The sequence below is a fragment of the Nothoprocta perdicaria genome, unplaced genomic scaffold, assembly GCF_003342845.1.
Source record: "Nothoprocta perdicaria isolate Ctin4 unplaced genomic scaffold, notPer1 scaffold_249, whole genome shotgun sequence".
In the NCBI taxonomy this organism is placed as follows: Eukaryota; Metazoa; Chordata; class Aves; order Tinamiformes; family Tinamidae; genus Nothoprocta; species Nothoprocta perdicaria.
Window position 1 is genome coordinate 587,135 of NW_020455476.1, and position 144,179 is coordinate 731,313.

The 144,179-nt window shown below is 40.2% G+C and overlaps 2 protein-coding genes across 3 annotated transcripts; one reads left to right on the forward strand and one right to left on the reverse strand.

The window, feature by feature from the left end:
• Positions 1 to 1,647: 1,647 nt before the first annotated feature.
• Positions 1,648 to 41,517, reverse strand: MMRN1 (multimerin 1). The gene is made up of 8 exons (XM_026039999.1): positions 40,928 to 41,517; positions 26,563 to 26,682; positions 24,132 to 24,238; positions 18,780 to 18,875; positions 14,855 to 15,028; positions 8,474 to 10,456; positions 4,443 to 4,589; positions 1,648 to 3,266 (listed from the first exon to the last, which is right to left on the reverse strand). The coding sequence occupies exons 1-8, from the start codon at positions 41,461 to 41,463 to the stop codon at positions 2,845 to 2,847; spliced, it is 3,585 nt and encodes a 1,194-aa protein (XP_025895784.1). The 5' UTR covers positions 41,464 to 41,517; the 3' UTR covers positions 1,648 to 2,844.
• Positions 41,518 to 59,452: 17,935 nt separating this feature from the next.
• Positions 59,453 to 109,953, forward strand: SNCA (synuclein alpha). 2 transcript variants are annotated; one of them, XM_026039992.1, is made up of 6 exons: positions 59,453 to 59,579; positions 64,204 to 64,346; positions 68,567 to 68,608; positions 74,489 to 74,634; positions 107,768 to 107,857; positions 109,346 to 109,953. In XM_026039992.1, the coding sequence occupies exons 2-6, from the start codon at positions 64,226 to 64,228 to the stop codon at positions 109,376 to 109,378; spliced, it is 432 nt and encodes a 143-aa protein (XP_025895777.1). In that variant the 5' UTR covers positions 59,453 to 59,579; positions 64,204 to 64,225; the 3' UTR covers positions 109,379 to 109,953. The 2 variants fall into 2 exon arrangements, with proteins under 2 accessions (XP_025895777.1, XP_025895778.1); XM_026039993.1 differs by lacking the exon at positions 59,453 to 59,579 and adding an exon at positions 62,464 to 62,603.
• Positions 109,954 to 144,179: the final 34,226 nt, after the last annotated feature.

The window sequence follows — 144,179 nt, forward strand, 5'->3', positions numbered from 1 at the left end:
TGGGTCATTTGAATTTCATCTGCAGGGTAATTTTCACGCCATTTAGCCATAGCCACAGCAGCAATAGAGAGGCCTAAACACATTATTAAAATGACAAAGTCATACAAGGAGGGATTGGGGCATGCAGGGCATTACATTTGATAAAATTCAATGATACGGTAGGCTGAGCTAGTAACAAATAAGGATCTGAAGTGTTTAGAGAAAGATACCAAATGCTGCAAGAGAAGGGGCTGTAGCAGACTGATCTAGGGGCCCTGGCACACGGAGAAACTGTGAGCTAGAAAGAAGAAAAGAATTCCGGCCTCAAAAAAAACCAAAATAACACAATATCACAACCAGTTAACAAGGTTGACAGTTCACACACTCTGTGTGGTATCTGTTTATTTCAGATAGCTCAATGAAATACAGTATTTCCATGAGTATTTATACACTGTTAGACCCATTAACAACTAATTAGTGGATTTAGGGCTTGAGAAAATAGGCTTTATTCAAAATTTTTGCTTCCCTTGAAAATCCAATAAGCCTTTCAGAACAGAACACAAATCTCAGTCCTGTAACCAAATGGATGATGTGGCAAAGAAACGATAAGAGGCTTTCTTTCGTATCACAGGATTCAGCGGAAAAACAAATGCAATTGGACAAATTGGTCTGTAGTGGGCTTGATGAGATTCCCCAGCCCAAACAGGCTTCCTATTCTGCAGCAGGATTAATCTAAGATTAGAGCAGATGCGGATAACACTGTCTGTCCTCCCATGGGATTTCCAGTGTGCAAGAGTAGCCCTAACTATGTGGCTAGGCTGTGCAGCACCTCCTCTTGGTGTGGTTTTGCCATGGGCTCGTTGGAGTCACTTCAGCTCCCAACAGGCTGAACAACCCCWCTCTTGTTTTATGCTGTAGTGCACTGTGTAATGTGGCCTTTTGATTTACAGTGAGTTAAGCCTCTAACAAGGAGAGAAACATGTTGATGTGGAGGARATTTAACATAATATTATGGTATATCCAGCTATACAGCCCTACCTAATGCTGCCCACTTCCAGCAGGACCCGTGCTGGCAGCTCTCATTGCACAGGCTGCTCTCCAAGCTGTTCGTGGTTTGGCCCACAAGGGTTATTCCTGCTCAGCACAAACCCAAGAGGCTTGCCCAGGGGAACAACTCACCCATGCACAAGAAAAGCCCTTCATGCAACCCAAATTGCTGTCCTAAACCACAAGTCCTGGCAGGATGGCACTTTCTGAAGCAGCGAGGGGCGGCCACTGCTGGGTGCTGCCTTAGTACAGGCAGCCACTGGCCGCTGGCACAGGCACACAGGCAGCCCAGGAGCCGATGCCRATTTCTTTTTATGGTGAAGAACATGAAGTTTCATTTTCAATGGCAAGGTCTGGCCTACTAAGTTTTACACACCTAAGAAAAAAGGATGCAGATTATTATACCCTATATATGCATCATGGGAGAATTCTCTTTCAATCATTTCTTGAATATCTATCTTTAAGATSTGATAATGTACAAATACAAAGTAATACTGTGAGCAAAGCAGTATTCACATATACATTAAAGAGGAGTTCCTGAGTGTAGAAGACAGTATAATTTGGAGAGCTTGAAAAGATTTTCAGTTTTTTAAAGTTGAGACTTGATCCACCATTCATCAATGAAAAAATTTAATAAATCCAAAATGAAAAACAATCAGATGACAAAACACACTGTCTGGTAGACCCTATGAAAAAATAAGATTCAATTGATTTGACCAGGCCATCACTCCCTAACCATTTAGACAACTCGCAGCACTTGCTGGAAGGAYAACATAGAAATCAGTCACCTCATTTTTCCCATATGCTGTTTAAGCTGCTACCATTTTAGGAATACTTGTGTTCATAGCATGACCTAAAAATGCTGTTTTTATTTGATTTACTCTTAAATATCATGTCCTGACTTGTGTAGACTGGAGTTCAATTCACCCTGCCTTAGCAGCTAGGAAATATGATACAGAAACAAACAAGATGATAGTTCTACAGAATTTAAAATTAGCAAGGACTATCATTACCTCATTTAACCTTGTGTACATAATAGGCCAAAATTTACATACTAAACATGTGCATGAAGCCCATATGTCCATGTCTGCTCAAAAGCATTATCACCTAAAGAAAATCCAGCTTTGTTTTAAATGCTTCAAGCAACAAAGCCTCAACCAAAGCTGCTCTCAATTTTTTCCCATAACTAATCATAATCAGTTTGAAAAATGTGCAACTTGATTAGTTTATCTACGTGTAGCTTTACTGCCAGTCATTATGGGTTTTTTTRGTAGATAAAAAACCAGGTCACTATCTTAGTTTTTTACATACAAAATTGAGAACCAATTGCTAATGTATCAAGATATTCGTTTGAATAAAGTGAGACAGAATAAGAAAAATACTACTTTTTCCAAAAGGAATATATCATTTTCACTTGATACAAAGAAACTAGCAGTAACACACCTGAATCAGCAAGACCTAGTCAACACCTTGGCCATGATTTCAGGTCATCAAGGAATAATCAAAACCAGCTCTGTTTTGAGAAACGATTCTCAGCTGCTTTGTATAAGTATATGCTTTAAAAGGTAAATACAGAACATAATCAGATTCCCTACTCACACTTACCCAGTGCTAATTATCTCCCCATCCCTCACCTGTGGACTCTCCTTGATGTGCACATAGTTACACACAAGCAACTCCTGGGAGAACYGGCCCCATAGACACTTGAAATGCTGTTGATCTGATTACCTTYGGAAACTTATGGTTATGAAAGACAAAGCATTTATAGATAAATTCAAATGCCAGTTTCTTCATGCAAGGGTAGTATTTATGACTGATTTAGGTACGATACAACAGGTAACCACTAAATGTAGTGACTGGTGGATACTTGGCAGGGATAGAGCCAGTTGCCAGTCTAAGCCAGACTTCCTGACCATAATTCAACTCTAACAAGGCATTTCCAGTAATTACCCTGTCAGTATACTTGTTACTATTAATATTTTCAACCTGGAAAGTGAGTTTGTCTATTCCATCAATGACTAGATAGCCAGAGGCTTGTGGACTAAAGGATTCAATGGTATATTCAAAAACATAGACCCCAAGATACGGAACGTGAAACTTCCCAGTTGCTGGAGCATACGATGCTCCGTAGTTGACATCCAGATGGTTAAACTTGATGGGCCCTGGTGTTGTCATCCCATAGGTATGAGAGGCAAAAAAAGCTACCATAGGTGCATATCTRTATGATCCTTTTGAGAAATCTGGAAAAGACAAAACTAAGTTTTAAATCATATTCTTCATCTTGACCTCCTCATATTACACTGTAGATGGGCCAGCTAGAGTAGCATGAAGATAAGAAAGGGAACAAAGATTTTCTGAAATTGCATTTGCCAAGAGCTTAAGCAACTAAAATGAAAGCTAAATAATTTCTTTCTGTATTGTAGAAAAAGTAATTTCCTTCACAACTAGTGCAAGGTATATTCACAAAAAARCCCCACAGATTTTAGAAACAGCAAGGGAACTTTAGGCTTGATTATGCTATATTATTAAATGAATTGCTATTTTTCTTTTTTTTTCTCTCCATTCCCCCCCTACTCTGCTCTGTTCATACCCAGGATTTCTTTCCCTGTATCACAAGCCTCTACATAGTATTTGTGTATGCTGAAGCCAGGAGTTTTCCTTGTCATCTTAGACAAATATTGGAGAGATTTAGCACTCTTGACATTAAATACGGAAATAAAAGTCTGGTTTTTTTTATTACAACTGAGCATACACACATAAGATTTCTGGYACTTTAAAAATCATTTTGTTCAGTATTTTTGTGTTGTCATAAATGAGAAGCAGCCAAACAGATGCTGAAAGCTGCATTAAACTCACATTTGATGTGCCCAGGATCTAAATTATTTATTTGTTTTCCAGACTGAACAAGCATAGTTTCTACATCCCCTTTTTCAAACATCATTCAAGGGCTGCGTCCTYTTCCACTGAAAATGTATGCACCTAAAATGACTCCTTGAGGCCATAGCCCCAGATATGACAGGAACTATTGGTATTTATACTGCTTTTCTTGCTGTGCTGAAGCTAGTATTCCCCAGTGATCTGATTTCATCTCCCCTTGAATTCCATGATGTGGTGTTCCAAGATATCTATTTCACAGCCTCTCTCAGCGACCCCTGCCTAATTCAGCAGGGAGCTTTCTGCCTATTGCAGCTGGTCCCAGCCCAAATTAATCCCATCGTTCAGGCATATTAGAGAAAAAGATCCTGRGGTCCCCTTGGGGATTGCTGCCTTGAGCACCAAAGCACAGGACACTACTAGTTGAGTCGGCACTCATTAAAATGAAATGTGAAACCTTTGACCAGCAAACACTGTCTAATTAGACCCCGGGGCAGAAGCCCATAACACCAGCTTATTGCACTACTAAATTTTTTACTTGCCTACATTCAGAGAATTGTCATCCACCAACTTCATACTGCAGTTGACTCCTCCAAAGGGGTGACGACAAGCACAGATAAAACTGTTTCTGTCATTGATACAGGTTCCTCCATTCTGGCAGGGAGAACTGACACAGGCTGAAAACTCTCCTGTGGTAAAGAGGAAGGAAAAAAAATAACTTCAGCTGAAATGCCATGTGCATATCTGAACATTCACTACAAGGCAGCCTCTTTACTATTCATAAGGAGGGTGGAAATTCTTTGGAGCCTGTGATGCTCCAAAGACGCTTCTGATGCCCAGATGGTATGCTTMTGATAGCCAGAATTACCTACAAATACAGAGTTCTGCTTGTCTCCCTGACAGTGTCTGATGCAAGATGAAGGATACTACAAAGCCACCCAAGGCAGGCTGGCCCTAYGGGTGGTCCTCAGGCCAAAACCTGTTTGGAGGCTGCTCATTTCCTCCCACACAGCAGTGGCTGCTGAGAATCCAGCTCTTCTCATCACAGGCTGACACAGAAAAATGCAGCCCACCCYGCACTGGCTGTTCACTTCCCCCTTCTAGCTGGTGGTCACACCAGCAGCTGATAATTTTGTGCTGAACACTGCACTGCTGCCTTAACCCGTTTCCTCTCTTGTGTATGGTAGCTCTCAGACATCAGAGCAAGCCAAGACAAATGTGATTATTCGGCAGTCTGTGATCACATGGTTAAAGAAATATGCCGAAGGAGCTAGTTAATCTGTACCAGAGAGAGAACAAGCTGAGAGGCTTGGAGGTGACCATACCACAGTAGTCCTTTTGAAGCAAATAGCAAAACTCCAAAGAGGGAATGCAGTTGAATCCAATTTTATTTTCTTCTTTTGGTGAAGCACAAGTAGTAATTGTCTTCCTGCAACTCCAGACCAGCCTGGGCTTTGCTAGCTTTCCTTGGCACAGGCCTAGTAGGCTCCCTTGCACAGCGGAGCTGACTCGGTTTGGGGCTTCCCACACTGAGCAGCTGCAATACCAGTGCTGCASTAGGGCCCTCGCCTGTGACATGGCTCACTCCCGTGTCCCAGTAACTGAGGATAGTCTGACTACCAGGACTAACACCTCCAGCGCTATCCAAATGGCTTCCAGGACTTGCCTTTACCTATGAATACATCAATTGTACTACCATTGTAACAGAGTCCTACAGACTTTTCACAGAGACTGCAACTCATCCGCTCACACTGCAAGCGACACCAGTTAAACAAAGCAAAGGGATCTGCAGAGCATCCTCACAGAGGAGGCCCTAGCCACTCTTCCTGAGTACATCTCAGCTGGCCAAACTGTGCCCAGATGGCACTGGGATCTGCTGGCTTCCGAGCTGCAGGGCAGTAGCTGTTGAGTGGAGTTATATAACATTTTGTTATACTAGTTTTTGAAGGAAAAGCATTCAGGCTACAATAAAAATGAAATTATTATAAAAAGTATCTAATTTACACAAGCCATCTATAGATTTAAACATTACTCTCAGGACATAAACTTATACATTTTTCCCTTTTTCTTGCTTTAATAAAACACAAGCCAGCTATTTTAGAAAACGAGATTTTCCTTTGCCTTTACTTATTTTGATCRACCAGCAGAAATCTATCAAGAGAATCTCCAACCAGAAAGAAAAAGCATAGTCYTATGTGGCACATATCTAAAATTGCTAGATGAGAGCATCAGTCCAGGGACTGCTTAATGCCAGAGAAGTGCCAAGCTCCATCTTTACACAGGCCCTTCAGTAATGCCCGCATTGCTCTCTACATGCCAGGCCAACCATTACACAGATATTCAAGGCAAACTATTTTTGTGAGCAGAATGTTGAAGCACACGGTATAATACTACTTGAGTTAGGACTGATGGCRCATAAGGACTTAACCACAAACAATATTTGTTTCTACAGAAAATGCTGTCCACCCACTAATGCCTGAAACAAGCATTGCAGAATTGCCACGGCTAGGGTCACAACACAGACAACTGCACACACGGACAGTCTGTTTCTTCTCAGATAACAGTCTTGCCTGTAGACTTAATTGAAGTTATTCTTCACTCCACAACTGCCCAGGAGTTGTGTGAAAGGAAAGTAGCAAGTAAGCAAAACACTTGATTGTGCTGACTGTATTGCCTTGTCAAAATACCAAAGCTCTGGTTAAGACACATATTTGGCCTCCATTTATTGTTAACAAGAAAATTGTATATCCAAAAAAAATGCAGAAACAATCCACACAAAAAAAAAGGAAACGACAGYGAAGGATGGTTTTGCCTGATTTTAACCTCAGAGTTAAGTCCAATTCAGGCATTACTTAGGATAAAGTGACAGTAATGAACTGACACTAGTTAACAATAGCTAGAAGTCAGGAAGAGCTGTGAGGAGGCTAAGTCAAATCGGGATTTTTGGAATAAGGCAAATGCATTYGAACTCCACTGAGCAGGTGCTATAGCTCTGTCTTTTCCATGTGGACTTACAAAGGTATATTCTTTTTGTAGTTTCTGGTCCAGGCTCCTTTCCACCACCCCCTGCCCCCCTTTTTTCTTTCTCATCTTCCTTTCAGCAGGCATCCTGACACAAAACGTCCCTGCTACACATTCTCTCATTGGGGATCAAGATGCCAAAAGCCTCGTATTAAAACCAAGTTTCCAGTTATAGTGCATACTCCCTTTTTCCAAGTTATTAGGATAGATGAACAAAAAGAGACTAAAAGTTAAATCAAAGACTGAAGATACTAAGAGCAAAGGATAAACTAAAAGTAGCTATTATTCACTCATGGTAYAAGAGGACTGAGCATAGGTGGTTAACGCAGAGTTCTGCTCTCTTTGGGAAAGCAGRCGGTCGGGGGCTCTTTTAGGGAACAGACTGCCAAGGCTGTAYACACAAATCTTCAAACAGATCCAGAAGCTCTATTTAGTATCTCCTAGAGTATTGTTTAGAAGSAAATCAAATAGTGATTTAAAAGTCTCCTTATGGAAAATGCTGAATAAAGTGATTTCTTCTATAAATGTATTCTGTCACTGACATGAATCTTTTGTTCTGTCCATTTCACAACATGAGAATTCTTCAAATCCATATCCACCTTTGTACAACCTTGTTTTGTTTCCCCCTTGATTTAAAATGTTTAAGTATTACCTCATGGTCACATCCTGAGCATATTAATGCCAATGAAAAGCTCCAAAGTTTTCAAGTAGATCAAAGATCAAACATCTTGGAATCAATGAGAATTAAGTCACTCACCTGGGTACTGGTTACAGCATTTGATTCTCATCTTTGTGAATTAAAAAGACCTCTTACATTAATACATTTTTTGATTAACCACTTGTATCTTAAGAGACTGTGTAGAAGCTCTAGTAGAGAGAGTAGTAGTAGAGATTTTTATTCATGTCTGGTGCCAAAAGGCCTAACTCCAAGGTTTGTATTTCTGTGAATTCATACATGCAAACTCATCACGCATGATGATGTTTGAATTTAAGTTAAAGTCAGTTATACTCAAAATGCTACTTTTGAGAACATTTTAACTCATCAGAGCTATTCTCTGGACGGACTCGGTTMAATCTGCTTTATTGGCTGGAGCCCTGATCCTGCAGGAACACATACTTAAGACTGTACCTGAACTAATCATCTTAATCAAGTCCTGAAGGAGCTGGTAAAAGCCTTGTGACAATCATTTTACTTGCTGTGCGTTTTAAATGCTKCTTCTCCTCACTGATGCAACTCCAGCTTCTCTCTGTGGGTTGCACTTTCCCATTGAAATGGGTTTGTCATGAAAATTAAGTGGAGCTTCTGGATGCCTTTGTGCAGATTCTCCTTATAAGAAAATAGATTCACTCATGATTAAGTTCAGACTGCATTAACATCTAGTTCCTCTGGAACATCCTTTATAATGTTACTTGGACTTTTTATTCACCTTCTACTAAGTTCTCTAGCCATCTCCATTAGTATTACCTTTTTGACTCAGTTGATCTCATTGTTGACATAAGCCTTTAACATAACGTAAAATTGTCCAGCTATAGGTGGGGTCAAACTCATTACCTGACTCTAGACTGTWATCCGTGTTGCGTTGGCTCCGGCCTGCCGGGTTCACCGTGAAATTGCCTGTGCCTTTTTTCCCCTGAACCGGTTTCTTTATTGCTGGYTTCACTAGTTTCTGAAGTTTGGTCATGTTGTTCCTTGCACTTTCCAGTGATACGTTAACATGCTGGGTYAAGTTCTTCAGGATGATCTCAGCTTTTATGTCAAGCACAGATTCAATAAGCTCTTTGAAGCCTCTCTGCAGCAGTGGGAYATCTGGCTGAGCAAGTTTAATTAGCACAGGAATACTGGCGTTCACTTTTTGGATGCTGCTGGTGGCATCCTGACAGAGCCCCCAGGCCTCGTAGGCAGTCCTATTCACGAGGGGCATGATGTTTGAAAAGCGGATAGACTTGGCTTCCAGGGCCTTAACCCTAGAACTCAGTGTCTGAAGCTCAAGTGAGACCATTTGCTCCTTCTCTGTCAAAGCAGCTTTGTTCCTTTTCAGCGAGAGACAGTTATTTACCAAAAACTTGGAAATTTTTGACTCCACGCTCTGGAGGCGAACCTCATGGTCCTTGGCTCCCTCAACAGAGTCCAGTAGCTTTTCCTCCAGGTGGTTGATATCTTGTTGCTGATTGTCCACTTTCGATGAAGTCTCATTTAAAATATAGTAAACTTGTCTGAAATGGTTGAGGATACTTGTATCAGATACATCATATGGAAGACTAGAAAGGGACTGAGCCACTTTTGAAATGACTTCATGCTTGTTCTTGTCTGGGAGCAGCACCTGGAGAGATTCATTCAACTGTTGGAAGTACGGAACAAGAGCCAGAAGGGTATCCAGCTTCTCGGCATTGCCACAGCAGACCTCAGTTTCATTTTGCAGAGCACTTAGGGTACCTTTCATTACATAGTTATCTTGAATAGAGTCAACAGCACTATTGATAACTATCATGGTCTTATTCAAACCGTCTTCTAGTTCCACGAAGCACTCATTAATACGGCTCTCCAGGAGTTCCTGGTAAGCCCGAGATTCATTGTTAAGTTCTTCCTGAGTTTGAGCAAGCTCCGTAATTGCTGAACTCATTTGGTTCGTGACAGTTGTCAGGTTTTCAAGCTTCTTCTTGATTGCTTCAGCTTCAATTTGTTGTTCATATTCTGAAGTCAGACTAAACGGTGCCCCTTGTTCAATCAAGGGCTGCAGAATCTCCATATCATAACACAAATCGTTAATTTGCTCATTCATTTTGTCCATTTTATTGTCCAGTGGAAGGATCAGGTCAGAGAGACTTCTGTTTAAGGCAAGAACSTTCTGCTGGGTTGCTGCCAGCTGTGTTTGGAAATCTTTTCTGCAGGCCRACAACACGTCATCACAGACTCCCCACACAGATTCTCTCTGGAACTCCAGTGTGAGGCTGAGATTACTGATCTTGCTATCCTGGACTCTCAAGTCATCATAGATCTGCAGCACCATCAGGTCCTGTGTCTTCACTTTCTCATGCAGCATGAACATGTACTCTGTCACGTTGTACTCCGCGACTTTATCTGCTGAGGGCATGTTTTGGCCTAGGGACTGTTCAGCTGTTAGCAGTCGTTCATGCACATCTTTCATTTCAGTAAGGGTCTTATTTAGAGATTCATAGTAAATGATGCTTCTTGACTCCTGATGCTCCAAGTTAGCTTCCAAGGATTTCTGCTTTASCTGTAGAGCTTTCATAGGCTTGTCACAAGTAAGGGTCATTTCCTCTTTCATCTGCACTATGTGGCTCTTCAGTTCTAGAATATCAAGCTTTGTTGGCCCACTGTCTATCTCCTGAGCAAGTTTTTCTTGGCTGTCATTCAAATGCTTGACTACTGCTTTTGCTCTTTCAAGATCTTCTGATAAACTAGACATAGACTTGAAAATTTGAGCCAAGTTTTCTTGCATTTCATTTTGAAACASTTTAAGCTGTTCTTTGACCACATCTTTGACCAATTCATTGATAATTCTGGATTTCAGACCTTTAAGAAAAAACAACAATCAAACCAATTCCATTAGTCAAAATCACCTACATGCACAACATGAGGAAACTCGCCCTGCAGCACAGAATTGAAAGGCAACAATAGTCCCTTTGGCTTTGCCATCCACGCAGCAATACGTTTGGACGTATTTAGGGGGCAGCTAATACTACCTGAAGACTTATCTCTCTAGTGCAATCAGTAGCAGTTTAGCTCCTGATTTTGAAATAGTAGATTTGGATCCTGCATATCCAGTACCARCTTCTACACACTGTAGTTCTCATGAGAAGCTTCTAGGAACACTGCTCTTAACCAACTATAGCAAGTGAGGGAATTTCAGTTTATGATCCATACTACAATGTTTCCCATTTAGTTTCAATTTGTTAAAGAGAGTCCTCCCCCCACACTTTCACTCCCCAAGAAGTGTCCATCAAGCTCCTGCATAACAACTTTGGGCTAACCAGCAATTCTGCTCCTCTTTAAGATCCCAAGATTTCTTTGACTTGTTCCCTAAAGGTAGCACCTATGTCCCATAATTTAATGTACTGCTGCACTCTTGTCACCTTTCTTTCCAAATCAGTGCTCAGGGTTCCTTTGCATCAAGCTTCTCATAAAAATTAAACATATTAAACCCTTTAACATTACAATGCCTTGATGCCCATCCATTCATATTAAAACAGTGTTGACAAAGGTAGAAATTCTCYTCTAGGCTTCATTCATTTTCCTCCCATTTTATTCTTATTACCTGGATTTTTGCCTCTTCTCTAAAATTAAAGAGCCAGTTCCAAAAGGGGAAATACATTCTCAGCAAGAATAAGAAAATTGCAGGAAATCACACCCACAAAATGTAGTGGTGGTAAATGCCTTTGCCACTTAGCAAAATTATTGCACCTCCATGGGGGCCCAAATCTAGTGGATTCCAAGTAAAAAAGGTTTTGCTCATTAAGCTGGAAAGAATTACAGTATTTTATCTCTATTCAGAGAACTCTTTTGAATTGTGTGGTTCCAGCTGGAAGCAGAGCTAGAGTAATTGATAATAGTTGCTTTTTAGGAACTGAGTCTCTTGATTGTGACTAGTAAAATAGACAGTAAACACCAGCAATGCTCAGGGGAGAAAAGTGTCACTCGCTCAGTGCTTTTTTCAAGCAGGGTATAATAGGTAGGTGCACTGAATCTGATAGCCTTGGAAAAGGTCACCAAAATAGCATCAAGCTTCTCAAGCAATACACTCAATCATTGTGAGTTGTGGTCATAGATGATTTAATGAATTTTACACAAAGTGTAGAAAACTGCCAAGTGAGAGAKAGCATTCAAGTTTTCTCAATTTTCTACTTTTATTACCATAACTAAGTCAACAACTCAAGATGCAAACATATAGAAGTGCACTCACACCTACCTTTAAGCTTTGTCATTTAACTTTGGGGGAAGTAAAAACAGTAAGATACCTGAAAACATAGGTATATTGGCAGCTGAGAAGTATCAAAAGATGGACGAAGAGCAAGGTAACTAACACAAGTGCTGTCTCTAATGATTGGGTCCTGTTACTTAACACTGCTGAAAAATACCCTGTGGTTTTAAGAGATCCACAAGTTCATCAACCAATCCAAAAATCAAAAAGTTTAATGACTACAAAAAGAGGCAAAGTTCCCCAAAGCCTTCTTTTAGGAGCTCATGGAATTTCTTCATCTGCCTCTCATCTTGATAGGAGGCATTATGCAGCAAGACGTCTTGCGCAGGAGCTATACCCTCCATTTATTCTGTCACTGAAGAAACCACCTTGCTCTCTCTCAGTCCTACTCTAAGTGAATCACAGACACTGTTTGGAACTCAGCTTCTGCTCTTCAGAGGATGTCCTTGTTATGAGGCAGGTAGACAATGACAGAGTACAAGTTCACTAGCAACTGTGGAGCTAGCTCACTTAACAGAAAATTCTGAAGAGAATTTCTGCTCTGGATGACAATTGGTGAAGTTCTTGGGTTGAGCTAATAATATATCCAAGCAAACTCATGTATGTAACTATCTTTCTATTGCTTATTTGGAAATAGCAATGTCCAAGCTACTTACCATCATTAAAAGTGTCCTGCACTTTTTATGACATGATCMATTTTAAAATTGAATTCCCTTGCTGGACTCCAAAATGGGTAATTACTTTAGGTCAACACATATTCCCTTTGCAGGTTCAACTATTCTTTAAAGGATGGTGTGCAAAGTTGTCTATGCACACAGAGGACCAAGTTACACATTCACTTGTAAATAATGTTTCTGACTTGGAAATGATTACTTCTCAATAGTTAGGTTCACTTTGTAAAGARTGTATACTGTTATTTTAATATCGAATGGAAAGAGTCCATTACAAGCTAGACATTAATGAAGGAATTAAGAAGGAAAGAATGAAAAACACCACAGAGTGAAGAGATCAAGAGACCAGATTATTTTCTCTACATAAGTGAAAAGTGAGACTGGTCTCATCACTTCTAATATTAACCTTCTTTGAATGCACATCAGGTTGTGCTAATGAATTTAAAGGAGCATATCATTTACTGCAGTGACTGTGGCCCTCCATCAACCGATGATGGATGTGGGACCAATGTCCATCTCAAAATGAAAACAAGAAATAAAGATTTGGTGAACTGTATAATTTATTCACACAACAGCTCTCAGGCCTAATGAAGCTTGATACAAATCTAAGGACCCATTAGAAATTCTGTGATAAGAAGGTAAAATAACCATGCGAGTCACAAGMAGCAAATGGAAAGGAAATGAGGAACCCTGAATAGCACAGAGCCATTACGGACTTATTCATGCTTCAGAAGGACAGCAGTAGCGGTAGGGAAGTTGTGACACCTTTTCCTTCTAGTCAGCTTCTATGCAAGCAAGTCTAGCAAGTCTGACATGTCTGTGCCGGAACATGCTGCACACCTGTACCCACCCAACCTACTAACTTTAGGATGCTCCCTATCCACTCCAAGTGGAGCAGAGTGATACTCAGTGCACAGGAACTACCACCGCCCCCTTGACATTATATAAGCTTCTTCTGACATGTTCTTCAAATATGAACTTGGTTCTCCCCTCGTCCAAGCAAGGAAAAGCTGTATTGGAGTGCCCACAAGAGTGAAGGAACACAGTTGATAGCAGCATTTTCATTAGAGTTACTTGATTAGAAGACAGGTTGACAACATAAATCAAAACACTAGCAATTGGAGATTTCTTCTAAGCAGGTAAAAAATAGGACATGGCAGATAAAAGCAATAAAGGCTTAAAACACATATGTAGGCAAGCAGGAAGCTACTCTTCTCACACCATGCATTTTAATTAGAGGTCAGAGCCAAAAATGTGGCTAGGAAACAGATAATCAGGGGCAAAGGATGCAGGAAAAGACCTTTTGGAAGAGCATGAAAATGACAGCTAGAATGAGTAAAATAGAAAAAAAAAGAAGGCAAACAAAGCAGGAGGCAAATGGGAACTATTCTATGACAAATTAAATGTATGCCCAAGGGTCAAGAATGCCATCTAGCAATATGTGGAGAGGTGAAAGGGAGTCACAGAGAGCGATGGGATAAATGTGATCGAGGGTACAACAAGAGAGCCATCTGGCCTGCAGCCCAAGCAACAAAACAGACAGAAGAGGACTGAAAATACAGGAAATGGCACCACATTTGATGGATTTGAAGGAGACAAAAGGACTATTTTTATTTCAGTTTAAGTTTRATATCAAGAGCTCCATTTCAGGCAAAATTCCAGCATAAAGAGAGGAAAAATACTGAGAAAATGAATTCAGTCCAGAGATGTTCGCTAAGCACATTTTGTGACTGAATAATAACTAGCTCTAACTAGAGGATTCAAGAAGAATGGGTCTCCAAGTCTGCTGCCCAGGCGCAGATCAGCCTTTCACTCACCAGCAATTTTTTACCTACCTGACAAAGCAGCAGTAGTTTTCACTCGAATGTTTAAGCTCACGGTTACAAATCCTGAGTAGAGTTAAACTATTACCACAGAGCCTAATTATTCAGGAGGGCGGTTGTAATGTTATTAACATAGCTACAGAATCCCTTAAAAGTTCCCCTGCTTGTGTTTTATGTATGAAGGAATACAACCAAGCAAACACTACCTCACTTAGCAGTCATCAAGTAAACCAGAAACAGATTAGAAGATTTGCAGAAGCTGTAAGCAAAACAAAATGTCTCACTAGTGACTTAGGTTGCTACATAAATAATATAGCACAAAATTATTTTTGTCACTATCATTAACAAGTTTAAGAGAAAAAACTCTATTATGGTATTAAGTTAAGGAAGCTCTCTGCACAAGTGCCAAACAATAGAATAGGACAATAACAGTGTGAACATTTTTTTTTTCCTGGCACCTTTAACTTAGTGAGTGATTATATTCATTTACTTTTCTTACCCTTTAGAAAAGGCTGGAGGTCTCTGTCCTTATCTTCATTGATTTTGCCTTCCAGAGAGGCAAGCATCTTGCTCACATCACTCATGGCAGCAGCAACCTTGTCAACCTTCTTCTGTAGAAAACTCAGTTTCATGTCCTGGTTGCTAATCTTCTCGTTCAGTTTATGAGTAAGTGCTTGGTCAGAAAACATGAGAGGGTAAAAAACACCATTAAATTGTGTGCACGTTTTGGGGCTCAAAGTATAATTGACTTGAGACATTCGCTCAAAGTAGAGTGAAAAGTTTCTGAATTATTAGCCATGAGTGAATTATCTCAATTTTTGTCATGTATCATGTATTAGTGACATTCAGCAGCACAGCAGTGACTAATTACTGAAGCTTCTGTATCCATTATAAAGTATTTATAATTCTAGAAGAGTACTTGGAATGCTTAACATACTTTAATCAGCATAATGTCAGTCTTCCTCTACCTAGCACCCTACAGGGGATTCAGTTAGCTCTCATTTATTCCATCTCCTTTAATATCATCACAAAATCATTAATTTTTACTTACCACTTATAAGATAACAACTGCATGAATTGGCAAAGCTCATGTGAAAGAGCACATGATCTCTTCAGTGTTGAGGTCAAAATAAAAACTAGCTCAACACAACAGCAGAACAGAAAAAATGCCTGAAAAGCATCTAATAAATGACTAGTGAATTTTTGTCTCACTTTAAAAAATCCAACTTGTGAAGTCCATTCCATTTTAAAACGTGCACAGGATTTTCCAGACATCTGTGGTCTCTGACATAAGAAGGGTTGGATGGATGTTTTTAGGCTAGGTATGGTCAATAAGGCCTTGATCTTGCAAATCACAGCACTACATGATTTGAGGCATCCCTGTCAATTTTAGTACTAACAGGCATGAAACTCAACCCAAGAGTTTTAGATGTTGAGAGAATTAAATGCTCTACAAAATCTCTTTGATTCTTCCAATGATTTAGCCTAATGGCCTGCTTTATACCCATAATGATACCCTGCATGTTCAGAACTGTGCTATGAATTAACATTAACTGCAAGGCAAGGCWTCTTTCAATAGTGCATGCTAATATATCCTGCTGTACATGTATTGCTATTATCTTATGTTGGTTTTCATTATAACAGGATCCTTCACCATAGCAGTGAACATTTATAATCACAAATAACATAGAAGCATAGGAGCATAATGAGAACAAGCTGCATGTAAAAGGGCATATCTTATGACTTGATTTTCCTTCTTCAAAATTCTAGTAGGCAGAAAGCAGAGAGATTCATCTCAGTAACCTTCTTGGAAACCAACAAAAAAMCCGACAATACATTAAATGCACCAAGCCCATACAGTCACATGCCAAGATCCACAGGAATACTCTCACATTGAGATATTTTGGTTGTAAAATTATTAATGGRGGAACCTGGTATCTGCTTTCCACTCTGCCCATCCAGGGTGTCTGCTGCCATAAGGGCAAAACTGTGCTAATGACTGATTTTACAAGTCTGGCAATTCTCAGCTTTGCTCAGGGTCCCCACGAGAACAAGCAACAGCTCTGCGTCCTTTGTGTGAACACTCTTCATCATAGCACTGTGCTCTGACTAGGAGGAAGGTCTAGGTAGTTCTGCTCCTGCTCAAATCRTACTGAGATAAGTTGAAGTCATTACTGGCCCAAGGCACCATCACCAAACCTGGTAACCACCATCTGCAGGGTGCAGGACCTTCCTCACTTGCATTTCTGTGCCTTCCTCTTGAAGGGAGGGGACAAGYTGCATGAACCAACCTGAACATCTGGTCTGTGTGACACAGCTGCATAGTAGGAGCTCAAAAGGGAATCTAGCTCAGTGGAGCAACACACCAGGACTGGTGGAGAGGTCTGGGCTCAGACAGCACTTGCAAGGCTTGTAAACAGAACAGGAATCTCTCATCCAATCTCATTAAAAATCACTCAAAGGCAATTAATGCAGAGCTCTGACATGCCAATTTTCAAGTCAGCTCTCCGAGCAGAAATGCTACTAAAAAAAGGCATGTTTACTTCCATGCCATATCGATGGCGCTCACTATCATATGGGTCCTGATAGCTTGGCAACTTCCAGTGCTAAGGAACTTGTTATTTTTTTTCCTCCTTCCATTTAAGATGGCCTTTCTGCATCTCCATCCTGCAGTCTTTCCCATCCCAGACTAAACTTGCTCATTTTTCCTTGTCTGTTACTGAAGAATAACACATATATGGCCATTAACAGACCCATCTACTCTCTCTTTAGAACCACAAGTCTGGATTCAGACTCTTCACTACATGCACGAACACTGCACTGAGCTCATATCTACAAATGGAACATATAAACCTAAATGTAGTTTGCCTCATTATTTGGACCAGTTGTGTGAGGGACAAAAACTGTARAATGTAGAGTACAGAAGAGGCTAGTGTAGACATCTATAATCCAAACACCAAAGGATCAGAAAAGGAAGGTAATGGGGAAGTTCAAGGAAGCTGCCTGTTTACCTGAGGGTCTTTCACCTGCTGTTCCTCTTGGGGCCCTCACCACACACACTACCCAAGCTTATTTGCTGCTATATAAATAATATAGCCAAATCATTTACAGTTTTCCACAAAACCTTATTTGACAAATGCAGTTTCACTCACTGTAGGTACATATTTTACAAGTAGAGAATGTTTTTCACATTTTCTTATTTCTATTTCTTGTATTTCTTTTGTTACTTTATCACATKATATGCTCATTATTAGCAGCTCTCTGAATACAAAGGCTTTAGAACTAAATCACCGTGCATTACCAACATCTCTACATCCTTGAAAATAAACCTTCAGGATATACTGTCCCAAATATATTGGAGTCTATCAATTACTTGACTTCATCTAGCTCATATGTCTCCTCATGTTTCTTTATAGGGAATGCTTGATATTTGACTTCTTAGTTAATTAGACTGATCTCACAAATCACATTATTGTTTCTGCTTCCAGTTTAGTGAGTGTGCAAACATGTCTGGTGTGAACAAAATTCTCTTCCTATGAATGCTTATGCAGAAAAATGAAATTAATTTTCTGGAGCATTTGTGCTGGTAAACTTTAAATCACACAGATGGTAATGGAAAATAAATATAAAGGGAAATAAAGGGAAAGAGCACACCCAAAAACTCAAGAGACAGAAGCAGCAGCTTTTCATGCAGCAGTCGCCTAAGTTAATATCTCAGGGGAAAAACCTTGGGCTAAAAGCATTATTGTCACTGACCAGCTCCAACAGTGCAGAACTCTACACACACAAAAACATCGATGAATATGCTCCAAAACCTTGAAGTCTAGACAGTGGTAAACACAGGAGTGGGGAGATGAATGCTACAGTTAGACATGATCATATAAACATTTGCTATAATTGTTTCATCATCCTCAACTATTCTGTGATTCTTGGATCATCCTACAGTAGCTGAAAATCAAGTTGAGCTACCCTGGCCAGAGTTGGAAGAGTCACCACACAGTACCAATTTCAGAAATAYCAATCTTATCAAAATTGATTCTAACAGCAATGATCATGTCTTCAGATAATATAATTAACTCCAGTTTCTKGTATGCTGCCATGCTCAGGTATACGGCTACTTCAAGATATGTTACTCTAATGTGAATTCATTTGTTCCATCCAGTAATATAATGATTTAAGTCTCCTTATGCAGCATTATTTTCACTATTTTTATTAGCTTAGCTATAAATACTCTAACTGCTGAACTATAAAACCAGTTTCTTATCCCTAACTTCCTCAGAAATGAACTACTGAAACATAACTACCAGAAAACCCAAACATTCTCTTCATGCAAGTCTCTTCAGCAGGCAGGGATTTTTCTTAAATTATTTTTGCAGTGATCCGAGTCACATGCTCTGAAGATGACAAAAATAATAAGAGCTGACCTTGCTCGCTGGGGTCCTGGGYAGCTCCTGATGCTCTCTCACTGACAGTTATGCTGCTTTCAGCCTGGTTGCTATGTATAAGCAATTGCTGTTGAGCTGAAAAAAGAACAAAGGAAAAATACAAAGAAAAACAAAGGCAACACTGAACATGACAACTGCCTTCTCTCTATTCCATGCCATTTCCAAAGTCTAATTGTTTGCAGTGATTTTGGTGTTACCCACTKAGTTTATCTCTAACATACTGTGGAGCCAAAGTGATGAAGATAAAGGTGAAGGGAAAGGTTTTCTAAGGTGCCTTCCTGAGATTCTAGTTGCTGGCAAATTGCAGGGGTKGGTGTTAATACTCAAAGGTCAAAGCTTGCCTTAGAGCAAGCAGAACTCAAAAWCTGCCCGGGCTAAAAATGCTTGATATTATTAGATCAATATAAAATAGCACTAAAATACATTCAGCATACAGACTGTCAGCTCCAAATCTGATTAAATGTTTTCCATAGGTATCACATTGGCTAAGTTTGTTGAAATTGATTTTTTGTGGATTACACAGAAGGTCAACCCCAGAAGCTGCTCACGGGAGGCTGCAGTGACATTACGTCTCTGCAGCACTCCGGGAAAAAATTACAAAACACAATCACATTCCAAGAAATGTCATTGGAGATTTGCAACCGATTGGAGTTGCARAAGGTCCCAGAGAAGTTCACAAAAATAGAGGCAAACTATGTCAGTGTTGAAGCTGGAGCATTTATACACACGCACACAAAAGAACTGGTGGGGCTGGGAATCAAAATTCAACTTCCACCCTCCTGACTTCCTTCTCTAATCATTAGTCTTAACTCTATCCTCTTTCAGTAATGCTGAACAAAATGAAACAGGTAAAAAGCATGCAGTAAATGCGCTGGTATAAATTCATACTAATAAAATCATACAAATTTCCATTCATACCAATTTGTATCTGTTCAGTTCACAAAGCCTTTTTAAGTGGATATTCTTCTATAGCAGGAGCCGATCTAAGGGATTCCACTTCAACTGATACAGTTTCTACACTMAAGTTTATAACTGCAACAGGTGAACTTGATGTGGGGACACTGCAGCCCAAGCACTAAGAACCTAACCTGGCTATCATGTGAGTTTCCAAGGAAACAGAATGAGATGCTGAATCAAGAAATTTGCTACATAGCATCAGCTTCTTGGCAGTGTTTAGAAGGATCAATAGATTATACTTAGGGATGATATGTTTGAGGTTGTAAATTAATGAAAGAAGAAAGAATTAGGACAGGGACTCATCACATTAAATGATTATACGGACTGGAATTCTTACAGCATATATAGCAGTAGACTGGTTCAACAAAAACAAAACATCAAATGTTTACAATTTCAGCAGCTTCTGTTACATTTCTGTGGCCACAATTGTTGACAGGAGTTTAACATCAGCATTCAGCCCACCTCCTTACAGAGGATTTWTCTGTTGGTGATGTGATGATACCASCTATGACAAGGGAGTTGGTTACTTGCCTGCGATAAASACCAGCCGATCAATGTCATTTTATTGTTCCATTTACCAGCTTTTCCRGCCCTCACTCCTTCCCCACCCCGCRTATCTACCCCTTAGCATGCTGCATACTGAGGCTCTCTATATTATACATACTATACATTATCCATCCTAGCTTTAATCCCTCCCTCTTRGGTCACGTGCCTAATCCACAGCTTCAYAGCACAGAACTCCAAAGCTCTTAGGGTCCCTTTTATTCACTTGTAGAGTTTCTAAAATATTTATCACCACATGCTTGCTTTTCTAATGCTTTAAACTGTCCAGGTAACTTAGCCTCTGTAAAACAAGAGGCACTGACATAGCCTTGTTAGAGCAAGCCAGCAGTATCGCTGATGCGTTACCCTGCTTTGAACACAAGCAGGGACTGCAGCCCCAAATGTGCCTGCACATTCCCTTGCAAAAACAAGACAAACTGCAATATTGGACAACTATGGAACAACATAACCACGTGGCAAAAGTACTGCTTAGACAACCCACAGAAAAATCAGTGTAGCCCATTATGAAACAACTGCAGACCAGTCAATGGCAATATAGCTTCTCTTTGYATTAAGTTGTTAAAAAACATTCATCTAATACACCTCAACTGTTTTCCAAATGAGCCACCTTGAGACAGTGGTCACCACCCCAGAKGGTGATTAAGTCTAAGGTCCTGTCACTTATTGGTCCTGCCACTGAGATCCCCATCCTGGATAGGAAAGAGCAAGAGATATGATAAGATGACCAAACTGAATCTCCAGTACATGTATTCCTTATGCTAGATATAGTAAATAGATGGCTTACATTTGAGCACATTTAATAACTAAACATGCTACTTCATATAAGTAAATATGCTATTTACTTTACATGCATTACATGTATGTGAACATGCTATTTCAGTGTAAGCTAAAGCTTCAGAAAACTAGTTAGACTTATGAGTCTCTTACAGGTCCTACTTAAAATGTAAAAAAAACAAAAAAAATAACACCCCTCCCCTGTATTTTGCAAGTGCTGAACCATGAAAGGTGTTCCTGTTCCTCCAGGAATTCCAGAGTATTCAGCACTTCCTATGCACAGAGAAATCCTATGTTAGGCTCCTTGTCCTCAATATATTGCCCTAGATATATAATTTGTTGTCCCATGTATTTTTAAACACGTAATAATCAAAATAATGTCAGGGAATATTAAAAATATGGAAATGGGATCTTTTTTCCGCAATATATTTTTGATGAAGCAGTAGCAGCCAAAGGGGAAACACTGGGGGAGTCGGGGAGTTCCCTCRCACTCTGCCTTGCAGCCCCCGGGTGTTGCACAGGGAGCCCCGACCCCGGTGCGCGCAGGGAAGGCGCCCGCCCCCGAGCAGGACGTTTTGGAGCCACGTGCTGGACCGCGCGCGGCACCACGAGCCGGCAGGACAGCGCCAGCAGCGGCTCCGACCCCGCCAGCAGCCCCGGGAAAGGGCCRCGCGCTCCCAACCGCAGCAGGCAGCAGGGAAGTGACTCCAGGCRCGTGGAGTCACCGCAGCTTCCCCCATGGCACTGCTGACCTGGCACGTGAAAATGCATATCCTTCCTTCTGAAACCCTTTGGCACATGAAACTGTACGTAGACCATACAGGCATGAGCAAAAAGAGTTCTTAGACCTCCCAAGACACACTTAATAGACATTCRCTCTGGAGTGACCAAATGGAAAGTTTAAATAATCTGCATTCTCTAAAAAAAGAAATGTGATGAATGGTGCAGCTCAGAACTCATAAAGACTTGGATTTCAACATTTGATATTCCTGTAACAAATTTTGTCKAATGTTTCAGATGGTATCCAATTTACCTGCTTAGTTCTAGTAGTATTTTTACTAAGTAATCTATGCCGACATCGTTCCTCGTTTAACACCACACTTTGGTACAACTCCATTACCCACTGAGCTAGGATCCACGTCACCCCCATTGGGTCACGGGCCCCCACACATCCAACAGGGTTGGAGCCCACAATTTGAAGCCATCTCTTCGCAGAGGCTCTAATCTCCACTAYTATGTTACCTGCAGAAACCTTTGTAACCAAGCAATTGCAAGAAGGACACCAGTCCTAGTTAACAAACATCTCATYGCTATCAGATGGTGACTATATTTTTCCTGTTTAGACAGTCACAGTGTAGTCACTGAGCACAATAACTTGGAGAGAAAACCAGAAGGAGTTTCTACCCTGGTGGTTGTTACGACCAGCCCATATCATCACAGGGRTGCTGCCCCAGCCAGCAGAGCACCCGTTGAGGACATCCCAGCTCAGGAGCCAAGGAGCAGGCAAACAGCCAGGCTGGTGTCTGGCACAGAGGCCAAGGGGAGGACACAGCAGAGCAGCACGTGTGGAGCTGCTCCCGCAGCCAGGCCTGCTGGGACCCCAGCTGCCGCCTGTGCTAGCTACAGTGCCACAGTGGGAACAGACCAGGGCAGCGCTGGTGGCCCCTCCTGCCAAGAGGCCACCTTCTAGCAGCAGAAAGAGGAGGATTTCTGACATAACACCTTTCATCCCAATCTCTTTAGGCACTTCTACAAGCATTAATTAAATCTCCCAGTGCCCCCGKGAGATAAGTGTGATCTCAATTTTCTGTMAGAGTAAACTTGGGCATGCAGATAAGTGACTTGAACAAGTTGTTCAGCAAGTCAGAAAAGGTTTGAGAAAAGAAACCATGAGATCTATTTTCAAACTCATAGCTGTAACACACTCCATGACATATAATCCTTTTTCTCTTATTTTTACACTACATCCCCACAAACTATTATATATCCTCTCCTGACCCATGTTTCCCTGTTGTTTTGATGATATCAATTACATCAATTCTTGTCTCCCCTCCACTTTTTAGGTGATATTAAACCCACTTGTCCTAATCCTTGTGCATTTTTCCCAAGCCAGCCTTTCAGCCATTTGATCCTCGCTCACTGGACAGCCTTGCKCACTGAGCCCCACACTAACAGCTGACTCCATGCTTAGCTGCACAGGAAAGAATTTCGTGCCTGCTGAGCATCTGTCTCCTGCATTGATATTTCCCTCCTGGATGTGAATAACAGCGATTTCTCTTCATTCCTCTATATTAATTTTTAATCACAGCCTCTACTTTGCCACTGCTGATTGAATTCCCTACCACATCTAATGGCCTCTCTTGTAATATTCATTCATTTAAAGTGTGTACGCTGATGCCATATCTTATTTTTCAAGGGCAGCCTGTTTAAGTCCAGGAGCAAAGAAATAGCTATTATACATATCTTAAACRACAGTACATTGCCATATGCTTGATCACCAGGGCAAGGGTAAAACACTCCATTTCATCTGAAAAAGGCACAATTATTCAAGGATCATGCCTTACACCATGTTAAATTCTGTCACTGTTGAACAACATGCTTACCCAATTCATAAAGAAACAAGATTGGCACATTATTTTAATCACATCTAAAGATATTGYTAGAATCTGAATATGAAAGCCAAAAGCATTATAATGGTGCAGATTTTTTATAGCAAGCATTCACTSGAGGATCTACATTTATCATCTCCGAGCCTGTAATGCTCAATAACARAAAGGTCACCAGTATTGAACCGTTGAATGCAAACTCCATATTTTGGCATAACAGTCAGGTTCAAGATGAAAGATTCTTTTTAGAATAGAAAAAAGGAACTCTTGATCTAATTTGGGAATTCATGCAAGATGCACAGTCAACATCCCAAACGGTTTTAGCCTATTCTGCATTTTTKCCTAGCTTGCAATTAACAAAGAGCCATACCCATTTCAAGCAGASCCATTTACTCTCAAATCACACCATTTCAAATCAGGACTCACTCACTTTTGGGCTGACAGTTTTGTCCACTGTGCCCAGGGCAACACTTCCACTCCAGGGACGTCACTATTTTGTGTTTGATTCTGTAGGCTTGGAGCGTTGCTGYCTGAGACCTGCAAAACAAAAACATTTTCCAGCTCCTCTAGGTAACTGCAGAGGAGCTGCCGGATACATACAGAAATACCTTATATGTTCTATCATGTGAGCTGTACTCTAATTGCTTTAAAGTAAAAGCTTRGGGCTTGGTGTTTCAATAGTAACTAGAATTTTCAAGTAGCAGTCTCTCTATCATCTGGATATTTAAAGAACCCAATGTTTATTTCATCGGGCTCCTTCCCTCATCAAGTCCAACCTTTTTTGGAGGTGCTAAATACTACCAATTGTTATGCAAGATACTAYTGACTAAACTGGAGAGACAGAGCCAAAAAATTAATGTGAAATCCTGGCTCCTGTGAAATCAGTGATTAAGCCTCTGCTGCTSTCTGTGTAGGACTAAGCTTTTCACAAGGGCTTTACACCTTGTAAGTTGATTTTAAAGAGATTCTACACACATCAAACTCAAAATGTGGGCTTATGCAGTCCGCAAGCCAGCTGAAGGATGTCCAGCTGTACAGTCAGAAGGCTTCCGTTGCTASTATCAAAATAACTGGACACACAAGAAAAAGCAACAGCAAGCATGCTTGCCAGTTAGTAAGTTAAAGACTAAATTAGAATAAAGAATATCATACAGTTCCAGCAGCTGCTAAATGCCATTATGGAAGACACATTTAAAAACCAACAAAATGGCAAGCTAAAAAATGCTACAGAACCTCTGGACTCTCAATTTCTATTTAAATCATTGCAGAAAGAATCTAAATTTCAAGACCACTGCCAGCTATATCACACCAAAAAATATCTTCCTAATGAATTAMAATTTGCTAGGTTGCTTTCCACTGCAGTTAGTTTCCCACCTTTMCACAAGGGATGCAGTCTTACCTTTAAGTTTACAGCACCTGGCAGGAGCTTTGCATACGCCCTGTCATCTTTAGCACCAAGAAAAGCCTTTTTCAATAGYAACATAACAAGAAAGAGAAAAGGTGAACTGAAAGTGGGAGCTCTTGCCAATTCCCTTCTGTCRGGATAATCTTCCAGGTGTTCCATACTTGATATTAGCCCAATCCATTCCTAAATGGACTCATAAAACCTCAAGTATTCATGCAAAGAATTAATCAATAATGGCTCCTCCATTTTACATTTTTTTTAATAGACAAGCCCCAGAACTGTATACAAGAAATTTCTTAGAAACACCTCAAGAAGCYTTTTTGTTACCAAAATCAACATTATTCTAAAGATCAAATAGGGGAGAGGGCCAAATTGCAATTGCTGGACATCACAATTGAGGGATTGTTCTTGGCTCCAGGTCAGAGTCCCTAAACACTACAGCTAAAATATTCCAGGTTTCACRTTAAAGCTTTAACTTAGTTCTGCCATACTACCTAGACAACAATTCCCAAAGCAATCTTACTGACTGGTGAGATGCTTTTGAAATTAAGAGACAAATATTTCACAATTTGGGTTCTGTTGCTGTTTCAAGCTGCTATTTTCCAGGTTCATATTTAAATCCAACCTCCTTTACTGAGGGCAGCACATATCTATGAATGCAATGAGACACCCAAACCACAGAAGACARCACAAATGTTCAGCACAATCTTTATTTACAAGTTAAGTCTGGGCCSATTACTCTCCTAGGTTTGCTGCATCAGCAACAAAGATCTAGCAAAGATAAACATCCCAGCATATAAATAAGAACATTTAGGCTGTTTAGGGGAAGCCTTATGCTCTGACAATACACAAATCGGAGAAGCTGCAGGCAGGAGGGGATATTCTTTCCCACATGTACTTTCAATGCTTGCTGCRTCAACTGCTTTCTTGCAGGATATCAAAAGATGCAACCAGCAGTGGAATCACTTGAAGGCTTAACACAAACCAGAAAATGCCAGAGATTGGGACACCCCTGGAGCATTTCCCAGAGAAGCTTTTATGTCATGTCTGCCCCTTATTAAAATGCRACCTGAGGTGGGTAGCCTTCTCTCCACTCCTCTCTGCACTCTCSTTGCACAGGAAAAACCCAGGTAGGAGTGTGGGAACACCAGGAACCACAAGCCACTCCAGCAGGCTCCAAGCTGCCTGATCTGAGCTAAGTAAATGCACCAGGCCACCTTCTGCACTTAAGAATTGCATGGAGCTCAAGAGATTATACAATTTAACTACACCAGCTTTATTTTATAAACTTAGTCCTATATACAAGATAAAGGGAGAAGACAAGACACAACTGTATTTTTCATTTGACTGTGTTAATTCAAAATCATTCTTGTTTTCACTTTAAGTCTCATCTGTCTGTAGTCAGTTGATGATAATTACAATTTTTGCAATACTCTTYCTTGCCAGTTCTACATACCTCTGAGCACAGGATCCAGCCAGCCAAGTGCAAGGCTTGGCTCTGCCTGATGAGAAAGTTTCCAGGTTGTCCACTACTACTGTAGGTACAAGTCTGGTGTGGACATAAGCACACCAGCTCCTGTGGGAGACAAAGCAAATAGCATACAAACATTATCTGCCAAAACATGATAAAGACAATAGTTTGAAAAAAGATTAATCCCAYAAATAAGGGATAGAAAAATATGAAAATTAAGTTTCATTTCTCTCAAATTGCTAGAGTAGTCTTGCCCAAGACATTTAGTCTTTGTGCTTCAGCTAGCCACAAAGAAAAAAACAGCTCATCATTTTTTCTACCTCTGCATATTTATATTGCCAATTTAAATCTTTCTTTGTAAATGTTTGTACTCAGTACTTTCTAAAGAGGCTTTAAYAGACTGCAGTAATAACAGGTCTACATACCCATAACTATCCCTCCTATTTTTCAGACRCACATACCTACTTGGCCTCCCTTCCCCAGGCAGGACCGAGTACATGGAGATTGCAGAGCTCTTCTGCACTGCCCTCTGCAGCCCAAGCCAGACTCAGCAGGAACACACCACAGCTCCCTGCCAGACTCAGCCTCTGCACCTTCCCCTCTTCTCCTCCTCCCACCAAAMTAAGCCACATACCAACTGATAAAACCCCACTGCAGGACACAACCTGAGCACTGGCAAGCATAAGGCCAATTTTTGAAAAGATTAAGGAGGCTGCAAGAATTTACAAGCTGTTAAATCTGATTTCAAAATCAGGCACGCTGGTAAGAGCAATAGTGAAGAACAGAATTAAGTGGTAATTAATGGCATAATGGCCAGTAAAAGATTTTGTATGGCAAAAACATGCCACAAAGGTATTAGCATTCTCCAAGTCATCAGCAAGTGGCTAAAGGGGAAACTCCAGAGGCTTCTAGCAAGGCCACTCACCAAAAGTCCTTAATGAAGTACATAGCTGAATAATGAAAAACATTATGTACTACTGTAGATTTGCAAGTCATTAACTGAAAGCAGACAGACCTAGTCAATTCTCAAGAAAGGGTTTTATCAGCAAAATCCCACCTGAATATGTAACAGACATACTCAATGATGGGGAAAGTAGTCCAATAGCTTTCTGTACACAAGATCACTTGGATAAGTCCAAAACTGATGACAAAAATGCTGGAATCTCATGATACTAAATTGCCAACTAAGTGGCAGAAAAGAGTCACAAAGCAGGCAGTGCACAAGGGCACGTTTATGCKTACAATAAGACAACGCTCATATGAACCAGCTACAAAAACCAGGTTTTAGAGCCRTTGTGAGCATCTTGTTGAATATTTCAAATGGGTAGTTTGCATTATTCAAATTAGCATGTCAACTGCTTGGAATTATCACAGATTCACAGAATATTCAAGGTTGGAAGGGACCTCTAGAGATCATCTAGTCCAACCTTCCTGCTCAAGCAGGCACACCTGCAGCATGTGGCACAGGGCGGCATCCAGGCAGGTTTGGAAGACCTCCAGAGTAGAAGACTCCACAACCTCCCTGGGCAGCCTGTTCCACTGCTCTGTCACCCTAACAGTAAAGCAGTTCCTCCTCATCTGCAGACAGAACTTCCTGTGCTCCAGCTTGTGGCCATTACCCCTCATCCTATCGCTGGCCACCAGTGAGAACAGCTTGTCCTGTTCCTCCCTGCATTCTCCCTTCCTGAACTTATATATATATTAATCTTATCCCCCTCTGAGCCTTCTCTTCTCYAGAGAAAAGAGAAGGCTCAGAGAAGGCTTATGAATGAAGAACAGAGAAAAAAACAGAAACCACTACTCTTTCAGTACATGAATGCTCGTTTCCTGTACAGGAAGTTCTTTAACTCACATTTTGAATAGAGAACACAAGTTTTATTCCTGTATCCTAGAAGAAAGATTCAAATTGAAAAGATGGATACAGGTGGAAAGGGTAAGTAAACTACTAGAAAAAAATCTCTATGAGATGTTAAGCAGGGCTTGACTTTTTCAACCTGGAAGATCTGTGGGACAGGAAATCAGGAAAGTCATTATTTACTCTCGGTCATAACACAACATCAAGAGGTATGGAAACAGACAAGTCTAAAATGAACAGGAAAAAGTGCTTTTCATTGAACTAGAACATGAGCCAAATTTGGATGTTGTAGAAGACAAAGCAAGAACAAAACAGGTAAGGATTTCATGAAAAAGGATTCTTATGGTTCTTAGATGTAAGGATACAGGTATAGTCTCTAGTTCACCCCATCCCTTAGCTGCAGGCAGATTGGAAAGCATGCTGAAAAATAGCATYGCATGTTTATTCTCTCATCTCTCCYCCTCATAACCATTTCCTGGCTTGTACTTACAGAGCACTACTGATCTGGCCATTCCTGGGGTCACACGTCATGCCCCTGTCCATGCTGAGACATATTTAGTTTTTGACCAAGCAACCAAGKGCTAAGTTCTGTATGACTGGTGAACCTGCCAACACTTCTGCACCACTTGCAGTACCTAAAATGTGCAAGAACAGCAAGCTTGCCTTCTACTGCCACACATGGACCACACTATTTACTGCAGTTCTGTTTCATAATTAGGTAGAGGGGAAAAGAATATATATATTTGCATTACCCATGGAACCCTAAAAATGAGTATTTTATCTCACCATGGAAATCAAAAACAGTTGCTGAAGTGAGCTCTGTTTACTTAATTAGCATTGCTACAGACTTGCACTGCTCCAAGTGAGAGCAGGAATTACCCAAGCGCCTGCTTTTGCCTTCTGAGGCCCCGTGCTCTACTCACATCAGATTCAGTAGGGCTTTATTTGGACAAAAAACTTTCCTGTGAGAACCTCAGGATAACCTCACAAGATGTTAAGGGAAACCAYTCCAGTGAACCTGTAGGTATTTGTCATCATACCAGGCTGCTCTCTTATACAAGACACATGGTTCAGTYGATGAATAATGCATTCCACGTGAGAGTTTTTCTTATTGTTATATCTTTGATCAGATCTCACCCACTCGCCCTCTAGTTCCTCGAGAGTTTCCATTAGGATAATTCTTTTAACTGTATATAAGGAGTCCGGATTTTTTTCCGATGCTTCTTTTCGGTTCTTAGTCCTCTGGTTATGCCCTTTTCTCTAGTCTCTATATTAGAAACACCATGACCAAGGGCTTGCCAAAGACACAATTCACTCTGAACCATAGTATTAAAGACTCTGTCAAAGTCAAAGCCACCTTAAGGTGTTTAATGGACATAAAGCAAAGAGCATCGAAAGGCTATTTATCCCTTTTAAGTCTCCCAAATAKATAAGGTTACCTGCAGTAGCACTGKGGTTGGTGCATACAGCTCACATACAGTCTCCTGTAAGCTGCAAGCATTGGCTATTAATAGCACTAACTCAAGAATCACATCTTCAGAAGAACTTGATCAACAGCTCAGGACACAAATTAAACAACAGGGAAGAGAGCATAATGATCCACAGCAGCACCTCCCCRATGATAAAACAGGTATCTCTTCCCATTCAGCAATCAGAACAGGACACCCTAAGGCAGCTGCTGGACTCCAAACAGTGAGCAGCATGACCCAAAAACCCAGCTCTTCCTAAGCACTTTCTTGCTCACTATCARGGAGCAGCAGATGTATGACTACCACCTCAAAGAAAGCAAGTGGGAAGCCCATTGGGCTACAACATAAGCCAGACACGAAGCTCACTGAGAGGACCCAGTCCCACAGCACCTGAGCCAAGTGAGCAGAACCGCCCCATAACAAACACTCTGGCAGCCCAGTGAACATCTAGCTAAGACCMCCTCACAAAGCTGAGCTCTCCTTCAAGCCACAAAAGTCAGAAACTGAGGAGCAAAGCTAAGCACAAACACCCCTACAACATAACTCCCCAACAGAATAAAGGGCCACACCTGGCTTTAAATAGAGCCCAACCAGGGTGTGTGCAGAGGTTCCAGGTGAGGCTSTTCAGGGCAATTAAGACCTGTTACCACATTTGGGCATCTGACAGCACCTTCAGTACWACAAACCTTGGGCCTCATCCCTGCCTAACTGCAGCAAGGTTTCTGCATCTTCATACCTGAGAATAAAACCTGTATTTTTCTCTGAAGCACAGCAAGGAGGTTAAAAAAGACTCTCAGTGTAAAAATGGAGTATTAAAGATCTTCTATAACAAACACAAAAAGACATAAGAGGCTAGGCTGGCTTACATAGAAGAGTTCTGACTAAAAGTGGAAGTTTGCCTGTGATTAAACCTCTGTGGTACAGAATCCCAAATCCAGATTCACGAATAATTCTTGACCAACAATATGGAAAGTCTGATCAGAAGATGCCCACAGTGACATTCATTACCTCTTGTAATATCCAGCAAGTGAGGAACAACAAACTAGCACCTCGGACAGTTAAGTTCCCTAAGTTCCCATCCATAAACTGAAGTTCCAAAAACAGTGATCAGATTTCAAACTCCAACAGTAGTGGTTCTTCCCAAACAGTAATGAACCAGTGCTGTAGCTGGGGTCTTGATTTGAGCTCCCAGCTGCTTATACCCACACATGTAGGGCCATACAGCTCCCCAGAGAAAGGGGTAAAGCAAAGCMAATAGAGCCATGTTATCAGGGCAGATCCTTTCTGTGCTGCATATTGCTGAAAATTTCTGATAACATGATCCGTTTATATCTAAGCAAACACTATCAGTGGAAAGAGAAAACAAAGCAGACAAAAAGCTCTTGCAAAACACATGAAAGGCCTGGGAACATAGGCATTTTTCTTTAAATCTACTTTTAACATGTAAACTCACTAATTATCATAATGAAGGAGAGTAACTAACTTGAAAGTAACAGCATCTTGCCAAAGGGMAACAGCAGTACAATGCCCCCCAAATATACTAGCTAAGGGTTGCTGTTGTTTCTGGAAGACAGTCTGATTCCATCTCTGATGTCCACAAAAATTTAACTGAACTTGACTAGACGGTTTCTATTTAAAATGGTTAACTCATTCTTAGGCTACATGAGCACCATGTCTGAAGCTGCCGTTCTCACAGGCTGGCATCCTTTGATCACACTAAATTGGAAAAAACATCCACGGCAAAAGAGCCCCTGGTGATTCATAATTAGGTTTGTGCTACCAATGAAATAAGCTCATTAAGAGATGTTAAGAATGTAAATATAATTTTGAAATCAAATTGTCTGAAAAAATGTAGATTTGAAAATAGAACATGAAATGCAGCGGGAGGACTATGACAGGTTGTATTAACACAAAGGCAGAATACAAGACAGCTGTTTTGCATAACAGGAATTTAAACCTGAAAATCCTCTTTMCCTTTCATGGAATAATATATTCCAGATTCACAACACAGGCTGCTAACATGTAGATTTTGTCAAGAGCTGCAAGAGCCTGTTGTTTCTTTGGCATTGAGCCTCATTTCAATCAGGAAAGCAATATCTGCAAACAAACCAAAACCTTCAGAAAATATAATAGCTTTCTCTACCTTGCAGAAAGCAGTGCAAGCCACTAGTTGACATAAAGCCCACAAGATACATTTCATCCTTCCCTTGCATGTATTAGCCAGGGAAAATCACTGATAGCACAACATAGCAAGACCGAGTCCTCAAAACTTTAAAAGAGCCTCTTCATTTGCGGTATTTCAAAGAGGATTTTCAGCTTCAAGCTAAGTGCAGCTGGTCCAATTGCATATCAAGCATAGTGTGACCACATGTGAAGAGCAGGACTTAGCAGCAAGTGCAGCACTCAGATGCATGTCTGTGCTCTTCTCTCAACAGGCCMAAGTCCTGGGGGTTGCAATGAGGTTTCATGATAAGCTATTAAGTGGCCATACAGCTTTTAGGATCCTACACAATCTAGATGGCTTTTTCCAATCTTGTGTTAATGCTTTACTGTGCAAGTTCCCTTCTCTTCTACTTACACCACTCCTTTTTCCTTTTTCACAAATAAAAGACCCTAAACAAAACATTTCCTCATTTCTGTAGCTGGCCAGGAAACAGAAAGGATACAGCAAAACAAAAACAGTTTCAGTGCAATTACAACCCAGGACTGCCMAACACAGTGTATTCCACACAATGACAAGCCAATTACCATACTACATGAGTATSAACTGATAACTCATTTCCCTCACTCAGAAAAAACTTATTGATGAAAGCAAAAGCAAAACTATTGGATTGTTTCCCTGTATTTGGCTGACCCCTCAAAGCCATTCACCCTGATGTCATGATATCAAAGTGTGTTGGGTGAATGACAGTGTTCTTCACCTCTCGAAGGAGGCACTCCCATCTCCTTCCGGGGAGCAGCAACTGCCGCCTCCGGGGCTCCCCCTCGCCCCGCTGCCAGCAGCCCACGCGGGTCCCTCGGGGCAGGCACGGGGGCTCGCGCCGCGCCGCCAGGTGGCGCCGCCTGCCCGCGCACGGCAGCTCGCGGGGGCGCCCGCGGCAGCCGCGCGCGCGGAGCAGCCTTCGCGCAAGCGCCAGGGCAAACCCCCGCGCAGACACCACCTGCCGCCCACGGAGCCGCCCACTGCCGCGCGAGCRCATCCCTGCACTGGTGCACTTCTCAACAAGCCTGCTATGTGACCCTAACCCCACACAAAACACACACCCGCAGCAGCCAAAACACAAAGGGTCTAAATTTGATCTGCCCTTTCTATTCTACCTCAGCAAACAGGTTATTTTCATCCACAGGTAAATTAGATTATTGGTCTTTTAATAGGCACTATATTGCATCAGCAGAGCTGGGCATCACTATCATCAACACAGGACTRTGGAACAACTAAAGGAATCCAAATGGAGCCAGCCCTCAAGCTTCTGTTAWATCAGGCCATGACTTAGCAAACTGGATGGCTACTTGATAGAGTTTCCAAAATACAAATTGTCCATTTGCTTTCTTTTCACACCATCCTGCCTGCCTAGTTAAAGAGACTTAGCAAAAGGTATGCAAGGGCCCAGAGGAGGAGCCCTGCAAGGAGAGGGTAAGGGGCTAAAGCAGTCTGCTTTGGGTGCACCTTGCAGCATCCTCTGTCCCACTGAGAAAGGTTTGGAGAAGCTACAGACAGGCTCCGTGCAGCATAGCATCAGATAAAAGCAACATATATTGACATTTGAGAGGCTCAGACCAGCTATAAGGAAAGAGTTTCCCCTTGAGCACCATCAAGCTTCAGCAGAGACCCAGAGTGACTCTTAAGTCTCCGTCCTTAGAGTTTTACACAACATGACTGCACAAACCCTAGAGCAACCTGGTCTCATCTCAGCCAGCCCTGCTGTGAGCAGGAGGTTGGAGCAGAGAACTGACAAGGTCCCTTCCAGCCTGAATAATCTTACAGTTCTGTAACCCTTTGATCTTTGCTTCTACATAGATATATATACACACAAAGATACAATTGTTTTTCTGAATGCAGTAGTTAAAATGTACTATTAAATAAAATGCAACTGATATAGTGTGGCAGAAATCCACAACTGTGAAAAGCCAGAGAGAATTCCAAATTTTAAAGCTAGGGTCCTTCCCTATCTCAAAGGCTGCTAGGCAAGGAACAGCATATAAACACAGAATGAGTAAGGCCCTCAATTTAAGTTGTATAAAAGTACATTGCTGTGATTAATTTAACAATATTTATTTTCAGTTTGCTTTAAAATCCTTCCAAATGCTGATGAGAAGAAATCATATTGTCTGACATGATGTAAATATACAGATTAAACAGATAGAAAGCACCCTGACAAATTATTTGCTATTGCATGGGAGACCAGATTTTGGTTGCCCAACAACCTCAGCAGGTCACTAAGGAAACTACTTGTCTCTGATACTTGCAGTATGGTAGACTGGGTATCTGTAAATGAATTCACMCATCTGTCTAGAATATACCTCTCCTTAAAACTGAAATGGTCAACCTGAAACAGAATTATTAGTTTTCTGTTCACTGCTGTTTCCTTTCATCTAAGATATATGAATCTACCAATCACAGCTGAAAAAAACAACCAATACCATCTAGGAACTGACCATCAGCAAAAGTCTATTTGTTCCCTGTGCAGAAAGGAATGAACAAACAGACAATTTGTGCCAAGTGCCTTTGACTTGCAGTTTAGTGCAGTATGTGACAAGACAATGTGTTAAGGACACTTTCAGCACTAATAACAGGTTACTTCTTGATACAGCCAAATGAGGTATGGGAAGTTAAACTGTTTGGATTGYGTTTTTCCCCCAGGATTCAGGGTCCTGACACTTCATCCTGCCTATTCCAAAACACAAATTGTACTCTCATCACTCATTTCCTTTTTTTGCGATGTACAGCCCTGACACCTTCGACTGGCAGCTGCCTTGGTCCCATCCAAATTTTATTTCCTATTGTGACCAACTTAAATCTCTCAACTCTAAGTYAACTCTGACATCCAACAGCAAATAACAGTCTGCACTTACCTAGCATTTCCCCAATATATTTTAGCATTAAAATAATGTATTATTCTTAGACCTTATTTCACAGAGCCCCTCAAAAAAGCCTGAATTTCTCACAGATAGAATTTACCTTTTGCAAAGACATGCTTTAGTCTGTTCAGAGAATCATGCAGTACACACCTGAAAACCCAAGCTAACTGCTTTTTAAAAGGGTCTTTAATCTAACATTTTACTTCTGGATTATAAATGTTTTTCCATCATCTAATGGATTAACAGGACAAAATACAGTAAGCTCATCCTGTTCTTGTCTTACAGGCACTGTGAAGGTGACATTAGGTGGTACAGGTTTTTACTCTTTTAGTCCTTTTCTACCAAAAAGGAGCTGGCAAYCTCACAGGAAGCATTTACCACTTTTGGTATTACTGGCATTAGAAAAAAATCCCACGCCAACTCCAAAGATGAAGGTTTGTCTTAATAATCCCTGTTTATACTGTTCCTTTGGGCTGCCTCTCTTTCCTTATTTAGCTKTATTACATGGTTAAATCACCTTACCAGTACCTGATTTGCCACTTAAGCAGAGCTGGATCTTTACTCCTGCATGGATCAATTTCTGTGGCTTTCTTAAACCTAAAAACATCCGCGCAACAGTCCATGAAACACAAGGTGTTTTTCTCCAACATCTTCCAACAGAATTTTTCCTCMTACCTCTGGTGTTTCTTAGCATACGTGTAATACACGACACATGCTTTTCAGTTCAGTAGTAGAAAAATTAAGTCACTTGCGTTTTTCCATTAGCAACACAGTTAATGCCTTTGGAAAACATACAGGAATATATAGCTACTGTTCTTTTCCTTGCCACATGGATCCTAGGATTTAGAGACTCAGTTTTCTAAAACCTTAATTATATTCAGWTTTGTGAGAATTCATATTTGGTATGCAAATTTTTGCAATGATTTTGGTATATCCTTAAGAAAAGGTGGCAAARACATAACATTTAACAATTTAACATGCTAACACTGCATCCAGGTTGCTACCGTAATCCTCATCTATGCAGTGTGATGGAGACACATTTTTAAAAAAAGGAAAACAGACTGTTCCTAATCCTCACTGCCCCCACAGTGCACCAAGAGCATGAGCAAAGATGAGCTCAACAGTAACAYAGTAGTGACCCTACCAAGAATAAGAATTTCTTATTTTCATTTACATTTTGCAGATTTAGTAAACACCAACATCATGATGCCTTATCTGAATCTCAGAGAGAAAGTCAATATCCAAATTGAGGAAGGTAGGAGAAAACGCATTGCAAGATTTTGAAGCACCTTGCTGCCATGTCACAAGTGCTGTGGACAGAGATGTGCGGCTGGTTTGTTTTCCCTAGTGCTGCGTTTCCCATGCTACTGAACCAAGTCTGCCCTGATTCTGCAAAGCTACCACACTGAAAGGTTGATCTAGAACTTTGGAGTCACCCAACTGTTTTGCCTAAAGTCACTATAATCATTTTCACCTGTAATTCAAAATGTAATACCACAATCTCCCTCAAAGATAAAAGGTCCTRAGGAACTCATTGGAAGGCTAAGCAAGCTGCACAGGTCATTTCTTGCAGTGACTCCTTCCAAACCAGGTAGCAGATTTACAAAACGCACAGCATGTTGGAGCAAGTGAATAGCACTGACCCTGGGCAGCTGTTGTGCCATACAAATATTGCTGCTCAGTGTTTYAGTACCCAATTTGTACAATGCCACCTGGTTCTTGTCCTACATGATACAAGTGCTCTTAGCAGCCCATTCCCCCTTTCACATTCGCAATCAGCGGAAAGCAGCTTCGTAACTCCCTTGAAATTCTCTATTGACACTTTATCTTGGTATTACACCACACACATCATTATGCACTTACATAGTTATATCTTTGTCCCTTTCATTCTATAGAGGAGGCTCCGATCAAAGAAGTGATTACCTGGCCAAATGATTGGCTTTGGTCTTGGGGATTGCCATGTCAGTAACACTGCTTATGTTCAGTACAGGGAACTGTGCACTAGAAGCCAAACTTCAGAAAACCTCCGAAGAATGACATGGCTACGAAGGAGGGCATCAATGCAAAGGTCTTCTCCATACAGATGGAACAGAACACTGGGAAAGCCAAGCTAACTTCTGCCCTTAGCTACCAAAGCAATGTTAAGTACTTCTGTAAGGGGTTCTTCCTTTCAGCGAATATGCCTAGTGGGTCATAAACCTCCACCATGCAACACCTCTATCTATAATACGTACACAGCAAAGCAAAATCTCCTGAAACCCATTCTAGAGTACAGGAATTTCCTCTGCTCCATCAAAAAGCAAAAGGATCAATAAAGACTGAATCTGGAATTAACCAGGCAGTTAAATGAGTTCTCTTGCTCTTGTGCATTTGAACTAACAACCAAGCTTGGCTGCTCATTTTAATTATGCATTAGAAATTCTATCAAGCTGATAAAGGCAGAAACAGTTTCCAGAAAGAAATCTAGAGGTCTGGTCACAAGAAGGAAATATTTCAGCATTCCCACAGTACATGATAGCTAAGTAAATTTGTCCCTGGTAGTGAGATGATTAAAAACCTCCCCGSTTAATAATAAAAAAATTATCACCTCACTGCCACCCAAGGTAACAGGAAGTCTAGGAAGACCCTCAGTGGATTCACAATAATGGGAAAATATGGAATATGCACATAGTTAAGAAGAACCAATACAGAACTTTCCAATCTTGTGGAGATTGTGTGGTTAATGCCTGAATTAAACTCTCCTAGACTGAAAAGCTGCCTTGAATTGTAATTCACCAAGCTGCAGTCAGAATGGAAAATTAAGCATACCAGTCAGGACAATGCCTCAGATTTGCTCTGGAGTTCCATTGTTACTTAAGTTGGTCTATATAGTGAAATACCACAATGGTTTCTTCTCTCAATATTGGAAAAGGCCTATCTTGTATCAAGTCAGTTGAACATGCTGCAGCATCAGTTTTCTTCTTAGAGGCTAAAGAGGTGCTCATTCAATCAAGTTACCTTTGGGGAAATGAAGGCTGGGCTCCATCCCTGCTGTCGCTGAAGCACAATTTTAGTTGCCCAGCATTSCTCTAGCTCACACTTGCCAACTCCATGACAGAAGCAAATCCTCTGATTTAAAAGACTMAACTTGGCTCCCACTCTTCCAGATGCAGGCAAGTAGTCAGCCAGTATTACAGGAGGGGAAGTTTTTTAGGAGTTAATACAGGTAGGTTGCGCCCAAGTAATGTACAATTCCAAGATACACAAATAATGAATCTAAGAAAAATAACCAAGAAAATAAAGAATACTCTAATCCATTCCTGCTTCAGGCTTCTTTTTCTAGAGATCATTCAGAGATTATAAGTTGAGTAATATAAAAATATTTTTCCCTCTACAGAAAAAAAGCTGTTGCAAGATATTCCTTCAGAATCAGAGGCTTAAAAAGTATGATAAGCTACAAATACAAGATACTAATATAGATAGCATGGAAGATCAGAAAGGACAAACTAGAAACACTTACAATATATGTATATTTTGGCAGAAATTACCCTTATGTTCTAAAAATTCAAGTCAATTATTCCTGTTAGAGAAAGAGGCTTTTAGGTCAAGCTATCCTAGACTTGCTTATTGTGCAACTTCCAGTCCTTGTGTAGCCTTGGGTGCAGGCCCTCCCTCAAAGGCAAACACCTAACATAGACCACTCTGCTGAGATGGTTTTGTTGCTAACAAATTATTTAAATCAATGTCTCAGTTAAATTATGTAAATTTATGTCCCTCTTTAAAGGTTGGCTAGAAAATTCTAACTTACCGCCAAGTAACAAGATCTAAACCACATTTTCACTCCAGKGAAGAATCAACATAACTTGAGTTTTTTTTGGACATATGAATATGCCTACTAGTTATAGCTCATAAGTACCAGGATGTGACCTTGTTCAGCAGAATTTTCAAGCCAGGGTCTGATCACCCTACAATACACACTGCAACTACTGCCTGTTGCACTCTCTCCTCCTTCCTGCCCCCACAAAGTTTCCTAGTACATGAAAAGTCATCCTGAGACAAACTTTGAAAATGAAGACTAAGGATTTTTTTCAGAGGAGTCATTTCAGCAAATAAAAAACCACCTTTTTCCCTGACAGCTCTAATGTTCAGTTTCTTCAGTGTCACTAAAAAGAAACAGAAAATTTGAAGAGCTTTAGATGGCCCTAGTGAGTCTTACCTGGCCCACCCTCACCCATCTTGTTCCCTAATTCTTTGTGTTTTTTTTTTTATACTGGTCTTTATATGTAGCTTTGGAGTAGAACCTCTATCCAATTCTTGTAACCGTGAGTGAATGCATTAGACAATATTTAGAGATGTATTTATAAAATTAAAAATATATCTTAGACCTATACTTGATATATATTTAAAGATTCTCTAAAACTCTCATAATCAATCTTATAAAAATCTCATGAAACTTACAAAAAATGAATGTAAGAGATCTAGAAGTTTTTTCATCTTGTCCTATATTTGGGTCATTACATTTGTACAATAGACATATATTTTACCCTGTGGGCAATTTGGTAGTCCTGAAAATGGAGTTATTTTATTTAAGATATGTCTATTACTTGGTAAGATTATTAAAAGTATTAGACCAAAAAATGCATTATCTTTCTTTTCATCTATCCCTGAACTCAGTCTTCCTTCTATACGAAACCTTTTGACACCAGGATCTCTGCACATACAGCAGCACAATGGGTTGCACTAAAGAATTAGAGTCATGCCGTTCCTACAAGGTCACCAGAAAATTCAGGTTAACTTGCAGATTACCAAGAGTCATCTCAATATAAAATAAAAGCAAACTGTGCTTTCAAATTTCCTCCAGAGGTAGTACGCTTTATAGCTACCACCTATTGACGCATTCACTCTGCTCTCAGGCATTGAATGAGCAAAGCTCGCAGAAAGCTGAGTGTCTTAACAGGAAACTTTATAGCTTCATGTTCAGCCTATTTACAATCAAGACGCAAAATTCAGTCCACAAAATACCCTGAAAATGGATTGTGTGTTGAGAATACCATGATAAAATACACATACGCATAGTTTCTTGGCAATAACTTCTCAGATGTGTTGCAGAAGTTAWGAAGATTGAGCACAGTGAATGTGCATATTCCCATGAATTTGCAGAAAAAGGTCAAAGAGACTTTACTTCTCCAGGTCTATTCCACAGAAAAAGGGAAAAAGAGTGAAGTGATTTACTTCAGTTAGTGTAGGTCAGTGGCAAAACAGGAAGAATAGCTCAAGCTATCACATTAAGCCATTACCTCACACCACTTAGAAGCACTTATGCATTGCCGGTCTGGCAGAACTGTAGGAAATTGCCATGGAGAGGGCAGGCAGCCTAGCAGTTTGACTAAGATCATGAGGATGAGCACTACTTTGTGCCGGGCTTGCTGTGGCACACAACTAGTTTCAGTGTCTATCAGCTTTATTGCTAACTTGTTACATCAAGTCAAGCAAAAAGACTTTTATGCATTATGCACATCTGGCTAGCTACTCATGAAACACGATGCTAAACAGGAGAAGAATTTTGCTTTTCTCTAAACACAAGTAAATACTATTGCAATAAGTAAAATATAAAAGCTTATTCACCAAAGCCTTTTTCTTCTCCTTTATATATTTTCATAAATGTATTTATATATATTTATATATGTCCTATATATGTGTACAAGGTCTAAAATATATCTGTCAATTCATACTTGCTCTGAAAACTAATGTCACTGCACAACTCTTCAGGGCAAAAGCCGAAAGCTACATATTCTAGGCTCAGTAAATCCTGCAGATTTGGTCCCTTGATTTCATTTTTTCAATTAGTCTTCCTTAAAATCACTAAGTTCAGTACAACTGGTTTCTGGGAGTTTTAATAATTACCTAGAAAAGAAAAGAGCTAAYAGCCTTTCTAAGCAGTAGAGAAAGAAAAGGTAACTTGACTTACTTTCCTCTGGTCATGTCAAAGCCAGATGCTTTGAGGCTGGCATCCTGCGGGGTGCTGGTGGCTGGCTGCTTGAGCAATCTGTTGCCTGTAGCTGAATCCCTGCTCTCAAAGACCTCTTGCAAGAGCAGGGTCTCTCTGGGACTGCTCTGGGGAGATGCTCCACTGCTGTTAGACCGGCCGCCAATCTTATCCTCATCTGGGTCACTGTCACCATGTCTACTCATCAAATGGCTTGCAGGAGTAGAGGCTGTAGGACTGGAGATTTTCTTCACTGCTTTCTTTTCACGGGTCCTGCCCAAAGGTGCAGAAGTGAGTTCCTGTATTCTATTTCCTTCGGCAGCTTGGATCTCAGAGTGGGGAGACTCCAAAGCTGTCCCTGGGTTCACAGAGCCATGCGTTGCAGCAATCAGAGTGAAGTCTGAGGGACTTGTGTGGGTTTCACCATTCAAAGCTGTAAGCCAGAGCTTGCGTGGAGTATTAGCTTCACTACTACCGCTCTGTAAATTCAAGAGAAGCAGTAAAATTACCTCCTTCATCCTGTTGGGTTGCAAGGTTCTACCAGATACCCTGCATATATTCCCTGAGCAAGGGTCCTGCCACTTCTTCCCTCTCCCAAGCTGCTGCACATACAGTGAGTCTACCCAGAGAATGCCCTGSTGGGTTTTATTTTTGTAGAAAGGAAACAGGTTTTGGTGTTTCAAAACTGAATGAGGAAGCTCAGTTTCCTGTTTCTGTGGATTTCTCTGCAACCTGTGACCCTTTGGAGAAGAGGAGCTTGGCAGCCTTTGTGGGAGGAAAAAAGGAATTTCTACAGAAGCCACAGGATAAAGATTAAAGGCACAATAGATAGGTGGAAAAAAGATGTACCATGAAGTAATCCTGGGGGATCAAAATGAAATTACCAGATAATTTTCCTTTCATATGTACATGTAGAAACAAGTGACCTGACCTGTCACATGTGGCCTTTGGACAGTTTGTACTTATGACCTTGTTATTGAAAAAAGACCTGACCTGTCATCATCTATCAAGGCCATGTGTCTTGCTGTGTCTTCTATTTCACTTGGACTGCTCAAGTACTCCAGTGCCACAAACAGGGAAATGTTAAGGAAGAGATCCTCACTGTCTTCATGGATATGCTTCATGCTTGTGAAGGCATTCCCTTATGTACTTAGCTTCATCTCTTCTTTACGCCACAGCTTATGCCTACCACATTGCTCTGAAAGCTCAAAGCATTCTGAATGCTGCTGCTTGAGAAGTACTGGAATCAAATCCTGGACTTACCTCAGAGCTGCGAGCCAGTGCAGCAATCCTTCTGTGATCCCCAAGATGAGATACTTACTCATAACAGACCTGGTAGAAATGGAATGACAAAGGTGTTCCTCAGGAACAACTGGTGGCAGGACATTAGAGGGCATTTCAAGCACTCTTAAAAGCTTATGTACAAGCAACTGGATCCTACCTTTGATTCCCACTTTGTATAGTGGCATTTTAGATGCATACTTCACCTGCAGACTTCTAAATCCAATACAGATAAAAACTGCAAGTTTATGTGGGAGAGCTGCTACTAAATCAAGTCTCATGACCATCCCGCTGAACTGAGTTGGTCTACTGCATTAGCTACTTGGTCTAGTCTAAACAGATTCTCTCGTATGTTATACCAATATGGCTGTGYCAGCTCAGGTCAAGATCTCCAATACCCCCAGGAGAAGAGAAACAAATGTCTCTTTTCCTCATACCATTCACTGTAAGCCCTCAAAGCATATCCAAGGTTTCTGAGAAATTTTCAGCTCCCATACTTCCTTTTCACTTTACTTGCTCATATGGGCAAGTATTAAAGGGGCACAACAGGTACTTTTCTTTAAAGGGGCTGCATTTTACTGATTACAAGTCATATGGTCCAATAACAATCACTCAAAAATTAATGGAGTAAATTCAAACTGTGCATWTAAAATACAATTTGATGAATTCAACAACATGTTCTTTAATTTTGTTATCATTGCATAAACAGTCCAGACTGCCCCTCAAAATACCACCTTTCAATCTTAAATTAGTAAAAGGGAAAAACAGTAGGGAGTGCAAGTTGTTTAGAGAAGACCAAACAGCACAAAACTTTTCTAAGTGAAGGTCATTGTGTTAATTTTACTAGACAACAGCACGAATTCTATGCACTTCCAAAAACTCACCCGAAATTTGGATCCAACTAAAGCAGTCATATTCCATCTCCAGTATCACTCCTTCAACAAACAAGCAAGCCAAATACCTATAGCATTTGGGCATGTCTTTGATATAGTATCATCTATTGGCTGAGATGTTTCAAGTATATTCTAACACCTTTTACTTAATTTTTCCTGTGAACAAGTTTAGTCTCCATGGGTATAATTATATAATGGGAACATGCACTTCATGAGAAACATTAGGGAATGAAGGAGATGGCTCTCACTTCAGCCAATTCTTGGGGTAAAGTTGGCACCAGAAAACTTGACTGGGCAGTGGCTATGGTCTGGAAAGCTTTAAGAGGTAACTTTCAAGATTATCTTTGCACAACTGGTTCATTAATGGAAATAAATACCACTACCATTTCCCTGGAACAAGACAGCAGCAACACTAGCGGGTGTTAAGCTCAAATCTTGACCATTTCCCTCTTGCACTGCCTCCTAAGCATGAGGAGACAGTGCTCAAAGCATCCTAGCCTCTACAGGKGGACAGTTTAAGCTAGAAGACAGTTTAAGCTTTGGGAAAGCTTAATTAGACAGGTGATAAAACAATCCAAGTGCCTTGAAATCAGAGACTGAGGGAAGTACATTATAAATTCTACAAACCCATTCCTAAAAAAGGCTTGGCAACATCCTACATTCTTTTTATTTATTTCAGGAGAGTGTGGCAAACCAGGGACTAACTCATCATTTCTCAAGGACAAACTTACAGGATGGACACTTCATCTGTCTGATAGCATGCAATTGCCATGCATTTTTGTTTTGTTTAGTAATACTGTACAGAACAAACAGGTGCTGCTGGAGATAAGCAAAGACAAGCTGCCATGCTAACTCATTTCCTTGTGTATCCATTAGCAATACACTAGGCAAAGGAGAAGGAAGCCAGAACTGTGACAAAGACTAGAGCATTAAGAAATGCCTCTGTTGCATGCATTCAAATCTGCTGGGCTGCTTGCTCACAAGTGAATATGGGTCAGTAAGAGTAATCCCTSAGCCCTCTGGAACAGCACTGCTACAAAGGTTAAAACAACGTTTATCCAGCACTGGAAGCAGACAAAGCTCGTGGCATRTTTACAGGCAGGACATCAAATGCTGCTAAACTCTCCAGATTGTGAATCATCTTGGTTTTACAGTCTGCTGTTTTCAGCTTGCGTTTGTCTTTGCTTTGTCAAAAACGGTCACTTGATTTTGCTGCTTTTTCACTCACGTCATAGCTTTGGTAGCAAAAAAGGGCATAACAAAGTGAGAGGTGACTGAGAAGCAAAACAAAGGAATTGCAGAGAGACAAAGATCAAAAAGATGATCATGGGAAGACTAACAGTTCTGGAAAGGCAACTCCATGCTAAAATTGCTATCTACAAGCTGAATTGAACTTCCTTAGAACCTGGAGGTGATATTGGTTTCGACCTTAAGATAAACATGCAACTAAAATGCTCAACAAGTAGAACACCAGATGTTCTACTTGTATGTAGATGCAGAACACCAAAGCACCCAGGTTGCTTTGTCTGCAGGGCATGTCCAAGCATCCCCTCTTTTCTCCCTGCATGCCTATATCCAGRTACAAACCAACAGGAAGGTGAAGCTAGAGAAATGCCATGTGCATCAAGATTATCACTAGCCTTACAAAAATGGCACGAGAGGCCAGTGTTAGCAAAGAGCCCTTTTCACAGAGTCATCCCTTATAGTTCCTTCAATTTAAGGAAAGAAAAAATATCTAAGACATTCCAAAACAATAGGGAAAGGCAGCCCATAAGTCATGAAAGTTCCAAGTCTWTCAAATTGCATAAGGAGCAACCCACAGTTGGTTATGTCGGCTCTCTGCATGGTAGAAAAATCAGACTCCAGTGATACTTGATATCCTTCCCATCACTGTTTCTTTTAACTACTGTTTCCATAGCAAATATGCAGACTTGGTGTTCTCCAGGCACCTCCTTCCATCACTTTGCATATAGAAGTATTTCATAGMAATACATTTTTTTCTTCCTCTAAGTAGCTCTGTCAGGAATAAGAGTCCTCATTTCTTCTAGGGACACAGAGCTACATGACAGTTCTAAACAATCAAATAGGGTTCAGTTGCTTGACTACAGCTTTGAGGTCTGAATCTCAACCACTTCTTTAAAAAACCATAAAGAGGGAACATGGTAAAGAATATGAAAAACAAGTCTTAATATGATCCAATACAAATATTTCTATAAAAAATCTGTTATCATCCAAGACTAACAATTCTGATCCTGGTTTTGTTGTTTTTTCTTCATTTARCTCCCATATGACACCCGTGGGACCATTCTTTTCCTCATTTTACTTGCAATTGCTTGGTTTCAGTTTTTCAATACTGATTAATACTGCATTTGGAAGAGCAYATGTATGTAAGTATTAAGATCATGTGTTCCAAAATGAGCTATGACCAAACCACCTGGGGCATTTGAAATGGTTTAGTGGGACAGATCCAAAACCAACGATGGYAATACAGCTATGGGCATTTCAGTACACATAAATTTACTGGTATTGTCTCATGTTTTTGCTGCTGTACTTGAAGCTTCTCCTAATTCTGATTGCATAGATGCCTAAAAATTCATTACAATTGTTCCTAGGGTAGGCTAATGAACTGCACAGAAATAGATGTRCTATCCTCCAGTTAGCAAACAAGCTTTGGTACAATGACCATGTTCTGTTTTCCCTAGAAACAACGACTTGATTTGCYTGGTGTTTTCCAGTTCAAATTTCTAAGGCTAGGAGGATAACTGGTTACAGTACAGCGGTCCTCTCCAGATGGAAGCAGACCTGTGGCAGAGTTGCTTTGTCAGGCTAATTTGAGAAACCCATTTCATACACATATAAAAGGTATATTCTGGTAGAGACCTCAGCTTGGACTGCTCAGTTTCTTTTATAGAATGTATCATGTTCTTCCTTAAGATAGATTGGGATCTGTTTCTTAAGGATTCCMTGTTTGACAGTAGGGCAACTACCATCCCTAAAGATAGTGAGGTGTTAYTTTAATTTTCAGTCATCATGAGACAGATAGCCACAGACAAAGCCTCAGGTCACAGCATTATCCTGTCAGAAAGGAATTCCAAACAGACTTAACCTGACTCTTCATTGTAGCCTGTGGATATAAAGGTCAAAAATAGCCCTTGAAACCTCTGAACTCGCAGTTGTCAAATCTCACCTTCTGTCACTGGGTGGATTGCTAGTAGTACATACAGCTCTATTTAACCAGAAACATGGAACACATGAAGCTCCACCTCACTTCTCATCCTGCATGGATGAGAATACCAAGCTCTACGACTACACCTAAACTCCTATTTAGACTAGCTATTGTAAACCAAGAAAACAGTTCCATTCTCTGCAGCAATGGTCACCAGGAATGGATTACAAGTTGATGTGCCAGAAAACCTTCTACTAGGACCAGAAACTATCTTTTACATGCTATCTTCTCCATTTTGTTCACAGAGCAGAGCATGTTCCAGTACCATACCAATAATTCTACAAAATAAAGGGACATATATTTACAAGTAAAAATCATAATAAAGCATTATTTAAATAAAAAGTTTGAGGGGGGTGTTTCTTCAATTAAAGAAGGTAAATGCCTAAAATCTCCACACTATATACTAGGGATATTAAGATAAAATACRAAAAGGGAAAAACACAATAAATTAAACAGAAATCTTCCAGTACTCCTACACTCACAAAAAAAATCCTTCTGTGAATATAAAATTGATGTACCTAGGAGATCAAGAATTTATTTTTCACATCTTTGTGGCAACTTCTTTTTTCCCACCTTCTATCAGCTTTGCTATAAACAGACTGAGACCAACTGAACCCAATATGTTTCATGCCATGTAACTGCAGGGTCACATGTGCTTTCAACTCTTTTTGCACTTGAGCAGTTTAAGACCTCAGAGCAGCACCCAGCTCCTCCAGCAAGTACAGCAACGGAGGGCAAAAAGCACCCCTCTGATCTTCTTGGATTGCCCTAGATCAGGTAGCCTCACAGATCCTTGCARGGAGACAGTAACATTTGTTCAGGCCTGTTACCTACTATTAGACAACGAAAAAGAAAAGGGAAAGACATGTTCCAAGCACTGCCCAATTGCATTGCAAACATTTGGTGCAGCTATAGCAGAGGGGCTCTGGAAGCAGCCTACTGGAGTACCAAAGCTGAAGCAATTTGGGGATGGGGTGAATTTTGGGGATGGGATGACAGAAAAATTAAAAACTAGGACCTCACTTCCTCTTCCAGACTAAAGCTTAATCCATAACCCTTTCCAAAGAGTATTTCTTTTCTTCTATCAGAGGACTGTGAGGTTCCATTGGAAGGGAATTTTCTTGAGCCATAAGCACAAGGATCTCTCACTCAGAAACAACAAAGGCATCACTAAATTGAGCAGTCGCCTTTTGGCCTGGGAAGASGATGCCCTGGGGATGTGCATATTGTATCATAGCCAAAGTCACTTGTGGGGAAGGCCTGGTTACTCTTCTACATCATGTTAAGCAGTCCCCATGTAATTTTATCAGAGCTATCTACTGTTCTTTCACAACCTGCAGAATTTTTCTCTAGTTTATCCTACAGTATGTGCAAACACCTCCTGGCTGCTGGCGAATTCCAGAGCTCCTCGTTCTTTGGRGATTGCTTATTTCTATCTTTCCTAGCTCTTAACTATATTCTGAATAAGGAAGTTGTTCTGTTCCAAGGAGATAAACTAAATCTTTTTCTGTGTACCGAAAAGCACTGGAGCTGGTTGATAATATTTACTCTGCACTCAGTGGTGCACACAGCTGTAGCCTTGTAGCCCAGTGTGGTGTTGCCACTGCTTGCAACTAGCTAGACACTTTTCTAAAGCTTTCATTTGCCTTGCACAGTTGGAACAGCAACCATACAATCATCAGGTAACTGTTTACTGGCTTTGTCTTCATTTTTGCTTCGCTTTGTACYAATGTCTGACATAACTCCTACTGTTGTTTGTAGCTAACCTGCAACAAGAGCAAGCATTGACAGGTAGAATGAATCATCTGCAGCCTTCAAATGAAAAACAAAGTACAGAAGAGCAGATACGGAGGATGAGAGCAGGGGGCTTTGAAAGCACAGACACAGAACATAATCAGAAGCCTAATAACAAGTTAAGGATGGTCAACGATTGCTTATGAAAAGAAATCAACCTTGGGAACTGACTACAGACAGTTCTGCTGGTAAGGGAAGAGAACAAAATTAGTCTGCAATGTAGGTACAACACAAAATTCTAACATTGTATCACAGAGCAAGGAACAGAATAGCATGTAGACCCTCTCAGAAAATACTAAATTGACACCACACAGATTCTAGAGCAAGAACAGAGATTAAACATCACCATCCTACATCATCTGGGAGGTGAGGCTGCCCATGCTTTAACTCCTTGCCTGCCAGTCTTCAGCATCCATCAATCTTTAGACCCAGGGAACAGTGCAAGGACCCAAGAAAGGGGTAGGTGTGAAGAAGTTTATGTATATATCATTTCAACTATTTTTTCAATTATATAAGCATAATTTTTGCTAGGCTAAAAATTATTTTCATTTAAATGTTTAGACACTAAACTTAAACTTGTCCACTTGGCACAAAAGGTGTGTTCTTTTTTCACCCCCTCAAAAAAGCCTTTAGAGTATGACAGACTAACAGCAAATTCAAGCCATCTCATCTATAATTCAGATACAAAAAAAATGGTAACAGAGCAAAGCAGACATGCCCCAAATAGAAGAGAAAAAAACAGCATTTGCTCTAGCCTAGCGCAGGTCTTGTGCCTAAGTTTTTGAGATTATGTCCAGGTCCTAGAAGAGGCAATTCAGGAGGCTATTCATTGTAAAAGGACTTACTCTTCGTGACATGCATTGACCATCAAAATTCAAACAAATTAGAGCAATACATGCTCCTCTGCCWGGCTTCCTGAGAAGCTCTACGGTTCCATAAACTGAGTGGTCTGCTGGGAAATATAGGCTTAACTAAGAGCCACAGTAAAATGAAATGACATCTTATTGTTGACTTCTCARTCTGTCTGGACTTAGCAGTACATTTTACAGTCATATGGCAAGCAGAGGCAAAAGATGCTTCTGACAATTATATTTAAGCTATGCTTGCCCTGTGCAATAAGAATTTTTTTCCCTATGAGCCCATCTTGAATTTCTACATGTTCTGCTTCACTCAGGGTTTGCTACTGCCAGCAACATTTGCTCTGTTTCAATCACTCCTAGGAGTGTTAAATTTGAGACAGAAGCATAAATAGATGGCTGTACTTTGGGATGGCTGCTGTTGCTGTGCAACAAAATATGCAAGCCTAGAGTAGCAGGCTACATTCTTTCTGAAGCCATGCAGGTGGTCACTGCAGCATACAGAACAGAAGACGGRAACACATGTCTGAAAGGTTCCCCTTTCACCCATGGTGTGAATCACCTACATTTACTTTTACACACATGCAAMAAATCCATTTCATGTACAGAATCTTCTTATAGTGCTTATGGCACAATCAAGCTTTCCATCTTACTGTTGCCCACAGCAGGTGTGGGAAAGCAGTACATCACAGCTCATCGTATCTGGAGCACACATCCCAAGGCCTTCTGTATCTGCAGTCTTAGCTAGGGGAAAGCTGAGGTGGTCCATCGCACTGCAGTTTGTATGAGACATTCACACCACATGAGGTAAGGACTTGAGSTCGCAAGCTGCTGCATGCAACTTGCTCCAAGCTTTACTTTACCTGCAGCAAAAACATCTTACAGTCTAGTTTGCCACCTTGTTGGCTTCCTTCCCAAMATGTGAACTGCAGTTCACATCAGGAGTTTGACCTACATCCTTCCCTTAGTACAATTTGTAARCTGCTGTGCTGTGTCACTGCATTACCTGTGTTTCTTATACTTGGTCAGCGCTATCTTCGGTCTTCATAAAGTACCTGCCTTGTAAGTAGGACACAGAATATGGCATCATTTCTAACCGTGGTAGTCATATTAGTTGAGCAACTTAGACACATCATTTTTTTTCCAAGGAGTTAACACATGTCAGGATTTGACCTCTTGCCATCTTCTACTCAATTTTTAGATACTGAACTCTCTAGTCAGACAGAATGAATCAAGTTCAGGGAGCATTTGCCCTAAATGAGAATTTCTACTGTAGCCACCCTATTAAAAGCACATATAGCTAACAAGCAATTTCTCAAGTGCCTCCCTCTTCCACAATCATTTCTGTTCAAAGTATTCACTGAAAAATGAGTGATGTCACTGTAAAGTGACAACAGCTATATAATAGCCAGTTAAGAATAGTTCATCCCATCCTGCTATTTAACAATTAACAAAAAATTTTACATTTCAACAAGTTTGATCCAGTAACCTACGTAAGGCAACCTGTTCAGGCTTCTCAACTTAGTGCACATCAGCATGTTCTTAAACTTAATACATACAGGAGCAGCTCAATGGACATGTGATTCATGTTCAGTTCATTGCTCTAARTGACCACTTTCTAGAGATGGATTTCTCTAGGACACTTAAGCTATTTCAAGCACTTAATTTCTTTAAATTGTATCATGAATCCATTTCGGGAACTTTACCTCATATTACTCCTGTAGGTTTTCTTTAATATGCTGTGCAACTTCTCAACGGTAGTAATCCTTTTCTAATAACCCCCAGATTCCTAAGTCATTACACTAAAATACTCTGCAATTTCATTATATTTTCAAACTCTGGATCAAACTTAAGGTCTCAGTCCAAGAAAGTATTTAATCCTTTGTTAGGTACATGTTCTATTACAGCCCAGAAAGTCACAGAAAAAAACATTTATCATCTACTCTAAATATGTCATCAAGTTGTCAAGTGGAAGAAAAACTCCCCAAAAAACCACATTTTTCAGCTTCCCTGAGGCAGAAGATGGCTATATTCTACTTCTACATTCTCATTTCATTTAATCAGCATAAATGACTCCCAAAAAGCCCAAGAAAATTTTACTTGGGAAGTGCTGAACTGACATCTAGGTACTGCTGGAAAATCCTTGGCTCAAGTTACTATGTGTGCTACAATAAAACATGATTGCTTTTGCAGTCCTTATCCTGATTACCTACTTGGTTGAAAACAGGGAAGATGACAAGACAGCCAGACTGGTTTCTTGCTTTGCCCTATCACAACCTTCCTTTACCTTGGTAAGTTACAGGTTTGCTAATGGGCTGGAATGACCATCTTCACCTCCAGAGTTGATCACAGCAAAACTGAAACAGGGTGATGCACTAAGAGCTTTCCCATGTCTGTTTCCCAGTGGATCACATCCTGTTAGGCTCCATTTTCATCTCTACCCTCTTTTCTCTCCTCCCCTTTCCTAGCATTTCTTCATATTTACACCAACATGACAGTAGGTGTCTTCCATTTCATAACTTGGTACTAGGATTGCATTTGGTCCAAGGACTGTACTTCAAGATCAAACATTTCAAGTGGACACCTTTCTCCAAGGCTGCTTATTCAGCAGAACTCCCCTCCACCCTTTAATGTATACTGCTCTAAGCTGTCAAAAACCCACTAAAGCTCTTCCTTATTTGCTGAACACAATAACTGAAACTACRCTAGGATCAAGAGACTTCCTACAATATCATTAAAATTTCAAGCTTTACAGGTTTCAAATCATTTTTTGTTTAATACAGGTATCAACATCATTTAACTAGAAAACAAACCCTTCTTCTCTTAATGGTGATGACTAAGACATAGAAGAACAGGTTGTACTGTTGTTGAACTCTCAGTTCAACAACAAGATACAAGAGTTGCATTTGACTGAAAATACTGCAAGCTCCATAATAACCATGTATCAAATTTATCACAATATGAGAAATYTTTTATAACCCCAATACTAGATTTTAAGTACAAAACAGATCACAAAGGTGCATGCTGTAACTATTGTAAAATTAATCTACACTCAATTCCATGCCTGCATGYTTGTATAACTCTGAGAAAAGCCCAAGTTGTACAAAATAGACAGATCCAGTGTTTCCTTCCTGTACAAAAGTGATCATATGACCTAAACCAATAATGAAAATAGACTTTTATTCACAACTGTATTAAACAAGACTTGCTTCAGTGAACTTACATGACTGCTTTATATTGGATAAGGGAGTACTTCTGAAGCAAGCCTCCTACTCAGGCTGAGTTAGTGGTTTGTACCACAAAGCAGTGTCAGAGTGCAAAGATTTCCTTTTGCATCYGACTAAACTGAAAGATATTCCAGCCACAGATTTTCTGCCCACAGGACCAAATGAGAACTAGCTTAGAAGACCTTTGTTCCCTCCAAAACACCCACATGGCAGACACTGCAGCCCTGGCACAGTGGCTTCTCTCTGCAGATAATCTCTTACTGCACAGCACTACTTACCAGTGCAGGCTTAAGAGGATCAGGTCAGAAGGACCTTATAGAAGGAGATAGGAGATTGCCACCTCTATCATGCAGCTACCAACGACACAGAGAAGATRAAGATGAGGTCCCACAGCACAACCTCACAACCTGGGTCTATGAGTCATTAGTTTCAGTGCTCTCTGCATGAAGCTAAGAGCCCCACAGGCCTCAAAACTAGGGTTGAAAAAAGATCCTAGAAATGGGTGTGGGTCTGTTACCGTAACTCAGAAATATATGGAATTTGCCAACCAGTCTGTAGGCAGGAGTTGCTGCAAAGATATGATAAAGGAAAAAGGAGGCTGCAAACCATMTTCTGCTCTATTCTCTAGTTGGTTGGTTTTCACTAGCAAGTTTTTTTTTTTGTTCTAGCTTTTATGCAAATCCTGCCTGGCTTAGGGAATCTTTGAGTCTTTTTTAGGGAACTTCTATAGGGTAAAGGATTAGGCCGATCCATCTCAAAGCACTGGCTGATTAGGGGCTCCTGCAGGCTATGCATCAAGTTTGCTGTTTGCTGCATGGAATCTACCTCCTCTGATGTTTAACTGGTAGCCACAGTCAGAATGGCCCAACAGAACAGAAGACCACTCAAGTCAAATGCCAGCAAAGACAGCGTGGGTAATTAGATGTCAGACATCCCAAAATTGCGAAGTTAGACCATCATGTTTCAAAAAACCCTGAAAAGCAACAATATAGCTGACTAGCAGAGAAAAAAATGACAACATGTAAAATGCACTTAARAGATAAATTAATGAAATTTCAAAGTCTCATTTTCTTATTAATGCTCTTAGCATCTTACTGCACAAAGGTACTCCCACAGAATGACACATTACACAGGATGCAGCAATGTAGCAGGAAGAGATAACTCCTGAGAGATATTGATTCYGCATGGATTCTGTACCATCTTTGCGTCTGAATTTACAAGCACAGAAAACCAGTAGCAGAAACAAGAAGCACAGCCAGCAGCCATGGCACTGCCACTGGCCTAGGGAGAAATGGAGATGCCCAAAGGGAAAGCCTGTGAATAGAATATTTTTTKCACCATCAGCTAGATTTCCTGTACAGTATACACAGCAGGGAGTGACTACTTACAGGTCTAAGATAGGGTACTGAATAGACCATCAGTGTCAACTAAGTAATATTTGATACGCTTATATCTACAACTTTCTGTGATATCATGAACACAGTCTAGGGCATATAATAAATCCTCAATCATTTACAAAGCCCCACTACAGATTTGGGGGTTGTGTTTGTCCTTTTAGAGAAAAAGGTTCAGATCGCCCAGTCCTTTAAGGGACTGATTTCTATCATACATATCCTGCCATTTGCCACCACCCCACTTAAAATCCACAAATGAATAACTGGTTTCACAGCAAGCCACTGATGGACTGATGAAAAGCAAACAGTACTTTTGGCACTTGATAATGAAAACAAAGGTGAAACTTGAAAAAGTAGATTTCYCTAAAGGTGTGCACAATACACAAAGTGAATGTTCATTTGTTGAGTAAAATCTGAATCCCAAATTGACTAATATTTATAAACAGAAGTCAAAGTGATACAGCATTTGGTTTATTAAAAAATGCCCTCAAAACAGTAAAGCTGTCTTGCAATTACTGTAACCTATTTTAGAGAATGAATACCAAAGTACACCTACAATTTCTAGACTTAATTATCTAACTAACACCCATAAAACTACCAGTCTAACCCTGTGGGGTTTTTTTTTGGGGGGGGCGGGGAGACAAAGGGGGGAGGTGGAAGAGTAGAAAGGATTCAGCTGAATTGGGATTCAGCAAAATTTTGTTTTTTTTTTCCTGACAGCAACTCTGCTAATCTGGACATTTAGATACTTTGCATGACTAACTTAATGTCCCCAAGTTGTCAGTCAGTCATTCAAATAAGCACCTCTGCCTGACCATGAGTTACCCTATTTGAGCTACTGATGTTACAAGTSGTCTGGGAAGCAAGCAATTCTACAGCCACATCTTCTGAACTCTTGCCATAGTAGAGATACAAAATGATTACTGTAACTGACCTTGCTGGCTAGATGCATTGAAAAATATCTGATCATTTGTCAGTTGGCATGTTTGGCTTCACAAAAGAGCGCCTCTCCTCTGGCTTGGACAAATAGTCTTTTACCAATAACCTACCAACCATCTCAAGTAGAAATCATTTGCCAAGCACATGGCTTCTATCACACCTTTATGTATTCTTCTTTTTACATRTTCTCACTAGTCTTTGTTCCTCGACAGTCCATCTTAAAGCTCCACAGCCTACCCATTCCCAACCCAGCAGCTCCTAGCTGCTGCCAGGATTTCAATACCTTTACCTCTTTAGCCAGGTGCTCAATTTGCCTAACACTTGTTCTAAAAYATTGCATGCCTTCTCACTCACCAAYCTAAGTGCATTAAAGGTGATTCCATGGAAATCTCAGCTTAGGAAGCTCACTGACACATGGTAAATTCTTTCTGGACAAATCCGTTAAGATTTCATAGAAATGTCACTTGCATCTTGTTTTTCTTTCACAGTGACTACTACTACCTTGTTGATGTTACATATWTCCATCTTCTTAAACTGTTAAATCCTCCTTTTGTCCCTTATTTAAATGATGTTTTAAGGTTTTTCTTCCTCCTGCACTTCACAACATAAATCCTCCAGACAAACTACTTGTAAATTAAAACAAATCACAAAGCCTCACGGTAACTAAATGTTAATGGCTTAGCATTTTTCAAGATCTAAGCTTAAGACTGTACATGGAAAGACAAACTAAATTAAATGAGCARGCACATTCATTTTGTGTTCGAATATGAGGGAAAATAATCTTTTTTCAATTGATTGAAAAAAGCCTACAGCAATATCCTCTTGCAAAGAGCTATGAAACAATTCCCTGCAAACTACGTGCCCTGGTCAGTGGTGCATATATATGCATTTACTACAGACACTCCTTAGAAATGGATTTTTGTTTTATAACCATAACACACATATCTTAGCATTAAGTTGCAGTAAAAAATAGGCTGAGGTACAGGACTGCAAGCTGGAGACAGCACCAAGATTGGAAGAATCACTGCACAGAATTGCTGAACTTGATAATAAAACAACAAAGCCCAACAAAATGAAGCTGTTAATGCTCTCAGTTTTTCCTTTGTGTTCCTTCTTTTCATTTCCACTTTCCACAAAGCAAATCTGTGGAATAACAWCTAAATGAACAGAAGTTAAATTGGGCCTCTAGTGACTTTCTGAAAAAGTATCCTGCTAACTGATAACCCTATCATGAGCTTCTGGTCACTAATAGCACCAAGAAACATAATCCATGAGATCCACTGGCCTAGAAATCCAGCACATAAGAATTAGAAAAACACAAATAAAATGTGTTGCTTTTTCAGAAAAGCCTAAGTTTTACCAAATAGGTAATTCAGCAAYAGATAATAATGCTCCCCCATATTCCTTCTCTATGTTTAATGATCCATAATGTCACATTAGCAGTCATATTTCCACTTGACAAGCAAAGCGAAAAACAGGCATTTCTGTGCCAAGACAGTCATGCTCTTRGACTGCTCATATGCTTATTGCTTCCAAATTATTAATACCTGGAAAATATCCGTAAGGACAAAACCATAATCTAGTTGAATGCTGCTAGGCTTCTTGTATGATGAGTAGTTTCCCTCTGAGACAGTCAGAAGAGTTTGATAGAACAAAGTGTGCTCTTGTCTGGGTTTCACACTTGCTTAAACAGCTTGCTGGTGACTAACTGCAGTATCTAAATTAAAGCTGCTGCCTTTCTGGTGCATCTCCTGAGAAATGCTGCCATACAGGTAATTAACAGGTCATSCCTGCGGTGCCTCAGATATCTACATTTGCAGCAAGCTAGTTCTGAACACATGGTCTTAAGATCTACCACAGGGTCATCTGGTACTAGCCCCCCAGCTTAGGCCCAATTCTAGCTGAGCCAGACTTCAGACCTGCTTCTGCATGACAGTTCCACTTTTGCTGGCATTAATAGCTTTTTCAGTTATAACCAATATTGGTTGCAGGTTGCATCACACCCAAGGGAAGTTCATGATTTCCATTAGCATTACCACTTAGTTGCCACAGAACATGTTAATGAAGAATCAAGACATTTGAAAGCCCTCCTCAGGGCCACCTCCTCTATGCCACGAATCTCCTGGAGAAGCCCACTGTCAGACAGCCTCTTCTGCCCTGAAGCTGTTGCTGCTCCAAGGACATCCTTACTTCAGCTYCCAGGTGCCAAAGGCAATGCTGCTTTGCACTTCAGTACTGAATTTTGAGTCMGCATGAATTGGTTACTTCTTAAAGTGTTGATGCTCAAACAGAAAATGACATTTCCAGGTTTACCACTCTCAGCTGAGCTAAAGCTTTTTTAAACATGCTTTCAGTTCCAGCCACATTCAGTCCTGTTTTAACATTTAGGGAAGAACCCCTCCTTTCTGTTAGCTTTCCTTGAGCATTAGAGAGTTCCCTTGCTTAAGTCCTTATGAGTCCACCAGCACTGGACATGCTCCATCCAGAAGCTCAGTACCACTTGGCCCATAATTTGCAGACCCAATATGGTACATGCAGGCCTAAGTGCAGATCTGGGCAYCTCAGCTAAGAGCAAGAACTGCCAGCAGACACTGCCTCACTACTTAGGCTGCAGATGAGAGTAAAAGGACAGGGAAATGAKATTTCAAAAGGAGAAAAACACAAAGACCAGAGAGGAGCAAATAAATTACAAACAGTAGAAGCAACAAATGAAAGGCTAGACCTAGGTATAAAAGCATCACAGTCAACTGTTCTGTCTATACTACTTTTCACAGCCGAGATGAACCGAGTTCTGCTCAGGTACAAAGACACAGATAACATGCATTTGGGCTTGAAATAAACCTTTTTAGCTCTATTTTTACCTCTTTACAGTTGCACAGCATGAGAATAGATGCACAGCAACCAATTCCCAGCTAGAACTGGCCCCCTTCTCTGTGACATTTTCATAAATAAACCAGTAACTTAACTCTTGAGTAGAACTGTTTGAAATAGTACTGAATTCCAAAAAGGCAACTGCTTCATAATGATGTAGATAAATTCTAAATTAATGAATAGTACACTACAAATTTTAAAATGGTACTTACATGCTGATCATGAATATACTTAACACATATGCTTAATTATCATTTGAATAGCCTAACTGAAAACACCMTTTAAATGAGACATAACACATGTTCTAGATAATAACCAAAGTACTTAAGGACTCACTACATCTTAGGAGAACACTGAACCACGTCTAATGCTTAACTATAAATAAATGCTAAAGAATRTTCAATTTTCTGAGATCCAAGTTGATTCCGTACAGTTCCACACATTGGCCAGAAAAATAACAGAAATTGAAGGAGTACAAAGCAGGAATCCATACAAGCCACCTGATTTTTCAGTCTTACATGAAATAATCCACAYAGTAAAATACTCAGTAAGAAATCTAAACACTATAAGATGTTCATATGAAAATTGCTCCTAGTCTCATATAGTTAGCCATCTTTTGCAATAAAGGCACTTTTCCAAAGCATGGGCCACTCAAGAACCCTGTTCTGAAATCCTAAGTATTATCTGTGAACTATCTATCCATTTCCAGTCAGTTTATAGTATCASTACAGCTCAAAACAGCTTTCTTTTCTACAACAGCCTTTCAGGTTTTCTAGGACATTTTTCTTCTGAATAACACACCTTAATCCAGTCCTACAGAAAAACCAGTTATAAGGTACTCTTAGAATTTATAATGAAAAGCTTCATATTGAATGCATAGGGTTAAAAGGAACACCCTCCACTACTTCTGCATTAGGAACTTACTATCTGAAGTTTTCTACATGAAAAGAGCCCACTCAAATCAGCATTCTGTTACAGGATTTACAAGAGTTTTTTTTCTCATAAGGATAAAAAGTTGACCAAATTTCTAATACTTAAATTAATTAACCTACAACRGAACAGATTCATGAACTTCTATTGCTATTGAAGTTATATTGGTTTTAACTGGTCAGGSAACATACTATTAAATCAAGACCTGTGTTGAATACAATCAAAGGACAACCTGCTTGCTACAACTCATTCTCCAGACAAAAAGTACTTTGGGGAAATCACATAACTCCACTAACACTGCTGGGAATGTAACACTGAAACAACTACAAAAAAACATTATTTGTAGAAGAAAACCCTTATAAAGACAGCAGTAACTTTTTAGTTTACTTACTTCTGCTTTCATCTATGTCTGATCTGTTATTCAAAAACTTTCTTAGGCTAGAAAAGGTCTCACTCTTTTTAGTTTACGCTCCTCATGAAATAACTTAGAAGTTTATGMAAAGTCCTACCTTAAGCCATGAAATGAATGTTCAGAATTTGCCTTAAATTACACCACCTGGTAACTTAAGCTTGCCCTTCTCTTCTTAACTACTTCCATTTTCCTTAAAATTTTTTTTCCTTTGAGCATTAACAAGCATGCCCTAACTTAAAAAAAACTTCAACTGCAAAATACTTACAAAAACTAGAGATAAACTTTAAAAACCAAAACATTCATTCCTCATAATGTGAAAAAACCCTACTTCCATAGCTTTTAGGCAGAAAAACTAAAAACATCTCAATACTCACAGAACAAAAAAAACAAAACCTTCACCTTGAAATCCAAATGATAATRGAAAAAAAGGGAGCTCCCTATGGGTCCTTTATAAAGGCATTCTAATTTAGGGCCTATGGTTACCAGCTGGGGGGCTGCAGGGTTTCACACAGCTGTAAGGAATTATGAAGGAGTGGCTTTCCACCAGCCCTAAAGTATATAAGTTGCTGGGCTAGCAAGGGTAATAAAAGTTATTTCAAGAAGTTTAGTAAGGATTTTCTAGCTGGCTTTTTTTTTTTCTTTACAGCTTTTAGGTTTTTTTATGTAAAGTGGTTTTTTTTTTTTTTAATAAGAGGCAAGGGCTGATTTTTTTTTTGTGTGAATTTTTGATAGTTTGAGGAAGGAGTTCCAAGTTTTTTATAGTTGAATGTTTCTAATAAGCACTAAATTATTGTATGATAAGCAAGAAAGGTACAGAGTTTGTATTTACTATTATATTAGTTACTTTTTTTGTTTTCCTTTCCGTAGCCATTAAATTTAGGCTCCTATATGTATGTGCTAAATGTACTGACCTTGTTTTTTTATCTTTATCTTCTATTGTTGTAAAATACCCAGGTCCAAACAGGCATTAGAACTAAACCTTTATTTGCTACTGTTCATGTTTTTATGTGATGATGAGTTAGTTGAAAAAATTAGCTGCAACTTAAATATTGAGATTTAAAGCTAGTAGTACTAAGATTGTGTCTAAGCTTTGTACTAGTGACTTGTTTTTTTTTAGAGTTGAATAGAAGCAAAATACTCTGTACAGCACATGAGAGTTTTGATGTTAGAGTAATTTATTTTAGGGGTAGTGCTTGTTTCAAAACACAGTGGTTAACTCTATTGTGGCACAGAACACTCACATTTATTGGTACAATTTTTTTGTTATAGTGGAATTGATTTTAGAAATCAGTTCACAGCTCCTTTGTTATTTCAAGTTGCTTTTTTCTTATGCTAGATTGATTTTTGAAGTCATTATGTATTTTTTTCAAGTGGTCTTAGGAATCCTTTTTCTCTGTCTCTAATGCTTAAAGATTATAGAASAGTTGAAACTACAATTAGTTTTTCTTACTGTATCTTGCAGATGGCACTCCAGAATTGGTGGAATGATGGCCTGTAAAATACTTTATCATAAAATCATAGAATGCTTAAGGCTGGAAGGGACCTTAGAGGTCATCTAGTCTAACCCCCCCTGCTCATGCAGGAACACCTAGAGAATGTGGCACAGGGCTGCGTCCAAGCAGATTTGAAAGATCTCCAAAGAAGGAGACTCCACAACCTGCCTGGGCAGCCTGTTCCAGGACTCTCACACTCACTGTCAAGAAATGCTTTCTTAGGTTCCTGTGGAACTTTTGGTGCCTTAGATATGACAGATTTTTTTAACTGTTGTGTTAGCCATTTTCTGAGAGAGCTTTCATCTTAGAGTTGAGATGGCTGTACATTGTTCTGGAAGAAACATTTTTCAGCAAATAGTATATAGAAGAGCAAACRTTTAGATTTGCTTCTGGAAGTGTATCCAACAAATTATGCACTCTTATTGTTTGTTAGCAACTRTTCTTTAGTAAAATACTATTGCAGAATTTGGTTTGTCTGTTGCAGTGCATACATATGTAGGTATTTTAGGCCAATCAACAACTAAGCACACTTGAGGCTCTGCAGCACTGCAGTCTACCAGAGTGTCTTCCATGCAGTAATTTTTGCTTGGAATGTCTCATAAGTTTTCCCTGTTTCTGGTACTAGCACTTGCTTTTTGTATCCTTGATTTCAAAAAGTCAATGAAGTGTTTTTTAGCTTAGTTATCATTTTGGCAAAAACTTAAAGATACTCCAGGATATGTAAAAGGAAAAGTAGATATATGGTAAGCAACAAAAAAGATAAAATCACCAGTGTTTTCCATAAATACTTGCTTTTCTGTCATTGATTGCAGAAAGGACAAGAAAGACTCAATTAGTTTGAGTCTTTCAAAGACTCAAGTTGTTTGAGTATTAAGTAAGGAAAACTTAATTTTTTTTAGCATTTGTGCGACTATGAACTGGAATATGTCAAAATTCCTGTGTTTGGGAAGTATATGCTTTGGGTATATTTCSTGGTGATTTACATCAAGGTTCTTATGTATGAAAGTTAGTTAATGACTAATAGTAAACCCTCTATTAGAGGGTGAATGACATAAGGTACTTGTATRGAGTGGAACTGCTGTTTCTTAAATGAAGAAAAGTCTCTTGAAGGCAGAACTGTGAGTGAATGATATATTTAAACTAAGCATTCTGTAGAAAAACAATGTATGGCTGAACATCTACTTAAGTTAAAACTGTTGGGGASAGAAGCAAAGGAAAGTTGACAAAACTGTGTAGAGGGCATGTTGAGGTGGATGAAGGAACCTTTCAGCTCTGTTCAGTCTGAAATGAAAAGGAACAGCAACTTGACACGCAGGATAAGGAACATAAGGTATTTCTGGCAAGYCACATGTTTGTTTTGTATCTATAAGATGTTTTCACTCTTCCCTTAGAGTGCAATACACAAATAGGGAGGGTAAAGATTTACTTGATCTTGCAGCATTTTAAACAGGGCATGCAATAATGGACTAAGGCTGCAGGGCCATCTGTTCTTAGACCTTGTCTCCTGCTGGTCCTGGCTCTTAACACCTAAATTGTAYTACCAAAATAGAGAATGTCTGATAGCTTTCCTTCTGCTGGGGTAAACTGTTATGCATCAGTTTGAAACATGAATATCAATGGTTAAGAWGGGCATGGGGACTAGTAAGACCTGGGCTGGGTTTCTTATAGTGTTTGTGTTTAGTAGGCTGTATTTCTTGGGTGATAGAACTAAGAATCAAGTTATATCCTGAAAAGCACCAGTTCTCATACAAAAGTGAGCTGGCTATGTAAGTACTGAGGACTTGGTGGTATTTACTCTGAGGTCTTTTAGAATTTTGAAGGGCTAGTTTTCCCTTTGCTTCTAAAAGGCTTCCCAGGCAATAGGTGGATTGTACTTGGTGTAGTAAACAAACCTTCAGGTGTTTAAAGCTTCTGTTCTGAGCAGGTGATAGGTATGTAGAGCCACAGGTGAGTGAAGTGGCTGAGCCTCCTTTCCCCTCTGGTTTCCTCTCTGRATCATCACTAATAGGAAAAGAAATGCTGTCAATTGATGATGCCTCCAACTTGGCGTTCCCCGACGATGCCCGGAGGTGGGCGCTGGAGACTCCCCCGCAGCAGCCCCCACCGAGGGGTGGGCAGGGGGAGCGTGGCTGGACCTCCCTCSGCTCCTCCTTCTCTCCCCACCCCTCGCCCTGCCTCTCCCTGGCACTCGCTGCCTGCCGGGCTGCCATCGGGGTGGTGCTGGGAGAGTCGGCTCGCTCTGCGCCTCAGGGATGTGCTGAGCAGGGGGCAGCTCCCCTCGGGCGTCCCCTCCGCGCTTCGCCCTGCTCCAGAGCCTCCTCGGGAAGGGTCCGAGCCGGCGGTAAGTGGCGGCGAGGGGCGCCCGCCTCGCTGCGGGTCCCCTGCGGGGCGGCGGCTCCTCGGGGTAGGACGGGGSAATCGCGGCAGCCGCCAGCCGCTCCTGTAATGCCTCGGGCTGGGTTTTGATTTTATCCGTGGTAGATGTTCACAGCGGTGGGGACGCTTTTCCACCTTGCCCTGCCCGTGGCAGCAGGTGCTTACTGGTCACGTCGCCCTTCCCTCTGCCTCGCTAGGTGCCCGCGTGTCGCCCTGCCCGCTCCCTGTCGCCCGCCGCAGGTGCCTCCGTGCGCGGCCACGCCGCTTACCGTGCCTTCCCCTCTCCCTCCTTCTCCATAGGTGCCTATATATGGGGGAATACAGATGGCGGTGCCGCCCGCCTCCGTAGGTGCACGCGTACCTGCTGCTCCCCGCTGTGGGCGGGCGCGACCGTTGCGCGCGTGACCGTTGGGCGACGGTTGGGTTCGAAGCAGACGGCGGGGGGAGGGTCGCGCGGCGTGCGGGCGGGTGCAGTGCGTGGCCGGGAGGGCTCTCSCCATGGGGTTCGGGCAGCGTGGGCTTGGGGTGAAGCCCGAGTCGCTCCCTGCTTCCCAGGGCTCGTGGCAAGTTCGTGGAAGGCTGCGGTGGCAGCCCAGATGCTTTCCTAGACATCCATTCCTCCCACTCAGCCTTCAGCATGGAGGAGGAAATAACAGGCACGGAAGATTCCTGCGGGGGTGGAGAAAGAGGAGAAAAAAGGCTATGGATGACAGACTTRTTGAAGGGAATATGTGACTAGTTTTAGCTGTTGATTAAAATCCAATGCTGGGTTGCACATCTGTTGCAAGACATGTTTGCTAGCTTTACAGCTTTAAAAATTGCATGATGCTTTTTAGGTAAAATCTCATTCCTGATGCATATGATGAACACACTAGGAAAATGCAATTGCTGTAAGAGTGGCACTGGCAGCGCACAAAATGTTGAATTATGGAGAGAAAAGCGGTATTCCCTATTTGCTTTAGTCTTTTCTGGTTATAGYAGCTGTTTAGTCATAGCAATAGCTAGTGGGTGCTTGTCACTTCGAAGGTTATAAGGTTTTTTAATTTGRCAATGAGTCTGAGATGGACTTTTTTCCTCTACATGAGGACATGTGGAGTGCCATCAAATCACAAGGTTGGATCTTGCAGGCAGTGTGTGAATAYAGCTTCACTTTGAAGGCCATGGTGCCTTGGCAGAGGCAGTGAAAGCGCTTATCATAGCACTGAATTTGTCTCCTATTAATGCCTGTATCCATCACCAGCCTCCCCACAGSTATTGGCTGCTGTAGAAGTTTTGCAGTCCTTTGGCCTGGGAGAACATTGCTCTTGTGCAGTTTTATCTTCGGTATGGCAGCATGTGAGAGAAGAWAAAGGTGACTGAGCAGCAGTACTCCTTGGATTTAGTTGTTGAACAGTTTTACCTGAAATGGGTGCATTAATACAGAAGTGTGGATGAAAGCTACAAAATATCTGGATAGCAATGCTGTATATTAACTACTAAAATTGGGTTCCTGTCAGTTTGAGCAGAAGCTTCCTTTTCTTAAAGCAAAACACCTTGTTTGAAGCATTTTCCTTTTTTCTTTCCAGAGCTCTGTGAAGACCATCAGCCATGGATGTGTTCATGAAAGGGCTTTCCAAGGCCAAGGAGGGAGTTGTAGCAGCAGCAGAGAAAACCAAGCAGGGTGTGGCAGAAGCAGCGGGGAAGACAAAAGAGGGTGTCCTCTATGTGGGTAGGTGGGCAGCGGACATCATGTGACTAGTCTGGTGTTTCTGCATGCTCATACTCATCAGAAAAAAGGCAAACCATGTTTGCAAAGCTACTCTTGAATGACAAAAAAGGCACTCATASAAGAAGCTTGGAGAACAAACGAGGAACTAGCTAAGCCCTCTTCGGTGCGTTTTCTGTGAAGCTGAAAGTTGTTTTTAAGCTGTTGTGTTGTGCTGGCAGTTTATCACTACACTGCAGAGCCATATATGTAATGTTATGCAAAACAACRCAGGCGAATAGTTTATGTTCTATTCAACTCTGCTATGCTAAGGTTGCAGAGGAAATGATATAAAAGCTGAAATGTAAAGCAGCTTCATAGAATCCTATGTAACCTTTGGGTTTTAAGAAGCTTTAGAAGAAGCTTGAGAGCTTATTTCAGGGTTGGATTGTTAAACACCCTGAYAGCTTTGTCTTGGAATAAAATGAAATGGGTTTCTGTTCTTTTTTCCATTTTAAGGGCTTCWGCAGTAACACTGTGTGTCAATATCACTCTAGGTTTTGAGATGATGCTGATATGATACAAAACCAGATCCTTAGCTGCTTTTTTTCATGTCTCATTTAGGAAGAGCTTCCACAGCTGAGAAGAGAACGGTGAGGGAAATGGAGTAGAGTTGAATAACCTATGTAAGCCACACAGTCRCTTGTACAGACAGAGTTGATGGTCTGTATAAATTCAGATTAGTATTGTGACTGCAAGATAATATKCTGAGTATCAGAATTAGAGATGCTGCTGTGAAAAATTGAAACAAGAATGTCAAGATTATGAATAAATGGTTGCTTAAAAACCACATAAGGATTTTCATTGATCATCAAATGAAGTTATTCTGTAAAAGAATAAGGAAAAGATAAGTTGTTCTTGATAATTGATTTTGTAATGAATGYTGAGTACATTGAGGGAGATAGATGCATATTTTGAAGTTAGGGTTGAAAATGGAAGGCTCTTATTTCAAAAGGAGTCCCTGAGATTGCAAATGCTCAAATTTTTTGGGGGTTCCCTTTGTCATGTAGGCCAACACCATACTGTACCAAACAATTTCTGCTCCAGATGAATGGCTCTACTGGCCTTTCTCCTGCAGAGCAGGAGAAAAGGAGTTCTGCTTTTCTCCTGCAGAGCAAAACTTAGTGCTTGTGCCAACAAAGAATGTTTTGGACAACTAATTGCCAGAGRAGTATTTTTGATGAGTAGCTACTAGTTTTGAGTATCAAAACATTTGTTGCTGTTGACAGGTATAACATACTTAATACGCTTAGCAATGGGGATAAGGTTTTCCATTTTTTTATTTCATGCTAATTTGCTTTTCTTTTAGTTTCTAACCATGGATTCTACAGCTAGGGATTCTAGGATTATTGTATGAGAAACCTATATTGTGTGGTGRATTAATCTGTGTACCTGAGGGAAGATGCACTGCATTGCATTTTTTCCTCTATAGTTGAATTTTCACATAGGAATTTGTTTGATTCAGGTTATGCCATGAAAGCTACCTGACCTCTTGCAAAAGAGTACCAAAACTCGRGCTGTGATGAGCCTGTTCATAATTTGAAGTCTCAGCAGTCAGTCATCTCCATGACACTTTTTCCATTGTTAGGAAGGGTTAATGAGCTGCTTTATTTCTGGCTTAGCTCCACTGCTTCTCAGGTTCTTGCTCTAAYTAGAGGAATTTAAGTATTGAGTTCTACCTTCCTATCCAGCTTGTGGTTAGATATTTGAAGCTGTGTAGTATTAAAGTTATGCTGTAGAAGTTGTAATTAACAAGCTATTACTTGGAGTGTAATGTTATTGTAATGATTTTGTAAAATTTTTTTCTTGGTGTAAGATGGAACTTATGACTCTGAGGCCATGGGAGGATTAATGGAGTGGTTTTTTTCCATGCTAAAATCTATTGCTTTCTCCCATGGTCTCTTTCCTGTTTTTAGCATGTRAGATACTGTTCAATATCCTCTATAGTGCATTTGGGTATTGAGCTTATTCTTGAGTGCTTCTACTGACACCGTTTGGTGTTTGTTTGCTGGCCAGCTGGAACCAGCAGCTGTCTTGTGCAGGRCAAGCTGAGCATTAGGACCTTTTTAGAGGAAATTAAGGAATGGTGGGATGGTAGAGTAGAAGAGAGCCCTGAGCTTTAGGAGCCTGGAATCATACATGCTGTAATATATAGAAATTGGTTGGTTTCCACGTGTCTCTCAAGACCTGTGGGTGTGAAACAAKATTAATGAGTTGGAGTCCTTAACTTTACTCATTTTGAAACTGGGAGTGGAAAGCAGCAGTGTGGTGCTCTTCAGTGTATTGCTGATGGGCAGGCCAGAGTTGGAGCCTTGTGTGGTTACCAGAGAGCACAAGTTTCTGCTCAATTGAATCTTGAGTTGGTTTTGAATGGTCCAAAGTCGAATGGTCGAGTTGATCACTTGAGCTGTATTACATGACATCAGAAAGGAAGATTTGATCAAGAGRGGACTGGGTAGCAGAAGAGTTGTTCATACTGTTCCTTGTGCTTTACTGGCACCTGGCCAGAATAGTGCAACCTAGAAGTATTTGGCAAAGTAAATTGCCAAAWATTGCTCCTATTGTCTCATGAGGTGGCTTCTTCTTTGCTATGAAGGTCCATAATGRGCTTTAGAAGTCCTTTTTGAATGTCTAATTGTGCTTGGTAGCAATCATCTTGAYGTGGGGGCTGATTTGGCCTTTCTGCAATTTGGGCTTATGTTTCTGGTTTTCAGCTACCTGTTAAGTGACTTGTTTCTTCAGGCAGAACTTCCTTGGTATATTGTATGTATCCTCTAAAAGGCCCAGAAATTAGTGTACTGCCAACTTGGTGATACACCAAGCAGTTTTATTGTATCATTATGCTGGTGAGAATGCAATGTAGAAGGTTGATTTTACTTTGTTATTGGCTGCACAAGGGCACATTTCATATTTTGGTCTTCCCTCTTCTGTATTATAGATGGGAAAAAGTAGCATTTCCTTTATGCATGTACTACGCATGTTCTTGTGTCACTTAAGCAGTATGAGCTGCTTGATTATTCCTGCTCTGATTTCTTCATTTCTTACTGTTAGGGATGCTACAATGAGCAAGACTATTGTGATGTTTAGGAGGATAGAGGCATGAATGCTAATATGCCAAATAGTGACTGAATCCAGACAAAAAGTTATGTGTGAAAAGAATTACCTGTCTCTGGTAGGCCAGGGCACAATAATGAACTAAGAGGCTTAAACTGTGCTTCTGTAAGGCTTTATGACATATTGTTAAGCTTCATAGTTGACAGATGAGTACAAATCCCTGAAACACTGCCAAATTACACCACTCCAACACTAGCTTTGGTGGGGGGATGGAAAAAAAAGCATGAGATGGCTTTCAAAAGCAGTATGTGTTAATTTTCATATAGCTGAATATGAGAGATGGCTTCCCTTGGTTGCGAAGTGCTAAGAAGTCATTTTTACATAGGTATTCCAGAAATCCACTTGTTCCTGAAGGTGACAAAATTATTGTTCAAACAGGCCTAGTGTTATGGCTCAGTCAAGTACTAATTCTAGATTGGTCTGTGCAGAGTCCTTGAATATTTGTTTGTACCTGGGACAAGAAGGATACCAGGGAGACCYTGGATTTGACCCCGGTGGCATTTTCATGTTCAAGTATTATCTCCTGCCTAAAGCTTCTTTCTGACTTTTAAATCTAATCCTGGCTACCGTTTCTACAAGCTCTCCATAATTATAACCAATGCACTTCTATTTGTGTTTTCTGCAGTTTTAATATTTGTGGATCCTTTCAAGCTGAGACTTAAGTAGTAGTTAGATTTGTAAGCATCTTTTAGAAACTTGTGCTCATCACTGAAAACTGCATGCTTGACTCTATTCAGGATGCCAGCAATACCATGGCTTTCGTGCAGTCATGTCTGTATGCGGGCTGCTTACTAATGGCAAGTAGCACATGCAGAACATAAATTAGAGAAACTTTTCCTGTATCGTAACAGTTGTTTCTATAATGACACTTATGAAGTTGTCCTTATTGATGGTTTTGGTCTCCTTCTTAGGTTTCTCTTGAGTTACATATAATATTTCTTCAGACTATTAATATTACACAGGAGATCACATCTCTCTCCTCTTCAGCAGTCACTTCGTCTTCATTAGTATTTAGGAATATATTACCAGTCTAACATTATTTCCTTTCTAATATTTTTGTCTTGGTTTAGGTTCCCGGACCAAAGAAGGGGTTGTTCATGGTGTCACAACAGGTAAGAAAATTAATGTTACTTGAACCACTTCACAAAGTCTGTGGTTAATTKGTTAGAGAATATGCATTTTGGAGAGTGTGCCAGTTGATGAAGGATAGAAACCCTGGAGTTGAAAAGAATTAATACAGAACAGCACTTGCTCTGTCAAGCTGAACAGTTTGTTCTTAAGATCAAATATTTGAATTAGTTACTAATGTGAAGTGCTTTTTTATCCATGTTTCAAATGCAATCAAGTTATGCTGGAATGAATGAAATCAGACTGCTGAACAGAAAGGAATAGTTTGTACTAAGTCTAGTATGAAGTCAAGGATTTTCATGTTTTGTTTCCTTGTTTCAAAGATAAAATATTACATGCTGGCACGTCATAAATCACTCACCATAAAATTCAATTCTGTCTTCGTTTATTCTGCTATGAACAACTTRAGGCCCATAGAAATTGCAAGACTGGCTCTTGTGATAGTTTGTGAGCTGTGGAGGKGAAATAGGGGTATGGAGATGTCAGTGGGGCGCACAAATGCTTCTGAAGGAGGGATGTGGATGGCCAAGTGTCAAAAGACTTGGATGTATGTCARGCTAAGTCCCATCAGATGACTTGGGATCTCAGCAAAACTAGTTAGACAAGGATGATGCCAATGGAAGAGGCAGGAGTTATTGCCGCAAAAGACAAGATGGCAARTAATATGCAAGGAACCTCTTGGTAGAGGAATTATAGAGATGGTAAAAGATTTTTTCTATTTTGCATTTAAGGCCAAGGACAATGGTAGCAGCTTATTCGCGCTCAGTTCTCTTAGGTAACCCACAGTGAAGCTGATGCAAGACTGTATATGTTTAACATTCAGTTCCTCTGGGCTCACAGTGCGGTTACTGCTGTAACGATGGCCTGTGAGGTGATGCCTAAACTGCCATTACAACTTAGCATTTCTAGTATGATGAGGTGTAGCTGAGGCAGTGGAGAAATCATATGAACTGAACACTTGACTGTTAAGAATTTTGGTGGCTTTATCCTTGCCTGAGGTTTGCTTGTAGCAATTTKGAAATTCTGTAATTTCATGTAGTGTTGACTGCAGCCCCAGACAGGCTGTGACTGCATTATGGCTATACCCCTTGAATTTCTGTTTTCCTAGAAGACTGTTAGGGTTCCAGTCTCACAAGATGAGCTTGGGTGGCAAGATGAACGGCAAGTAATGTTGTGGAAGAAATAAGTTAGTCTTTTTTTTGCTTTTTTTTTTCCCAGTGGCAACAGCACTTTTCAAACTTGAAATTAATGCCATGCATATGTTTTCATATTAGTAAGGATAAATTGGAGTGAAATGTGCATATAATTCTTTTTGCAAGGATCATTTTGGTAACCAACTGAAATTAGCAATCAGTGTGGAATGGCTTGGAAATAGAAAAATGGATTTATTTCATCTTCACCTAGTGCAGGAAAACCATAGCTGCYCTCTGTGCATTGAGTAGAATGTATAAGATGGGAATGCTAGAGAATGGCGATTCCTGTACAATATGGGAATGCTAGAGATATGAGAGAAGGCTTGATCAAGAACWGCAGTGTTTTTTTTCTAGCAAGTCAGATAATGAGCTGGGAGTGGGGAGGGATGGCAGGAGTGTTGAGCTTTTTTCTGTTTCTGCTTTGTATGTCATGCTTCATCTGTCCTCAAAGGAGCCAACTTGGAAAAGATAAACAAATGTAGGTAGACTTGCTTTGCAGTATTGAATATCATACCCCAAATATGCCAAGGGTGGATTTAGTAGTAAAATTGAGCAGAAGATGTGATAATGCATAATTTGGCTTTAGGCTTAACAGATGCATATTGTTGCTGTAAGGCCTGTTATCACAGCTTGCTGGACCTAAATTAAGAAATAATCTAAACACACAACCAGYGGAGATAAGATCTGAGACCAACATATATATGTGTATATGAATATATATGCTTCTATATATGTATGTACATATGTAGATATATGTATATACAGTACACATAGAAGTGTCAGATGTGGAAACAGCACTGGATAGCACTAGCAGCTTGTTGGTAACACAATAAGGTTGTCTTAGAAATCAAATCCTTTTCAAGAAATGTTTCTACATTTGTGACAGGCCTGCTTGTCCCCTTTCATAGGAATAGGAGTGAGTTGTACTTTTAATGCCCTGGGAGACTGATTTCATGTAAAATCCCTGAGATAATCAGATGCCTTATGAAGAAAGATGATTTCAGAGATTGGGCATGGTCAAATATGAACCAAAAAAGTAGACAAAATGTGCGTACTTGYGATATGCATGCTTTATAGTCTTGGCCTATGTAAGCATCTCCTTTTACTTTTCAAATGATGCTTAGAAGTGGCAAATAGAACCACAGTTGGAGTGCAGGGAGGACAAGGAATGATGGCTACCCACTCTTCTTGAGAGGAAGACTTTAGTGAGCGCTATTTTGAGGAGAATGTTGTGGGTAGAAGTTTATTAGTGTGCTTGGTAGTTCAGCCTGCTTTAGTACATTTTGATCCGAGGTTGAGTGTCTACTCACAGCTCAGCTTTTTCTAGGATCCTGGGAAGGTTGAATGTGTATATAGCCACTCAATTGTTCTCCCTCCTGTTTAAATTTCAAGGTCTTACTCAAAAACAGTCAAGTTAACAACTTGTGGCTTAAAGTGTTTTGGTGAATGGCTTTAGCAAGTGACTTGCCTCCAAGTGCTGAACAAATGAGTATGCTCTGGGGTCAGTGGCTTTGCAAACCCACAGAGACTAAAGTGAGGAGTTTCTTTAAAGCATGACCTGATTGTACTAGTTTTTTTGTAATTCATGTGAGGGTTGTGTACAAAACTGTCAGGTCATGGCAGGTCCTTCTCATGAGCAGCAAGTCTTGTTTAGTGTTCTTAAATGCTCTTGTATTGTATTTGAATTGTTTGCCAGCATAACAAATCTATCTAGCCTTGGATTTAAAAGTGTGTAACTGATTTTTCTTGTTCTTTTCCCAAAGATAAGCATCCAGAACTGTACAGTATTCATGAATTAGTATTTACTAGTTACTATTAACTYAAGTAAAATATTTATTTGTATAAAGTATCAGGACACAGGGGTCTTCCAGCAGTACTTGAACCGCTTTTTCCTGAGCCTGAAGGAAAATTGTCTCAACRATCAGAAACCATAGTCAACTTGTCYATGAATTTTTTACCCATAACTTATTAGCTCTTAAAATGAATGCAGGCAGTTTTTTGTCAAAAAATATTTGTTGCATTATTTCATTTGGATGTTTTCAGTGTCCAGAGATCTTGTTTTTAGCCAGTATTTGAACACTGAAAGTAAGAAGATGCCATTCTGAGTTGTTCCATAAGTTTTAATGGCAATGCCTTAGACCATTCCACAGTAAATGGGGAGAAGGTGGCTTCAAGAGCAGTGACTTGAGACTGCTATAGTACTAGAACTCAGGTTTAAGTTTGTGTCAGTGTGATCACTTGAATGCTGTTCCAAGACAGCTTACTGAGGTTTGGCACCAGTCATGTAGCCATAACACTGAGGAGGTCTGTAGAAGATGGTTCTACTGTCTCAGTGATGCAATGCAGGTGTCAGCTTAAAGCCCTAATGATTTAAGATGATTTAAACAGCCTAGTACTTGGATTTGATTAGTTGTTATCGACCAACTACATTCTAAATTGATTTATTTTGATGCACTTAGTGTTTTTTCAATTGTTATTAGTTACACTAAGCAATTGAACCTAAGATTAGAAACCACTCACTAGGATTCATAACATAGCAGAAAGATGACAGCTTATTTAGAGAACCAATTTGGTAATAACTTAGTGTTTATGTTGATTTACAGATAGGAAGGAGGACTTGACCTTACCATCAGATGAGTATACTTCTAAATTGACACTGTATAGTTTGGATATGTTTTCCTGGTATTTCAATGGTGAAGGTATCTTACTGGAAAACCGCTTAACTGCTYAGGTACTGAGGGATAAGCTGCTATGAAATAGCTTTCCAGGCTTGATTTTCAGCACCCTCAGTTATCTAGAAATGTTCTCATGATTTAAGTGTGTGTGTATRTATAGATATAGATATGCTTGTAAACTGGGCCCTAAGTTCAATTCAAGGCTAACTTGCATATGCTTGATGTTTTCACTCAAGAATAAAACAAATCTGTTTGGCAGAGCCCATGTGATGCAGACGAGCTCCATTTTTAAAGAGGGGAGATGCTGCTTGAATGTCCTGCTTGACTTGTGTTCTGCAGAGAAGGGCTTGCTTKTGTTCTTTCAAGGTTGAAGCCCTTTGAGACTTGTCCCTTGAACACAGCTGTCTGTAAGAAAGCTTTCTGTAACTGAGTGATGAGGCATCATGGCTGTTGRGGTCAGAGATGACTACCAGCTTGCCCAGAGAAAAACTTGGTAGTGCTTTCTGCAGTGATTAAACAGTGCCAAAGACAACACTTGTGTTCTACCTTAACCCAGTGTATACCTTTACTTGTGCCCAAAGAAGCAAGTTGATGCTTGAGGAAATGCTCCACATATTTAACTTGGGTGCACTGCTTTAACTTTGCTCTTAAAGGATAACAGTTGTTGAAAACAAATTATTTTTAGTTCAGCTTATAAGAACTTTGACTAAAAACTGACAATGGAAGTAAGTGGAGGCACTATATATTATAGTAATGAGATTTTCAGAGGTGTGTCCTGACTGCATTGTTATTTCTACTGAGGTACCTCTAAATAGACAGCTTGGTTGCCAGTTCTATAAGATATATTTGTTATTGTGTCATTAACAGGGCTAACAGCCTGATTTGTAGCTTTTGGTTTTTTTACATGTATTAAGATTTTTCTAGAGTAATCTGAAAAAGATAAAGCAGAGGAGACAATTTCCATAGGGGGACCTGCAGTCATTGGAAAGTAGTGGCTCTTGATAGGTAGTCATACTTGGCTGTGATGACAATTGTAGTGTGGTTTTAATGTGGCTGTAATAGTGACATCAACCATCAGGTGTTTTACTACAGTGCTTAATGTTGGATGCTTTTGAAGAGCACTATCTTAGTTAGATCACCTAAGATGCTTTAGATGTTTTGAGCTCTAGATGACAGTAAGTTTTTTGCACATCTGGTCCTTTAACTTGAAGGCATGAAGTCATCTCATCTTTCTTAGTGGTTTCACTACAGTGCAAGCTGCTTGCAGGGAAGAGCCCATGGGAATGAATGAGCAGAAAGAGTCATGTAATACTGTGAAAGGCAGAACAGCAACCACTGTTTATGTAGGCTAAATGAGTTGTAGTCTCCCTGGGGCTTTGAAGTCAGTTATTAATCTAGTTTGCCYTGGCATCTCATGTTCATTCAGTCTTTCTGTGGATTAGTGTGTTATGGACGGAAACAGCAGCAGTGGGGAGGGGAAAATGCATAAAATCAGATAAAAGGTTGTATTAGCCTCTGGTTGRGAAACAGTAGCTCTGCTTATGAATCAAATATGTTCTAATAATGAATTGCTTTTGGTTCAAATGTAATTAATGGTGTCTTGCATTTCCTCTAACATACAGCAAATGTGTTGCATGGACTAGATATWTCCAAGCTGAGCTTCGTGGAATGCAAATGCTATACAGTATATAGTGATGGGTGCATAATAAAGGCCCTTAAGCAATGACTTTTCCCCGCAGTGCAACTAAATATGCATGAAAACAGAAAATGTCGTCTTYGAGCAAAAAACTGAGCCACAGAAGCTATTTTTCAACATATGTTTGCTTCTGTGCCAATTTTAACAGATTGACAGTATAATCTCTTAAGATCCACTTGGGGTATACAAGGTGTAGAGGCTCCACAGTGTTTCATGATACCATGTTGATGAAATTCTAAAGTTTCTGAAAACCTCAGTAGCTTACAGCTTCTTGAGTGACAATGTATTTATTTTTTTCAGTGGCAGAGAAAACTAAAGAGCAAGTATCTAATGTTGGCGGAGCTGTGGTGACAGGAGTGACAGCAGTGGCCCAGAAGACGGTGGAAGGAGCTGGGAACATCGCAGCAGCTACTGGCTTGGTGAAGAAGGATCAGTTGGCTAAGCAGGTTTGTTGATAATGTTTTCGGGCTGCAGGAAACAATTTCCACGGCCTCCCTGGAGTGACTGAGAGATGGATTATAGTTTTTTGGACCTGTCAATGGTATTTATGTGGSGTGATCTCTTATGCCAAGCAAGTGAAAATCAAAACCCTCCTTGTTGTCTGGCTTCTAAGTGGCCTGAAATCTTTGGAAATGTAAGTAGGATTATGCATGTAACTTATGGCTCTGAAAAGTCTAGCATCATTTTCATGTGCTCTAGGGATGATGCTGAACTTTGCTGCCTCCAGTGAGGGCCAGCATCTGTAAGTCACCTTAACAGTTAAATGTGAATTGAATAGGCTYGGGCCTGAAATAGAACCCTCTGGAGCTGGAAGACTAAACAGTTCAATTTAAGATGGCATTGATGATTTGTCTCCTCCACARATGAGGAGCAGAGAGGTCAATGGACCAATCATGTCCCTACTTGGACACTTGCCTGATGAGGCTTGGAAAAGAGGTGAATCCAAAATTAAGACAGAGGAGCGAATTTCCTGTCTTGGACTATTGTTACATGAAATAAAATCTGCCTGTGAACTCTGAACTCTACTCTTGCAGTTGTGCTGTRGCAAGTATAAAAAGAAATATAAGTACGGTGATATTAGCAAAGAGGTAAAGTTGGTGTGTTGTATAAGGAGTTACTCCATGTTTATTGTTGGCATGCAGCAGTCCTTTTMATTATATTAGAGAAGCAGCTGGTGCAAATAATGTTCACAGGTGTACGGTAGTGTTTTGAGATAAGGCAAACCCTTTCCTACTGTTTGGTGTAAGAATACTTTGATGTTAAACATAGTTCTCAAGAATAGTAGTAATGGTACAAAGATGGGTGTCATACTGATTCTTGCATTCTGAGCTGTTCAGTTGTATATTTTTTGCCATTTGGGGTAATGTGAAAATAGAGTAGTTTAAAAATATCTATCCTGGTGTCTAACTGAAGTGTGTGCACTTCTGATGCAAAAATCCCATTCTCACTTGAGAGAGGGAGGGGACAGTAGTGTTACATTGTGACCAAGCTTTTGTTCCATTGCAGTTGGTTGTTCTTAAATCTTTTGCAAGTGGTCTTGTTCTTGTAAAGCTGTTTTTGGCAGGGGAGAGAGTTAGTACTTGGTTCTTTTTTCTTTTTATCTGAAATAAAAKGTTGCTTTTTCCCATGGCTTGGTTGTTATAAGCTGTACCACAGTCTTAAGAATTTGAGTAACTAGGGAATTTCCAGAGGATAGGAGTATGGACATAAARTCTGAAGAGATGCCTATTGCCACCCTCAGGAGTATTAAGAGGATTTTCCCTCTTATGCTATYAGCTAGTTGATATCACAAGGGCCTCAGACCCTAACAGAAATCAGGGCAATCTRAGTGTGAGTGAATTGGTGTCAAGCTTGAAACCTTATTTCTTGGTGAAATAAGACAGTTGACTCAACTAGTTAGCTGGAAGAAGAGGTTTTGTGAGAAAGGCAAGCCTTSAATTAAGGAAAGAAACTTAGTTATCACAATCACATGTTTAAAAAAATTACCTTATTGTGGTCTGGTCTTGAGGTTTTTCTGTAGTGCAGGTCAGCTGAGGAAAGGCTGTTGTGTTAGATTTGTCCTTCATTGCTCTTGGTGGTTCCTCACTACCTGTAGCCCTGAAATAAGATTACAGCGGAGAATAGGTAAGCCTAYTGAATGTATATAAACAGTATTCCTAGTGCACGTGTGACTCATCCAGGCATCTAACCCTCTGTTTGAAGAACAAGTAGTGCCTTTTTTGTGTTATGGTGCAAGGTAGAAGGTAGCTGTTTGGGAATATTGAACATGGGCCTGACGAGTTCTGGCAGTGAGGCTCATGCTTGCTGCTAGGGCAGTGTTGGGTGCTTTTGGAGAACCTGTGTTCTGTGCTGTCCTGCGGCAATGCAGGCACAGAACAAGTCTTTGGGTAAGCAGTGCTTAGGAGGTGTTAGAAGAAACTTAGTAGTTGGGCTGCTTGCACAGGAGCATCTCAGCTTCCTTGAGACCACGCTYGCTCTCAACTTTTAAAAGCAAAGAACACGAAATGCACAATGTGATAGGATGGCTTCTTTCTTTCTTGTCTTACATGTTGCATGTATAAAATGTATGACTTGGAAAAGAAGGGAGGACTACCAGTGAATACTGATGCTTGCTTGTTTACTTAATGTGTATTTAGATGATGTGAGAGCAGATGAATGGAAGGCAAGACCCTTTGTTGGAGAATCCCCATCAATCACCAGCTGAATCACGGATGATGTTAAGAGAAGACTTGAGCTGTTTCTTGGCACTTGCAAAGGAAGCAGGGCCAGCAGTTAACTTGGTTGTTTTTACTGGTTAAACTCTATTTGGAGTGAATCACTTGGGGCTGGTCTTAGTGGGACAAATCTCTGAGTCTTAAAATATTATATTGCTTTAAACTAGCTTTTGSGAATTATTTCAATATAATTGTTATTTAAACAGTAATGAATCTGATTCATTAGGGATGCTAAGGCATCCAAAGTAGGAGAGGTGTTTAAGAWGTGATTCTACTCTTATTGCGTAGCCAATCCACCTGCTGAGGGCAGTTAATCTTTTTGGATGGGTGTGCTGAGGAACTTGTCTAGCTTATGTAGAGATGTAAATTTTGAGTGGACTTGTGAAAAAGCATTATGCTTCTGTATGGGCACACAGTTACGGAATCCAAGTGATCTTGATTTATTCAGTTTAACTTTTTCCAAACTTAATAGTGGGTTTTGAAGCCCCTTAGTTAGGTTTTCCATTTATTTCTCCATGTTGATAAGACCTCTGTTGGATATATATGCAGTAGTACATAGTTTATTGGATTACTGCACTGTAAAAAAGCATATAGGATTTACTGGAGTAGTTTAACCTTCATGGAATTTTATTGGGTGGAATATGCTGATTAGGTCAGAGAAAAGAGGTTGATATATAGGACAAGAGTGGAAGTGACCAAGCATTGGACAAAAACCAAGCAGGAAATTGCATGTCTTGCTCCTACCTTTCTTCTGTGTTGTCAAAAGAGCCATATATCCTAGAGCTAAAACATCTTATGGGTATGTTCCTTGATATCATATTCTTCCAAAGCCATTACCTAAACTATMTAAAGCTAGCCTGAGCAATGTAGAGGTGAGAGTACAGCAAGCATTCCTGTTGACTAAGGAATAGAGAGTGCCAACATGCATGATTCAAGCATGGGAGGGCTGGAGCTCCAGCTGTTACTGGACAGAGCCCTGGAGATGGTTGATTTGCAGTCTGTCCTTAGCCCCTCAATAGCTGAGAAAAATGCCTTTTCTGTTAAGGTCCATATTACTGATATCTAAAGGGCAAAACAGCAGTATTTAATGGAAGGCCATGTTCTGAAAGGCATGTCTAGATATGCATTGAAATGCACTGACATCTGTGACTCAACCACAAATTASTTGACAACTTGTGTTTTACCTAAATGCCTTGGAATTTACTGCTCTTCATTAAGGTGGGAACAAATGAGTTGAAAGGTCTCTGAGCTTTCTGGGTTTTCTGCTGGTATTCCTGCTGTTAGATTACTGTTGATGAGTGATATTTGAAGTTTATCTGCTGCATTCAGTATTGTTGAGAATAAAATGCTACTAAAGAACAAAAGAAAAAGCTCAGGTAGCTCTTSAGTTGCTTCGTGTTGCTCTTTCCAGCAATTACCATTTTAGCTTTGACCCTGGACAAATAACGGAGCTCACAACCTTAAAAGGAATATGCTTGTTCTTTGATATATATATTTTTCATTAGCTGATATGATGAGTCTATTCTGGGCTATGAAGCTTTCTTATATTACATGACAAACAGTTCAAGGTTGGCAATGGAGACAGTCCAATGCTCTCATGTCAAGATATTTATATATGTAGCTCTTGTATATAGGAGTAGAGCTTTTAATTWCTTAAAGGAGCAAGCAAGAGATGCTCCCCCTCCTCCATGCTCTTATAGGGAGACTGACCTGTGCTTAGATATTACTGGGTTGGTTTCTTTGCACCCCTTGTCTTTTACCTGTTGGGATCTTTCCTTCAGTTTCTTTTCTACCTCCATCTGTATCTGATTTCTGCTTGAGCTTGACATGTTSTGTAGCATGATCCAGGCTGCTTTTTTTGGTGCCTGTTGTACTCACTGAGSGTACAGGGATTGTTGTTTGGGTCTGTCAAGCCCATGTGGCACCAGTTATGTTAGAATGTTCCCTCTTTCCTAAGTRTCTGTCTGAGAATTCATGCAGTGTTCCCAGAGATGTATTTTTYTCCTCCTGTAAATAGAGTTGCCAAAAGCAAGTTAAATATTCAGGAAGAGGCTGCCTGCTGAGAGGAATATGTTTTAGTTGGTTTCGGAATGATTCATATTCATGCCAACTATTTCTCTTCTTGCTTGCTGTTGCATGAAGGATTCTGTTGTCTCAGAAGGGAAATGGTTTCATGTAACCCATAATAGTTGTGCAGACTTGAGTTGTGTGAAAATGCAAGTATTCGGGAATAAATTTTAGAAGCAGAGCATCTTCTGCTATAATATTTCCATGGTCTTTTTCTCTGCCAGTCAAGATTAGGTAGTCAAGCTTAGTTGGACTAACTCARGAGGGCAAGGATCTTAATGGTGATTTATTTGTCCATTTGCAAGTTATCWTCAGAGGACTTGTGAGGATAGCTGGTGCCTTTGGCTGTACTTATTGAACTCATATTGTAAATATTTGAGAAGACTCAGTACTTTCCTGTTGGTATGCATATGTAGTTTACAGATTAAACTGGGTGCATGAAACAGGCACCTAGTAATCAGTATACTTATGGCAATTAAAACAGATTATGGTTTGGCATCAAACACTGCAATTAATACTTGGTGTATCTTACTCATGTAAAAACTGCTTTCTAGGATGCTTCTTTAACTCCTGTCTGACTTAGATGATGCATTGTATAGCTTACTGARCAAATGCCACTTTGGAAATTCCTAGTAGCGTCCTTTTTATGTTTGGATTGCTCTTGATTTTGTGCCAGCAGTATTAGATCTCACAGGTCCCTCAAGATRTAATTGGCAGTTCAGAAGGAAGCACCACATAAATGATTTGATAGAGGAAGGTCAGAGATAAAATGGAGATGGAGGCTGTGTTTTTTTTTTTGAGAAAATTCTAACATGTCAAGAGAAGTCGTTGGGAATGTCATGGGAGTGTTTCATACTCCCATCCTATCCCCAGACTGAAGAAGGATTTCCTGACTTTTTCTCTTCAGCTTAGCTGAAGTGCATTTACTGTGTTTGAAGGTCCAGGACTAATATGTTTGGTAGCTAGTTGTTCATGTCCACAGCATAATGAGACACCAGTGCACCATTTTAAGTGTCTACTTGGAGGCTAAAGAGAGGATACTTGAACTAGTGGATGCATGGAGATGGGAACCTAGTGATCTTGGCCAAGTATAGCACAGGGTTGTCAGTCCAACCTGCAGATGTAGACTGGGAGTTTCTTCTTGGCAGCCTAGAACTGAGGCTGGCTCTCTGAAATGGGGATAAGGTGTCTTCACACATGGTATTTCAAATCAATTTGTGTTTACTTGTTAAAAGCTTAATAGGTACTCTAGTAACCTTAAGGGAGGGATTACATTCAAATAGAGCTTGTGGTCATCAGCAAAATGGTGCCTTGTAGCTTATTTTGGGATAGGGTGGTGTACTGATGCTTCACAGGCAAGGGGACTCATTTAGCAACACTTCACACCTCCTACATGCAATGTATGCATSTGAGATGAAGCTTTTAAGTCTGTTTGTTCTTTGCAGATTTTATCAGGGCTTTCTTGCAGGTGTGTGCTCTGTATTATGGTTGTGAGAAGTTCTGTAAGTGCCTGCTGTTGTCCCACGGGAGAAATAAAGGAAATCTAGTGTGAAATAGATTCAAAAGCAGAATGCAAGTGTACTTTGATTTTAAGTGGTAAATACCTTGGCAACAGTGARGAGGAAGATAGTGTAGTTTGCTTCATTTTTTTGCTTTGTTTGATGCTGAACTCAGTTTAGTTTGTTCTAGCCTTTGTGGGCTGCATAATAGGGGATAATGCAACTCATTTGATCGCTTCACTGGACTTGTCAAGGGGAATCAAGAGCAATTCAGATGCATCTGCTGACTGAGATGACTGCATGGAGGACTAGAGGTCATACTGGAAATAAAGATGAGATTGTGGCAGGTGAAGATGTCTACAGTGATGCCACCCCTACAAGTTGCTGTGCAGTAACCTGGACAGTGAAGGGCACTGACTTAAAGCATCAGCTAAAGAACACCTTCCCTTGTCAGGCAGAAATTGTGTTTTGATCAGCGTGAGCACTTTATTCTGCTTTGGTCAGGATCTGTTGGCAAAATAGCCTTGAAAACTGCTGATGCACCTTGAGCCAGTATGTCTTGTTATAGTGGCAGTGTGTTCTGTGATACTGGCAACACAAAGCCATGTATAGAACTAACTAGTCATGCTCCAGGTTACAGTAGTCTCAGTGAAAGGAAAGCAAGGCGGGTGGCAGCTGCTTCTGGTAACACTGGTAATGCTTCTCCCAAAAGCTCTGAAATTTGACCTTTTTRATGGATTCTACAGCCTTCTTAGGCAGTAGTTTAAAACAAGTGGCAGGCTAAAGTGCTGAAAGCTGTGGGAGGTGGACCTGGAGATCTGAGGTGATTGACTTGGAGGTCATGCCTGTTCCTGAGACTGATATGGCCTTAGGGCCAATGCTTACTGGGAAGCTCCAAATGAATGATGGCAACTGACAGTTTGCAAAGGCAGCCTGAAGGCGAGACCTCTTACTAAAATAACAGTGAAGTTAGCACTGGGGTAGAACTGGATGCAGCACCYTAGCTTCTTGGCTCTGAAACTTTTCAAGTACGTGTATTCAAGCTGTTTAGTTCATTGTTTCCAGGGAGAAATTAGAGGGGAAATCGTATGACAATTATGTTAGGTACATATCATTGTAAAGAAATATCATGTATTATGTTAGGTACATCTTGATGTGTAAATCTATAAACATGATTGTAGTAGTGGATGCTGCCAAAGGTTTCATGCTTCTCTTCAGAGGAAGATGTACAAAAGATARAGGACCTGCTTAGAGTTGTCTGTACAGTAAATATGCCTCAAATCTTGTTTTATTTTGGACTTGCATCTGACACCTTTAGGAAACAAAGAAAACTTGGCCTCTTGGTTTGTAAACATGTGGCTGGCATACAAATGTCCCTGCGGAAATCTGTTCTTGTTCCCAGGCCCCTGTGCAAGGAGGAGAAAGGGCTCAGTCTATTACTGTCTGCAACACATTGACCTTTCTCATACCTGTCTGCTATCTTTWACCAAGAAAATAGTACCTCTGAATAGGTGCCAGAAGTCTTGCTGCCCTTGAAATTCAGCATTTCAGCCTGATTCTTGCTGCTGTTGCACACATTCATTATTCTCTTTGATATTACATGGGAGGGTGTTGTGTTTCWAATTTTAGTTGTATAACCAGTCTGCCTCAATCCTAATGGTGATCCCATTGGGAACTGCAGGAGACTTAGTTGGAGCACAATTTGATCAGTGCTGACTACTTCTGAATATCATCACCCTAGTACTTAAACKGGTGTTCTGCATGTTCTAGCTTTGTTCAGCAAGCAGGGCTTAWTGGTGGCTTTAGGGATTCTAATAGAGTTAAGAATTTATCTGAAAAGACTTGGTCAGTAGCTTCTATGCTATATATTCCTCTTCATGCCCAAAACACATTTTCAGCTGTTGAAACCTCATAGCCTGAGTACTATTGGATTCTATGTGTCTGTTGTTTCTGTGGCTATGTATATGTACCTATTTATGTTTATGTAGTTACAATGTTATGCAGCCTGTAACTAGCAGGCTTTACCCCAGCAAGTTGTGTTGGGGTCCCTAGGAGTCTGTTTCCATGCTGCTATCATCTACCCTGCCATTTTACTGTAATTTTTTTAGCCTCCACAGGTCTTAGACATGTCCACCATGTGTGAATACAAATCTGTCCCATAATAGATGKTAGAGGGGGTGACTGTCCATCACAGGATAGGCTGTTGCCACTGGAAATGCCMAGAATTTCAGCCAAGTACAGAGAATCTAAGCACTGCAGCCTAATCCCTATTGCTGTTTCAGGAGTGTTTCTACTGAATAATTCATAACCATTGGCTACACTAGAACTCTCATCTAGCCCTTCTTTTTAACGCCTTCAAGGTGTATTATATAYTGTGCTTGATGGGTCTGCATCAAGTTTTCTTAATTCTGTTTTTTTGGATAAATAATAAATCATAATAGAATCTGAAGCTAATGGTGTACAGACTGCAGAACYGCAAGCAGAATTGATCAGTTGAAGAATAATTTAACTGAGCCAAGGCAACTTGGTGAATGAGTGAAGCTGGTCTGATATCTTCCTGCTTTTCTTAAAAAAAAACTTCTGATTGAATCTTAAAAGTTAAATTAGTCTATGCTAATATTCAATTTCAGTTAGTTAAATCCATCAAAATGAAATGGGCTTGSATAGATGTGAATAGGTGCATTGCTTGAAGCCAGTGTCTATGGAAGATGTAGYTTGATTAGGATTGTCTTCATTAGGAGTGAAGATGGATGAGAAGTAAGTTTCAGGCTGACCTGTGCTTTTGCTTACCTACAGCTAGGTAWCTCTGACACTTAATGAGGAAAAAGATCTAGGTTAGCCTCTTAAGAAGAATTTTGAAAAAGAGGGAAACTGCAAATTGGTTTCCTATAGATGGAAGGAAACTTGAAATTTSTGTTTTGACATATTRTGTTCTGCTTGCAAGACTGAAAATCATTTCAATGTGTCTTTTAAATGGATGATCTTAAAGCTATGGTATGTAATGTTCAAGAAGTATATTCAAGGACAATGCTATCATCTAGTTCCATATTTTGGTAGTTGAGAGACACTGGATTCCCTTGTCCAGATCTCTCTTGGAGGGTGTGGGAAGGAATTTGGCCCRTCACCAGACATGGTGACTTATCTCAAATAATCAACTACTTGTTGATCACTGCCTCCTCTGTTCAAAGAACACAYTGAACTTCGGATAAAATGTCATCCTGCATGTGCCCTACAGACTGGCTTGAGAAATGGAGGCAACAGAGTGTGAAATGACTGTTTTTGCAGAGCAGCTGGGTTCCTCACAATGAGACTTAACATAAAGGTTTCCCTGTTGATCTAAGYGGGGGTAGATGACCCTGAGATGAACCAAGAAATGTCTGGAGGGCTTGCTGGCAGAATGCAAGCTGGACATGCTTAAGAATGAAGGAGTGTGACTGATGCTAGGAGAGTTCAGGTGTGTAACTCAGATGCAGGCTGCTTTAGGACAGAAGCACTGGAGACATTCCAAAAAYATGTGGATCCCTGTGCTCTGCAGAGTGGCGTAGAGACATCTTGAAACATTCATTTGACAGTGGGTTATGCATGAGAAGAAAGTGTTCACATCAAGGGTGCTTGTGCTTGACTGCATACTGCTTAGCTTTGTCTGGGAAGGCCAAACAGGATTAACAGTTTTAATACTTGGCTATTAACCTAGACATGCATCAGGATAAGGTTCTTCTTCAGCACCTCATTAGTGCCTCTGTCATCAAGACAGCTCAACTGCAGCTAGCAGGTTGCTTAGGCACTATGGGATTCAGCCTTTAATTGGTATTTGCAGGAAAATCAAGGAAAAGTGAAYAGACATGATGAATTTGCTATATATTCAGCTAATCAAATGCACACGGTGAAATTATCAGTGCTAGAGTGTTTTTAGCTTACTGCTCTTGAATAGTGAGCTCTCAATCAGATCTCAAGTCTGAGCGGTTGTGTTCAAGTACATTTTGTTGTATGAAGTCTATTGTTAAACTGATGCTTCCCTGTGGGAAGTGTTGCTGGTTTGGGTTCTGTCCTCAGAACAATGCTAGAATTTGTCTTGCTTTGACTGCTAGAAGAATTATTGCTGCAAGTATTCAGGAGTTGCAACTTCTGTTCATTATCTCAATTGTTATCTGATCAAGTTAAGCATGAGGTTAGTCACTGTCTTAAATTAAAAAAAAGTCTTTTAGACTATGAAATAATTAGAAAAGGGTCTTGATAGGCTGGGAATAAACAGGATATCTACTTTCTGGGATATAAGTGTGAAAATCCTTAGAAGAATATAAGCCAATAGTCTTTTAAGTGTCTTTATATTTCACTGTAGGTATTCTGCATTAGTCATCTGGGCAAGGGCAACCTTTCACAGATGAGGCCATAGATGGAGCAGACCTGGGCAGTTGAAAACAGCAACTAMCATTTTCAACATGAACTGTGATAGTGTTTAAATTGATTATTCAATCCTTTTGTGGGACTTGCTYTGGTGAAGGAGGGATTTTGTGGGCCTATGGACTGTCATTCTGGAAGATAAAATGATCTATCTTCCACCCTTTGTCCTGAAGATCAGTAAGACTTCACGTTACATAAATCTGTTATAAGGACCAGAAGGCTAGCTCAGAAGAGTATGGTGGCAGCAGGATCAAGGAGATGATTTGATCTTCACCTACTTGTAGYTCTCTTTCAGGGTTTTCTAAGGTTCTTCCATGTGAACTGGCACTTGGGATAAGTCCGAAGCGTAGAAAGGGGAAGACAAGAAGAACCCTCTTGGCTGAACCTGAAYAGAGAAACTTGAACTACACTTGTTGTATGCCAAGTTGTGCTATGCTATGGGTATGGATGAAGAAATACAGCAGATGTTACAGATGTATGTGCATCTTGTATTTTGTGCAGAAAAAACTCTACTGTATAGCTCATTAGACTAGGGGACTCAAACATTTAAGATGACAAAAATAATCRCTTCTGATATGCTTTCAAGAAAGTGAAGATTATTTTAAAGAAACTAGAAGCCAAATGTCGTTTAGTCTCTAGAACAAACGATTCTAGTCTGTTGGAAATGTGAGGCAAGAAGCTGGAATTTCACTTGCTTGTTGGGGATTAGAAGAAKAGTCCGTATTAATTAGCACAGTTAGCAATGTTGATGCCAAAGGTGGAAACCTGAACTGGCTAATTATGCAATGTGTAATGGGTGTTTAAGTATCCAATTGCTGYATCAGTGTTGATTTAAGCACCTACTGGGAGAGAATAGATGGCTTATTAGATCATTCTTTGAGGCTCTGCATGCCAAGGACCAAGGAAASTACATGCTAAAACCCATTGCAGGTATTTTCTGCATAACAGTATGGCATAATCCAACAGTGTGCTGCAGGATAATCAAGTTTGAGCTGAAAATCCATGAGGCCCTATTTCTCTAGTAGAGGAAGAGTTAACATTTGGGGAGGCCTCAGTTGGACATGAGAGGCATCTTCTTCCACAGAAGGGTTTCCATCATGCCAGCACTCCCAAAGCATTTGACAAGCAGATGGCAGGTTGCAAATGCTGAAAGAAATCTYGATGCTAGTTGCCTCTTCATGCACTGCCCAAAACCCTTGAACTGCTCAGCCTCTTCAAGTTAAGCTCTCTAAGTTTTGGGTCTTTAGGTCTCTAAGTCTTGTTTGTCTTGAGCTTTTTGAAGTCTAAGTTGATAAGACTAGCAGGAAAACAAAGCCCTGTTCTGTTGCTGCTTGGATATTTCTAATAATACATGTTTCTAATAGTGAAGTCAGCCTGGCTTAAAACACTTAAAGGGAAMATTCAAACTCAAAACTGTACATTTTGATACCGTTGCCAGAGTGCTTAGAGTTGGGCTACATCCCTRAATTCCTTACTGTTTTGGTATGCTCCTTGAAATTATAACAAAATCACTGAAAGTGATTTTCGTGGCAAGATATTTTTTCCATCAATTTTTGGGAGAGATATTTTGGCTTTGTATGCTGTGATCTGAGCAAGGAGTCATCCCTTGATGAACTTGTGATTTTCTGTGGCCTGCTGTTGAACATGTGAAATAGAACCTGATAAGTGACAAAGAGCTCAGCTCTTTCAGTCACCCATTATGCTTTTTAAAAMTATTAGCTTTTCTGTTGTACTTAGGACCTACCAAAAAATTGCCAAGTAATAAAATGGTAGGCAGAAATATTTTCACTGTAGTGAATTTTCTCTAGTGATATGTTTTGGCATCTTAACCTTGGGCTAATCTGTTCACATTTTTCTAGAGATCTCTTACTGTAGCATATTTGTTAAGGGTTAGATGGAAAGTATTGAATTATGCAAAGAGTGAAACTTGACCTGGTTTGAGTTGAGAAGTGATATGTGAGCAGATTTTAATTACTGTGAACTTGTCATTTATTCAAGAAATATTTGCTTGTTGCAGCCTGATTGCTCTGACTTGATTTATAGATTGCTGCTTGTACTGAGCATTTGGTCAGTTAGTGCCTCATAATGATCTTCTCGGACTGGATGTCTTCTGTGCTCACAGCCTGATGGAAGGGACTGTACAAATACTTGAGCAAATACGTAGCTACACTGTATTTCCAATGGTTTTGCATATGCATCATAATAGAATGTAAATAAAAAGATTGGTGAAGGCAGTTGCAGTGGTTATAAGAAGCGTGTTCACACAAGTCTTCTGGAATAGGTTTTGGTGGATTAGTGTTATAATAGCTTGTACTTCATACTAAGACAAGTGCAARGTTTTAGAATTCCTTTTCAATGTATCTTGGAGATGGAAATTGGTTAGCTGTTTGTGCATGATCAGATGCCTTGATTCCTTTTATGCCTTGAAAAAGAAAAACACCTCTTGATGTGGAACTCCATTATAATCCCAAGTAAACTGTAGTCAACTTGGACTGTCATAAGCATTCCCTGGTGCAATAACTTGCCAGTCTATTCTGTTCTAAGAGTAAACCATGTCTTGATTATAAATAATTGTTAAAGCTGATGCTGAAAATCTCCCAAGGATGGGAATCTGTTGTTATAGAGGCATGCCAGCTTGAGGATTCTTTGTTAGTGAGTTACAGGATGGGTTATTAGGCTGACGTTTCAATTGTTCTTAGGTTTCACTGTTAACAGCCTGAAGTGAAGGCTGGATGTAGCATTTCTGAGCATTCYAGCCCTTGTGTTGTTTTGGATGAACAGCTGTTGAGTCCACTGCATTTAGTTTGTAGTTTAAAAAATCATAAGCAAGTGCTAGAAACTATTTAAATGGAACTTAAGAGCTAATACAAATGTAGCTTTTGTGTTGCCTTTGCAATTTCAATACTTAGAGATTTTGACCTTTTTCTCAGATGGAGTCTTGAGATGGTTTCTACCCTTGTGTTCCTGTTCAGTTGCTGCTATTAACAATTAATTTGGCTTAATTAGCATTTGCAAATAGGTATACTGTTTTTTCTCAGACTTCAGAAAGATTCTTTTTCAAGAGAACTTTCATCAGGCACGTTGGAGCTGAAACCCTGTCTTTTTTTCCTACCTTTTTTGCTCTTTTACTTTTCAGTTGACAAGATCTTGTTTTTATTCAAATCACTTTGAATCAATTTTTCAGTTAAGAATAAGGTACAACACTAGCTGCTTCATTAGATTTAAGCATTAATTTCACAATGCCCCCTTAATCCACCCATTTTGCAGTCCTCTTGAATAAYTGTCAGGCAAGATAGGCTCTCCAGCACTTGGCATGCTACTGCTCATGATTGTTACCCTTCAGGCTTGTGCTCTTCCCAGGTGTGCAATACTGGCCTAAGTCTTACCTGTGTAGTCAGSGGGTCATTTGCTGAACAATTGAGAGCAAATCCAGACCTAGCTGTAATGGCTCTGAAATGCTCACCCTATCTGTTTACTTCCTAAAGTGCCATAGTACTATGTGACTTAGTGTTTGTCTGTTAAGATTTTTTGGATGTACCTCGTCGTGCAAAACAAACTGGCTTTCATAAAAAGAAGCAGGAGAAATGAGCTTTTCCTCCTGACAAACGCGACACACTTGAGATTGTATTGTTACAAGAAGAGAAAGGGAGAATTTTCTTACTCCAAAAAAATAAAAGAACAGAACACAGTCTCCAAAACCCAGCACGAAAGAGTAGTCTGTCCTGATTATTYTACTTGTTCTATGTCATGACTGGAGGGAACGTTGCTTTCCAATGTGATGTTCTAACTGTCTCTCAGACTATGGAAGTGGAATAACATAACTCACTTGAGCTTTTTTGATTGTCTCCCATAATCTGCAGGTGTTCTGCTCAGTGCAGTGAGAACCAATTCTCTGCAGCCAAGAAAGCAGTTTGAAAGTTTACTTACACATAGTATAATTGTCAATATTTTCAATAAATGRTTACTTAAATTGCTAAGTTATCCTCTTGTGCTTTACAGATGAGGATTTCTGTTTTGTTCTCAGCAGCCGGTATGTTGATGTTAAAAATGAAGCCCTTGGTCAGTTTAACTTGGTGASCAATAACTAGAATGCTACCTTCAAGGCATCCCATTTGAGCTTAGAGCACCCTCAAATAAGTTTCTGAAAAGTCTTGAGTTTGGTTCCCCACTGTGTTACTGGAAACTGCTCTTWAATGAACATAGACATGGGAAGATGATCCAACAAAATTCCCCAAGTGGATGCTGAGAACCCCCACGTTCCACCCAAATGCATACTCTGGATAAATGACTTACCCCCTCTGACAAAACTAGTTGAGGAGCGAAAAAGAAGAACTCAAATGTTCTCTTTGTTAGCATGGACTATGTAGGCCTTTCCTGAAACAGCWTTTCAGCACGTGATTAGACAAGTATGGTATGCAAAGGCAGCTTAAAAAGATGGGAAATCTTGATATCCTGCAGTATATTGTTGGGAATGCAGTTCTTGCTATCTAACTTGTACAACATGCTGTTTCATGAATTAAATGCAGCCCTGAAACTGCCTTTTTTAGTAAGAGGACAAAATATGATAATTGGTTTCAGTTCTCTGAGCCTTTGAGGAACTTGAGAATTTTATTGCTGTTTACAAAATGGATGCAGTAAAAGCATAATTGAGAAACTAGAGAATTGAGGCAATTTTTATGTCTCTTGCTCCATTCACTTAAATGACAAAAGAATTATATTTTGGAAGATCCTGAGATGGGCTGTGTACCATGTTTGCTTATTAATGTTTCAATATGTTTACTGGAGATTATGCATCTCTTTGGATTTTTCTGCATTAGAAATATGTGCTGGTTCATAATTGGGTGAGGAAGTGGTTTTATTCTCTTAGCAGTTTAAGTGAACAGTTAAGGATATAATAAGAGTTCTGACTGAAAGAAAAGAATCAGGAGATATAGGTAGAATGGAGGATAGGTGGAAAACAGATACAACTATCATGTGTCAGTGTTTCTCTCTGGCATCAGTCCTGCTGGAAGTGGCCAGGAATTAATTGTAGCAGCAGAACTTGGGACTRCACTTGGTACCAGTGTAAGAAGGATATTAATGATCCAAATGGGCCTTGGTGGCCTCATGAGGCTCTGTCGTGGKGCTTTGCTTTGATGGCACGCCAGCAAAATCTTCAGAGATGGAGCTGGGACATGGCTGAGTGATGCTCTTAAATATACTTTGAGGAGCTTGGTTCATATTTCTTTTCTAGGCAGAGAAAATAAACTTACTTCTTCATTCAAGASGCAGATGAAAATCCATACGGTGCTGTAGCACTCTTGCCTCATTATGTTTAACAGCAATGAGCAGAGGTAATAGTGCCATGGATTACAGATAGTACTTCCTGTAGTGAGAGACTAAAGCTAAGTAATTGGTGGACTGTGTCTGTGTTGGAAAATAAGGTTGGAAAATAAGGAGTACTAGAGGTTATCATCTAGGCTAAATAATGAGAAGGTGCTGAAACAGCCCTTGAGGAGCTGAGGCTCAGATGGGAATGGGAGCTGCGTACAGCTGGTAAGCGCTTGGTGCTGTTTGAAAGGAGGATGGCATGTGGAACGGCCCAGCAAAGCACGAGTTGCAGCAGGCCAAAGCAGGGACAATCAGGCTATGAAGGGCTCAGGCAAAATTTAGCTTTCACTGAAAATGTGTTTGGGGAAATATCTTTTGACTTGAAAATTATATTCCTTTATCCAGCTGAGGACTATAAAGCATGAGGAGACTTTCACAAAAGACCCAATTTTAAGATTTTACAAAGGCATCCTCAGTTGATTTCTAGTTGATAAATTGTAAAGTCKGCAAGCAGAACAGCTGAGAAGGGTGTATCTTCAGGAAAATGTGGGGTGTCAACAGTAACAAGAGTTATTCTGCTCTGGGAAGGACAAGGCAGGAACAAGGGTAGCAAGGCACAATAGCCTGCCTTTTTCCATKTGTCTTACGGCTTCTTGGAAGAAGCATGCAGACTTTACTGCATGGTCACCAACTTGGAAGGTGTGTTCCCATATGTTAGTGGAGGCTTTTTGCTTTATTTGGTTCTGTTACTGTGTTGTGAAGAAATATTGAGCAACTTGTATGAATTCCTCTTATGCAAATGAGGAGAATACTTTTTGGTTAAGGATTAGTTGAAAAAACAGAGGAGAAGTGGAGGTTGGATGCATCAAGTGAAGCTTTTGGCAAGTCCTTCTATGACAAGGTGTAAATTGGTTTGCGCTTTCTGTGCTGAAAAAAATCACTGAAATCCTTTCCATGAAAAGATAGCCGAAGGGTGTGCCTTTCTAGGTGAAGTCGATTTGAATATTTTGGCTTAAAATGCATGGGATACATTTTAAGCTATCTTGAATTTGAAGCACTGAATTGAGACCCTCCATGGAGGAGAACATGCCCCGCTCTATCTTAAATGCATTAAATCACATGAGATTTCTGGAACTGCTCTCACTGCCTACAGAACTCATAGTARCATTTCAGGCTTGCCTATGTAGAATTGCTGGTACTTGATATGCTGTCCATACAGGTAGTTTCAAAATTGATTGAGGCTGAAAGCTGAAGACTGAGTACAATGTGCAAAGCATTTAGAGGATRAAATATTCTGTGAAAGGGGTGCTCTTAAAGGTGGCATGTGCTTTGTTTGATCTTGCTTTAACTACACTGCTAAGGTGGAATAACTGTTGCTAAAATCATTTATGTGCAAGACAGATGAATGCTGGATTTTTTGTGCTCTGTGATCAATTTGCCAGATGACGGAATGAAGATGGAGTGCTGGAAATTGCCTCTAACAGGAACTGTGGWGCTCAAGGGTAGCAGAGCTGTTAACATAATAGTAATATTATAAAAGAAATGTATTCAATTATGCAAGCACTGGGAGGAGGAGTTCAATCAAGCAATGTATATGAGGATGTCTTACTAGCTTTGGCTTTTTGACTGGTTCCTTATTGATTCTAAATTCTTGGGAGGTCTCTTCTCTTATTTAGTTCATAGAAAWAAATCCTACCAGAAACCTTAAAGAAATAGAACCATCAAATGAGGACTTAAGAGTTTTACTAGTGGTTTCTAGCAAGAGACATTTCCTTTCCTTATACCACACAAGTTAGAGTAATGACGCACTCAACCAGTTGACTGCTTTTACATGTTGATTCTTTAATGCCTGCACCTTTTGTTCAATTGTTTATGCTGTTATGTTTTTTATATCTGGGTACTGGGTAACAAAAATGGATAACATAAATCATCTTCTGTATTTAAATAATTACAARAAAAGCATTATATCCCAAAGAAATGAAAATGAAGATACAGTTAATTTGAACAGTTYAATAGAAATACTAGTATAAAGTTCGCTTAAAGAGACCAGAGGGGCAGRGGAAAAGATGGATACTTCTTTCTTTAGTGTAGGTGTTGCTGGGAAATGGTGTTACAGTATCTTAAGTGTCTCCAATGTACAGGCAGGAAGAGCAGGACAGCTGGCTTGCCCTTGGTGTCAGAAAACGTTACTGCTGAGAGGCGAGACTGTAACTTATTGCCATAGATTGAATCTCTTTTTTCTGTCCCTTTTCTATAGCTGTCAGCTACTTGCAGTCTCTAGCAGTCATTTGGCTTTCAGATCTGTTTTYCAGATGGGGATAAATTTGTTATTCTTGGAGGAAGTGTTTCCTGCAAGATCCTTTGTTTTGGCTAGCTAAACTTTCATATGGCCAGAAATTAATTYTTTTCTTCCCCAGTAAAATAATGTGTAGTGGATAAATTATAGTAGTGTAGCTGTGTAATATTCAGACAATTCTGTTACCAAGTATGTTTGGCCATAAATGTATATGTACAACAGAACATACTCRGTAACATGTAGCATCACAAGTATATTTGGTTAAGAAGTCAAGAATTTTCTACTATCAGTGTATTGTATGTTTTTTCCTTGTGCCACTATTACTTAAGTTCTGGGGTAGATACTTCAAGCTTAAGCTGACATATCAAGTGTCTTAATAGCCTCTTTTGCCATTTCACTTCATAGTGTGAAAAAAAATCYACCCACATAGCACCTAATGAATCTTTGTGCAACAACTGATAACAAAAGTAACCATGTTCAGCAAAGTCTTACTTACGTGCTGTGAAATGAGCTTTGCAGTTCTGAGGTCTAGGGTAGGTTGTCTCCMTTGTAGTCTGAACAAAAGGGTGCCTTGGTCCTCCCTGTGCGTTCATTTCTGTGCATAGAAAACAATAAAAAGCTTTGTCTTAATTAAGGTAAAAGCAAGGTGAGCAAGTACAGTACAGATGATAGGTTAACTTGTACTCATCTACAAGGCAAAGGTTATTTTCTTTTGCCTCCAAGTAGTAACTGATGACTTTTGCCCCCAATATAAACAYTCTGCAGAAGTCTCCCTATCAGCTTTGAAAATCAGCAAAAGAGTAAAACATGAGAGAACTGGAGACACATTGTTTGCATATGAAGATGAAGCCTACTAAAGTTGGTAACCTTTCATAGGAAAGATAGCAATTATGGCACTCAACTTGGAATAGCTCTTAGGAAGGATCAGGAGAATTTAGCACTGCTTCACTTCAAGCACCACACAGCTGAAAATATCATTTTGAACAATGCTTTTTCCATGGGCTAGTTAAATTAGTTTTTTTTCTTTATGATCTTTGTTGGTGGTGTTTCAGGATTGTTTGCACCAGATATCTAGGCTTGTGCATACTTGTTCCTTAGCACATACGGCATCAAAATGTCTTCTAAATTGAGGGAAAGTACTTGGATTTCTGACTGTAATAGATATTGTTAGTAATACAGGCCTTATGTGAGTCAGACATTAGTCACAGCATTTAACACTTCCTAAGATACAGACTGTAATTGAGTTTGGCAAGAAGTAACTGATGGCACATAACACAACATAGTCTTTCAAGCAAGGACCTAAATCTTGCTGCAAGCCTGAACTCCAGKGCTGAGGTTTTGAACAGAACCCGTCCCAGGTTGTGATGCTGAGTATCGTGCTCTGYATTTCTTGAGGGACAAGAGGCTTTGTGGCTCATGATGCTGCTACCCCGAAGGGGATGGGAATCACGCATCAGCCAGCTCAGCTCTGCTGCCTGATGGAGATGGCAGCCACTGGGGAGCAGCACTGGTGCTGCACCCTCCTTTGCCCACCTAACTTRAGATGCGCTGGCACCTCTGAGGCATGGGGCTTGCAGGACTTCTGGTGAACAGCATGCTGCTGTTAGCAGAATGGGCATGCTTTTTTGGGGGAATAGCAAAGCACTCTGCTTCCCTTTACAAGTTGTGTGAAGCAGCTGCATAGCACTTAATCCTGATAATGTGGTATTTGCAGGGAAGGGAGAACTCRCAGCTTTTTTCTACATGCTAATGCAGTCTGTTTCTATAAGCAGGAAATGAGACTTAGCAYAGACGTGTGCTTTAGTGTTCAAACACTGTCTAGTTTCCAAAGGCAAAGAATTTGATTAAGTTTTACCAAGAACTGTATCGATATAMAAATGGGAGTGGCTTTGACAAGTATTCTGTGGTCCTAGGTGAGGTCTGATTTTCAAGACTCAGATAGATCTTGAACTCAGTTATATTTTTGGTACCCTAACTTGAATTCCTTTAGGAAAGTAGTATCATAGGTTTAGACCAGTCCAAACCTGTTTGAAGTATTTCACTGGTCAGAATACATCCTATCTTTAAGTCTGAGTTGTTAATGAAGGAAAAAATACAGGGCTTAAGTTCCCTTTTTGAGCTTTTGACTGTTTTGCAATACTTAAGTGCATCATGTGGGCTGCAACTTGGAGGCACAAATGTCTAAGTCTAGTAATYACTGAGATAAAAACACCTAATAGCATGAGGACAATGACTAATGTTGACAGCACTGGCAATACTGATACTTATTAGATAGAGGTGAGCAGATGGTGTTTTACTTGGTCTTTCTTTGTTTTCAGTGCTTTGTTTTGACAGGATCTTTAATTTAGCCCCTYGAAGAGCTGTATTACCTGAGTTAAAGCTTTTCTTTTTAAAAAAGATGAAGGTGATATCCTCTTTTTTTGAAGCAGGGATTCTTAGTCACATGTGTAAAATGTGCAGCACAGGACCTGAAGTGTTACCTCATGCATATCAGGATTTGTTTGCACTTGAAAGGCATTGCCTTAAATCAGCAGTGAGCATTCTAACTCTTCCCTCCAAGATTTCCCAAAGTAATGAATACTGCAGGTGAGCATGGCATGCTCTTGACTTAAACTATGGCAGCCTCTAGGAGGATTTGACTTGGTCAGGCTGTACAGTTCACCTCATTTGAAATGGCCCTCAAGCAGCCTGCAGAATGAGGTGGTGGGAGGGCCAGGCAGTTGTTTCCTGTTGTGCAGCTCTTGCAGAGGGGAGCCTCAGAGCACTGTGGGGCTGTGAATTTTGCAAGTGTCCAAGCAGGATGTTTGCTAACAGCCCTGTTAGCTTGGGAGGAAGCAGATGATTTTTTATGATGAATGGAAAAGGAATGTTGTGGGAGAGGTGCTGGCAGTCATGCAGTCCTAATTCTGGCAAAAGCAGGGTTATGTTTGTCACAATGTATGTAAAGCTTACAGATTCTGTGTTTATGTATAAGTTTCATGATAGGTTTGTGTGGAGGGGCTTAGTCTTTAAAAGCTAGAATAGATTGGTAAAACTGAGCAACTTSTTCACAAATGTCAATGTATCTTTTAAGAGTAAAAATTTTTTGAAGCAGTTCTCTCAGAAGAGGTCATACTGGTAGAAGAGCTGTTTTATAAGAATTGGTGTTGGTTTAGACGTGAGTAATGACTGACTAGTCTTAGAGTTCTGAACTATGTACCACTATTGCAGGTAAACCACCTGGTGGAAAATGAACTTGAGGTTTCTATATGGTATGTTAACTGGCAAGCTCAGCATCTGGAGTTAATTACTTGTTTGAACCCTTCTRTTATAAAGCAGGTTTGCAGTTAATKGCTTTTACAGGCTACTGGGCAGTGTCAGAGGACTGTGTCTATAAAAAGTGTATTGTGGAAATGGATCAAGAGTTACCATCTTGAAACTGGAAAGCTCTGTAGTCTTTTGGAAAGCATCCCAGTACCATAAAAGCATTTAAACAGCTACTGGACAGCTGGCTGAGAAGATTTGAAATCTCATGGTCAATTAAAAGGTAGAGCCTGGGTGATGGAGCAGGCACAAGTGCCTCAGCTGTGACTCACTGCAATGTTGGAGAGTGTGAGCAGTGCTGTGCTCCAGGACTCAAGTACCTGGCCAGTGTGAGGAAGCCAGGAAGCTGTGGCATGAAAGCAATGTTGATATTTAGAGCAGTTTTTGGTGTTTCTTTCATGACTGGCTAAGTGCTGCTCTGGTGCCATGAGCTGGGATATTTGCCTGTGCAACTTGTCATGGGACTGTTCATTGCAAAAGGACTGAGCTGGCTGACAAATGGTCATGGGGTGTGATGTCTGTGGATTATTCTAACCCAGGTGGACTTGGGAATTTTTTCCCAAACTGACAGGCAGCTCTGAGACCAGGACTGTGAGGTCCTTGCTGAAGGATGAGGCACAAAATCAGCTGTGACTCYAAGAGCAGGCAGCAAATAGCTGCTGAGCTTGGGAACTGTGATCCTGGAAGGCCTAACACAAAATAAAATTCAGAAGAACAAGCTGAAAAAATATTTCAGGCAGAAAAGGCCTGCAAGGCATCAGCTCAGCTGGGCTGGAGACTTGGCAGCTGTGGGCTACCCCTCTGTGCTGTGCTCACATCTGAGGCTGTTGTTTGACAGCAGAATGTATCCCACTGGATTCATGCAACATGTAGTGATATCTTCTGTGGCCAGACCCTTCTATGCCAGAAGAGTGAACAGGCAGGCAAAAGGGGAAGCATGAAGGAGGGACATACATGCAGGCCACCTGATTTTGGCTTGCTGCAGAAGGCAGCTGCTTATCCTGTAAGAGGAAATGAAGAACAGTAGTTCCAGGGCACATGTGCTAAAAAAGGTACCCACGAGCCTTTCCTGTTTTAATTGCCCTATAGGGTTTTGTGGGTGGACATTGGCAGGCAACCTCAGGAACAAGCTTTCCCCTTGGCGTGTGGAATGAACTGGGATCAGGATTTGTGCCTTTGACTTYGTTGAAGCAAACTTGGATGGAACTGATTTTAGCCAACTCTGTGGGAGGTGATGTTTGGTCCATAAATATTGAAATGAGTTTCTCACTTGACATCTAGGCTTCATTGTATGATTTTTTTTGACTCAGTTGCTTAATCCCATCTGTCCTGTATGTCACACCACAAGGAGAAAGTCCTGAATTTAAACCKTCCTAGTTACTTACTGTAAGGTGGCACCTGAGTTGACAATTGGTAGTATAAAGCTCTCTGATCAAGTTGTGAATGTTCTGGTTTGGCTGTGTAACAGGAGCAAACTCACAGCTGAGAGTTAATGAAGACCACAGACATGTGAGCAAATTTTGGTGGAGTCCAGTATTTTCTGCAACTCAACTTTATGTTCTGGAACAGGTGCTGAATGACACCTTTTTTCCCTTGTTTGAGATGTTAGCCTGTTACTTGCAAAAATGTTCATCTTGTCCAAAAAGGTGTGTGTGTGTGTATTTTTTTCTAGGGATATATAGTCTAGAGCTTTCAAGGCAATTGTGATGGTTGTGTAAGTTGAGATTTTATACCTGGAAGTAGGTAGAACCACCTTCCGAGAAGGGGGAGGAGGAAGGAGAAAAAGGGAATAATCATTGCTTTAGATGAGTTCTAAAGCTGTCATTTAAAAGTAGTTATGATGGAGCTGCATCAGAAGATAAAAATAAAGCATGATTGCTATGCCACATGAGCCCCAAATTTAATATCCAAATGACTGTTTYAGCAATGGTTGCTGTGAAAGGACAGCTTATGTTGCTGCAGGGCCACTATTTCTAGAGGGAAGCCAGGGGAATGATTAAGAGCAGCAGTGAGCCTTCCCACACTGGCAGAATGAGTACTCATGCTTATTTAGGCTCTTTTGCATAATTTAAGCTCTGTGACTTAATGCAAGTTATTCTGCATCCATGTGGCTGATGATATCTAGCTGCATAGTAATAAAGCCATTTTGGATTATGTTCCATCCATGTTTTCATTAGTGTGGTCTCCCTGTTAATAGAGTTCCTGAGATTTGTGTCCTTTTCCATGGTATGTTCTCTACTAAAAACTGGCTAGTAAATGTAACTTTGGGTAGCATAAACCCCATCAGCTACTGCCGAACCACTTGCTTTGCAGTGGAACAACAAGTGAGATGATGGAGAAATCAGTTCCTACCAGAATTGTGTCCACACATTGCAGTCAAACAGGGAAGTTTTTAGGCCTAATTAGGCTCCTCTCAGGTCTTCAGTTTTGGGTATTGAGAGGTTTCTCACTTGGCTTCCTGGTTGGCAGAAATGATTGATCTCTCACTGAAACTGTATTGCTGTTATGCTTGAATTCTTACGCTGAAGTGCTCAATCAGAGCTGTACAGAAATGTCTTACAAGAGATTTGTAGCCTTACTGAGTTTGACATGGAGGGTTGTTATGACTTGAGATAAATTGCCCTTGTGGGTAGATAAGCAGTGATCAATCATGAGGTCTTATGGCCCTGGAAATATTGATATGTACCCGCTAAGCATGTGTCCCTGAATACTTAAATATCTATTTTTGAGGAAGCAACCATGAATGCTGTTTTAGGCCTGATGWATGACTGGCATTGTCTTATGTTACTAAGTCTCAGCTTTAATCACTGTCTCATACGATATATTGATAGTAAAAAATTAGAAGGGAGATTGATCCTATTTGTCTGTGTGATAAAGGCTGTAGGGGGCTCAGCATGATGAACAAGGGTTTTTGAAGTGGTAGAAGGCAACAGATAGGCCTAATGGGCTTGATCAAGACATCAGTTGCACTTGCTTAGCTGTGCACCTTGCCTTCTCTGCATCCAGCTTAAATATCAAGTGTGAGGTCTCATAACTTGTGGTTCAAGTTGAGAAAAGGAAGTAGCTTGCCAAAGGTGTGGGGGGAGTGCAGGGAGAAGTGAAGTTGCAGAAATATCTAAGAGATAATTGAATTTSCAATAGCTTTAAGGATGGAGCTGTGCATCATATGATTCACAGCTATCAATGTATGCTATCAAGGAAGCTTTTTTTGATGAAAGAATTGTTAGGGATAGAAGGGTTTATTTCTTTTGTGGATGATTGCTGGTGCCAGGCCAAAGCTTGGAGGCTGCTCTGTAGCCAGAGCTGAGAGGAGTCATGGAGGGACTGGGGAGGCCCTGGGGTCCTGGGAGAAGGGGCTTTGGAGTGACAGTGCCTGGGACCTGGCTGTTCCCTGCCCCATCTCAGTGTGCATCCTGGAACTAGTTGCTGCAGATTGTGCGGGCTTCCTCCTTGTCTGCTGCTCCCAGCAACTTTAAAATAAAGGTCTGCCTGTTGAGCATATGTAGAAAAGAGAGAGAGAGAGAGAGAGAGAGAGCGCGCATGCCTCTCCTTGGAAGAAAGTAATTTGTAGTACACTGTGTTCATTGTTTGCTTTAGGCTTTTCATTCACTTGAACAAACTACTCAGCACTTAGTCTCCAGGAAAGCTAGGTTAGGCTTGGATGCACTATTAATTTTGATGTGGCTGTACAGGAACTTAGGTGTATGCCAGCAAGGATGGCTTGGGCATTCATGCAGTTGAACAACTTGAATGTAACATATGTTCTCAACAATTATCAGGAGATGCCCAACACAGGGTTAAAAAGGGAAACTGACACATATTTGTCAGGTCAAGTTGCTGCTGAGGTATTAGGCCATGAGTTCTTTCCCTCTGTGTTTGTAGAGCTGCAACCTAAATTCAGAGTAGGAATTCTGAGGTTTTGAGCCTTTGAACAGTAGCAGTCCCATGTGCTCTGCCTGATTAGTGAAGAGTCTGAACTGTGTTTCATAATGCAGATGAGTCATTAGTATGAGACCAGCTAGCAAGCACAGGAAGGCATCACTGTGGGAAGATGACGGAGCTGTTGTTCTTAATTGCCCACAAAAGAGGAACTGACCAACAGGCCTAGTGAAATCAGGCTCCTCTTTAGCTTTTAACTGCAGCCGTCAATTTACAGCCAGATATCTTCCATGGTATGTGATTAATTTTATGATGAAATACCACCACATATACTTCACTAGGATTAACATGCTGAAGTGCTTTCATGTATTGGTGCCAGCAGGACTTGCATCCTGTGCCTTTGAGGAAAGCAGTGTTAATTTAATATTCCTTGAGCTGAGCCTATCTCCAACCACTGCAATGTACTTAAAAAGCAAAGCAGTCTAAGTGCTGAAAATGTCTTTCATATAGCCCCCAAGATGGGTGTGTTCTGTACATACAGACTGTGTAGTCCATGAGGTTATGTACACTGTTTTCCACCTATACTAATTCTGCCACCATTTAATTTGCGTTTAGGAGAAATTAGATTTTTCTTAAAATTTTCTTAAAATGCCTCACCCATGTCTATACAGAGCACTGGTGTGTTTCTTCTTTTGAATGAGGTGATCAGCAGCACTGTTGAAGTAGGTTTAGTACTGAGGGGTTGTGTTTATTAAATGAAACTTAAGATTGCAGGAAAACTGTCTCATAACTCTCCTGACATTTTTTGACTTGCATCCATCTTGATGGGTCTAAGAACATGAAATAGGAGCAGGCTTCACTTTGCTGTTGTTGTCTGTGAACCTTTATGCTCCTCTTGTATAGAGGGTACAGCATAAGACTCCTTTGGTCAATAATTTGTATAATTGCAGATGGCTAAATGGTGAGTTCCTTTATCTAATGGGATCGCAGATTTTGGCATTAGCTTTCAAAAAGTGTGCATCTTATGTTAAGTGCTATTTTTGGCTTTTGGAGCATTTCAAGTTACTAAAGCTAGTTCTTCATTCACTATGGAGAGCTTCAAGAGAGGGCTAACTACTTGAGCAGATGCAAGTGCAGAAGGGATTTAAAATGTTGTTAGTGATASTACCTTTTCCTAGATTATTTTTAGCAAATGGGCAACTAAATCTAAGATGAAAAAATAAACTCGTGTTGTTGCCTGCTCTTTTACAGAAATGATGCTAATGCTTAATAGGAACCACCATGTTCAGTAGTATGTTTTATCACTGAATTTGCTTGTTCAACAGCACTTATGAAATAAGATAAGGCCAGTTAGTATGATTGTGCAATCACTGCAAAAACTAMCAGACTTCCACAGCACCCAGCGAAGCATTAGAAATGATAAGGTGATGACATAGCATACTCATAAGCGCCAATTATATGTTTGTACATAGTAAATCCTTTTACTTTTATCTCTATATTCAGAGCTGTTCTGTGCTTGGCCCATTGTTAAAATGGTTTTAGCACCTTAGTGGGCTGCCCAACCAATGGATTTGATAGTGCTTCAGCATTTGCAAAWCCTTGGGCTGTGGTACTTGCCAGTGAGTTGTGTTCAGTTCTGCATTAGTGATGTTCATGGCCTAGCTGTATCAGTGCTGAGTCACAAGTTGATTACAGGTTCATTCTTGTAATAGACTTCTACTTGCCACTTAAAATGTGGGGAGCTATTGTGGTTAATAAGAAAGGAGCAGAAAGAGAAGGTGTCATTCTAACTATTAGAAAAAACTTGTTTCTTTCTCATCTGTTTTGGACTTCATTAATAGAGAGATGGCACCAACAGTTGATTTTGGAAGCACTGTCTATGTGAAAGCACATCAAGAAACGAAACGGGTGAGGTTATTTTCCTATTTTAGGTAAGGCTATTAGGCCTCCTTTCCCTGACAGCTTCCTAAGCAATGTCTTTGGCCTTTTGGACTTGGTTTCAGACTCAAAGTTGCATCTTGACTTCAGTGATATTGACAGGTTTTTTGTAGCTTTCTTAAAAAAGGACCTAAGAGAAGGCTTTGGAAGCTTTACAGGGTAGGGAATGTATTACAGAGCTAACGTCGGAAACACAAGGATTATAGAGCTTTCCTGTTTTAGTTTGGTACTTAGTTATTGCAATGTTTCTGTTGATCACTGAACCAAGTGGTCCTCCTTGGTTCTTCCAAATTCTTAATGAAAACATTGAATGATATTGGAGTCAGCATTTTTGTGAAACTGCAGTTGATGGGCTTCCATTCTGAGAAGTAACTGCTTGTACAATTGCTTGRACAATGGCTGCCATGAAAATGTTTCTATTCATAAATAGTAACTATTGTTATGATTAAAATACATCTGTTCTAGCTGGTTCAGCAGAATGTCAATTGAGACTCATGAAAGCCTTTAGTAAAAGAGAAATCTGGCATCCTCAAGGAGAGTTATATGATATAAGACAAATGGTGTGTCTCATACTTGTTAGTCATTTTTGGCTTGGACCCATTTCCTATTTTCTCTAGTTTCCAGCAGAAGTTGGGATTTTTCTTGAGCACTTGCACTTAGCTGGTTAGTCTGTCATGCTCCAACTGCATTCTTCCTTGCTCAGTAAAAACAAACACAAGTTGGCCTTCTTCCAAAMTACCACTTCCTCATCCATCTCATGAATTACCCGATATTACTGTCTGCAAACACACTGGTCTGTATGAGCCTGAGGGGTCTCCTGCAGTGATATGAAATGCTGTCCTATGGAGGTCCAAACAGTTCAAGGACTTGAGGCTCTACTTTCTTTATGATAGCATATCTTGTCCTGAGTAAGGAAACAGTATATATTGTATATAGGATGGGAAGGAAAACAGACAGGACTATTTCTAGTCTGTAATCTTCCTTCCTGCTATCTTGACCCCTGTCAAGGGTGGGGAGGAAACAAAAGAAAAACAATACCCTCCCCCCCAAAAAAACTCCCCCCACAAATCAAAAAGGCTTAAAAGAAGCTTCAGTGGTGACACTAATTGCAAGAATAAGGTGGTGGTGGGCAGGTCAGACATATCTGCCTCAGCTTTTGCTGTATTGAGGTCTCAACTGAGAGCCTTGAAAATCTGTGCGGCTTTCACAAGCCAAGCATGGCTTGGATCCTAATCACAAGCTTTTATTACAGTTTTCTCCCCTTGCAGCTAAAAAAAAAGTCTGGGGCATTATTGTGGCTATGATCAATGCCCCTTGATTTGACTGAGTGAGTATGTATCACTTTTCTGACGTTGCAATTAAAAATTACTTCTGTATTTCCAAATTAACTGGAGTTTTTTCTTTCCACTAGCTGTGGAGTTTTCAGTGTCACCATAGATTGGGGAAACTGAAGGAGATGAAGCTGAGATGGCTCTGTGTTCTGCCTCTGACATAGATTACCAATGGCATACTGACTCGGCCCCTAGGCAAGCTGTTACTTTAGGTCACCTGCAATTAATGCATCTCGGGCACATTAGAAYTCATCTGGCTTCCTGGAAAGGGGAGCTTCTCACTATAAAATAAATTGCGTTTATTAGTAAATAAAKAGCAGCAGCTCCAACTGGGTAACTTGGGCATCTCCAAGTAGGTAATTTTACCRGCATTAATGTGAAATGTAGCTCTGTTTTTGAGGAAGCTCAAGAAAATACTTATACTCTGAACAGAGCTTAGTCTTAGCAGTTTAAGCAGTACTATTAGAGAAATTTCAGAGGATGGAGAGATATAGTATATATATTCTACATGCTAACTTGTTTTTCTGGGGATTTACAGCAGTTTGTAAGCCCATGTAAACAGCAAGCATTTAATGCACCCACTTCTGAACACGGAGATGGGCCTGTAGCTACAGGCACTTAGGCAGTATCTCCACTTAGTCCTTTTTGAATAGGCTTCAGTCTTTATCCTCTTAACTTTTTCTGTCATTGCCAACTGAAGGGCATAAAACTGACTCAAAATGTAGCCTGCAGCACTTGGGGACACTGTGCTAGCCTTGCACTGGGATTGTGCTATTGCTCTGGCATTTCTTTARATGTCTCTTCCGCTTTGCTTAAACTCTGTTTACAGAGAGGAGGAGCAGCTTAGTCCCAGTTACTTAAGAGTGTTCTGCCTATGCTAGGCCTGAGAACTCCTGTTATAGTCCACACTGAGGCTGTATGTGAATGTAGTATTTCCTTGTGATTTTGTTCACTTTAATGTTTGGGGATAACTGAACAAGCTTACTATTTTGCAGTTTGTGCCCAGGTCAGCCTCTTGCCTACATCTCACTCTGTGCCGAGGATAAAAAGGCTATGTTGCTGTTAAGCCTTTGTCATTCACAGTGTGGTTTTTTGGTCGTATGCTGGGGGAGAGGACTTGACTATTGCACCTCTGGTGTCCTCAACTGACCTGACAGTTTGTAGCTATGTTCAGTCAGCTCCATGCACCGAATGCTTCGGGACAAAAGCAAATGATTCCTGGCAATTTTTGGCACTTGTCTGTTAGAAATTTGCTCTTTTGCGTGAAAAAATATTGCTTTGATTGGCCAAGTTGGCTTTGTAGTGAAAACCCCAGTAAATGTTAAGTTAGAAAATGGAAGAATTCAGTTTAGCTCAAGCATCCAGCCCCTAGAGCGTTCTGAGATCTGGAAGAAAAGAATACAAATGTTTTCCAGAAAGAAACTGGCATCCCACTGGCCCACCAAACTGCCCTTCACCATGTTGCAAGGGATGAATTGGGACAGTGAGCCCAACAAATCACCAGAGATGCACAGAAGGTCATCTTTCTGGTATGTCAGTATTTTTAAGTATTGCCCAGTAGGCACTAAAAGTTTGTGAAATGATGTTTTAGGGAATGCATAATACCCAARTAGAATGGGCTTAGGTTGAAGGGATATTCAAGTTAACAGTCCACCAGCATATAGTCATATCACTCCTGGATATTTGTTATTTCTACTTGAAGCAGGTGTGTGTGTGTACTAAATGCATGGAATGCTTGTTAGGGGAATCTCAAAGATCCTTCTGAAAGGGAAGTGAGTTGTGTAAATGAAGCTTGTTAATGAAATTGTAAAACAGTGCATCTTCTTGGCTAGTTTACTGCTTTCTCTGTAGTGCCTTTTTTCTTGGTTTACAACTTCTCAGTTGTGACAGTCAGTAACAATTAGCCTGGTAACTTGTGTGAGGTAGCCAGTGCTCAGCTTGTCATCTGCTTGCAACCAAGCAACCATTAGCTGTAGCTTCTCTCCTTGCATTTATTTGTTAGGTGCTGGCAGCAGCTCCAACTACATTTTTATGTAATGAGTGACCAGGATGATGCAAGTCTGACAATCACCAAGCTTTGTGCTACTAAGACCCCTTTGTGAGGGAGATGGGGAGAAGAGAGAGGATGCTCTCAGTGGGAARGCACTAATGCTCTCAGGGCAAAATGTAAGGCGTATCCAAACTTTCTTGTATGACTTTGCAGGTTTGCTAATACAAAGCTTTTCTTCTGGACTTGCCCTTCTGTATGGTTTAAAAATACAGGTGGCAGATACAGGAGAATTTTGTTCCAGATAATTTGTCTTTCATAATATAAGAATTGCTCCACAAGGTGATGTTTTTTCCTCTGAATGAGGATATAGAATTAGTGATCATGGGAAAGTAACATCTTATTTCTTGGTTTTAAAGGAAGTAAATTGTGATAGAAAGCCTACTTCAGATGGCTCTGTGTTATAAAGTCCTGACTTTAGAGGTATAGTATATGAGGCAGAAAACTGTTATTAAAAACGTAGTCACATCTGCTATATTTTCGTAAGCAACAAATGTGATCTTGAGTCATGTCATTCTCACCTGAACTGCAGTGGTATCAAAGCAAAAGATCATGTTTGGACTACTGTTTGCCACAGGGTCAAGGCAAAAAGCCATTCCCCAATAGGTTCCCGGCTGCTTTGGTATGGCTTGCACTTAGCTTTGCAGAATGTTACTAGGGCTGTGATTACTTCAAGCTGTAAAGTAATCTTCATCTTCGATTTGAAATTGGAATTTGCTAAAGGAATTTGCAATTATAATTTCAGCACCTTTRGCACCTTTAGACATGGTCTCCATAATTCTGATGGTTTGCTAGGAAGCTTCATCACAGATTCAGTGGATGTTACAGGAAGATGCTAGTAGCTTTGGTCATGACTGTCCTTTGGCTTTTGGAAATCCACCATGTTACATGTCCCATAGAGGAGCACAGAATGTTGATTTAGAGCAGGAATGTGTGTAGGGGATGTGAGTAGATGTGTCCAAAAGACTGTATTCTCTCCTAAGGGATGGCCCTATCTTATTTTTTTTGTCTTAGTAGAAAAGAGCAGAAAGGTGTCAGGAAAGCTGCTGACTGGTACTCCCCCCTGTCATTCTGGYTTATGATGCCAGTTCCATCAGAGAACAGCAAGACAGAATTCACATCATGGAAATCAATTCTGCACACCATAGGATTTGAGTGCGCAAGTGCCAATGAAGAGGTTACTGAACCAAGGATAAAAAAGGGATTTGTATTTGGCTGATGAAGAGGCCATCTGTACATGGGGAGATGGAGCAGAGGGGTAAGTCAGGACAAACTGATAAGGGGTTGTTTGGTTAGGGCAGAGTTGATGTCTCTTCAACCTGGCCAAGGTTGAACAGCAGAAGAATGAGACTAGAGAGAAATATTGGAAGAGACTTGATCATTCAGTCATGACTGAAGGTGGACAATATGCAGGGTAGAAAGGTATATGTATTGGAGGGCCTGACAGTGAGCTAAGCAAGGCTGACATCTTTTGTTGTTTGTAGTGCTGGCATTGTAGTGTTCGGGGTATTGCTGAGCACATGTGGYGTCCGTGATGTACAAAGTTATTATATGAGAAAGAATAAGATGAAAACTGAAAGACTTAAGAGGAAGAACAACTAAGAACAGACTGAAGGACTCATTACTCTTATCCATTTTTGGTCAATTTCTATTCTCAAGTTTTCATCTTCAGATTGAAGTTCCAGCTACTGTTGCATGAATCTCAATATATCATTTAGGTTGCTTATAGCATTTGAATTGCATTTCATGTTTCAAATAACTTACAGACACATCTAAAGGCAATTAACATACTCCATAATGTCTCCATTACTTTCTGGAGCATTATGGAAAATGCATCAGAGGGAGATTTTCCATGTATTCCAGCTGGCCTCTACCCCTGTTCAGAAGTGCTGGTGTGGTGGCTCTGAAGCTGCTGCTTGTGACACTGAAGATTTATGTGCCCATCTTTCTCTTTCATTTCCCTTGGAGTTCATTCCACRTAGTTGCTTGTGACAGCAGTAAATTTTTAGTGCTAGTGGAAACATTACTTGAACAGGAGCTGATGCYCACCTTGGGTATTTGAGCTTAACTTGAAGATAGCCATCAAGAATCACTAGAGGAAGGAGGAGGAGGCGGCTAAGTGGAGTTGGGAGGTAGGAAAGGGTTGGAAGCCACCTGTTGTGTATTATGTATTAACATTCATTTTGTGGAAGTTAGTTAAATCAGCAGACAGACTCAGGTTTAACTGTTCCTTTTACCATTTTATCTATAGGCTAAAATTACTTGAGCATGACTATCCTATAAATGCCAATTTTTCAAGAATTCCTCCATCAGTTTTGTGCCTTATTTCTCTCTACGCTATCAGCATGTAGGTGTTAATTCTTTCTGAGTTTCTGTAATTGCTTGATTTATTGGTAGGTTTCTTTTGGTTTAAATCAGTGTAGCCACAATAGCTGCACTGAGCTAATTGGGACTGGTTTCATATCAATTTGCTAATAATTTAGGACTAACTTCAACAGTCTTACATCAGGCCACTTGTTTTGAAACCTACTCTGTTAAAAGGGTCAAGTTCTGAAGGAGTGACTTATAGCAATAGCCTTGGTATCAATTGTTACCACATTTCTGTATCCTAATACTCCTCAGTTACTTGGATCGGCTCTTAAAAATGATTTTGCATTCATGTAACAATACTTCCCTGTCTAGTTTAACTAATGAAGCAACCTATTTCCTACTTTGGAGGAAAAAAGGAGTGTCAGGGCAAATGGTAAAGTAAGGACCTAACCCTGTTGCTTTTCTCTCCCTCTTTGAATTGTAGAATGAAGATGGTATCCTGCAGGAAGGCACGGTGAACAATACAGGCGTTGCTGTGGATCCTGAGAACGAGGCGTATGAGATGCCTCCAGAGGTAAAGCTGGGGGCGGTTTCTGAGGGTGACTAAGGCTCCTGAGAGCAGCTGCCTGCCTGARGGATGTTAGATGCTCCATGGAGGAGATGTCCGGTGGGAGTTCCTGGGTGGATGGTTCTGTGCTTCGGAGCGTGGCTGGGCACAGACTGGATGGGTGGTGTAAGCAGCAAGGAAATAAGGGAAATGCCATCTGCTTGACGAGGGTTGCCCAGGGGTGGGAAATGTAGTATCTGTTATACTTGGCAATAAGGAGATTTAATGAGAATCTGTRTGCATTTTGGAAACACTCATGCCTCAGTTTCAGAGTAATTAATAGCGAGTTTGCACCATTTTCTTTTACTCAATAGGGGACATRGGTAAGAGCTAATCTCTGTAGATTCTTTTAATAGTTGGCCATTTAACATGTTCCTTGGATTGTATTTTCAAAGTCTGGCATTCTGTGATTATGCCCTTGGGTTAATGCAGTTATGGGAAGAAATTACTGTTTTTCACCAACCAATACTTATCCTACTATGCAAAATATGACCACAATGTCTGGGACTACAATGCATGAGTAATTGAAGTGGCAGATATACAGAAGCACAAATAATTAGGTTGAAAATAAGAGGCATAAAAGACAGGCCATAATCTTCAGGCCGTCATCTTAAATGCATGCTTGACTATGAACACATTCAATATCTCTGAAACTAAAGGGGCTGTTCATGTGCTTCAAGTTACACATCTGGTTATTAAAATCACTTGATCTGGAGAATTTGGGAGAGTGTTGAGCTCCAAAGTGGTGTCTCCTCTCTAAATGAATTGTTGTGCATGGTGTCACTGAACTGGCAATATSGATGTGACCAAAAGAGGTCTGTGTGTTAACTGAGTTGGATAAGGTTCAGTAGTGACACAAACAATATGCCTGAAGTTCATTTGTTAGCCATTCAGGGCACACAAATCATGCTCATTTGTCTCAAGTGATTGAATAAGCCATTATATGTATGGAAGGTTTCACAAGGGATTGTTTTAAGACGGTTCTGCCCTGATCCTTCAAGGATATGTTCATGTAATTAATTGTAGACAGACCTAATGTCTCTGCTACAAGATATTCAGATATGTGATCCCTGTACTGTAGCACATGCCTAAGTTTTATACTGCATCCAGGATCATGTTTAACCTGCTTTCTCAGACTGCTTAAATGGGATGTTTTTAAAAAAAAAAAAAAAATTCCTGCTGGCAGTTATCCACAAATTCACTGCTGTGAGTCATTTCAGTAACTGGCACAGAAACTGAACGGCATGTTAACCACAGGAAAAGCCTAACTCTTTTGCAAATACTGTAGCTTCCAAAACGCATTATCCAGAGAACCGGAGAAAATAAAGCAAGATTCTGATCACATAGAAATGGGTAATATTTTGACATGGAATCCACTAGGACTAAATAAGAACTGCAAGTAAGATGTATTGATCTATCATATTCTTAGCACTGATATTTTCCTCTTATTATTAGGAAGAGTATCAAGATTATGAACCTGAGGCGTGAGAATCCCTTCTTCCTTTGTATCTCCTGAAACCTACTAACAAAGATGTCACATCCTGTACRAGTGCTGAGTTCCAATGTGCCCAGTCGTAAAATTTTTTTAACAGTTTTTACAGTGTATTTTGAAGTCTTCCATCAGCAATGATTGGAGTATCTGTGACTGCATCCACTTTATTTTCAGCATTTCYCTCCTGCTGAAATGAAAGCTGGTTGACAAGGTCATTGTTGTGCTGTGGATATTGTGGCTTCAAGTTTAAAAGTTAAGAAAATACTAAATAAAAACACCTAAGTGTCTACTGCTTATTTCTAATTCTGTACATGTTTTGTTGATTGTCAGTAATTGGTATTGTTTATGATGAAGGATTGTTTCCTATGATTATTCTTTGTGCAGAAATGACTTAATGTGAGAGCTTTATATATGTATGTATTATATATAAATATATAAGTATTTGAGCATGAACTATGCACATATAAATATTAACTGTTGAAATTTATGGTTTTGTGGTGTGTTTTATTAATTTCTGTCTGTAAATATAACACTGTTCAACTGGGGCAAATAAAAGTAACCCATTAAAGATGAACTGATAACTTAGTGATGATTTATAATACTATATTTTCTTGCCTAGAGCACAGGTTTAAATAACTCAGGCCATGTTGCTTCCAGTGAACCAGGGCAACAAAACGAACAGAAGCCCAACTTATACCAAAAGCAGCRTGAAGAATTAGCACCTCAACACTAGTTTCTCAGCTTGAATAAACTGTTGAGGCAAGTAGATGCATTGATAGGTAAATTTTAATAAATTACTTTTCAGTTGTCAAGAGAACTTAAGACTTGATGAATCAATAACGGGTGCAGCAGATAAGCAGGAAAKTGTAAGGCTCTTAAAAGGATTAAGTTTCAAGTTCAAATATTGGGTATGGGAGTATTGGTGTGATAAATCAATTGCAGTGAATGTCTAGTCTCAAGTCTTGTAAATGTAGAAAAATTAAGTCACTACCTGTTGTTACGGAGTAATTTGAGTCGTTATTGACTGGAACTTTCACCATACTAGAGAGTCATTCAAACATGAAGAGAAATTTTTATTGATCATATCTTACGATCTGCAATTCATTTTTGGGTAAAACACTGACTCTAACCTGAATGATTTAGTACTGTCTTAAAGGTTCTCTATTCTTTTCAGATAAACTGAAAGCTATTTCACTCCATTTCCTGCTGCGTGCTGAACACTGAAATGAGAACTGCTCATGTTGAGCTAGGCAGGAATTTGYTGGATTCAGAAGTAAAACATGTTGGCAGTAGATATTAAAAATACTGCTCTGAAAGGTTTCCTTTGAGCAGTTCCTGACAGAAAGGAATTAGACCTAGAAGTACTCCCTTAGGCTCTCTTGCTTAGGAGTCCAACTTCCAAATCAAACTGAAAATCATCTTCTATACTCATAATGAGGTAATAATGAATCTCACTGCATCCCAGGGCTCCAGGAAAAAATCAACTGTTGCTTTTTTCCATTTTGACAGCTGTYATCAGTCCTATAATGGTTCCTAATTAAACACACTGTAATGTTTTTATTACTGTAAATRGAGTTGAATTCTGAAATCCTTTTAGTATAATGACTTTGAAGTTATTGTAGGTGTCAAAAGGATTTGGTGAGAAATGCTGTCCTTTCATGGAAGACCTGGTTCCTTCAAGACGTTTGTAAGGCAGTTAAGGTAAAGTTCTGTCATCCTAAAACTCCGGGGAAAAAAATGAATGATTATCCTTAAGAAGGGTCTATTGCACTCTTAGCATAATTGCTCTCTTGTCTATTTGAAGCTCCTTATTCATTAAACATCTGCCTTTTTTCCCCTACTGCTAATGTCAAAGCCCTTCCTGATAGGGTCACGGTGAACAATTATCTGATATTTTTTGACCTCTGCTTGATGGCTTTCAGGATTAATGGACAAGATGCTAGTAATGGTTATCMCAGGTTATGCTTTGGCTAGGATGTGTATTGAATATGTACAGCATTTGCTTTTATATGACCTATCTTCTGAGTTTGAGTACAAAAAAARAAAAATCTTGACCTTYAGTGTCTCCATGTTGTATTTTAATGGAAAAGATTTCCAAGTAGAAATAAAGAACCTTTCTTCAGCCTGCCTGACATTTAGTGTTTARCTTGGGAGGTTTCTCTGATCTAAAAAAGACTAGCAGATGGAGAAACAGCAGGTGAGACCTTAGATGATGCTGCTAGAAGATAGAAAACAAGACATGAAACTAGGTCAGAAGAGACTTTGRTGTTGGAAGAAATGTTTTGCAAATGTTTCCCCCAATAGAGTTTTCCAGTGAGTCTTATCAAACTTGTAATCAAATCATCAAACTTATACCTTTTCCAAAAAACTAGAGGATGCAGCTAGACCAGGCAGAGCAAGTCTGTGACCTGTACAAATTGAAGTATTTATTGAACATATCCAAGTTKGAGAAGGATGATAGCTTGTATCCATCAGCTACTCTGATTTTTGCATCCTAAGACATGGCAAGAGGGAAGAACTATGTAAAAGGAGTCAAGCACAGAGGTGTATTGTTGCAGAAAAGAGAAAGTCAGAGAAGCAAGAGCAGGTATGAAAGTCCAGGTAAGTCTAGTGGCTGTTCATCTGACTCGCCCTCACTCCTTCCCTAGACATTTCTTGTTTCAGTAACTAATGATGTCTTAAAAAAAAAAAAAAAAAGTTTCACAGTGCTCCAAGGGCACTTGCAGTAAATTCCAAACAGGGGCACTTTGCCTGCTACAAAGCAAAATTGCTTTGCTTTCTGGGGAGACTGAGCTTTTCTCCAGTGAAATTGCCTTTTCTATTTTTCTGGCACTTGAAGTTCTCCACACAAAATGATGATTGACTAAGAGGCTGCTCTAGAAGGATAGATATCACAGCAGGTATGAGAGCTGGCTTTATCCGTTTGCTTTATAGAAAAGGGCATTCTGYAGGGCTGAAGAAATGGGAGTTGTGCAATGGTGATTGTTACACTCTATTGTGTGATCCTTGGTTTGATATGGTTTGCAGTTGTCRAATCCTGTAAGGCTGTGTAAAAATACCAGAGATGGTAAGAGAACATTGTGCCAATTCAGCCACATAGCCCATTATCAAAGCCTGAAAATTTTTTACAAGGAGCAGTGATAACAAAACAAGACACTGCTGCTGAGGGGAACAGAATGAACCTGCTAATGGGGAAAAATGTAAAGGCCAGGAATTTACAAATGCTGCACTAGGAGGCTAAAAATAAATGAGTTATCTCAGGTGACTAAGTGACAACAGTMATTGGCAAGGAGAGGTGATAGCAGCTCCAGTGAAACAGTTTGCATCTAGGGTAACTAATCAGTGTGCTGGAATTTTGTAACAAAACTGATTTGGGGGTGGGGGAGGGAGAAGGCCTCCCATTTATTTAACTTCTTGAAAAGTCATTCTTGGTTCAGAATTACAAAAAAGCAGAGAGATATTCTGTTTGAATAACTCCTCTTAGGTGTGAAATAAATGAAATTGAATTCAAAAGCTTTAATTTAGTTTTCAATTATCAGTTWTATGAAAGCTCAACAAATTCCAATATGGTAATTCCAGTCTGTTACTCTGTGAATAAGGATTGCTGTGCGCTGAAAGGACAGATCAAGATTAATGCATTTTATGGACAGATTTTTTTCTCTAGATAAGTAGYTATTTAGTGCCTGGATGTTCATAATTTTTTTGTTGTTGACTGCACCTGATGGAAAGCTGCAGGGAACTCTTTGGAAAATGTTTGAAGAAACAAAAGGAGTCTTTCATTTTATTCTAGCATTGCTTTTCAAATGTCCTCCTTCCTAGCATAGGTCTAAACTATAATTTTACCTACTTTTATGAAAATCATCATGGATGATTTTCATAAGAAAAAAACTTATAGTTTTTTTCTGTTTRCTCATGCTGTTTCTTGGGTTTTTTGAAGCTCTCTTAAAGTATTTTTTAAAAAGTATTTTTAGGTGTGTAAAAATACATGTGCATATATAGCGCAGGGATACCATGCATGCACATGAATGTACTGGYATTACTATCAACTACCTGAGTGTTGGAATGGTAGGAATGGCCTTCCTTACAGGGAAAGAGATGATCCCAGGTTCAAGGAGTGTGTTTATAACGGCATTTAATACCAGCGTTGTTGGGTTGTATATTTAAAAGCTTTTCCAGTGTTGCAGTAAATRGGTCAAGTCTTCATTGGGAGAACTTTGCAGAAGCTGAGCGATCTCCAGTGGCTGATCCTTGTACAAGTGCAGGGTTAACAAYGTAGTTCAGTCTGTGTACTTGCCATGTACTCTATAGTGAAATTGGCTGTCTTAAAAATGTACTGTTGCCATTATACTTGTAGACCTGGTCTTGATATCAGTCAAGAGTTGTTGTTTGTTCACACCCAATTGTGSTTAATGCTCTTCATGGGCCTAAATGTGCTTGTTAGAGTGCCAGGTCTGCCTGACTAAACTTAGTTCTAGGCAGGGGGCTTGTATTGTACCTAACTACATGCTACTTGTTTTTTTTAAAAAAGCGAAAGAGCAGAAAAACTGTCCACGTGATGTGGGCTCGTATGCAGCTATGATTAATCATGTCAACTGCCTATATTCAAAGTCTCATGTTAAATACATTGTCTCTTGTTTAGGAAAAGGTAAGATGTTGGTGTTTAGAGGGAACTATTTTCGAGTTGAATATGTGTCTGACTAGCTAAGTATTAGCCGAGCACCTGTGTCCCAGCTGTGTCAGCTTTGCTCACAGTTTGCACCCAGTCTGCCCTAGAATTTCTGCCCTGGTTTGTATAGCACCTATGAGAGTATTAGCTCAATTGCAAGGCAGCTTTTTGGGTATGTTGGCTGTCTCAGACAAGTGAGTTTGGATGGAATCAGCTTTGCACAGGAGTGTGGGTACATCTGAAAAGAAACTAGGGACTCTGCAGGGAATTGGCAGAGGGCTGGAGTGAAAAAGAGTTGGCTGAGAAAGGATTGCCCTTTACCAGAGCAATTGCCTTGAATGTCTTGATAATTCACCTGTCTATTTTTCTCTTGATTTACTTGGTTTCATCTTAAATGTTAAGAAATTGTTAGAGAAAGGTCACTGTCTGTTCTATGACTGTTTGCTACTTAGCAAAACAAGACCCCAGATATTACTGAGATGTCAGGATAATRCTGTTAATTTGAAGGTTCATGAGCCAAATAGGTTGCCTCTAGAGACMGTTTTGAAAACTCCACGAGGATCCTGGTGGAGTTAGTTCAGAGTTCAGCACTTTGAACCCCTGCAGGCCTCTTAAATTCTTGATAAGCTGCTCTGACTTGCTGCCAGCTTGTTAATTACTGATGCTGAATACAAACCATATTGCCATATAAAATTATTTGTTTTGAGTAAATTGTAAAGAATGTTGGTGTGTTTGATGTGAATTGCTTGTGGCCAGCTCCCATTGCTGAGTATCTAAAGGCAGATCTTTCTCCACCTGACTGACAAGGACGTAGTTTTTGGGAAAGGTGCTGACTGATTTACCTCATCAGGGAGACAGARGAAAAGGAGGCATGCAGAAGAGCATGCAGCTGCATTGTTGCTAAAGGTGTATGTGCTTCCTAGAAATTTGTGGTGGGCGTAGCAGTTGTGTTTCTTAACTACCTGCAGAAGCAGTGCATCTGACAGATGTTTGCTTGCTGCTTGTATCTGCAATGGGGTTGAAGGTTTGCCTTTGGAAAATGAAAATGAATGTGCAGATCCTGCTACAGGGTAGTTRTCATCTCAGTGGATGCATAGCAAGGAGGTCCTTGGTAATGTAAGATATGAAGAATACTTTAATTCACATKGACTTATTGCTTCTGGCACATTGCTTGTTCCTGGTGGAAATTCTTTAGAGACATGGTACTTGGAAAGCACCGGGTCGGGACCATTTTCCAAAGTAAATGAACTTCGTGTGACTRTTGTACAGTTTATTGGCAATTCACTGGTATCATATTTCTATTTTCTGAGGAGATAGTAAATTGTCTAGACAGGCTCACAGCTTAATTCAGATGTTACTTTCACAGTAATCATATTTATTAAATCCTGGGTGTTCCAAATATACTGTGTGTGTTAGCAGAGCATCTCCAGGTCCCAGACAAGACTGAGGCAGAAGATTTACAATATCTGGTTGAAGAAACAGATCTGACAAAGAATAAATGGATTTGTTGCTATTTACAAAGCTGAAAAGGAGACYAGTTGTTCATGCGGCTTCTTAGAATATTTGGTATGCAGCCAGTGTCATGCAAATAAGCAACATCATTGCAAGAAACAACTGTGAAATTCCTGTTTTTAARTACTGTCAGTTCCTCACTCACCTCAGATTACCTGGGCCTGAGTGTCAGGGAGATGTCTTTCAAATAAATAGGAAAAATAGCTAGATTATAGACTGACCTGCTGAGGACTGTCTACTGACTCTTGAATACCGTCGTTTTSAACCCTAAACTTTTCACACACATTTGCCCACTTTGTGTTTTGTGTTGTTAAAGGTGACGAAAGAGTAGCTCGACTTGCGAGTAAGTCTGATGGTTGAGCATGAAATAACAGGGTATTCTGTGCTCACTGTGCTCCTGTTTGTGTTAGGATGTCACAACAAGGTCAGGGCCAAACATGTTCTCCATTGCGAATAATGAAAGTGCCTTACCTCTTGAATGCACCAAGTGGAGCCCTCAGAAGGGTGCCTGTGACTCATTGCTGAAGCAGTGCTGTTGGCAAAAAAGAAAAATACAGATATTCTCAACCTGCAGTGCAGACAACAAGCAACGRATCATTTCAGGGGGCCCCAATGGCATAGAAATATTATTTAAGAACCAATAATCTAATCTATTAGTGCAAGCCTTGGAACGTGTGGAGTGCGAGTGCTAACAATCAATGGTATTTAAAAATAMTCTGCCTGAATAATCAGCCTTTAAAGATTTGCCTCATTCTTTTTATAGCTAATAAAAAGTTTGCCATGCTCCATTAAGCATATGACCTTAGTATATGCTCCCTTAAGTGACTYGAGCATAGGGTGGAAAACTGCACTGACCAAATGATTAAAAATGTGTGGCTTTTCTAGTCRTGAATAAACACTATGTCAATGCTTTGAAATATGACCTGTATGTTGTTATGATGAGGTTTAAGCTTATAAATTGGAAGGTTTCAAAGCAGAAAAAAGAAATTTAGTTACATTTCCAAAAATGCTTAGGAACTTCAGCTTTTTCTGCTATATGAGTTTTGGGCAAAATTCATTTTGTTCCATGAGGGGCATCCATGTTATTAGCAGCACCACATACTTGGTGCTTTCCAGTATTTCCATTATCTGTATTAGGAATTGGACAGAAATATCACAGGCCAATCTCTTACCTGCAGCCATTTCTGATTCTGTGGGCTTGTTGTTCCTATTTTAAATGCGTTCTCCCACCTTTGACAGCAGCACCCTGCTTTTGGACTATCTTTAAAAGCAACCTCACATTTTGGGCTTTAAATCTGAATATGTTTTTAAAAGCCACCAAAAAAAAACCAAAAAACCTTTCTCCTACCCTCTTGAATCATTATTTGTCACTTAGGCCATCAAAAGGCTTGGAGAAACAGAATTAAATTAGATGAGAACATTTTGAAGTAATGATTCATTAAATTACAGCATTGCTGTTCATGCTTAAATTAATCTAGTGATAAAACAGTGCTAAATTAATGGTAAGCAGATGAGACTCTCAACGGAAACAAAGCATCACATTTGAGTTCTGCTTATTCATCATGGTCTCCCTGCTCCGTGCTCCATGTTTCCTGCTGTCTTACAGAGACATCTGCACACAGCCTGAAATGCCATGGGAAGTTGAAGAACTTGAACAAGCAACTCTGGTGAGCTTCCAAGTTAAATCCTTAGATGATTTGCTGGTGGACACAGGCAAATATAGGAAGAGGATTGCCAACAAATAGAGCCTTTAGTCTAAGCACGTTTCTGGGACATMCTGTTACCACCCAAAACACCTTACCTGAGTCTAGGTATTTAAACAGGAGCCTATTTGTGGATACTGTGCACTTCTAAGAACTTGTTCTCAAATTTTTAACACCAGGATATGTCAAGACAGAAGCCTGTGTGATTGAGCCCACTGTTAAGATGTTCTTGTTTTGCTTTTTCATGTAGGAGGAGGTTATTCTTTTTGAAGCCTGCACACTATTTCTGGGCAAATGTTCCCACTGCAAAGATTGCTCTTGATTTCTCTAAATTCCTATTGATTAGAAGTTATGTTCCTTTTATTGCTTGTAGTTTGTAACTCAGATGAAAAACAACATCTGTTCAAACAGAAGAAAGCATGCTTGCAATAGCTAAGTGTTTCTAAAACCACCCCTTGAMCTCTTGCACTAAAGAGGTGTAAAGGTTTTATAAGTGAATTCATATTTCTTGAKTCAGCTCTTGACTTGGACCCGGTCTCATCTCCCCCATCACACACACACTGACTTACTTGACTGATAAGTGCCACTTGAAAAGACAAATAGGCTGATTTGGAATCTTAGTTTTCATTTTTTAAAAAAAAAAGGGGGGGGGGAAGGAAAATTAAAGAAAGGGGAAAGAGCTGGTTCTTCAACTGCCAACTTAATAGAGGGGAGAGAAAAAAAAAGAACAAAAAAATAGGACTCTCAAACAAGGCAAGTCTACCAGTCTGCACTTTTCGCCCCAGAAGCCTCTCTGCCTTTTTGATCATTTTCCCACCATCAACTTTGACTTTCTCGACTTACCTGCTATGAAGCACAAGGTCATCTCAGGTATTCTGGGAACTTCCAGAATCCCATGACACTTGGCAGCATCCAGCTGTGGCTTCTAGGAAACAGCTGTCTGGCTCTTCCAGCATCCAGCTAAAGCTAGGACAAAGGAGAGAGGTAGTGAGGATGGAGTGAAGCTGGATAAGAGGAACAGAAAGGAAAATGCAAGAGAAGGGTCTGTTGCAAAGAAGGGAAGAATTGCAGGCAGAGGGATGTTCCATGATGGTCTATTTTTAGTGACTGGTGAGTGTTTTCTGTGCTGCCTGCTTGGAACTCTGGCACTTTCACTTCAGAGGGGCTGTGGTCCTACTCTCCTGGCTGTTTTAAAGCAACAGAAATAACAAAATCAGGCTGCACTCAAATTGATGACTCAATGTAAGAAAATACACAGCAATTATACCATGTCATTCATTTCTAGTCTACCTGCTGTTTTTATCTATTTGTTTAATATTTTGTTATTTGTACGTTGTGCCGTGCTTTTCTGTCCTTTGCCCAAATGGTCTTCCAAGTGATTAACTGCATGTGGCATTCCTGTGGCACCATTAACATCAGATTATATCAAGCAGTGCCACAGTGAAACAGCTCRTAGGAAAACTCAAGCCCGAGAAAGCAATAATTTCTTGCACTAGATGAGTGCGGAGCAAGTCATGCTGCTGGCAGGTTCTGACATGTAACTGTTCTAATAGAGGTTTCTTTTCAGGCTTCCTCTTTTCTGCTCTAGAGGTGTGCTGCCCTTAAAGGCAACATGGACAAATGTTGTCTTGAAATTTTTCTTGTCCCTGTCTATGGAAAAAAGCCCCTGAAAAGGGACTTCTAAGCCTAAAAAGTAGTAAATGGGCRAATGTGTAGCAGGGTTTTCTTTTTTCCCTGTCATTTGATCCCTTGATGCTGTCAGTAGATGATGAATGCTACCAGCCGCTATTTGGGGAGTGTAGAATAGTCTTGATGCTGATAAGTACCTGGTAGTAGGAAAAAATATTTATACCAGCCAAGTTTCTTTTCCAGAAAGAGACCTGTRTGATGGGCAGTCTCCTTGAGCTTTACCATAGTTGCTCAATGCTAAGACTGGGAAAGTTAGGTTAAGGTGGTTCTTTGAGGTGCAGCTGCACCTCAGCTGCATCCAGCTGTGGCTTCTAGGAAACAGCTGTCTGGCTCTGAGGTGCAGCTGAGCATTATAAGCAATATTTCATGCTTTTTAGAAGGCAAGTGCTTTATCTATTTTCCCAAGCAAAGCATGGGAAGTTGGTGGCTGCACCGGGGCAGACTCTAGACCTAGGAGATCACAGAAGGAAGCAAGAGAAATCGGAAGAGGCAAAGGTGAAGCCTGGTAAAAATGCTACAGAAAGTGGATTTGGGGCAAATGGAATAGCTGTAGTGAAATAAGTAGCATCAGAAATGAACACATCAGAAAAAGGAACAGCAAGTAGAGGCTTGGAGAGCTCTTGGAGCAGAAAGAGGAGGACAAAAACTTGACTGAGGAGGCTCTGTGGTGTCAAGAAGCAAGGGAGCTCATGGTATCTGCTGCGTGCTGTGCAGCAGGTAGGCTCAGAGTTGACAGGGAGCCGGGGGGAGCTGTGGAGGTCGGTCCTGGCACCGAGTCCCACGTATGGGCGATGGCAGCAATGAGGGGTAGAACCAAAGGCTCACTTGTAAAGCTCCCCACCTTTTGAAAGTGCTCAGCTTATTAATTTGAAAGGGATATGTAGGAATTACCACTTTTACAGAGCTGTTAGTAGCCTGATTTTTTTCTTTTTTCAGCATGTTCCAAGAAGACTTGTCTCATTGCCAGCACCACCTTAATTGTCTCAAGAGGGAGTTATTTAAGGTAACAGTCGCTCTCAGACACAGCCAGTATTTCAGGCAATGCTACAGAAAATGAAATTCTTGGCTAGTTAGAAGGATTTTTCTGCAGAGACTTTGCATCTCACTCGAGACCTTGTGTACACMATTTAGATCTCCAAGTGCACCATTAACAATAACAGAATAAAAAAAGCAAGAAACCTTGAAATGTACCCAGTAACTAGACCCTGGCATATATAGCTATAATGCACCCATTCACTTAAATTGCCCTCCAGTGTTTGGTCACCTCTCAGGAAACATCCTTCTCCTTGGGCGTTGAACGATATGGTGGGGAGGTTGCCTGTGCTACACAGGAGCCTGATGCTGGAAAGGCATCAAGCTGTGCCATCCCTTTCCCACTTSGGTAGCCAAGCACTGGGGGTTGGCTTCCTCACTGACCAAATGCTTGTATCTGACCTTGGGGGTACAAAAAGATGCTGTTCTTTCTGCAACAGGACCAGTTCTGTAAAAATCTGTGCAAAGTTCCAGCATTTTATGGATCCTTTCTGAGGATGGATGCTAGYTAAAGGGTTTACTGTTGTTCTCTTCAACCCTCTCTATATTTTTATCACTATTTCCACTTTTGACTAATGARTTCATATTCTCTCTCTGTAGGGGAGAGGCCTGAAGGGCTGCAATAAAATTGACTTTGAACAGTAGCACAATTATCAGTAATGCTGATGCAGCATTTGGTGTCTCAGGAGATCTAGAATGGCTTTTTTTCCCAGAGGTCTGAATGTGTTGCAGATCAGTTAAAGAAGTTACTGGTTTGCCAGTATAGCGTAGATCTCTGACTGTTGTCCAKTTCCTAACAGGATCTTTGATGGAATTTGGAAAATCTGGAAACAAAAGGCTTCTGTCCCTTTGGCTGGGGTTTAGAGCCTGCTCACAGGCTCCTGGGTTGCTGTATTACATTCACATTGGGTTACCAGAGCAGGGGGTTTTTCTCAGTGCCTCATGTCAGTCTCGTTCTTCTCAAGGCCCCTCAGGCAGTTCTTCTGATGTTTGCAGCCCAGCTAGAACGAGGAGTTAAAAAAATCTGTGCACGGTCTGGTCCTCAGGCAGTTGCCAATCCATGCTCTCACTTARAGAAGTTCACTGCACGGTTTGAAGGTGCATGTAAGGTCCTGGGTGCTTGGCCCAGCTGGRCCTTGGAGCTGCTGAAGGTTTCTCTGTCACTGTGCATGGGCGAGATAGAAACTGCTGTCACTTCACGTTGCTGCTACTTTGCTGACCCAGTCAAAGGAACGGCTGTGATGCTTCTGTAGTGGGAGAGTCTGAAAAATGGGAAGTGACTGTGACAGGTTTCTGTGTGTGGACTCTCAATTGAGTACCTGATAGACTGCCTGAAATCTGTGTGACAACCTCTGTGAAAAGATTAGAAATGTAGTTACTAGATGGACCTACCTTCTGTAAAGCTGCATGTCATGTTTATGCTGTAAATAAGGTTTGCAAACAAGGTCTGCTCTGCGTATGCCTTGCTGTTCAAAACCCTGGCTTAACACTGACTTCTGTCTTGATTTGAGATCAAGTTTTCTGTCTCCATTGCTGCTCTCTCTTCTTGACAGATCTGTTTTTCACCAGTCATGTTTTCCAATCAAAAGATTTCAGTTGATGGTAATGGCTGGAACAGCGGCACTGCCAAGCTCATCCTTATTTTCCGATCACATCCCTTCTTAAAAATAAGGGTTTCTTGTTTTAAGTATGAATTTTATCAAGGTCYAGAGATTTATGAGAAGTTTGTTTATAAATTCTAAGCCTTAGTTCATTAGAATTCCATGAGTTTTAGTGAAGTGTTGTGTTTCAACCATAATAGATTGTTTTCGATGACATCAGGGCCCTTATATGTTGGTTTGATAGTCTAAAGAGAGCYTGGATGACATGTGAATTTAAGCCTTTCCCACTCATATACACAATGACCCTAACAGGCCAATTGAACGGATTTCTAATTGGAAATAAAGTGGTTTTTTTGTTTTTTTCTTAATTTTTTGTTGTTTTTTGGGAGGCGGGGGAAGAAGAGGGTGCACATATATCTTATGGGCTGCACCTCTATTACTATTGGAAAATATGGACAATATATATGGCCATAAAAAGGATTAACTCTTTGAACAAAATACCATGTTCACTRCAATGCTCTTGTATTGAGAAAAAGCTGCAAATTGGTGTCTGCAAATATTATTTATATTCAGTTAATCTGGTTTTAATATACTCATGTTCTCTGCTTGTTAACTTAGTGTATTCTATGGCAAAGGATGAAGTGTTGCTGTGCATTCAGTAATCGCCACTAAGGTGTAAGGTGCACTTGATTGGTAGGTCCTGGGTAAAAAATATCCCCGACCAGTGACCCTTACATAGATCACTTTAAACTGGGAGAAATAAAATTAAAAGCAGGCTTGCCTGCCACTGCTTCAGTATAGCAAGGGATTTTTTCAAAGGAGCCKATGGGATTTGAAAAGGTACAAGCTTACAAATATAAAGTAAACTCTTAATAAATGGGTCTGTGGGAGTAATCCTTCCATCTTCTTTTACTATTTTATTGCTGGAACTCCAAAGACAAGATAAAACGGTGGAGTATTCCTATAGGGGCAAAAAAAAAAGGATGGTTTTTGTTTTTTGTGTGTATTCTTAATTGAAAAATGAAATGCTGCCTTTAATCTCCTTTTCTTACCTGTATAGAATATTTTTTCTACTTGTGAGGACTGCTATTGAGCTTTAGTTTACTGGCACAGATATACCAATCTCTAGGATTTAAACTTAGTATTTAATTATATAACTCCCAGGCTATATGATGAAGTTACCAGTAGCTCTGAGACGAGTACAAAAACAAATCAACRAAGACTTTTTATGCATAAGGGCGACTGAAGGGACTACATGGAAGGTAATCTCATGAGAAAATGTACTGCTTTATGAGAAAAGGAAMAAGAACATAGTTCTGTTCACTTTAACTCATTTCCTTTCTGAAATATGTCTTATTTCCTGGCTCTCTCCATTGCCTTTCTATGAAGTTTATTAGCAATTTTTTAATTCTGCTTTTTCTCTGATCCACAGGGGCAGGCAGCATGTGACTACTTTTATTCACCCTGTCAACTCAAGTGGCAAAAGACCCTGCAATTAATAAAAAGATTAAAATTATAATTAAATCTCACAGTCTCAGGAGTTGTTGAGGAGGTGATAGTTAGCCACTCCTGAAGAACTCAAAAAATAATGGGATTTCTAAGATGTTATTTGCTCCTAATTTAACAAAGTACAGGAGCATATACCAAAAAGTATATAAAGCAAATAGCAGCAGAAGAMAGGCCAACTGCCTGCAATTTTAAGCACCGAACTTGGAACATCTCTTCTATGGAAACTCACCTATTCCTYCTTCTGCATGTTGTCAGGGATGGGGGGACAGTGCTCAGTGCGTGTGGCTGTAATGTAGCATGTGGTCTGTATCTGCCTGATGTCCTGGCATAGACTCTGCTTCTAGATGCTGCGTGGAGAGCTGTGAGCAGCTGCCAGCACCTGTGGGTAGGCTGGGAGAAGGCAGCAGTGCCTAACAGACTGCAGGACAGAGTGCTTCACTCARGAACCCTGTCCCAGCAGGGAGCAASTCGGCAGGTGAGATAAGGTCATGTCTGTGTCCTCTTCTTGACAAGAAAGAAAAAATGAAGAAGGGCTTCCTAGCTGGCATACTTGTATTAAAATTCTGGGTTTTGTTAAAATTCTGGATACTCTATACTGTGAAAGGCTTTGGCCCTATTTAAACTAAGAAGTTTGATTTTTAAAGGAATCCTTGAAATTCTGTCTTTTACTGGACTTTAAGTGAGGCCTGAAAGCAAGTCGGCTGCTGCAGCGTTGGTGATAAAGGCAGGAGGAAAAAAAAAGTGATGTCAAGGCTGATGGATGTCTTAAGTTGTCTGACAAAAAAAAAGTACGTCTCAAAGCCTGTACCTTCAGATTTTCTTCTAATCCTAACAGGTATGATTAGTTGTGTTAGCCTATCAAAAAACCCAAAATCTTCAGGAGTAAGGCAACTTTAGTTCTTAAATATTTCAGTGTTTGTTCCAAAACGCCTTGAAACCCAAGGTAAGACTGCCATTGGCTCCAGCTGGGTTGGGGATAGCCAGCATCTTGGAAAGCTGGAGGCAGCCCAGGAGCTTGGGCAGAACTGGCACCTGGCAGATGCTGCCACCTCACTGGAGCAGCAGCAGCAGCRCACACGCAGGCTCCGGCACGGAGCTGCACCACCTCACTGACCCTTACTGTGGGAGGGGGACTGCACAGGTCATCTTCTTTCAGATGTGTCTCTGCTGCCTGGTATATAAATTCTTTGGTGAAGAATGRCCCTTTTTTATTCTTTTGGACACTGAACTGTTTATCTTGATGTATTATATGTCTTTTTTTCAAACCAGAAATGGAAGGGATGTGGTTTATGTCAAGACAGCAAGTTTCTGCTTCTGAAAGATCTGAAATATAAATAAGCACATTTACTTCTCTTCTGTTTATTTACTCTATTTTTCTTCTTTCTATCTTGTTCAGTTATACAATGGGAAATGTTATTAGCTGAGATAAAGATTAGGGCAAACATTCATGTAGCTGTACTTCCTGCTGCATGAGGGTGCATTTTTTTTCCTTTTTGGAATAAGATCCTATTTATCTTTGTAATTAATTTTATGCTCATTTCCTTTCTGTCCATTCCCAATTACTGGCTGCTCTTCAGAGGGATGCATGCATGTGTCTTGAAGACAGCTGTATGCATTTCAGGAGCCCAAATACCCTCTTAGACACATGCAAATGTGTGGGGGAAATGCTTGCACTCAAGCAGATGCCTTAGAGGGCGGTTTGGAATTCTCTGGGGGAAAAGCTAAAGAGCACATTTAATTTACGGTCAGCTGAAGATGAAAATGCTGCCTGTGCTGCAACCCAAAGGCTATGGTTTGAAGGCTTCTTGTTCTGCTCTTTGGCCCTGTGAGCTCATCTTTTTCACTAGATTACCTGCTTTGAAATATATCATGGCCTGTCCTGTGATGTGCCCCAGGGGGCTGTGAAGCTGCATTCTTGCAGCTGTGCAATGTGACTTGTAGCCTCACTTCAAGAACACGGRAAAAGCCTTAAGCCCGTTCCAGAGCCGCTGACATTACCAGCGTGAGAGTCCTGTGCGCTAGAACTGTAATTTTAATGTAACTCTTAGATCAACAGGAACTTTAGGCCTTAGGCAAGTCTTGCGGGGACAGGGATCAGAAAGGAAGGAACAAGTAACATTTTTCCACGCTGCATTTGGTGTTGATATTGCTGCACTGAGGGGTGGATTCAGGCTACTGCATGTTTCATCAGCTTAGAGCAATTCCCAGAGCAGAATTTTCCATTTCATGGTGAGCTTGTGTTTTAATTATTCATGTTAATGCTATTATTAATTGCAGGGTAGCAGCACCTACRGGTTTCAGCCTAATAAGGACTGATATCTCATGTGCTAGAAGTTATGCAGTTGTAACAGTATATTTCAAAATCCAGATGCTTTCTAAKAGCTACTTTGGGGGATTATGTTGTTAAGAAACATATTAAATAATTGCTTTTATTTTGTATGGAATTTGGGGGAAGCCAGGGGTTACCTGCTTATYGTTTATTAGAGAAGGGCATGTTCACATAAATTTAAAGTGAATTTGCCTTACTTAAATGCTGTTATATCGTAATGAAGGGAAAASGAAGTAATGTTGTACCAGACATTGATGCTGTCTCTTTACAGAATCATTGCTGACACTAGGTGTTTAGATAATTGCAGACTCCTTAAGATTTTTCCTACTTAAGATTATGAAAAATGTTGCAGTACGACATTTATGTAAAGGCCTCCTATCAATTTGACACTTGAGTTTTGTTATAGMTCTTGTTTCTGCTGGTGAACATAGTTAATTTTGATGGAGGAGAGAAATCAGACATCAATATTAATATCCTTTTCTGCTTGCAAGTTCAGGGATTATGAGATGGAGATGAATGAGATCTTTATCACTGTTCTGTAACATGACACATCTGCGGCTCTTGGAATCAGTTACAAGCAGGGGAATGGAGACTTCTTTCTGCAGAGATCTGGAAGCAAAGAGCCTCCATCCTACATGTTGGACCAGCGGTGTGTGAGGGTGGAAAACTGTGCTTGGCCCTGAGGGGTTGTCACAGGTGGAGCTGCCAAAAGGGATCTCCAGGCATTACTCTGGGCAAACTTGTCTCAACGCTGCTCCTGACAACTTCATTACTATAGATGAAGGGTAGAGCAGGGTGTTTAGGAGACACGTAGCATCCTACATGATAGCAGCTGTTCTTTGGTTATCAGTAGCTTTTCTTTTATAATATTGTGCTGCAAGCAAGCAACATACTGGGGTTTTGGGAAACAAACAGTATGTTAACTTTATAGATAGAGATTAAAAGCAAATGTACTAATATCCAAATCTCTTAAGACAGAGTTGGTTTCCCCCAGTGTTTTTTACTGGCTTTTTCAGTAGTATAAGACGGCAAGAGGGATTTTTTTCTTCCTTTTTCCTRCTTGTATATAGGCTACAAACTTCCAGTATTATGCATGGTATGATAGCAACAACTGCTGTTTTAGTGAGATGCACCTGACCACTGATAGAATTTGTAAAAGCGAAGTGTCTGTTACATGGGTTGGAGATGGCAGCTTTCCCAGTTTCTTCTTGTGCTGCGAGCAAATTTTAGCAGCTCGATCTGTCTGCAGAGAAAGAAAGAGGCCATTGCTGGCTTCACTATTGAGGCAGTATTGCTAAAAAAGCCAAAATGCACTTGCAGCTGATGGTTCCTCGCTCTACAGAGGCACCCTAGTGTTTGTTTCAGGTCACTGCTTGCCCAGTTGTCTCCCCTGCAATGTAGATGATGCTTCCCCGGACGTTAAAATGTCTCAAAGAATTGATAGATGAGGCGAGTTCCTCCTCTGTAACCTGGTTCTTTAGAGCTGCATGTGCAAAAGAAAAAAAACACCGCGCCTTCAGGTACCTAGAGCAAGTATGGGAAGCCCTTGCAGGACCATCAGCATAATCCTAACAGTGTCAGTCTCCAAGGAGAAGGCACGTTCTTAGAAAGATGAATGAGTGGGAAAGGCAAGAGTTTCAAATAGATGCCAAATTTCTAAAGGTTAATGGTGCTTTTGTGGGCTGAATTGGTCATCAGAAATTAGAATAGGCTGTTCTGACTTATGGCCAGGGACAGGATAGGAGATACTGTGGTTGAAAACTGACCCTTGAGGCTTTCCCTTGCCTCCTGCTAAAACAGCCTTGATTGAGGATCAGATTGTAGCCTGATCCTCAAGCAATAAAATGAGATTATCAGGATGACCCATTTTTCATAGAGCTGTCTACATGGCATTAATTAYATCCTTTAATTGTATAACAGTTGAATCTGACACTAGTTTCTCCATGGTTTGACTTGGTACTAATGTCAATCTAATTGGTCTGTTCTTTCCTGGGTCATCTTSCTCCTTTTTGAAAGCCGAAACTGCAAAATTAATAATGCATGTCAAACTTAGTGGCATATAGTACGTCTCCTGAATTTCTGTCCTCTGCTGTAGTATGGGCAGAAATAACTTCCTTCGCCCTTCAGGTGACACAGCTAGCAGACGATTGCTTGCTCAGTTTGGAAATCAGACACAAATAACCAATGTTGCTTCATATTATTATTATTTTTTAACATTTGAGAATGTTCACTATGTTCAGGAGCAATAATAAAAAACGTATCATGATCATTAGCTAAAGGTTCGATTCTGGCAATTTTTCCTAAGTTTGCATGGCTTGATTAATTCTTCAGCAGCAGTTGGCAGGAAGGAGGTAGGCACTGATTTAAAAGATCTGGCCTTGATGTGCAGAAAAAGCTCTATGGCTCTCAATTTATAAATAAAGTGTAATTTGAAAAAAATGGAGAAAAAGTTGATTTTAGCAATTTTCTCTGGCTTTTTGTCATTAAAAAATATCCTTTATGTGTAGTTTTGCACTGCTATCAAAAGTTCTAGATCTCTGTTGTTTTTGGACCTTTCCTGATTTTAGCCCATCTAATAGGCAGAAAGACACAGGGTATTTAGACCCCTGTTCACTGGACACTGAACTGAGGTTACAAAATTCCTTTTCCTCAAGGCTTCTTTTTGTTGTTTAATTGTGGAAAAGTGCTAGTACTTAAATCATTTGCTTTGCTTGAGCTCTTCACTTTGAGCTGCTGTAACTGCATTTGCGAATGCAGTTGCTGGGATTGGCGTTGCAATGTTTTCTCCTTTTAGTCTTTTATTCCCAGCAGTCTGGTACATGCAGAGAAGAAAYTAGAAAAGGCTACACAGTTCACGGTGCTCAAGGCATACACTGAAATTTACAGGAATGAGGTGATGTAATTTGCAGATGATCTAAATCTTTACTCCCTAATGATAACTATAAAACTTGGATACCACAAACATACAGGCTGCTGTGTCATGAGTATGTAAGTGAAAGACTTTTCAAATTTTTGGACAGTTGTGTTTAAAAATACACTGGGGGTATCAACTTGTCATCTGGAATTCAATCCCTGTATTTTTCTCTAGTCTAAATGAGTCTGTGTTCAAATATACGGGGGTGTTTTTCTCATTCTCAGTCTACGCCTACCAATGTTGACTCTAATGTCTCTCAAAGGCCCTCAATGGGGCTTTCAAGGTCTTTAGAAGTCTCAGATATAGAAGTTAAGTTTTTTTGTTCTTCCTCTGCAGTTACGGAGCAGATTTTGCTCTACCTATTGTCTAGAAGAGCTTTATTTGATTGTTCTGTTTCACTGAGAAATCAGCAGTGAGTCAGTAATATGCTAAAAAGATTCATGGGAATTTGCATTAATAGCACTCCCAAACTCCTTGAGGTCCAGCATATGTCAAGAATGTCTTTACTGTAACTCGCTGTTCTCTAGATTAATCACCTGAGGTTTTGCAGTTCTTGAGTGATCAAATTTACTACACATCTAAGCAAGTGGGTACTGCTGCTTAATGCTTAGCAATAAAAAAGCTCATGAGCTAGACGGTTGAAAAGAAAAAAAAATGTGGAAAAGCTGTTGCCTTGGCTTGTGTTTTATCAAATTGCTACGAGCTTTGTTACACTCCAATTAGGCAAGCAGCATGTTGGCACAGATGAGAAAACATGTTCCTACATGAAAAAGCAGTGCTTTAAATTAAACCTGCTCTCCTCACTTTTTTTTTGAGACACACGAGTCTGTTGGAATTTGTTATTCATTGTCTTTTAAACTACATTTCTTAATTTTTTTCCCAACTCAGAACTTCCTTCTCAAATGCATCATTTTCTGTATCTCCAGTATTTTGCCTGTGGTTCTGGTTGACCAGATCAGAGTCTCATAAAGTTTTTCTTCACAAATAATGTTTTTGGTTAAACCTCCTATCAATACCCTCCTCATCTTTAATTTGCATTAATGCAACAAGRGAAAAGGAAAGGAAACAAGTTCAAAAGCTCTATCCAGTGATATTGTGGGTTTTCTAATACCTAATATATTAATGAAGATGCATTTTAACGGGTAGTGTAGCACATCCAGGAGCCACGGAACAGACGAAGGATATGTTTAAGCCATATGCTTCATTTTCTCAGTGCTTAAAATCTACTAATCTTCTTCAACCTTCTATTTCACTTGCAAATACCTGTTAATGCACCTCTTCCTATGCAAGCATCCTATTTGCTTCTCTCCTTTCTCATCCTCCACGGGCTGTTCTGTGATGCCACTGTATGGAAACTGGAATCTTTTCCTTCCTGGGAGAGATGAAATTGCTGTAGCTATATTTTTTGTCTGTTTAGTTTATGAAGATGTTAAAAAAAAGACATTTTTGTGCTGTTGACACTCAGTGGTAATAGTATATTTGAATGTATCAGTGTGCTAGGTTTGTATTTGCACACTTTCCTATCACATGAACAGTTTCACAGCAGTCAGACATAAAGCGGTTGGATTTTTATGGCGATATCCTCACTAAATCCTTTTCCTAGCTCCATTGCTTAAATAGTTTRAAAGAAGAAATTGATGATGAGTACCACTCTTATTTCCCTGTTTTCATCCTCCTTCTAAACTGCTATGTTATTTCTTTCCTCTGCGAATGCCGTGTACTTCATATTTGGTCTTGGCTCACTCCGAACTCTGATACCTCTTTCTCTGTACTGAACCCCCTTTGCCAAACAGTCTGACACTTCTCATGACAGGAGTTCTCACACTCTTCAGACATGTAGGTTACATCAGATTGCTGATAACTTCCGATTAGAAAGTTAATTCTGCCCTAGTTATAGTCAAGGTTTTTTTGCTTACCACAATTACCTAACTAAAATGAATTCTTATATATCATTTTACCTTATAGTACTTTCAGTCTGAGTTTGTCAATTGTCGGTATTTTTAAGTGAAAAGACGACCTTTTTGCTAATCAGAAAAGGCAGTAAGCAAGAAGTTGATTAACTGCAAAACAGCACGAGTTCATAGGCCCTCTATGAACACCCTCTAACGGCAAAACATACTGTGTATTTTATTTTAATAGCAGAGGCAACTGGATATCTAATTGAACAGAACTAGAATAGGTATTTTGGACCTGGAATAGACATTGTTGAACTTTATTTTCACATGTATTTATAAGATTGATTTTTTTTAAATTGCTCACATTTCTGATTATGTTCCTTAGAAATAGCTTTTCAAGCCAAGCAAGGCAATCTCCTCTGAATGTCTGYTCCTGCTTGTGACCAGGACAGCAAAACACTTTGGACTGTTCCAGAGCTCTCAGGTGGGTGACATTTTAGTCTTCATAACAACTTTTGCATTTATTTAATAGCTGGAATATTTTCAATATTAACCAATTTCAAATAAAATGTTGCTAACCAACAGAAAATCAGCTCAGAAATGACGTATGCACTAGAATGAAGGTAGACAAAAATAGGATTTTGAAATGAAACAGTCTCATATTARGAATGGGCATGCTCAAAGTGAACTACTTAGGAAGAAGCTACAGAGAATTCCTGCAGATAATACTTATTACATAATACCCAATTAAAACCTATAGAGGAAATAAACAATATGCTTTTTCCCTACTTGCCACCTGAGTAAGAATTTGTCAGGTACAGTCAGAGGTATTCCTTGAGCTCAGGACGCTACCTTCACTCCTGTTATGTCTGTAACAAAACTTCTATCCACAAAATTCAGTGGAGAAACCTCAAGTCTATTTTCCAGAGGGTGTGAGAAGAGCATTTTATTGTACGTGTTGAGAGCTACTGCCAGGGTACAATCCAGTTGCTGCTGAGCGACATGAGAAAGCTTCAAGTTTACGTTTGCTAGTCCCGAGGGAATATGGTGATTTGGCAGTCGAGTTCAAAGGGACCTGCTCTGCTAAACCAAATATTAGACATCTGATTTGCTGAGGATCAATGTGAGCTAAAATGTATCTGGACTAGTTGCAAAGTAATCTTGTAGTAAAAATATGGTCCAAAATATGAATTTTAAAAATGTACTAGTGATTAGAATGGTTTTAGTGATGCCGTTTTTAACTTTTTTCCCCTTTCTGCATCTGCATTGGATACAGGCATCTCCAGGGGGCTCTGCAAGATATGGGCTGCAGCAGAGCCAACCAATACTCATCCCCAATGACAGTTTAAAAGTAAGTCTTAGTTAAGATAAAAGAAAAAAGCTGCYGAGGATATTGCCAGGTTGCAAGCTCTTTTCATCACTGTGTTGTGTTTTCATGAGATATATTTAACCATCTTGTTAAAAGAATATTTGTTCTCAGTTTATTTTGGCACGTGTGAAATGCTAGGAGAGGTTGAACAGGCTCATGTCTTTGATAGCTGCAGGTTTGCTCTGAGCAACTCACTGTGCTACCAGCATTAAAAATCTCCAAGGACCTCCAAGACAGAAACCTCTCCATTGTATTCTTTATTCTGTAGGGAGTATGTTCCCAGAACTCCAAATCAGACCTGTAAACATTTTTTTTACAGAGAATACCTTTTTACACTGATCTCCTAAATTATTACTTTTTTGTGATAGTATGTAACACTTAGATATGAGGCTTCATCTTCAGAGTAAWGCACCCATGTTATCTAATGAATTTAACCAATTAGCTAGTATCAAAACACTGCAAATTACAAACTTGTTAGCAAAGACTATTATGATTTAATTGGAGACAGATGTGTGATTAAAGTATTAATAGACTCCTTAATCAGTTTTTCTCCTTTCCTGAAATGGAATCCCTCTCCCTGTCTCCCAACCCCCAAATTAAAACCCCTTTGGTATCCCACAGCGTTAATAAGTGAAGAGGATTTAAGAAGCAAGTCAAAATGGAGGCAGAATGCATCTGTTCTGTTGTAAATTCGAGACTATTAGCTACAGCTTGAGGATTAATATGCAACAGTTGCATCACTGTCATTTTCATTCATCTTCTTTTAATTATGTTAACCCTTTTTAGGAAGCATCTTAATACGAGAGTGATACTACCAGCTTCCCCCTCTGCCCTTTGTAATGACAGACCCAGAGATCCCTTGAGGCAGCGTAATGGCTTTTGAGGAAAACACATGGCAGTCTCTCTGACAGCCAGGTTGAACTGCCAGGACTCATTTTTCTCAGAACATCCCTGATAGATGTATCACAAAGTTGTTCATTTAATGCAAGTTTACCTCGGGGCTTAAAAGCAAATCCCACCTGAAAAAAGGTATTCATGAATCATAGTCCACAGACATGCCTGCCAATAGTGAGGTAAAGTCAAGCAATAATACACTCACAAGTTCTTCTCTTCCTCCAATTCATATAATTTAAGTATTGTTTTAGTAGAGTTTTAATAGATGTAGTAAATCATGTKAAAAGATGCCTGTGGAACTAATTTTCTAAAACAATTAGAGCTGAATATTTCATTTGGAATATTTTGCTGTGTCATGTCTCAAAATACTATCTCATTTGTCAAGGAAATATGTAGCCCGGGATCAGCAATGGCAATGGGTGTATGTTGGAATCAATTTCTTATTTCCATTCCCCAGCCTAGTGTCTAAGGGTAAATAATGCAAGCTAGACTAAAAACACATTGCAATCTTCAGTCACTCAGAAGTTGCATTTTGTTCCTGCTTAAAAGAGGGAAAATGCCTACTAAAATAAGAAACTGTTATCTGAAAAAGAACCATTACTGAGTACTCATCTATACGAAAGCCTAAGTTCACTGCTTCACACTTCTTGCTCTGCTAGAGATGGCTGCAGGTGACACAACGATGGATGGGGAACCTTAACGTTCTTGTTGACAGCAAGCTGAGGTCATGGAGCAGGGGGGGATTTTGTTTCCTGGCATCCCTGGGATACACATGGGCTCAAGCAGCCCAAACTTTCTAGCTCCCATCCCTCTTCTGCTGCGGGCAGATGAGTTTCCAAGAGGCTCAGGTCCAGCTCTGGTTTAGGGATTTCAGGGTCTTGCAGTAGGGGAAGGAGGAGAAGCCTCTAGACTTTCTAGGCTTGGGGTGCTTCTAATGAAATATTTTCAGCTTGCTGAAATGCTTATTTTCTTGGAGAATTTTCAAGCACTTCCAATGCATTACTTGAGTAGCCAGAAACCCCGCTGCATATTCAAGAAATCAAAATCCTAAAATACCTGGTAAGGAGTGAAACATCAGATTCTTGTTTTTAYATTACTAGCTGTGGGCTTTCTGTATACAGCATTTTAAATTATTTACTTGGGCAGAATATGTTACATGAACTGGCAATGTTTATACATCTTAAATGTATCAGGCATAGTTTTTAGTTTGTATGAGTTTTACAAAAACAACCAATTATCCTCAAACCTGGCACAGCAGCACTCATTCCTGTTCWCTGAATAATTCCGACTCATCCTTAGCAGGTTAACTTTCATCTTAAGGATAATTCTGAAAAGCAAATTTTCCTTTCCAGTGCACAGACTGCAGGTGTCTGATGAAAATGAGCAGTAACATTTTCCTTGTGAATGGTCCCTGTGTTCGCACTGCAAATTAATCACTTCTATKTACTGTAGAGATTAATTAAAAAATACAGGGAGAGAATCTGTACTGTATTTCTGAAGATACTGCTGAACAAGSTCTTGAAGCCGAAGCTCAGAGCTGACCAGGAAATTGAATTGAATCTTTATCACACACCAGCCCACTTGTGGCACCACACTCATGGTCTGTTTCCAGACATCCTGAGCAGAGAGAAAGCCAATCAGTGTGTAAAACATGTTCAACACAAAAATGGTAGTGCATGGGGAAAGAAGCTTATCCAACATGATGTTGATGTCCATTGATTCCAGGCCTGCTCTGGGTTTCTCACAGACTTGGTTGTATAAAAGGTTTGAGAGGCTAGACTAGGAATGTGTAACTGAAGGAAGACAGGGACTGATCTGTGACTGCATGCTTTGGTAAAGGATGGGGCAACCAGCTGCAGAAGACTATGCAGTTGGCAGCAGGACAGCCCGAAGCCTTCGCAGAGCTGTCCATGCTGAGGGAAGGTTGCAAGGGAAAGGAGCAAGGCAGCAGCTTCCTCTGCTGTGGTGGGTCAAGCAGCATAGCTGGGCTGCTGGGGAGAGGAGGAAGGGGAGGGGGACCTTGCATTTGGACAGAGTGACCTCCTGCTGTGGAGCCCACTGCAATGGGATCCGCAGCTGTATAACAGAACAGCAAAAGCATGACTCAACTCTTCATCTAGGTCATGGCAAAGGCAGATTCAAAATGGGCTTAAAATTTGAGAACGTGTGTTTGAGAGCATTGATTGACAATCACTGAACTCAGCAGCTATGTTTCAAAGTCAGTCCTATACATGAATGTTCCTGCTGTTATGTTTTTACTGGCCTGAAAGGCTACGCAGTGAATGCAAACACTTGGGCAGGCTGAATGCAGGCAAAAGTGATGCATCTTAAATACTACYTTTGACTGGATATGTTATGGAACATAGAAAAAGAACGCTAGGAGCATGTGTCAGGAATAAATCCTGCATCCCTCTGAGCAGGATTTGCTAGGAGTTCCCACAGCAAGAAGTGGTGAATACACACTGAATAGGCTTGTAGGGAGAGAAGGAACAGATTGAGGAAATATCTGTAATGAAGTATTTCGCCTTAAAATGCGTTTGGATAAGGATGATGCTGGTGCTGCCTGATCCAGCACTGAGAGCATCCCAAGCAGTTTGTTTTACCAACGTTACATCGCCCTCTGGTGACTTGCCGGGCAGGACACCCCTCAAACCTGACACTGCACTTGCCTTACAGAAAGGACGAGCCATCATCTCCAGGTTTTACAATGGTGGCAGAGCTAATGTAAAACCATACACAAACTCCAGCACGTGGATCAGCACACCGCTGATAGCTCCATAAAAGGAATTTAAGATATTTGGCTGGTCTTAAAGGGTGAAGAATGTCTTAAGTCCTTATTATCTGAGAAAGATCTTCCCTGTGGTATGTAATCAAAACTGTTGYTGTATTCACTATCCTGTTCTCCTAATTTCAGGGTTTTTTCTCTCTTGTGTTCATCCTTGAATATGGTCTTGGTTTTGTGTGTCACTAAGCCCATTTTTCTTGCTAAATTTCTGGGGAAAAGTGGAGTTGGTGATCTGACATCTTTATAAGCAAATTATGATTTCTTAATTTCATCTGTATGAGATGTTATAAATATATGAGAAATTAAGTGAATAAATGATATACTATAATCAGCTCCTGCAATACAGATGATGGCAAACTATGCCTTGAGAGAGAGAGGGGCCATGTATGAATTGTAAATATTAGCTTAATCATGCTGAATTTTTAGTAAGGCTGGTGACTCATTCTATCAGAAAGACTCAAGATATTTTTGATCTGCTCAGACACAGGAAAAAAAAAAGTAGCCCAGGACTCTGGCATGACGTTGAACAAGAAGTCAAAACTGTGAAATGCTTAAAAAAATCACTAGAGCCAGTTAATACGGTGATTTGGTAGAGATCTGGACAAGACACAAGAACTGAACTACAGGAGTGTAATGGTTATTGCTGCTAAAGGTATTGTTTATCTTTGTGAATTAAGGAGAATTTAGTGGGAAAAGCTAATAACTGCTAGATGAAATACAACGGTAGCAGTAATCTGTATTTATACCTCTACTAATGATTTTGTATAGGTAAAGATTAGTATTGAAGTTGCCCATGTTAACTGTATTTCAGGTTGAGGACATTGATAGTAATCAGAAAGCTGGTATGATGACTCTTATCAACACACAGAACCCTATCTTACTAAATCATTGTATGAAAAACTCCTCTGAGCATCAGTGAACTGCATTTTCTATGACTGCTAATGGTTGACTAGAAGGATTTACTGAATGTGTATCTTGAGCACACTATCTTTGTGTTGATCTGTCTAAAGTTTCTGTAAACACCTATGAATATAACACTCGGTGACCTGTGGCTGAACAAGCTTACAATAATGGTCAGTATTTAATGCGACCCTTGGGAATTGAGGACAAAAGAAACCTCCCCTTTAAGCTAACCTTATAAACACAAGAACGCACCAGAAGAGGGCTCCTATTGTGAAGAAACAAAGCAGAGCAAAGCAGCCTGTGAAGAGGTTAGTTCTAGACTTGAATGAACTAAGAAGAGACCATCATCTGTGACCATTGTTGATTTTGGCTCAAAAGAGAGCGACATCTGCTCACAGACTAGGAACACAAACCGGTTGTGCCAGAGAACTAAATCTGATGTTTAAATAGAAATAATCACAGATGCTTTTTTGAGGGGAGAGCCTTGCCTGTTTAGGAAATCTACACAGTACCACTTCCTGATTACATATAATGTATAATTTTCATAAAGTATGCCATCCTGTGTTTCCGTCTACAAATCTATATTTTTGCTATAGTCTGTTACTGGAGACTAGATTTTGCTCGCTACTGAAGGAGCAAGGAAAACTGGCTTCTGCAAAACACTTTTATGACTAAAGGTGAGTGGGATGTACCCTGTCCATGTCGAACAGTGAATGTGCTAAGTGGGTGGATTACACAGACACCAAACAGAACATTTTATTGAGGTTCCAGGGAATTCATTTAACATCAGTGGGCCGGGTGAAGGTCATGGCACATTGTAATTTGTTCTGGACTGTGTCCTTAAAAGTGGTAAGAGACTTCCTTAATGGCAGAGCCCAATCATAAAGGCAAAATCCTCCTCTATATAGTTGACTTAGCAATGTACTTGATTTATATTTTGACCATTAAACYCAGCACAACAATGTTGCCTTCCTTTTATATCCATCTTAAGCTCGCAGAGTTACTGGTTACAGCTTAGATGTTTATACAATCCAGTGCTGTTTTGTATTTGTATTTAGGCAACACAAAGATCAGGGCATGAGATGTGTGGTCTGGTCATTAACACTGAAACAGTCTGCTAGGGTCCCACTCCATTAATGCTCATCCTATTTCTCAGTTGTACTGACCCTCATGTTGTGTCTAGAGTGCCAGTGCACATCCCCAGCCCACCTTATCCGAGGGAAGGCACAGTGATTTCACACAGAAAGTCACTTCCTAGCCCTAATTCTAGCAGCAGTTGATCATTTCCAGGTGCTTTCGCTGCTCAGTTGCCCAGTTTTGAGGTTGTTCGTCATGAGCCTAATAGATGGATGGCACGAATGAGCCTCAAATGGATGGCAGGAGATGCAGACTTGTGCTTTGTGCAGAACTGAAAGTCTTTTCCTAGATGACTTGCTCTGCTCTGTGTTTTATTTGCAACTTTTTCTATTTTACAGTTTTAGCTAAGTTCAGTTGTTTTTGCTGTCTCACTGCTGTAATGACAAGGGATGAAAAAGAGATATTAGAGCCAGAACAAAACTACTATTCAGAGGCGAAACTAAGAAACCCCTTCTCCTTTTTCAAATTGCCTCCTGATAATGGCTCCCTCTAGGCCAAGTTGCAAAAGCTGAAACACAAGCCTGTACAAAAAGCAACTAGGGCTATTCTGGGGAAATACACACATACAAAAAAATCTAATTTTGTGGGATGAGAAAGTCTTCTCATTCAAGCTATTTATAGACCAATGCCTCTTCCTATCTTGGTGTCATCAGATTATTTACTGCTGCTAATGTGCAGCCTCATTTTCTTTTGCAAAGCCTGACTGTGAATCCTGGCACCAGTTTGCCATGGTGTAGTACGCTGCCACMCTTGCAACGAGACCATAACCCCTCCTTGGGGCAACAAAGGTGATGACAGAGGACACCAGCTATTGGAATGTCTGGCCGTAAAATGCTCTGTCAGCAGAGGTCAAGGCTATAGCTTCTTCTACAGTTGAAGCTGAATTGGTGCCTCCACAGAAATAAGGAATCCTAAAAAATCTCCCAAACTAGCCCTGCCTTGCACTAGTCAAATATTTGTGCAGTCAGATGAGAACCAGGACTGCATGAAATGAAAAATAGCCTGGCCAAAGGAAACCAAATTATTTTTCAGTCAGCTCATTTCCTCAGTATAGTCTCAGCAAGARTTGTGCTAGCACAAGAAAGGTGGGGAGCTGGGTGTAAAAATAAATGATGAGAAAAAGGAAGGGCAGGACTGCTTCTTTCAGTGGCTACACTTGCTTATGTAGACCAAATSTGCTGCATGAAATACAGCCAAAAGATAATGTACCTAAAAGTGTCTGAGTCAATGTGTAGTGTAGCAAGAATTGCTTTTCTGTGCAAAACGCAGCTCACACTGTTAAGTCTTCTGGAGAGTTTAAAAAAAAAAAAAAAGACAGCTCTTCCCTTGTGGATCATTACAAGTATACTCAGGTAAAGTTTGGAAAAAAGGTAAGTGACACACACTCACTGAACACTCTGCTTAGATGACGCTTTTGTCAGTTCAAGGTACACAGATAAAGCAACTGGGTCCTTGCAAGGCAAGGCTTAGCTTTGCCAGCCAATACAACTGAAATGAGAGGATGATGAAACATCTCAGGCTTCATGTTCATCTTGCCGGAAAATGACAGGACAAACATGACAAACAAACAAAAATATGACAAGGATATACCCCTGTTGCAGTAGACAAAATGGAGACACTGGGACAGTGTGCTGCTCTGATGTCAAGGACTATGAACAATCTGAAAGACAACTCTGATCTTAAGTTCGTTCTTAATGTGAAGTTAATGTAAATTTAAATGAGTTGGTATCTGTCCACTGGAATCATTTTTACTTTAAATGCCCTGGTGGGATAAAAGCTTCCTTTAAATTAGCATAGAATTTATCTTGCTTAAATTACAAAACTGCATGTTTACAGACAGTTCTCTGGAGTCCTCCCCAGAGTGCTACCTTTATTAAGCCTCAGTCTTTTCATCTGTCAGGCTTGGGAGATTAAAAATATGAAAGGGGAAAAAAAAACTGACAGCAATGTTTTACTTTTTGACTCATTAGAATCAAAGGTTTTATCTGAAGTGAATCTGTGATAGTTTGTAATAATTTTGTTATGAAGCAGTGAACCAACCCAAAGTGACCAAGGTTAATGAGACCTATTCTAATCTGCTGCTTACCAAGAAACACAAGTACAGTGAAGACAGATTGGCCGGGGAGGGAGGATGTGAAACGGGTGCCTGAAATGCAGCTAACTGCTGTCACAGCAGCCCAGCGGAGCTGGTGGCTGCAGTGCAAGCACTGCGTGCGCCAGAGACAAACAGCACACATTTATAATGAATGAGGCTGGAATCCAGAGATAAAAAGGACCTTGTAAAATCATTGCAGTCAGAACAGTTCAAAGTAAAGTTCTACCTGAAAGGTCCATCTTAAGAGCGCTTGCTCTTGATGCCCTTTAATGGCTTCCAAGAGCAAATTTGCTTAAAGGAGGCTAAAAAAGCTACAGATAACCACTGCGAGCAAGAGGTACGGCAGGCACTGGCAGGCAGTGATACCTCTTGGCACCTACTGTATGGATCCCKGTAAGGAGGTATGGAAATCCACAGGCCTCAAGTGTAACCCTACTGAGGGAATTTGTCCCTGAACTCTGCAGCAAAGAGGTACCTCTTCAAAAATGCAGTAATTTCTGTGGTGTGTGAAGTATGTCAGTAGCATTTTCAGAACCAGTGTGAATGCCAAGAAATATTTAATTTAAATSAGTGAATAGAGATAGGGTTTAGGAGATCAGTCTTCATTAGTCAGCACTATCAAAGGCAAAATAAAATAAAAAGGACTGATGATTTATCATTTTCYATCAGTGGAACTATAGTCATTTAACACATGGACTCTTCCAGCAGTTTTTAGTCATCAAATAAGACATGTGATCTTCATATGCCTTCACTACAAGCTATATAGGAAAGCTGCATATTTGTATATGTAACAATGTGATATATATATATATATGTGTGTTAATTCGCAGCTAGCTAAAATGGTGGATGAAGAAGAGWGAAAATGTTTCTTTCTTCCTCCCAGACATTTGGAGGAGTTGTATTTTGTACATGCAGACTCTGACATGACTTTCTACTGCCTCAGGTGAGTGAAAGATGAAAAGCCAGAGAAGTATTGAAATGGTGAATGTGGAAGGAAATAGAAAAGTTCTTCAGACATTTACAGACAAAGCTATAAAMTCCTACATCATTTTCTCAATTGTTTTATGTATGATTAAGTACTTCAGCAGTCTCATACTTGCTGAATCAGTCATCTATTGCATCCTCAACTTACCTTGTGGGTTGTTCTTGCCTTAACTTAAATTGAATTTGATGTAAAATACATTAGAGAAGATGTGGTTGCTTTGTGTGTGTACATGAGAACTATCACCCAGGGAGAAACATCCTAAAATAYCAGCAATGCAACAAGATACAGAATCCTAGCAAACAAACAAACTGTACCAAAGCATCAGTATTCGACATCACACTTGACAGACACTTCTTGACAAGATTTTATTTTTCTGTTTGACAGTCTCATACTAGCCAAGASAAAATTTGATAGTAGGAAACAGTAGGAAAGCTGTTCTTGCATTACCCAATGAATTAAAACAGGATAAATTGGGGAAACCATAAAATGTAAAATGCTGTAAAAGATATGTGCACAAATTGCATGTGACAGGTGTGTTAATTAGGAGTTAATTATTTTCGTGAGCAACTGACTCGCACGTGCTCAGAGTTTTAGGAGGAGGCAGGGATTTACAAGATAATGATAAATCTAAACTAAGAGTCTTTAAAATATCTTTCTAACATAGATGTTAACTGCATTTTAAGAAAATGACATTTCCAGCCAAAGGTATAACTCAGATGTGTAGAATTAAGTCCTATTTATGCTTTGAACTGATAACACCAGACAAATAATTTTATTTCAAAGGCTTAGTCAGCCTCTGTCAGATCCTCTTTCCATCTTGAGACAAAATCAATTTCACACATTATTCTCCTTAAATATGTTATTTTCYTACCCTGTTATTATGTAGAGTTTACTAGAGACCAATCAAATGACCKGAGCGTGCCTCTTGCAGACAGTGGTTTGTTGCAACATGATAGTGCTACCTGAATACAGATGGAAAGTGGGCATTTTCCTCACAGTGTATGTTCGGTTGTAGTACTTCTCCAGGAACTCCTCTAAGTTTCTAATTTGATGAACACTGAAATCTATGTCAGGCAGAGCAAAGAAAGCCATATGAAGTATTTGGGTCATCCCCTTTGAGGAACAATTGCAAAAGCTTGGACCATCTGTAGACGGCAAGAGGTTTCCTAGTCTGAGAAGGATGGAAGGAGATCAGCACTGCGGAAAAAAAGATAGGCTGATGCCAGCAGCCATTTCACAATGATCAGCCTGAAAAACTGCATTTACATTTGATTTCAATCATATTTGTCTGCATTCTCTTTTCATATATTAAAATGTGGTAATTATGTTTTGTTTGCTATTTATCTTAGTAAAGGAGAGAAGAAAGCTTGCAGGAGAGGGATACAAAAGAGGATATGAGGAGATCACAGAATAATGATAAAGTAAAAAGTGCTGCTGCTCAGGCTGATATCGACATGCAAAAGGAATTAGAACCATGTACTCCAGAGACAAAAGAAGAGAAAAGGGTCATGTAGAAAGAATAGGATTGAGCTGAGTACAGTTTGCCTCAGCTTTCATTGAAGATTGCAGCTGAAGGTAATCTAGTCTGTAGAAAACCTGTTTAAACCAAAGAACACTTCACATAATATATATATATATGTGTGTGTGTGTGTATATTATATATATAGATATCTATATACAGTGGGTAAAAAGGTGCTCAAGAAAGAAAAGCAGTGGACAATCTGGAGACGGTTGACTGTGGGGAGGTGACAAGGAAGAGATGTTGGGCGATCTTTCCTAATACTTGCACAGAAATTTTGATGGAATGTGAATTTTGAGGAATGTTTTAGTGAAATATAATGCTTAAATATAGTGAGACCAAAAAACTGTACAGGAAAAACTTAAATAATTTTAAGCGCTGCAGAAAGAGTAATTGAATTAAATGTACTAACACCACTTGTATGGGTAAGAAATTCTGCTGGAGGCATGACATTTTTCAGCTGGAAATGAGAGACTAGAAAGACCTGTGTGCATTAATTGATCACAGAAGGACTGTGAACTGCTAGAAGTTAARTGGCATGAAAACGATGTGAACTCAGGATATAACAAGCCAGGTATTTCCAGTAGAGAAAGAGTAAAGACATTCTCAAGGGTCAGGAGAGAGGTTTCCTCTGAAATGCTCTGTGCAGCCAGTGCTGGAAGACAGTCATACTGGCAAAGGGGACACAAAGCACTGCTATCAYAGACCAGGGAGCAAAGGGAATACCAGTAAAATTCTTACCATAGGAGATTTGTGCATGATTTCACTTTGCTCAGCCCATTACCTAGGAACCTTCACTACGGATATCATGGGGAATGTTATCAGCAAAAAAAAAGAATGACATTAGAAGATGACGTTGGTTCAAGGGCAAACACGTTTAAGTGCCATTCTGCACGTCTTTGTGTAGAAAGAAAATAGTTTGAGTGACTGAAGATGGAGCTTGATAGCCATAAAAGATTTTTCTTATGCTTGCTTGCTGTGACACCTCATGCTCTTATGTGAGTGACACCTGAATGCTTAGCATGGCCCTTTGGATCAAGAGATCCCCCTCTGCTTGGGTTATTCATAAGCTAGCTGTGTTCCAGAAGTATAAATAGAAATTGAGAGTGTACACAAGTGATTATCTTTAGAAGGGATGATCTTGAAATTATTATATTTGCAGCCAATTGTATTTCCCTTCCCTGACTGTACTTGTGTTTAATTTTGAACAGATTACTACACTCTGTATTTGAGACGGTGTCATGCACTGTATCCATCTATCCCACCTGCTTATCATACATAGGCACTCCTGTAGTAAACAGAATACAGATCTGGAGACATTTTCCATCTACAGTAGCAATCCTCCTGACTGTGCACCCACTTCATGAGAAACGATGCTGCTCGGGAGAACTCGCACACTGAGTATAGAGTGAATCCCAATTGAAACTGTGAGTCATTGAAGAATCTCAGAACAATTTCTGGAGCTCTCTAGAGAAGCTGGGGAAGAAGAGACTCTGCCTGAAGGCACATAGGGTAGTGGTGATGCTGAAAACAGGAGGTTGGAACTGTCATAAGGCTATCAATATGGACACAATGTAGCGTCTAAAACCCGGAAGCTCAAGATCTGTTCAGCTCATCTTTGTGGCTTTGCTGCTCCTAAGCAAACACCCCTCCATGCTTGGTGAGTRGAAAATAAACAGCTAGAATATGACAAAGACAGCAGAAAGCTACTGCCATGAAGCCTGAATGTTAAGGAATGTGAAAATGAGGAGAGACAGGCCCTTAATTCCAGCTAAATGACTACTCTTATTTCTATTCTAATAATCTATTCTAATTCCATGTAATCACAATATTGCGTTGATTAGCTCACTGAAATGTAATCTGATTAGTGGTTCACAAGGTTGCATTTAACTTGACTGATTATGCTAGTGCACAGCCTCTCCAAGTTGCTGGTTTTGCATTGTTGCTCCTCTTAATGAATTGTCTGTGCATAAAAATTCACTGAATAAAACTGATTATCTAGCTCCTTCTGCTTTGTTCCACTGTTTTGCACACTCTAGTCGTTTTTCCTGTACTTGAAGCTGTATGTAAAGCTTTTATTGCTAACTCAAACCATCAAAATGCTTACAGAATATGCTTTATGTATGCCATCATCTATTTGCAGTTTCCATTAAAAAAAAACTTCCCATGAATACGAGCACAGCCGGTTTCTACATTTGCAGTCCAAATGCAACTCCTTTCCGTGAAGACTGTCTCACTTTATTTGTAGCTCCACAACTCT

What these genes read in the sequence shown, in the direction of transcription:
- SNCA (XM_026039992.1), top strand. Translation starts at nt 64,226, where the DNA reads ATGGATGTGTTCATGAAAGGGCTTTCCAAGGCCAAGGAGGGAGTTGTA. An exon ending in AGAGGGTGTCCTCTATGTGG is followed by an intron (nt 64,347 to 68,566) that starts GTAGGTGGGCAG and finishes GTCTTGGTTTAG; the next exon opens with GTTCCCGGACCAAAGAAGGG. An exon ending in CGTATGAGATGCCTCCAGAG is followed by an intron (nt 107,858 to 109,345) that starts GTAAAGCTGGGG and finishes TCTTATTATTAG; the next exon opens with GAAGAGTATCAAGATTATGA.